This window comes from Gossypium hirsutum, chromosome A09, assembly GCF_007990345.1.
Source record: "Gossypium hirsutum isolate 1008001.06 chromosome A09, Gossypium_hirsutum_v2.1, whole genome shotgun sequence".
NCBI classification, from domain to species: Eukaryota; Viridiplantae; Streptophyta; class Magnoliopsida; order Malvales; family Malvaceae; genus Gossypium; species Gossypium hirsutum.
In genome coordinates this window covers 43,339,329-43,483,507 of record NC_053432.1, presented here as the reverse complement: position 1 = coordinate 43,483,507, position 144,179 = coordinate 43,339,329, and positions in this window count along the sequence as shown.

The following is a 144,179-nucleotide window of genomic DNA, read 5'->3' as shown; positions in this document are numbered from 1 at the left end:
GAGGACCTTGATTTCCATAGTCCCGAACGAGCGAGTAACTTGGGACTTCTTTCAAACGGAATTCCGAAAGAAATTTATTAGCCAACGGTTCATTGATCAGAAGCGTAAGGAGTTCTTGGAACTCAAGCAAGGCCGTATGACTGTATCTGAATACGAACATGAATTCGTAAGACTCAGTAGGTATGCCCGGGAGTGTGTAGCTGATGAGGTTGCTATGTGCAAAAGGTTCGAGGAAGGATTGAATGAAGATTTAAAGCTACTAATGGGTATTTTGGAAATAAAAGAATTCGTAACGCTAGTCGAACGAGCCTGCAAGGCGGAAGAACTTGGAAAGGAGAAGAGGAAGGCTGAATTCGAAGCTAGAGATTATCGTAAAAGATCGACGGGTAAAGCTCCGTTCTCAGCTGTAAAGAAGTTCAGGGAGGACATTAATAAGTCGAGGGCGACTGCGGGAATTTCCATCAGGGCAAGACCATCGATGGGCTCCCGAGCTACTTCGGTAGCTAGTGTGGGCAATAATCGTCACGAGAAACCTGAATGTCCCCAATGTGGAAGACGACACCTAGGTGAATGTTGGGGCAAGTCTACTAGCAGGGCCTGTTATGGATGCGGTTCGAAGGACCACTTCATTAGAGATTGCACGGAGCTGGATGAGAAGAATAAGATTCAAGGTGCAAAACCTAGTGGAGTGACATCTAGAGGTAGACCACCGAGAATTTTAGGAGGCAGGGGTGGTAGTCAGAGGGGGGCCACTGATACGGCTGATCGAGCCGAGAACCGTACTCCTGCTAGAGCATATGCCATTCGCGCACGAGAGGAGGCATCCTCCCCCGACGTCATCACTGGTACCTTCACTCTCTTTGATACTAATGTGATTGCATTGATTGACCCTGGTTCTACTCATTCATATGTATGCGAAACCTTAGCAACCAGTAAGACTCTACCTGTTGAGTCTACTGAGCTCGTAATTCGAGTATCAAACCCTTTGGGTCAATGCGTACTTGTTGATAAAGTGTGTAAGAGATGCCCTCTAATAATCCGAGAATCCTGTTTTCCGGCCGATTTGATGCTTTTGCCGTTCGACGAGTTTGATGTTATTCTTGGTTTGGATTGGTTAACCGCGCATGATGCGATTGTGAATTGCAAAAGCAAGACTATCGATTTGAGGTGCGCAAATAACGAAATAATCTGAGTTGAGTCTGCGGACTTAAGGGGGTTGCCAGCTGTAATATCAGCAATGTTGGCCCAGAAATATGTAAGGAAAGGGTGCGAAGCATACCTCGCGTATGTACTTGATGACAAGGAGTTAGAAAAGAAACCCGAATCGGTGCCGGTGGTTTGTGAATACCCGGATGTTTTTCCTGAAGAGTTACTGGGTTTGCCACCTTTTCGGGAGGTAGAGTTTGGTATTGAGCTTGTACCTGGAACTACGCCAATTTCGATCGCTCCGTATCGTATGGCACTAACCGAGTTAAAAGAGTTGAAAGCTCAGTTGCAAGAATTGACGGATAGAGGTTTTGCTCGACCGAGTTTCTCACCTTGGGGTGCACCAGTATTGTTCGTGAAAAAGAAGGACGGAACCATGAGGTTGTGCATTGACTATCGTCAACTGAATAAAGTGACGATAAAGAATAAGTATCCGTTACCGCGTATTGATGATCTGTTCGATCAATTAAAGGGAGCATCGGTGTTTTCAAAGATAGATTTGAGATCGGGTTATTATCAGTTACGGATTCGAGATTCGGACGTACCCAAGACTGCTTTCAGAACGAGGTACGGTCACTACGAGTTCTTAGTGATGCCGTTTGGGCTCACTAATGCCCCTGCGGTGTTTATGGATTTGATGAATCGGATCTTCAGGCCGTATTTGGATCGGTTCGTAGTTGTGTTTATTGATGACATCTTGGTCTATTCAAGAGATGAGACCGAACACGCTGAGCATCTGAGGCTAGTGTTGCAAATTTTGCGGGATAAGCAGTTATATGCTAAGTTCAGTAACTGTGAGTTCTGGTTAAGAGAGGTTAGCTTCTTGGGTCATGTGGTATCCGCATCGGGTATTTGAGTTGACCCGAGCAAAATTTCAGCCATACTTAACTGGAAGCCTCCGAGAAATGTTACCGAAGTCCGGAGCTTTCTAGGGCTCGCCGGTTATTACCGACGATTTGTCAAAGGTTTCTCGATGATAGCCACACCAATGACGAAGCTACTTCAAAAGGATGTTAAGTTCGAATGGACGGAGAAATGTCAGAAAAGCTTCGATCAACTGAAAACTCATTTGACTGAAGCTCCAATTTTGGTGCAACCCGAATCGGGTAAAGAGTTTGTCATTTATAGTGACGCATCCCTACTCGGGTTGGGTTGCGTATTGATGCAAGAAGGTCGAGTTGTGGCCTATGCGTCGAGACAATTGAAGCCACACGAGAGAAATTATCCGACCCATGATCTCGAACTAGCCGCCATTGTGTTTGCATTGAAAATATGGCGACATTATTTGTTTGGTGAGAAGTGCCATGTGTTTTCGGATCACAAAAGTCTCAAATATTTGATGACTCAACGAGACTTGAATCTGCGACAAAGATGTTGGCTTGAGTTGTTGAAAGATTACGAACTTGTCATTGATTACCACCCCGGAAAGGCTAATGTGGTTGCGGACGCCTTAAGCCGGAAATCACTGTTTGCTTTGCGAGCGATGAATGTATACTTGTCTGTTCTACCTGACAATGTGTTAGTAGCTGAATTAAAAGCCAAACCATTATTGACTCATCAAATTCGTGAAGCTCAGAAAGTCGATGATGAATTGGTTGCAAAACGAGCTGAGTGTGTTCCGAACAAGGAATCAGAGTTTCAGACTGATGATGATGGCTGTTTGAGGTTTAGAAGTCGTTTGTGTGTTCCAAGGAATTCGGAACTCATTCCGATGATTCTGAACGAAGCCCATTGTAGCCGAATGTCAATTCACCCGGGGAGCACGAAAATGTACAACGACTTGAAACGTCAGTTTTGGTGGCATGGTATGAAACGAGACATCTCCGACTTTGTTTCGAGATGTTTAATATGTCAACAAGTGAAAGCGGAACATCAAGTGCCTTCAGGGTTACTTCAGCCGATCATGATACCCGAGTGGAAATGGGACCGAGTCACAATGGACTTTGTGTCCGGACTGCCATTGTCCGCAAGTAAGAAGGATGCGATTTGGGTTGTTGTTGATAGGCTGACTAAGTCGGCTCACTTTATCCCCGTGCGTACGGATCTTTCATTGGATAAACTAGCCGAATTGTATGTCTCTCAGATTGTGAGATTACATGGAGTACCTATTTCTATCGTGTCGGATAGAGATCCGAGATTCACCTCACGATTTTGGAAGAAATTGCAAGAAGCTTTGGGTACCAAGCTGCATTTTAGCACCGCTTTTCACCCCCAAACCGATGGTCAATCCGATCGGATAATTCAGATACTTGAGGATATGTTGAGATGTTGCATCCTCGAGTTCAGTAGTTCATGGGAACGGTATTTACCTTTGATTGAATTCGCTTACAACAATAGTTTTCAATCAAGTATTAAGATGGCACCTTATGAGGCTTTGTACGGTCGTAAATGCCGTACGCCATTGTTTTGGACCGAGCTTGGTGAAAGTAAAATTTTCGGAGTTGATTTGATTAAAGATGCCGAACAAAAAGTAAAGGTAATCCGCGAGAGTCTGAAGGTAGCCACAGATCGTCAAAAATCGTATGCGGATTTAAAACGAAAGGACATTGAATATCAGGTGGGAGATAAAGTGTTTCTTAAAGTGTCACCTTGGAAGAAGGTACTCAGATTTGGCCGTAAAGGCAAGTTGAGCCCGAGATTCATTGGGCCGTACGAAATTTCTGAACGAGTGGGGCCGGTTGCATATAGATTGATTTTGCCCCCTGAACTTGAAAGGATGCACGATGTCTTCCATGTTTCAAATCTTCGACGTTATAGATCCGATCTGTCACATGTGATTAATCCCTCAGAAGTTGAAATTCAATCTGACTTGAGCTATGAAGAAGAACCGATTCGTATCCAAGCTCGTGAAGTGAAAGAGTTGCGAAATAAAAGGGTTCCGTTGGTTAAGGTGTTGTGGCTCAAACACGGGATCGAGGAAGCAACTTGGGAACCCGAGAGCTCGATGAAAGAACGATATCCAAACCTATTTACCGGTAAGATTTTCGAGGACGAAAATTTCTTAAGTGAGGGAGAGTTGTGACAGCCCAAAATTGACCCTAGTCGGGAAGTGGTTTCGGGACCGCTAAACCGAGTCACCGAAAGGTTTGAATGTGATGTTTATTGTCTAGAATATGTAATCATGAATGTGTGAAAATTTCAAGCTTCGATTTAGTCGATTGCATGTGAATTTAGTCAATAGGACTTATATGAGAAAATTTTAAAATGTGATAGGTCAATGCATGAGGACCTATTAGTGCATGTGGAAGAAAAAGGGGACTTGCATGTCAAATTCCCCCCCCTAATATGTAGTGGCCGGCAATGCTATGGGTGGAAACATGTCACCAACATGTTGTGTTAGTGATGTATGGTAAGGAAAATAAAATATTAAGCATGATAATTAAAATAAATTAAAGAAAGGAATTAAAAAGGAAGAGATGAATAAAATAAGGAGGGAAGAGGGAGTGTTCATCTTTTTTTTTCTTTGGCTATTGCCGTGAGTGAGGAGAAGGAAGGGAGATTTGGTTATTGGATTTTGGCTTGGAAGATGGCTAGAATGAGGTATGTATTGAATGATTCTTGAAAATCTATGCATGTTTGAGATGGTTAGTTCAAATTCTACTCATCCTATAGATTAGACTTAGGATTTTGAGGTTGAAATTCGGCCAAGAAGCTTGAAACTCTTAGTAGATGTGTTAATGTCATTAAAATGGATAGTAATGTAGGATATGGTGAGTGGTTAATTGCTTTTAACTTGAAAGTGGAGGTTAAAATGGGTTAAGTGATTGCCGAATCTAATTTAGGGGTGGAGGATTGTGTTCATGTTATATTGGATAGGTAGAGGTTGTAATGAGGTTGAAATTGTTGAATTGCTAGCTTGGTAACTAATGAAGTAATCGGCCATATGGGGTAAAAATGGGATGTTCATTTTAGTTGTTGTTTCATTTTTGTGAGAAATGGGTCAAGTGTTCATGAGATGAAATTGTGTGATTAGATAAATTAAAGGTAATAGTATAGTTGATGAATATATATGGATATACATATTCGGCCATCACTTAGGAGCTTATGTGATGTTGAGTTTAAGCTTTGCATATTCGGCTATATATATATACATATATATGTAAGCCCATTCGTGATATTACCTTAGGACTATGTATATATAACCGACAAAAAAATGGGGAAAACTAGCAAAGGTGAAGGCCGAATGAGCTATAGGAGGTGTGGATGACTTTTATGCATGTGGGTGTGTGTGTATGCCATTTAGTTGGTGACATTGGCATTTCTTACTTAACATTAGAGATGAGTGAATGAAATCGGGATGTGTGTTTGTGAAAATGCCGAATGTGAATTTGGATAATATTGAGTAATGTATGTGATTATGTATAATGGGCATTAAGATGTGGAACTTAAGAAATGTAGTCATATGTGGAATCACATGATGTTATAGTTGACATTGTACACACATACATCCATTCGGCCATCAACATGAGTAATTAGTGAGGATGGTTGCTGAATATACAAACATACATAAGCATGTGTAATTGAATTATGAATGTTTAACAAGATGGTTAAACTAGTGAATTATTGATTAAGCTCAAGGAGCTAAAGGAGGAGAATCAAGCAAAGGCAAAGAAAAGATCACTGAGTAGCCGAGTTGGAACCGTCTTACCCAACACAAGGTAAGTCATTAAGCATGTAGTTGGTATTGTTTCAAATGGTCATAATGTTTATGTATTGATGCTGAATGGAATGAATAAATATACATATATATATATATGCATGTACGTATGTGATGATGAAATTGTTGAATGAAAAGAAAAGAGGTAAGATGTACTGAGTTGTTGATCTCGGCACTAAACGTGCGGGTATAACCATTTATGACCATGAGATTGGCGCTAAGTGCGCGGGATTAAATTGTACAGCACTAAGTGTGCGATTTGACTATGTTGCACTAAGTGTGCGAAATGAATACGATGCACTAAGTGTGCGAATTGACCATGCGGCACTAAGTGTGCGAGTTTGACTATGTAGCACTAAGTGTGCGATTTGATTACGTAGCACAAGTGTGCGAGTTGATTATATAGCACTGAGTGTGCGGACTCAATATACATTCGTGAATCATTATGGACACTATGTGAGTGACACTATTGAGTCGATCGCGGACAGCGGATCGGGTAAGTGTCTTGAGTACATGGCTAATAGGTGCTATGCTTATACTTGGTGTTGAGCTCGGTAAGTTTGAACCTATGTGACAAATATACTTGAAGTCACGTACATAAAATTTATCGTAGGATGGGTGAAAGGCCGTTTAGTCGTTTGACTGTAACGAAAATAAATTGATTTATGAAAATGCCTCAATGTCCTATTGATGAGTATATGGAATGTGAATGCATGAATTGATATGAAACTGAATCGATAGGTTGGAGGAACTATTGTATGGTTCGGTATGGATGGAGTAAATTGTCTCGTTCCATTTTGTTTCCTCTTGTGATAATGTTATTGATGGATGGTAGTGCATTGCTTATGACTTACTGAGTTATAAACTCACTCGGTGTTTCCTTGTCACCCATTATAGGTTGCTTGGACTCATCTATTTTTGCGGGGTCAGGCCGTCATCGAAGTCATCACACCGGATAGCAAGTTTTGGTACTTTCTTCTTAGTTGGCTTAGAAGAACATTTTGGCATGTATAAGCTATTACGTTGTGTTTGAACTTTGGCATGTAAACTTTAAGCCATGCGAAAATGGCACGAATGTTCGATTGAGTTGGATCAAGGGTAGGCATGAAATGGACCTAGTTACTTTCGTAACAGATGCTGGTAGCAGCAGTGTCATGAGATTGAAAAATCACTAAAAATATTAGGAGTGGAATTAATTGATGAATAAATTATGTAATCGAAGCTCGATGAGTCTGTTTTCATGAGGAAGTAACGAAAAGATTAAATGGGCAGTATATTAAGAGATAATCAGATTTTTGTGGGACAGGGCCAGAACGGTTTCTGGATTCCCTGCTCCGACTTTGGAAATTCATTATAAATTAACCAGAGATAATTAGGGGTCGTACCATATATGTACAGATTCCTCTCTAAGTCTAGTTTTCATAGAAACAAACGGCATCAGTATTGAAGCCCCGTGCAGGGAGATATCCAGGTCGTAATGGGCAAAGGTCAGTGTAGTCGACCCCTGCAACATGGGAGACTTTAACTAATAAACTGTACTAATTGGCCCGACCAAAAATTCTAGAAAAAAATAAATAGATGGGTACATGAGTCTAGTTTCTGGGAAAAATCACGAAACTGATTTTTGAGTTACGAAACTCAAGATATGATTTTTAAAACGACTAGTACACAGATTGGGCAGTGTCTGGAAAATAAATTTTATAAGGGGTTAAAGTCAGTTAACACCTCGTGTTCGACCCCGGTGTCGGTTTCGGGTTCGGGGTGTTACAGTAACACCCCAAACCCGGCCTAGACGTTATGACCGGATCCGACGTGCCACATCAAAACGTTAAAACATTTTTTCATTCTAAGTCTAGGAAATCGTACTTGATGTTCAAAAGATTAATTCATTGAGGGTTAAAGTGAATGGAAGCTGCGCACCAGGTAGGAAACCAGAAAAAGGAGGTGAGTCCATCGGACTGCTTAAGTACCAAGCTCTTTCGGATCCAATCCAAGACATGCACACCGCCATTGCCACACTCTAACATCGCGTATATTTTTAGGTTACCATTGAAATTATGTCTATTTTAGAATAAAACGTATTTAAGTTTGTAAAACATTATCATAGCAGAAGCCTTGTTTGTAATCGTGTTACTTCGAAATCAGTTTATGTTTTTGGAAAACGAACCCTAGATCTAGCCCATTTTGATAGTTAATATAATTTAAGGTCATCGAAACCTAATTAAAAATAATCATAAGCGGCCTTATTACATAACAAAACCCAAATCATCAAAGTAAAGAAAATTGAAGTCCAAATCACCAGAAGAAATCCATATTGCAGAACTAGTGGCCACTCCGAATCCCTCGTAGCTCTAAGCCCACTATGGTTGGGGATTACCTGCATGGATGAAAATAGGGGAGGAGTTTGGGGAAACTCAGTGTGTAAAATTAACCCAACCATAGCCCATATCAGCTCAAACCACAGAAATAGAATAAATTGGCCTTAGCCCAGAACAGAATACAGAATTAAGCCCATAGGCCCGTAACAGATCAGATCAGTATTTTATGTATATGCAAAACCCAACACATAACCAACCACATACACCCCCGTACCAACCTTTCACCATGTGGGGAGACTACTCGACCCACCCAACCGCTACACGCCACAGAATTATGCAGCATGGCTGCCAGAACAGATAATGTGACAGAGTCACCAGATACAGATAATCGTGGCAGAACCACCAGAACAGATATATATGACAGAGCCACCAGATCAGATAATTGTGGCATAGCCACTAGGACGCTTCCTCCAAAATATAACCCATGTCCCCATGCAACAAATATTCATTCATGAAATACATCATACAGATTTAAATCAATCATGCTTTTTAGACAAAATTAACCCTAAGGGCATATTGGTCATTTACACCTAGGGGTATCATGGCTATTTTTCATACATAAGGGTATTGTAGTGATTTAGCTACTTCTAGGGTTTTCATGCATATCCTATCCATTTACGTACTATCAGAATACTTACCGCGCATACTTACCAAATTGAGCCCGTTGGCCCATAAACCCGATTTTTTGGCCCATTAAGCCCACATTATCAAAATGTACGAAATCGCACGTACTACAGTTTATTACCTTCAAAATACCAAACATGCAAACCCAACTATCTTACGAGCATTTGCACACTCGCAAATTCCCAAAATACCAACTTTCCGGCATTTCGACTTTTCGGCTTTTGCCGATCTAGTTTATGAGAGGGTGTCAATTACACACCTGTTTTGTGACGATTTGTTGTCGAGATCCACGCATGAACTGCCTACAATTAAATCACTAACATATTACTCTAGATATCGAATTAATACTGAGTAAATAGCCCCTTACCATATTCGGCCAAACATGCTTAGAACCTTCTTGCTCTTACCTTGTTGCCGAACTATGTCTTAAATCCAAAGATCTGATCGTTCCACTTGTCCAAGCCCTTGATCAGCAGCCTCTAAATCACACCATTTACCAAAGCAGAACAGTTATTACAACCCCTTAGGGCTACAAGTCCAAATCGACAGCCTCCCTAACATTTAGGGATTTCGGCCTTTCCTAAAATACGAAAGAAAGACTATGTTTTGAAACTACTTACCACCGATTCCTTCGACCAATGTTTCCACTTGATGCCTACTTAAATCCAATGCCGCTCTACCCTCAAACGATCACCAAAGTCAAGCCTTCAGTGTTTTCAATATTCGGCTAAGTCCCTATGAAAGTGGGGTTTTCGGCCTTTTTGCAACTGTGTAAAAAAAGATGAATTAATAAAGTTTTACTGTGGTCTTGTCGAAAAAAACTTGAGGTTTAAAGGAGGAAAGAATCGGCCAAAGATGATAAGCAAATAAGAGAATTTTGCTAGGAAAAATCGGCACAGAAGAAAGTGTAGCTTTCGGGATTTCGGCTTTTTATGGCCAAAGGCTATGAAGGTTTTGAAACGTCTGAAGGGAAGGATGGAGATGAACAAGAGGTTAGAAGGGTTTGGCTATGAAGGAGAAAGGAGAATAAGAAAAAGGTTGATGAAGAGAGGGGAGAAAAATGAAGAGGGAAATGGTCAGCAAACGGCCCAACTTCCCCTTAATGCCGAATTTATACTGACCTTAACCCTAGCCGAATTTTGCCTCCCTAAAGCTCCCCTTGGCCGGCCAACTCTTGTTCCTCAAGAGTCCACTATTTGCCCAACACAGCTCTCCCTAATCAGCTCCTAAATTCTCTCCCTTATCCCCTCCTTACTCAATCTCCTGAACAACTCCAACTCTTCCTAACAGTCTTTCACTTCAGTTCCACTACTTACCTTTTCCATTCATAAAAATTAACCCCTTATTTGTTGTCATTGTGACTTGAACCTGGGTTCTCCCAATTATCCACACGCCACTTATAGCATTCCCAGTGGCGTCACTTAGCCACTTTACCACATGCTTGGGCCTTCTAGAGGCCCACTAACATACTTAATCCTATGACAAAAAAACAGGACACAAAATTTTTAAATTTTTCCAACATTTTTAAAATTCCCGAAAATTGGGGCGTTACAACTCTACCCTCTTTAAAGAAATTTCGTCCTCGAAATTTACCTGGTCCGAACAGACGGGGGTACTGTTGCTGCATCGCCTCCTCTGGCTCCCAAGTAGCTTTCTCTCTGCCATGATTATGCCAAAGCACCTTTACTAATGGGATAGATTTCCTTCTCAGAATATTAACATCTCGATCCAAAATTTGCACAGGCTCCTCCTCAAAAGTCAAATCAGTTCGCACCTCAATTTTTGCAATCGGCACGACATGAGTAGGGTCAGAACGATAACGCCTTAACATGGAGATGTGGAAAACATCGTGAATCCTGTCCAACTCTGGAGGTAATTCCAACTGATAAGCTACTGGGCCTACTCGCTTCAAAACCCGATAAGGCCCAATGAACCGCGAACTCAACTTGCCTTTCTTACCAAACCTCAATATCTTCTTCCAAGGAGAAACCTTTAAAAAAACCATATCCCCTACTGAGTACTCAATCTCCTTACGCTTCAAATCTGCATATGATTTTTGCCTATCAGATGCTTCTTTCAAACGGTCCCTAATTATTCTAACCTTAGCCTCAGTATCAGCCACCAATTCCGGTCCAAGAACTTGTCGCTCCCCTAGCTCCGTCCAACAACTAGGTGTACGACACCTTCGACCATACAGTGCTTCATAGGTGCCATTTGAATACTCACCTGATAACTGTTATTGTATGCAAATTCTGCCAACGGTAAGTAGTCCTCCCAACTACCTCGAAAGTCAATCACGCATCCCTTTAACATGTCCTCCAGGATCTGAATGACCATTTCCGACTGACCACCAGTTTGGGGATGGAAAGCCGTACTGAAGTTCAACCGCGTCCTCAATGCCTCATGCAACTTTTACAAAAATCGAGATGTGAATCTGGGATCCCGGTCAGAGATAATTGAAACTGGGACTCCATGAAGTCGCACAATCTCCGCCACATATAGTTTGGCTAAATTTTGAAGCGAAAAGTTGGTACGTACTGGTATGAAATGGGCCGATTTGGTTAAACTATCCACAATCACCCATACCGAGTCTTTCTTCGATGATGTCAACGGTAACCCACTCACAAAGTCCATGGTTACCCTCTCCCACTTCCAAAGTGGTATCTTTACTAGCTGCAACAGTCCAGAAGGTAATTGATGCTCATCATGCTTTGCTTTCGTTTCAGAATATACCAGAATATCGTCAATAAAGACGACTACGAATTGATCCAGAAATGGTTGAAACACCCGATTCATCAGATCCATAAATGCCGCAGGAGAGTTCGTCAGCCCAAATGGCATAACCAGAAATTCGTAATGACCATACCGAGTCCTGAATGCCATCTTATGGATATCCGTCTCCTTGACCCTTAACTAATGATATCCCGATCTAAGGTCGATCTTAGAAAATATAGAAGCCCCCTTAAACTGGTCAAACAGATTGTCAATCCTTGGCAGTGGATACTTATTCTTAATGGTTAGTTTGCTCAACTGGCGATAGTCAATACACATCTGCATTGTACCATCCTTCTTCTTCACAAATAACACCGGTGCTCCCCATGGAGACACGCTTGGCCTAATAAAGCCCCTATCCAACAACTCTTGAATTTGTGCCTTTAGCTCCACCAACTCATTCGGTGCCATCCTATACTGTGCGATAGACACTGGCGCCGTTCCAGGAAATAAGTCGATTCCAAACTCCACTTCTCGGTTTGGTGGTAATCCCGGAAGCTCCTCCGAAAAAACATCTTGAAACTCCTTTACGGCCCTGACCTTATCCACTGTCAATCCCTTGTCTTCTGACTGGCTTACAAATGCCAAATAGGCCTTACAACCTTTTCGAATCCACTTTTCGGCCCTCAATGCTGACACCACATTAGACAAATAATCCCTTCCCTCACCTATCATCATAACCTCCTCACCTTCCGTGGTCCTTAACACCATTCGTTTTACAGCACAATCCAAAGTCACCCTATGCTTAACAAGCCAGTCTATTCCCAGAATGAGGTCAAACTCTCCAAATGCCAACTCCATTAGATCTCCAGGAAAGATCCTACCTTGAGTTTCTAGGGGTACATCCCTATACAGTTTGTCTACCCTAACCGAGTGGCCGAAAGGACTTAACCCAGAGATCCCACTCACTATCTTTTTAGAATGCACTCCCAATGACCCAGATATGGCACGTGCAACATAGGAATGAGTAGATCCAATATCCACCAAAGCAGTATACGGCATGCTAGAAACAAAAAATGTACCAGTTATGACGTCAGGTGCGTCGCCCTCCTCTCACGACGAGCCGCATACACCAACGCTGGCTGTCGAGCCTCAGCATTTTCGGCGCCCCTCGACCTCGACCATTTCCATTTCCATTTCTGCCCCTACCTTGTCCACGTCCTCTCGGTGGTTGTGGTCCACCTCTCGCGGGTTGAACAACCCTTTGTACAGCAACCTGAGCCTGATCAGCTCTCTGTGGGCAGTCCTTAACTCTATGTTCCATAGATCCGCATCGGAAACAAGCACTGGAACGTTTCCTACACTCACCAAAATGTACCTTTCCACAGTCTCCACAAATTGGCGGTCTAACCACATTCACCCTAGCTGCTCGAACTGGCTCCTCCACTCTCGCCCTTTTGACATTCTTATTTGCTCCACCTGAAGGTCCAGAATCCCTCCAAAAATGGTTCCGATCTTTCTCACGGTTCTGCCTCTCAGTACGCTTTACCTCCTCAGCTATCTTAGCTTTTTCCAACAGAATCGCAAAATCCCGCTCCCTCTGCGGAGCAATCAGCACCTTAAGGTCATCTCTGAGTCCATCCTCAAAGCGAATGCTACGCTCATACTCCGTAGTGACTATCCCCACAGCATACCGGCTCAGCCTCAAAAACGCAGCCTCAGAGTCAGCAACAATTTTACATCCTTGGACCAGATTCAGGAATTCCTTCCTGCGGGCATCCACATAGCTTGCCCCGACGTACTTTCCTCTAAAGGCTGTCTTAAATAGCTCCCAAGTAACCCTATCAGCTGGGGTTCCATCCCTCATGGTGAGCCACCACTGATAAGCCTCATCTCGCAGCAGCGATACGGCCCCCTTCAGCTTCTGCTCCACCGAGCAGTCCAAGTCATCCATAATTCGTTCTGTGGCCTCCAACCAATATTCCGCCACATTCAGGGCTACACCAGATACGCCCCTAAAGATCTCCGCTCCGTTAGCTCGGAGCCGTTCAGAAATTGATCCTTGAATTCTGTTGCCCGAACTTGCCTCGGTAACCCTTTCCAGAACTCAAAGCATAGCCTGCGACAGGGCGTCATCCCCGGTACCACGATCATGAGACTCCACTTCTGTTGCCGATGGTACCGGTGCATCTGCCCCCAGCATATGTCCCGAAGATGAATATACCGCTCAAGCCCTTCCCCATATTATCTGATTATGAATTTTATGCATTAATAACATTCCAATGTTTATTATAGATGTTTTATGATTCAGACAATAATTCAGAGTTGGTTTTCGCAGAATCGATGTCTAGCTACAGTTTCAGTCTTTTAGCAAGCTTTTCTAGGATTTCAGTAGCATCCTATCTAGAGTATTCTAGTAAACTTTCAGTACAGACAGATAATTCAGAATATATTCAGAAAAATTCAGAATACTTACAGGCTTGGGCCGGAGATTCGGAATGCCACCTTCAGAAGTCTAGATTTTCAAAACAGAATTTTTTTTTGAAATCTTCGTTTTTGTAAACCCATTCCACATCTGAGTTGTTGCAACTTGGCTCTGATACCAAAAAATGCAACTTGGCTCCCACGTTGCTTCCTCAACTTCGTGTTTATGCCACAGTACTTTAACTAACGAAATTTTCTTATTTTGTAAGTCTTTAACCTCGCAAGCTAGAATGCAAATCAGTTCTTCCTTATATGTCATATCAGGCTTAATCTCAATCTCTGATGGACTAATCACATGTGAGGGATCAGATCGATATCTATGAAGCATCAAAAAATGGAATACATTATGGATCTTTCTAGCTCAGATGGCAAGAGTAGTCTATAAGCAACTGGTCTGATATGCTCTATAATCTCATAAGGTCCAATGAATCTCAGACTCAATTTGCCTTTACGACCGAATCTGAGTATTTTCTTCCACGGTGAAACTTTCAAAAAGACTTTATCTCCGATTTGAAACTCTATATCTTTTCATTTCAAGTCTGCATGCGATTTCTGATGATTTGATGCTGTTTTCAAACTTTCAAGAATTATTTTCACTTTCTTTTTAGTCTCTCTAATCAAATCGACCCCGTATATCTTGTTTTCACTTAGCTTAGTCCAATACAATGGTGTACGACATTTACGACCATACAAAGCCTCGTAAGGTGCCAATTTGATACTCGATTGAAAGCTATTATTGTATGCAAACTCAATCAGAGGTAAGTATCGTTCCCACGTACCATCGAACTCAGGAATGCAACATCTCAACATATCTTCAAGTATCTGAATGACTCGTTCGGACTGACCATCTGTTTGCGGATGGAAAGCTATGCTGAAATGTAATTTCGTACCAAATGCATCTTGCAGTTCTTCCAAAACCGCGATGCAAACCTTGGATCTTTATCCGAAACAATAGAAATAGGCACACCGTGTAATCTCACAATCTGAGAAACATGTAACTCAACAAGCTTGTTAAGCGAATAATCTATACAAATTGGAATAAAGTGAGTCGATTTTCTCAATCTATCCACAATAACCTAGATTGCATCTTTCTTGCTCAGTGTCAACGGTAAACCAGATACAAAATCCATATTGACTCTGTCTTATTTCCACTTACGTATCATGATCAGTTGAAGCAATCTAGAAGGTACATAATGTTCGGCTTTTACTTGCTGACAGACTAAACATTTCGAAACAAAGTCAGAAATGTCTCGTTTCATACCATGCCACCAGTAAAGTTGTTTCAGATCATTATACATTTCTGTACTACCCGGGTGAACAGATAACCAACTGTTATGAGCTTCGTTCAAAATCATCTGAATCAACTTTGAATTTCTCAGAACAGATATTCAGTTTTTGAACCTCAAACAACCATCAGTATCAAATCGAAACTCGGATTCAACATTTGACTCACATTAAGCTCACTTTGCTAACAAATCGTTATCAACTTTCTAAGCATCACAAATTTGTTGAACAAATAACAGTCTTGCTTTTAATTCAGCTATTATCAAACCATCATCAGACATAGCCATACATGCACTCATTGCATGCAAAGTAAACAGTAATTTTTGACTTAGAGCATCAGCAACAACATTAGGCTTTCCCGGATGGTAATCAATCACAAGCTCGTAGTTTTTTAACAACACTAACCATCGTCGCTGTCTCAAATTCAGATCATTCTGAGTCATCAAGTATTTCAAGCTTTTGTGACCAGAATAAACATGACATTTTTCACCAACTGGATAGTGATGCCATATCTTCAATGTAAACACAATAGCAGCCAATTCTAGGTCGTGTGTCTAATAGTTCTTTTCATGCTTAACTATCTCGAGGCATAAGCTATAACTTTGCCTTCCTGCATCAAAACACAGTCTAAACCATTTAAAGATACATCACTATAAATAACAAATTCTTTACCCGATTCTAGCTGAACTAGCACTAGAGCTTCGGTCAGAAGAGCTTTCAACTGATCAAAACTTTTCTGGTACTTTTCTGACCATTCGAACTTAACTTCTTTCTGTAATAGCTTTTTCATCAGAGTTGCAATCATAGAGAAACCTTTCACAAACCGCCTATAGTAACCAATAAATCCTAGAAAACTTCGGACTTTAGAAACATTTCTAGGAGGTTTCTAATCAAGTATAGCCGAAATTTTACTCCGATCAACCCGAATAGTCGATGCTGATACAACATGGCCCAGAAAACTGATACAACATGACCCAGAAAACTGATTTCACGTAACCAGAACTCACATTTGCTAATCTTTGCATACAACTATTTATCTTGCAAAGTCTGTAACACAAGTCTCAAATGTTCGGCATGCTCAGTTTCATCACGGAAGTAGATAAAAATGTCATCTATGAAAACAACCACAAACTGATCTAGATACTATCTGAAGATCCGATTCATCAAATCCATGAAAACAATAGGTACATTAGTAAGTCCAAAAGGCATAACCAAAAACTCATAGTGTCCGTACCTCGCCCAAAAAGCAATCTTTGGCACATTGGAGTCTTTAACTCACAATTGGTAGTAGCCTAACCTCAAATCTATCTTCGAAAATACTATAGCCCCTTTCAATTGGTCAAACAGATCTTCAATCTGTGGCAATGGATACTTATTCTTTATAGTCACCTTATTGAGCTGTCTATAATCGATGCACATTCTTATAGTTTTATCTTTCTTTTTCATAAATAAAACTGGTGCACCCCAGGGAAAGAAACTCGGTCGTGCGAAACCTCTATCTATCAACTCTTACAACTGAGCTTTCAATTCTTTTAATTCAGTAGGTGCCATTCTGTACGGAGCTATCGATATCGGAGTCGTCCTCGACACTAACTCAATACCAAACTCTACCTCCTGTATAGGTGGTAACCTCGATAATTCTTCAAGAAACACATCCGGATACTCGCACACAATAGGTACCAATTCAATATTTCTTTCAGCCACTTTACTATCAAGCACATAGGCAAAATAAGCTTCGCAACCTTTTCTCACATATTTCTGAGCTAACATTGAAGAAATCATTGTTGGTAAACCATTCAGATCATTAGATTCAATCCAAATAATCTCATCATTCTGGCACCGTAAATCAATAGACTTTCTTTTGCAATTTACAACAACATTATGCAAAGACAACCAATCCATACCCAGAATTATGTCAAACTCGTTGAATGGCAATAACATCAAATCAGTCAGAAAACATGAATCTCAAATCATCAATGGACAATTCTTACAGACTTTATCAACCAGAACACATCGGCCCGCGGGGTTCGATGCTCTAATCACAAACTCAGTAGACTCAACAGGCAAAGTCTTACCGAATACTAAAGTCTCACACACATTAGAATGAGTCGAACCAAGATCAATAATGCAATTACTCTAGTATCATAAAGAGTGAATGTACCAGTAATAACATCTGGGGATGGGGCCTCCTCGCGTGCATGGATAGCATAAGCTCTGGCAGATGCTCGAGCCTCAGATCTAACTATTGTATCTTTAGTCCCTCTCTGACTACTACTCACATTACCCATATTTCTGGGTGGTCTACCTCAAGCTGCAGTGTTACCCAATTTCGTATTCTGTACTGGATTTTCTTCAGCTAACTTTGGGCATTCACGAATATAATGATCCATCGATCCACATTTAAAACAAGCTCGATCATGCAATCTACAACTGCCAGGATGTCCTTTACCACAATGTTTACACTCGAGTTGATTTGATCTGACATTACCCACACTAGTTACTGAGGTAGCTCTCGAGCTCACAAGGGGTCTATCCCGATCCCATCGTGAATAACCTAAAGTAGCCTTAGAACAGCTAAAATCATCTCAGAACTTCTTTGATGCCGACTAAAATGATTTATTCAACGATCTCTTACGTGAATCTCTAGCTCCAAGCTCTTCGGATTTGCATGCTCGCTCAACCAGTACTACGAACTCTTTTATCTTAAGTATGCCAACAATTAGTTTAATGTCTTCATTCAACCCATCTTTAAATCTTTTACACATTATGGCTTCGGTTGAAACACACTCTCGAGAATACCGATTAAGTCTCACAAATTTTCGCTCATAATCTATCACGGTCATCCGACCCTGTTTCAACTCTAGAAATTATTTGCGTTTTTGGTGGATAAATCTCTGGCTGATGTATTTCTTACGAAACTCAGTCTGAAAGAATTCCCAGGTCACCCGCTCTTTCAGAACATCGATATTCCACCAGTGATATGCGGTGTCTCGAAGCAAAGATATGGCACATTTCAAACATTCATCTGGGGTACAAGATAGTTCACCAAACACACGAATAGTATTATCAAGCAAGAATTCAGCTCGCTCATCATCATCATCATCATCAGTGGCTCTAAATTGTTTAGGCCCGTATTTTCTGATTTTATCAACAGGAGGCTTAAGCAATCTTAACGGATCACTTAGTTGAGGTATAATAGGTATCAAACATGGATTAATCGGGGGTGGAGGCTGTTGTGCAGCCGAATTAGTCTAGATATATTAAGTAAACTAGTCGTTCATCATTTGATAAAAGGCTTGTTTAGCCTCTCCTTCTTGATTACTTGAAGTCAGTCGAGAATCAACCGGCATTGTCCCTTACGCGGGAGCAAGCGCTATACTCTCGACATCATCAGCTACAAATCTGTCGGGATCCATTTACTATACGAAAACACATTTTCAAATGTTAGAAGTCATCATACTATCGCAGTATATAATATGGCATGTATAGCTAGACTCACACGCGCTACGTTAGTCCTAGAATCGACTAAACCATAGCTCTAATACCAATCAAATGTAACACCCTAACCCGTATCCATCACCAGATTAGGGTTACCAGGCATTACTAATCAAACGCAACATAAATTAAAAAATTAAACAATTTATACTTCATAAATCAATCACATGAATACTTTCATCTTATTTAAAATTTCAAATTATTAATCTGAAATACATATCATATATCGAGCATATATCAACCAACTCACTTATTATCTGAGTATCAAAACAATTTTATAACTAATGCTCTTGTACACTTTAACAACAAATTGTGCATTTCTATAATTACCAACAATCAATTCATATAGTTACTTAATAACTATGGTATTCGAAATTATAACTATGAATCTAACAAGTTACTTTATTTAATTAATCAGTATTATTACACTCAAATAATTCATGTCATACCTGTACAAATTAATAATCCAGATTCATAAGCAAAACCAAGATTACCGAAGGTTATATATAAAACCCATTTCATTTCCTTATCTATAAGGCTGACACAATTCATTTGTACATATTCGTAAGCTTACAAATAACTAACGAATTTATATAGCCATACACATATTCATATCAACCATAATATAAGTGCATATATATACATGTAAAAACATATAAAAGCTCAACTAACATATCATAATCAAATACCAAAGCACACATATCGTTTAGTCATTAATCCAATCTCCTTATATAAATTAAGTCCCAATATGTCCAACTTACCATAACAATAAATCAAGTATTATACATATCATTAATATAGTCCATAAGTGAACACCGAATTTACCCCATGCATATATCTTGATTTTTATCTAGCTAATATTTGATATATCTTAGCTCGATTAACAACCATTATATACTATATGACCGAAACACATAACAAACTTCAGAAACATCATATTTCTTGGATACACTCTCAATATAAGCTCAAACCAAGACCAAATATACATCATTACTAATTCATTCTTACCACATCCGAAATCATCACCCAACCTCAATACACAAACACATATCACAAATTCTAATCATCCATGGCACATAGCATAATAACCAAAATGGACTTAAACCATAATTAAACCAAAACCGAACTCAAGCATAGAAGTTAAGCCATTTTCGCATGGCTTAAATTATACAAAACCAAAATTCAACATTTCAACTATAATCTAGCCTATAAATGCCATAGGTTCGAATATCCAGCTTATAAAAGACCAAAGACAGTCGATAGTGTGATAGACTTTGCTGAAGATCCCCGAGCTCGTAACCAACTTCCAAAATCTATAAAATAGAGGCAAACATAAACACATACAGTAAGCTATCATAGCTTAGTAAGTTATAAACATATAAATAATTCAATGTTAACATTAACTGAACTTAACTAACTAATTTATACTATCATATTCACAATTATTAACAAGATCATAATTTCATATAAAACATAACTTCCATTTACAATTTCACATGGGCTGAATATATATTATGTAACGCCCCGTACCCGAGACCGTTGCCGGAGTCGGACACGAGGGGTTAACGGACTTAATTCATTTATTTATACAGTCCATTTTAAAATTTCCAGACAAGCTGGCTAACTGCGTCACTGTCACCTTAAAAATCATATCTCGAGCTCCAAAACTCGAAAACTGATTCCGTAAATTTTCCCTGAAACTAGACTCATATATCCATCTACAAATATTTTTCTATAATTTTTGGTCTGGCCAATTTGTACAGTTTATTAGTTAAATTCTCCCCTGTTTCAGGGTTCGACTACTCTGACCTTCATGCATTACGATTTAGATATCTCCCTGTACAGGGCTTCAATACATATGTCGTTTGTTTCTAATGAAACTAGACTCAAAAATTAATCCGTACATATAAAGCATGACTTCTAATTATCTCTGGTTAATTTATGGTAAATTTCCAAAGTCAGAACAGGGGATCCAGTAATCGCTCTGGCCCTGTTTGAGGAAAACTTAAACATCTCGTAAATTACGGCTCATATGGTCATTTCGCTTCTTCCATATGAAAATAGACTCATCAAGGTTCGATTACATAATTTATTCATTATTTATTTACATTTCTACTATTTTTAGTGATTTTTCAAACCTACAACACTGCTGCTGTCAGCATCTATTTTAAGGAAAATTTCACCTATTTCATAGTTTCCATGATTCAATTAGCAAATTAACATACATTATTTCCAAGTATGTTCACGATTAGCCACGACGTACGTAGCACCAATAGAACCATGATTGGCCATTCCAATGGCTAGTCATTACCAAACATTTCCACGTCACTTAATAACCATACCATAAGACCATGATGTTATACTTCAAAATATACGAGCCATTTTCGCATGGCTATACGAATATACATTACAAATGGGTACTCAATTAACAACAAGGGTCAGCCCTATACATGCCATTTTCAAATTGAACTAAAAGAGTACCAAAAGTGGTTTAGATAGTGTGGACGACTTCGACTTTGACACTCCCAAGTCCGATAGCTGACGAACCAAAATCTATAAAACAGAGAATCAAAGAAACGGAATAAGCATTTAATGCTTAGTAAGTTTTGAGTAATAAAATTAGTTTTGACTAAAGTATAACATTCATATGGCTAAATGAATAACTTCATATATGCACATTCTCATAATCATACTTACTTCACGCTTCAATCAATATATTCATACACAAGGTATCAAACCTAACTAAAGGCCGAAAGTTCGTTAATCAATTGAACGAATACTATTTAAAACGAATCGACTTTTCCGATGCATATATGAAACATACCTTATCGTTTGAATTTTATGAGCGTATTAATTGAAATTATTACAGCAAGATCGCTCGCTTCCAAACCCAAGTATCTTCGGGATTTAGCCGGATATAACAACTCGCACAAATGCCTTCTGGTCTTAGCCCGGATATAGCAACTCGCACAAATGCCTTCGGGTCTTAGCCCGGATATAATCACTAGAATAAATGCCTTCGGGACATAGCCCGGATATATCAACTCGCACGAATGCCTTCGGATCTTAGTCCGGTTATCATCCGAATAATCATGCACATATGTCCAAAAACCATAACACATCTTTATTTCGTTTTCATTACTAGAACTCAGACACAAGGCACTTATCTACCATTACCATTTTCGGCTCAATATCCACATACAAAGAGCATAGTTTTGATTCGCTATATAACATGATCTCCATACGCATTCGGCTGCCTGTCATAAGTATAAACTAATTACCTCAATATATAATTCAAGTAGAATCATTATATCACCGTTTATTTGTTTTGCTTATATGTCATGACCTAATCGAATCATAATCTAAGTTCCATTACTCGAAAACTTACCTCGGATGTTGTCGAACGATTTCAATGGCTATTCGATCACCTTTTCCTTTCCTTTATCGGATTTAGTTCCCCTTTGCTCTTGAGCTTAATTTAACAAATAAATTGATTTAATCATTTTGAACATCAAAGAGAAATTTAAGGTACTTAGCCCATATATATTAGGCATTAGAGTCATATATGTATGAAATCATGAATCAAATTCAACATATTAGCCAATATTCTCCTTTAGCCGATTTTCTAAGTCAAGATAAAGCCATCAATATGCTTACCTATAGCCGAACGTACAACATCAATCTATGTATTCATTCATGTGGCCGAATATGCATGTCTATGTTGAGGCCGATTATATACTTAATACATTCTACAAAACTAGGCTAATACACATATATACACTAGTAATCAAATACTAACATTTACACTTCACCTTAATAGCTAGCTTAGCAAACCTTAATTTAACATATAATTGTTCATAACACAATTAAAGCATCCTCTCCATTCCATCAATTCAAAACACATACATTACTCAATAATATTCAAAATCATATTCGGCCTTAGTACACACTTGTTAGCCGATTTTTCTCCATTTAGCAACTAATGCACATATGTGCTCATTTGTTAGACTCTACTTCACCTAACTACCATTTCTCATCCAAATAACATGAACAACAACCATTTCTTGAACATTATCTCATGACCGATTACTCATGTTACCAACAAGATCCAAAATTTGGACATGGGCTAACTAAGGGACTTAGTAACTAGCTTAATACATTCAACAATTTCAAAAGCTACCAAGAATTACATACCTAATTCAAGACTAGAAGGTGTGGCCGAATATTTGCTTCCCCTTCCCCTTTCTTCTTAGCATTTTTGGCCAAGGATGTTAAAAGATGAACATTTTTTTTCTTTCCTTTGTTTTATTCACTTAATTAGTTTAACACCCTTTTTCTTTATTTATTTTTTTATAATTTATGCCATTAATACATTATTTTATTGTTATTACCCATCACATTTTGTCTATCCTCATTGTCATGGCAGGCCACTACTATCAAAGTGGGGAAATTGACATGCAAGTCCACCCTTTTGATTACATGCACTAATAGATCCTTATAGATTAACCTATCACATTTCAAAAGTGTCACACATAAGTCCTATTAACTAAATTCACATGCAATTAACTAAATCAAAGCTTAAAACTTTCACACACTCATACTCACATATTTTAGACAATAAATATTATACTCAAATACTTCGGTGACTCGGTTTAGTGGTCCCGAAACCACTTTTCGACTAGGGTCAATTTAGGGCTGTCACACATTACCCCATTTACACTTATTCAAGCATTATCTCAAAGATATTTACAATATACATTTCAAAGGCCGAATACACTTTCAAATTCACATACATTCTTTATTTATCTCATAAGTGATTTGTAACAAATATCAAGTACTTACTTACTCATACCTGGTCATTTAGCTCATTTTACACATTCGATCATAACTTATCATTGCCCGATGAACCATTCAGAATTGGATGGACACTCGGATAATCACACATATCGTACAACGCCAACGTCCCAGGTGTGGTCTTACATGTAATTACATATCGATGCCAGTGTCCCAGAGAGGGTCTTACTTGGACACATATATCAGATTCACTTATCGATGCCAACGTATAAACGTGGGCTTACTCGCACATCACATATTTGAATCCTACGTCATGGCATATGTATCATGCTATTCCTAAGGTTCATACAGGACTTTCGGACGTTGTATCTCGGTCGAATCGAACTCACAAAACATAGTTGCCAAGCTCATATACATTCGGCTATTATAAATATATGTTCACATATTTCATTCCAGCATATATATAGTTCACATTTAATTAAAATTAACAACGTCTATTTGCTTATAAACTTACCTCGGACGATGTATGGAACAGGACGACTAGTCGACAACTTTAGTTTTCCCCCGATCCAAATCCGATTTCTTTTGTTCTTGATCTAAACATATTCAAATTAAACTCATTCAAACATATTCTCATTCAATTTAGAACAAAACACATAAGTAGGCAAATTACCATTTTACCCTTGACATTTTACACTTTTTACAATTTAGTCCCTATTGCACAAAACACAAAGTATGCAAAATCTCAACATACCCATGTTAGGCTGAATGTTCCTATTGTTTATACAAGTCCATATATTTCATTTATTTCACATTTTAGTCCCTCAAATTATTATTTTTTCAATTTAGTCCTAATTACTCAAAATCATCAAAAACTCCAATACAAAAAATGTTAATCCAAAACATATCTTTCATACTTCATCATTAAACAAAAAAAATCAAAAGCTTTCAACAATGGCATAACTCAAAATATTCATCAATACCAAAAATTCAAGCATGGGTTATGTAGATATGTAACACTCCAAACCCGACCTAGACGTTATGACCGGATCTGATGCGCCACATCGAAGCGTTCAAAACATTCCGTATTACTTAGTTGGAAAACTTAGTTGGTGTTGTAAAAGACACTTTTAAAAGTAGATTAAAGTGAATGGAAGCTGCGCACCAGGTAGGAAACCAGGAAGAAGAGGAGGTGAGTCCGTCGGACTTCTTAAGTACCAAGCTCCCTTCGGATCCAATCCTAGACATGCACACTGCCATTGCCACACTCTAACACCTCGTATAATTTTGAGAAAACCGTTTGGTTAAGTCCATCTTAAGAAAATGATTAAGGTTGAAAACGTTTGCTTAACAGAAGTCTTACTCGTATTCGTATTATTTTGAAATCACTTAATGTTTTTGAAAACGCGTCCTAGAGCTAATCCATTTCGTTAATTATCATAGTTCAGTTTTATCATAATAGAATTAAATAATAAAGAAACAACCCGAACCATAAAATAATTAGCGGCCTTATTACAAAAACCCAAAACCAGAAACGAAAAATATGGAAAATCTAGTTCACCAGAAGAAAACGAATTTGCAGAAAATGTGTGGCCACTCCGAATCCCGCCCAGCTTCAAGTCCACCAACTAGGGCTCACCTGCAAGGATGGAAGAAAATGGGGTGAGTTTGGGAAAACTCAGTGTATACAGAAACCCATCCAAAGCCCAAATCAGCTCGAGCCCATTGGGCCTAAGCCCCATTCAGATAACAGTACACAGTGGACCGAAGCCCTTTTCAGAATACAGTAGCAAGGCCTTAGCCCCTTTTTTTTACATAACAGTGTGGCCCATAGGCCCAGTTCAGTAACATAGGTAACAATAGTAGTAATGCATGCAAACCCATCTAGGGAGACTACTCAACCCACCAACCGCTACACTACCCCGTACCAGCCCTACACTCCATGTGGGGAATATCTCAACCCATCCAGCCCTACACTCCACAGTTGCAGCGACGCTGCTCAAATATCAGTAAGTTGAGGCAAAGCCTCTAGTACGTGGATGAACCTCTTTCAATACTTCCTCCATCAATGCCCCAATCCCATGCAACAAATATTAATAAAGCATATCATGTACAATACAGTATTAATCAATCCTGCAGTTTAGCTAATTTAAACCCTAGGGGTATATCGGTAATTTTACTCTTTAGGGGTAATTTCGTCCTTACACAACTACACAAGCTACTTCAGTAATTTTTAGCAGTTTTATGCAATTTGGTTCCACCATCTAACTAACAGGCTAATTTGCCCATCTCTTACCCATATTGGTCCGTAAGCCCATTGGGCCCAGTTTTGGCCCATCGAGGCCCTCTTTTTTCGAAGTACGTTAAGACGTCACACAAACTTACTTACCACCTTGCGGTGCTAGATCTAACAATTACTCTACGTCTTGAGAGCATTCGCATACTCACAAGCCCACGAAATGCCAGAATTTCGGCATTTCGGCCTTTGCCAAATTGAACTAAGGAAGGGTGTTCGGTACACACCTGATTCGCGACGACTGCTACCGAGATCCCTTCCAATGTCCTACAATTGATTAGTACAGTTCTTATTTACAAACCGTAATCACTAAACCCAAAACTTGCTTATCCATGATCGAACCATGTCCCTAAAAGCCTTTGAAACCTTACATTTTTGCCAAAATCGATAGCTAGCTCCGAATCCGATTGCTCCAACAGCCCACACCTTCAATCCAACACTTAAGAAGACACTAATCATTGACAGAAAACGTCAGTTAAAAACCCTTAGAGCCACCTGTCCAAATCGACAGCCTCCCTAGATTTTAGGGACTTCGGCTTTTCCTAACTTTGTAAAATATGACCAGATCTGAGATGATGAACACTTACCCCTTACTCCTTTTTGATCTCCACGCAATCTGGTGCAGATTTATCGTTCAATCGACGGTAGAACTCGACTCCCAAAGTTTTGAAGTTTCGGCTATAAGCCCCCAAATCTATGGTTTTTCAGCTTTTGGGTGATGAAGGAGATGACAATGTGGGGCTATAACCTTGATGTAGAATTACCGACAGGTATCTAGGGTTTAGAAAAGATGATTTTCGTTTATTAGGCACAAAAATATCGAAGGATTTGGCTTGGAATAAATCAGCACAACTAATGTATTTTTTTCGAGGTTTCGGCTTTTATGGATTCAGCAAAAGTATCGATGAACAGCAGAATTGATGAATGGTTTTGAAGAAGAAAAACAGAAAAAGAAGAATAGGGGAAGTGGTAGTTTCGGCTAGAGAGGAAAAAAGAGAGAAAAGAAAACCTTGTGATGTCTGAGCAGAAGAGAATGGCACCACTCAATACCGTAGGTGCCGAAATACTAACCTCAAAACCCCCTGCCGATTTTCCCCTCTTCAATTCCCAAAATTCGGCCAACTCCTAGCCTCTCTCCTAATCCCTTAAATATCTCCCCTTATCACTCCTTAATCCAAGCGTTTAGACTGATCCAAACTCCCTTTTAGCAGAATCCACCCGGACTCCAACACTACCCCTCCTGCATTTAAAAATAAATGCATCTTTTTGTCAACACAGGGAATCGATCCCATGCCTTCCCCAATGCTCCACACGCCACCTTTTTAGGAGCCTAGTGGCGTCACCCTTGCCACTTTACTAGAGGCTCATTTTTTATGCAATTTACCCATCACTCCACTTAAGGGCCACTTAGCCAGAACCCCCTACCCTTTTTAAGTCCAAAATTCAAAAATCCAACCAGGTTTTGGCCAACACATGGGCCTTCTATAAGGCCATTTACCTACTCAAAAATATTAATTTCACATCCAAATACAAAATTTTAAAATCTTTACAAAATATTGAAAACCGCGAATAAATCCGAAAATCAGGATGTTACAACTCTACCCTCCTTAAAGAAATTTCGACCTCAAAATTTTACCTTATTAGAACAGTTGAGGGTACTGTTGACGCATCGCCTCCTCAGTCTCCCAAGTAGCTTCTTCTTTGCCATGGTTCCTCCAAAGTACTTTAACTAGTGGAACTGATTTCCTTCTCAACACCTTGACGTCACGATCAAGTATTTGCACAGGTTCCTCTTCGAAAGTTAAATCTGACTGTACCTCGATTTCTGCAACTGGTATGATATGAGTTGGGTCAGATCGATACCGCCTCAGCATGGATACATGAAAAACGTCGTGGATACGATGCAGTTCTGGTGGTAACTCTAGCTGATAAGCCACTGGTCCAACCCGCTTAACAATTCGGTAAGGCCTAATAAATCGTGGGCTCAACTTACCCTTCTTACCAAATCTCTAAATTTTCTTCCAAGGGGAAACCTTCAAGAAAACCATATCCCCAACAGCGAACTCAATCTCTTTGCGCTTCAGATCCGCATACGACTTCTGTCTATCGGATGCCTCCTTTAACCGATCCCTTATCAGCCTAACCTTGCTTTCAGTGTCTGCCACCAATTCCGGTCCAAGCACTCGTCGCTCACCCAACTCTGTCCAACACGTCGGCGTACGACATCTTCGCCCATAAAGCGCTTCATATGGTGCCATCTGAATACTTGCTTGGTAGCTGTTATTGTAAGCAAACTCCGCCAGTGGCAAGTAGTCCTCCCAACTTCCACGAAAATCAATGATACAACCTCTCAACATATCCTCCAGAACCTGAATAACCCTTTCTGACTGTCCATCTGTCTGTGGGTGAAAAGCAGTGCTAAATCCAATCGTGTACCCAACGCTTCCTGCAACTTCCACCAAACCGAGATGTAAACCTAGGGTCTCGGTCAAAATTATCGACACTGGCACCCCATGCAGTCGCTCTACCTCCGCCACATATAACTTGGCCAACTTTTGCAGTGAGTAGTCGGTACGAACAAGTATGAAATGAGAGATTTTGTTAACCTATCCACAACCACCCACACCGAATCTTTCTTGGTGGGTGTCAAAGGTAACCTACTCACAAAGTCCATTGTTACTCTTTCCCACTTCCATAGCGGAATTTTCACAGGTTGCAGTAATCCCGAAGGCAATTGGTGCTTAGCCTTAACCTGCTGGCACGTCAGACATTTCCCAACAAATTCAGTCACCTCTCGCTTTAATCAGGGCCACCAGTACACCTCTCGCAAGTCTCGATATAACTTATTCCCTCTAGGATGCATGGCACAGAGTCCACCATGAGCCTCTTTCAGAATTAACTGCCTCAATTCAGGGTCCTTTGGAATACAAACCCTTCCACGAAAGCAGAGAACTCCTTCAGTGTTGAACCCAAAATCCTCGTTCTCACCACTCTTAACTTGCTGGAACCGGAGAGCTAATGAATCGTCCTTCAACTGTTTTTCCTTAATCTGCTCAGTCCAAGTAGGCCTTACCTGCAGTTCTGCCAACAAGCTTCCATCGTCGTACAGACTTAATCGTGCGAACAAGGCTCTCAAATCAGTAAGAACCCTTCGACTCAACGCATCCGCCACCACATTAGCCTTTCCTGGGTGGTACTCTATCGAACAGTCGTAGTCTTTAAGCAACTCCACCCATCTTCGTTGCCTAAGGTTCAACTCCTTCTGAGTCAACAAATACTTTAGGCTCTCATAATCTGTGTATATGATGCACTTTTCCCCATATAAGTAGTGTCTCCAAATTTTTAACGCAAAAATCACCGCTGCTAGCTCCAACTCATGCGTAGGGTAATTCACCTCATGAGCCTTAAGCTGTCGCGATGCATAAGCGACCACCTTGCCCTCTTGCATCAGTATGCAACCTAACCCCACATGCGACGCATCGCTGTATACAGTAAAGTCCTTCCCAGACACCGGTTGAATTAACACTGGCGCTTCGGTCAATACCTTTTTCAACCGGTCAAAAGCTTTTTTCTGTTTCTTGGTCCAGACAAATGGTACTCCTTTCCTTATGAGTTTTGTCAAGGGTGCCGCCATTACCGAGAAATCCTCCACAAACCTTCTGTAGTAACTTGCTAACCATATAAAACTCTGAATTTTCGATACTGACCTAGGTGGCTTCCATTCCAGAATCACTTCAATTTTACGAGGATCCACCTTAATCCCCTCGGCAGAGACCACATGCCCTAGGAAAGTTACCTCCCTCAACCAGAATTCACACTTGCTGAATTTCGCGTAGAGCTCCTTTTCCCTTAACACTTGCAGCACAATACGGAGATGCTCATCATGCTTCGCCTCCGTTTCAGAGTATACCAGGATATCGTCGATAAAGACAACCACGAACCGATCCAAGTAAGGTTGGAATACTTGGTTCATCAGATCCATAAAAGCTGCAGGTGCGTTCGTCAGCCCAAATGGCATGACCACAAACTCATAATGTCCATATCGAGTTCGAAATGCTGTTTTATGAATATCCCCTTCTTTTACCCTTAGCTGATGGTATCCAGAACGAAGATCGATTTTGGAGAATACCGAAGCTCCCCTCAGTTGATCGAACAGATCGTCAATCCTTGTTAGTGGATACTTATTCTTAATCGTCAATTTGTTCAACTGGCGATAATCGATGCACATGCGCATCGTTCCGTCCTTTTTCTTCACAAACAGGACCGGTGCTCATGCACATGCACATGCACATGCCCATCAGTTTCTCAGCCCTCAACGCCGATACTACATTGGCTAAGTAATCCCTCCGTTCTCCAATAATCATTACCTCTTCATCATTGACAGTCCTTAACACCATCCTCTTAGCTGCACAATCCAACGTTGCCTTATGCTTGGTCAACCAATCCATCCCTAGTATCAAATCGAATTCTTCAAGCGGTAACTCCATCAAATCCCCACAGAAAACCCCGCCTTGAATCTCCAGAGGCACCTCCTTGAAGAGTTTCTCTATCTTAACCGAATGACCTAAAGGACTTATCACAGACACCCCACATACAGTCTCCTCGGAGTGCACACCCAGTGCCCCAGAAATGTTATATGCCACATATGAATGGGTTGATCCCACATCAATCAGAGCAGTATAAGGTACACCATAGATAAAAAATGTACCAGTTATGACATCAGGTGCATCACCCTCCTCGCGGCGACGAGCAGCATACACCAAAGCTGGCTGACGAGCATCCGCGTTACCAATACCCCTGCCAGGTGCCCCACATCCATGGCCATTACCAGCGTGACCTTGTCCACGACCTCTTGGCAGCGGCGGTCCATCCCTCACAGGTTGAGCCGGTCGCACAGCCCCTTGTTTGGCCACCTAAGCCTGAGTGGCCCTCCTAGAACAATCCTTAATCCTATGCTCCTTAGACCCACAACGAAGACAAGCCCCAGAACACTTCCAGCACTCTCCTTGATGCATTCTGCCGCAATCCCCACAAGCTTGCGGTCTACCTGTGTTCACCGAAACTGCTCGAACCGATTCCTCCATCCTAGCTCTCTTAACATTTCAATTTACAGCACCCACTGGTCCAACATCCCTCCTGAACCGATTTCGATCCTTATCACGATTCATCTGTTCAGTTTGTTTTACCTCCTCTGCTATCTTAGCCTTCTCTACTAGTGCAGCGAAATCTCGCTCTCTCTACGGAGCTATGAGCACCCTTAACTCATCTCTGAGGCCATCCACAAAACGAACGCTGCGCTCGTATTCGGTGGAAACGATGCCATTAGCATATCGACTCAATTATAGAAACTCCGCCTCATATTCAGTAATGGTCTTATTTCCCTGAGTCAGATTGAAGAACTCCTTTCTGCGTGCATCCACATAGCTAGCTCCAACATATTTTACCTTAAAGGTCTGTTTAAACAGCTCTCATGTTACCCTCTCAGCTGGGGTACCCTCTCTCACAGTAATCCACCACTGATACGCTTCATCCCGCAGCAACGACACCGCCCCTTTCAACTTCTGTTCTACTGAGCAGTCCAGGTCATCCATGATCTGCTCTGTGGCTTCCAACCAGTACTCAGCCACATTTGGGGCCACTCCAGATACGCCCCTAAAAATCTCAGCTTCGTTGGCCCGAAGGAGTTCAGAAATGGACCCCCTATTCATGGGCCCGATGTTAGCTCCGGCCACCCTTTTCAAAACCCTCAACATGGACTGAGACAGAGCGTCATCCCCTGCGGCCCGGTCATACGGCCCATTTTCATTAACCGGTGGTGGACGTACCTCGCCAGCTGGCATGTGTTCAGATGACGCAGATCCAGCTTGAGTGCTACCTCAGCCTCGACCACGGCCTCTTCCTCGAGTAACCCTTGTACTCATAACGATTTATCTGATTACGAATTTTATGACATTAGTTTACTGGTTCCACTGTTTATTACAGAATGTCTTATGAACAGATAGAGTTTCAGAGTTATTTTCACGCAATCACAATTTAGCTATGGTCCCAGTTTTGTAGCCCTAATACTACCTCATCAATAGCACTATCTCTAAGGCTCAGTACTATCTACAGTATTATTTCCAGTCCAGTTTCATATAAATATTTAAAGCAGAGAAAGAACACTTACAGACTTGGTGCCGGGGATTCAGTGTGCCACTTCTTTATCAGTCCGTAAAAAAACCCATGTTTTTGTTTACCGAAAATAAAAAGATTTCATTTGAAAACACTTTTATTTTAAAACTGTTGATTTAACCTCGTTCAATAGAAAAACTTTGAACATTTTTGAAAAACTTATAGAAAAACCCTTTTTTTTAAAGATTTTCAGACCCGATCCACAGCTGAGTTGTTGCAACCTGGCTCTGATACCACGAAATGTAACACCCCAAACTCGGCCTAGACGTTATGACCGGATCTGATGCGCCACATTGAAGCATTCAAAACATTCCGTATTACTTAGTTGGAAAACTTAGTTGGTATTGTAAAAGACACTTTTAAAAGTAGATTACAGTGAATGGAAGCTGCGCACCAGGTAGGAAACCAGGAAGAAGAGGAGGTGAGTCCGTCGGACTGCTTAAGTACCAAGCTCCCTTCGGATCCAATCCTAGACATGCACACCACCATTGCCACACTTTAACATCTCGTATAATTTTGAGAAAACCGTTTGGTTAGGTCCATCTTAAGAAAATGATTAAGGTTGAAAACGTTTGCTTAGCGGAAGTCTTACTCGTATTCGTGTTATTTTGAAATCACTTAATGTTTTTGAAAACACGTCCTAGAGCTAATCCATTCCGTTAATTATCATAGTTCAGTTTTATCATAATAGAATTAAATAATAAAGAAACAACCCGAACCATAAAATAATTAGCGGCCTTATTACAAAAACCCAAAACCAGAAACGAAAAATATGGAAAATCTAGTTCACCAGAAGAAAACAAATTTGCAGAAAATGTGTGGCCACTCCGAATCCCGCCCAGCTCCAAGTCAACCAACTAGGGCTCACCTGCAAGGATGGAAGAAAATGGGGTGAGTTTGGGAAAACTCAGTGTATACAGAAACCCATCCAAAGCCCAAATCAGCTCGAGCCCATTGGGCCTAAGCTCCATTCAGATAACAGTACACAGTGGACTGAAGCCCTTTTCAGAATACAGTAGCAAGGCCTTAGCCCCTTTTTTTAACATAACAGTGTGGCCCATAGGCCCAGTTCAGTAACATAGGTAACAATAGTAGTAATGCATGCAAACCCATCTGGGGAGACTACTCAACCCACCAACCACTACACTGCCCCGTACCAGCCCTACACTCCATGTGGGGAATATCTCAACCCACCCAGCCCTACACTCCACAATTGCAGCAACGCTGCTCAAATATCAGTAAGTTGAGGCAAAGCCTCCAGTACGTGGATGAACCACTTTCAATACTTCCTCCATCAATGCCCCAATCCCATGCAACAAATATTAATAAAGCATATCATGTACAGTACAGTATTAATCAATCCTGCAGTTTAGCTAATTTAAACCCTAGGGGTATATCGGTAATTTTGCTCTTTAGGGGTAATTTCGTCCTTACGCAACTACACAAGCTACTTCAGTAATTTTTAGCAGTTTTATGCAATTTGGTTCCGCCATCTAACTAACAGGCTAATTTGCCCATCTCTTACCCATATTGGTCCGTAAGCCCATTGGGCCCAGTTTTGGCCCATCGAGGCCCTCTTTTTCTAAAGTACGTTAAGAAGTCACACAAACTTACTTACCACCTTGCGGTGCTAGATCTAACAATTACTCTACGTCTTGAGAGCATTCGCATACTCACAAGCCCACAAAATGCCAGAATTTCGGCATTTCGGCCTTCGCCGAATTGAACTAAGAAAGGGTGTTCGGTACACACCTGATTCGCGACGACTGCTACTGAGATCCCTTCCAATGTCCTACAATTGATTAGTACAGTTCTTATTTACAAACCGTAATCACTAAACCCAAAACTTGCTTATCCATGATCGAACCATGTCCCTAAAAGCCTTTGAAACCTTACCTTTTCGCCAAAATCGATAGCTATCTCCGAATCCGATTGCTTCAATAGCCCACTCCTTCAATCCAACACTTAAGAAGACACTAATCATTGACAGAAAACGTTAGTTAAAAACCCTCAGAGCCACATGCCCAAATCGACAGCCTCCCTAGATTTTAGGGACTTCGGGTGTTCCTAACTTTGTAAAATAGGACCAGATTTGAGATGATGAACACTTACCCCTTACTTCTTTTTGATCTCCACGCAATCTGGTGCAGATTTATCTTTCAAACGATGGTAGAACTCGACTTCCAAAGTTTTGAAGTTTCGGCTATAAGCCCCCAAATCTATGGTTTTTTGGCTTTTGGGTGATGAAGGAGATGACAATGTGGGGCTATAACCTTGATGTAGAATTGCCAACAGGTATCTAGGGTTTAGAAAAGATGATTGTCGTTTATTAGGCACAAAAATATCGAAGGATTTGGCTTGGAAGAAATCGGCACAACTAATGTATTTTTTTCGAGGTTTAGGCTTTTATGGATTCGGCAAAAGTATCGATGAACAGCAGAATTGATGAATGGTTTTGAAGAAGAAAAACAGAAAAAGAAGAATAGGGGAAGTGGTAATTTCGGCTAGAGAGGAAAAAAGAGAGAAAAGAAAATCTTGTGATGCCTGAGCAGAAGAGAACGGCACCACTCAATACCCTAGGTGCCGAAATACTAACCTCAAAACCCCCTGCCGATTTTCCCCTCTTCAATTCCCAAAATTCGGCCAACTCCTAGCCTCTCTCCTAATCCCTTAAATCTCTCCCCTTATCACTCCTTAATCCAAGCGTTTAGACTGATCCAAACTCCCCTTTAGCAGAATCCACCTGGACTCCAACACTACCCCTCCTGCACTTAAAAATAAATGCATCTTTTTGTCAACACAGGGAATCGATCCCATGCCTTCCCCAATGCTCCACACGCCACCTTTTTAGGAGCCTAGTGGCGTCACCCTTGCCACTTTACCAGAGGCTCATTTGTGATGCAATTTACCCATCACTCCACTTAAGGGCCACTTAGCCAGAACCCCCTACCCTTTTTAAGTCCAAAATTCAAAAATCCAACCGGGTTTCGGCCAACACATGGGCCTTCTATAAGCCCATTTACCTACTCAAAATATTAATTTCACATCCAAATACAAAACTTTAAAATCTTTACAAAATATTGAAAACCGCGAATAAATCCGAAAATCAGGATGTTGCAAGATAACTTAGCAACTATCTCAGAAACGTAAAAATTATCAAAAACTGAGCTAGAACATACCTTGAATTAAGCTTGAGAATGACCGAACCTAGGTTTTCTTTCTCTTTTCTTTTGTTTCGGTAAGAACACAAATATGAACACATATAATGGCTTTATTTGTTTTTATGTTTTATGATATATTATAACTTATATTAACTTAATGTTTAATTTACATGTTTAACCTTAATAAGTTTATAACAAAACCATATAATATATGCCTAATGCCGTCCATTCATTTAAACAATGGGCTAATTGCAACATAAATTCTCCATATTAAAAGAACAACCACTATCCGGCCCTTCTAAAAATAACCACCAACTTTTCATTTTACGTGATTAAATCCTTTTATTTAATTGGACACTCAAATGACAAAATTAAAGCACAAAAAATTCGAACAAATAAATTCACACATAATAAACACAAAATAAATTTTAAAATATTTTTCTGACTAGGATTTGTTGTCCCGAAACCACCGTTCTGATTAGTGTCTAAATCAGGCTGTTACATTTGATGATATATTTTGAATAGTTGTTGATAGTTAAATAAGTTTTGTTAAGTGATTTTTAGTGAAAATGCAAAATAGGGATTACATTGATAAATGTGTTAAGTTAGTGGTTAAAATGTGAAATAAATGAAAAATATGGGCTGCTAGGGGCATTATGGTAATTTTTCTAGCATGGGTTTATTGTGAATTTCATTAATTTGTGATTTTATGAAATAAGGACTAAATTGTAAAAAATGTGAAATATGTGGGGCAAAAGTGTAAATATGTTTTAAAGTGTGTTTTGGATTAAATTGAATGAATAGATGATTAAATAAGTTAGTTCTAAATATATTTAGATCAAGAAGGGAGAAATACAGATTTTGATTGGGGAATAGATAAAAGTTATCGACTAATCGACTCAATTTGCCTTTTTAACATCCAAGGTAAGTTCGTATGTTATAATTTTGTTTCAAATGTATTTTATATGCTTTGATATAGCATGAATTTTGATTATGTGGTTCTGACGAGTTTGGAAATGATTTGTCGATGATTCGACAATTGGAGTCACGGTTGAACCTTAAGAATAGTTTAGGATGCTAGTGACATGTCATTAGGTATACCTTGAGTTGGCTTCAAGCCATGTTATTAGCACTTCGGGTGCGAGATATACCAATTTGGCTTCGGGCCATGCATATCGACTGATTTGGCTTTGGGCCATGATATTAGAATTTTGGATAAGTTACCTTAATTTGGCTTTAGGACATGGTATGGGTGCTTATCGTATGAGACCTTGATTATCCGACTTTTATTCTGAATGGTTCAAGGGGTAAATGAAAGATGCGGTTGAGTATGAGGTTGGTACAAGATGGTACAGGTACATGCGATAATGAGTTGAGTTTGTGAAACTATGGAATTGATAAGTCTTTGGTAAGTTATGTGAATGATCATTTCATATCTTTGAGATTTAATAGAATTGTGGTATATTGTTTTCTATTATTTGAATGATTAATGAATGGTGATAGTTGCTTATTGTTAACATACGATCTTACTAAGCTTTATAGCTTACTTTGCTGCTTTTCCATGTTTTATAGTGATTTTGAAGCTAGCTCAAACTCGGGGATCGTCGGAGACTACATCAAACTATCCACTGACACTTTGGTACTTTTGAAACTATGTTTTGGGTCATATGGCATGTATAGGGACTTTGAGTCATGTTAATTATGTTTTGGTAATGATTTTGTCCAATTGAATTGGCTTGTAAATATATATATTTTGGTATGTATATATATAGCCATGAGTGATGGCTTACTTTGGTCTATATGGTATAATTGAACCATATATATATGTGTATGAATAAGTTTTGTGAATTGAGTTGGTAGATGGTTGTGTGATGATTAATGATAATAGGTTATTATAAGTGTTTGATTGATGAGTTGTTGTTATTGGTATGTTTGTTAAGTTAGGCCAAATAATGTATTTTTGGTAGTGATCATTTAGAGGATTAGAGATTACAAGGATTTCTACAAATTTAGATGATATATTGTGGTACTTTTGTGCCTTGATTTGGTTAGTATTGAAATGGAAATATTTAGGCTTTATTTAGATGTTTTGGATTGCCTATTTTGCTTTGTTTTTGTGCCATATGTATAGGTGAAAGTGTGTACCAAATGAGGTGGCAAAATGGCTTGGTAGATAGCCTATTTTTGTCCACACGAGCATGTGTCTCAGCCGTGTGTAACACACGGTCATGTTACATGGTCATGTGTCCCCTAGTGTGGTTTTAGAAATCAAGTCAGTATGCTCCACACGGCCTCACACACGGGCGTGTGACTTGTCCGTGTGGCATAAGTCAGTATACCCCATAGGATTGGCACAGCTTAGCACACGGCCTGGATGACGGGTGTGTGTACCTATTTTTAGGGCACACGGACATGTGTGTTAGCCATGTGACCCAAGTCAGAGAGTTACACGGGGTTAGACACGGGCTGGGTGTAACACCCCTAACCTGTATCCGTCATCGGAATAGGGTTACGAGGTATTACCAACCAATACACATCATTCACATACATTCATGCATTCAATATCAAAACCATTCATCTCAATCATATTGTCCCTTCAAAGGTCCTATGAGACCTTAAAACATACTTAGAAGTGGTTCGAGACTAAACCAATAACATATGAAAACTTTGGGAAACTTAGAAAATTTTCCAACATTTAAGGGTCACACACCCGTGTGAATAAGCCGTGTGAGACTAGACACGTCCGTGTCACAGACTGTGAAAACAGGGTATACATACTGACTTACACCACACGGCCGAGGACCCGACCATGTGCCATGGCCATGGGAAAATTAGGGAGGTTACTGACTTAACCACACAATCGACCACACACCCATGTGTCAAACCTGTGTGCTCTTAGAAATAGCCACATACGCCCATATGCCAAGGCTATGTGACTCATACAGCCATTAGACACGACCGTGTGTCCAAGCCGTGCTCAAGACTGACTTGAATTTTGAATTATTCACCAAGGGACACATGGCCGTGTAACATGACCGTGTATCGCACATTGCTGAGACACACACCCATGTATCTTCCTCTGTGGATAAAAATAGGCCATTTGCAAAGCCAATTTGCCACCCTTTTCACAAGCACACATAGCAACCAAAATAGCACCATTTCTATACATTTTTAAACAACCAAAAACATGCTAATTCATAAGCATATCATGTCATTTATTCACAATCAATTCAACTAGTCAATTCCTTAACAAAAACATACCAAATCATTAAGCCAAAATATTCACAATTTACATAGCTACCAAATGCATTTACTCATTAAATTATCATCTATATCATGACACAATTTGCACCATATCATCATCTCAAAATCAAATCACAATATGCCAATCTTGCAAGCTTTAATACACTAATTTACAACTATCCAAAATAACCAACACATAACCATACCAAATAAGCCAACATATAAGGCATTATATACATAACATATCTCATTTATCAAACATATAATCCAAGCCAACTTGAATGGGCATATTCTAAAATTTACAAGCCAAATCTCATGGCTATAATCACAACTTAGAACATACCAAATTGACACTAGCCTATACATGCCATATACCATATATGCATATCTCAAAAGTACCAACTTAGGTGTTTGATTGTGCGATGATGTTCCCGATGATCCCCGAATCCAAGCTACCTTTGATTCTCTATAAAACATAGACAAATAACACACAGTAAGCTTCTTAGCTTAGTAAGTTCGTACTAAATAAAATCAACAGTTCATAATATTCAAATCATCAATTAATAAACACTTAATAAATCTCATATCATTACTCAATTCTAACCCATAACCATTTATCATATATATACAAAATCCATCAAGTTTCATACAGATAGTATCAACTACCACATAGGTATCGTACATACCTGTACTCTCTCATATTTATTTATTACATTTTCACCTCTTTGTTCAATACGTTACTCCCTCCAGAATTCTTTCAATACTCAAGAAACTCGCACACTTAGTGCAAAAATAATTAGCTGAAGCTATAACGATATCACACTTAGAGCCATCACATTAAACCGAAGCTATCTCAGTATCGCACACTTAGTGCCACATATAGTTGAAGCTATTACAATTCGCACACTAAGTGCTATATATATAGTCGAAGCTATCTCGAAACTCACACTAAGTGCCAAACATAGTCAATTTGTCGTCACACTCTACTGTACTCTCATGTATATAATTTATGCGATATTAAATCATTTGAAACATAATTGTAACAATATTTATCACGTACGAGCTTACCTCGTACTCGGAATTGATGAATCGAATCAATTACTCGATAATCTTTGATTTTCCTCGATCTAAATTTGAATTCTTTCTTTCTTGATCTATATGTATTCAAAATTAACCCATTTAATCACCAATTCATTCAATTTAGTCCATAAACTCATATTTGGGCATTTTTACACTTTAGCCCCTAAAGTTACACATTTATTCAATTTAGTCCTAATTTCATAAATACACAAAATTCACAAATTCAATGTGATCCATGCTTAGCCAAATTCTCTATAGGTCCCCAGCAGCCCATATTTTTCATTTATTTCACAATTTAACCCTTCAATTTACACTTTTCTCAATTTAATCCCTAATTGACATTTTTATAAAAAATTACTTTACAAAACATGTATATCAAACAAAAAGCTTGCATAATTCATCATCAAACATCATAAATTTCATAGATTCATGAATGGAAACTTCCAAAATCATCAACACTTTCAAAAATTGAGATATGGGATAGCTAGTACTCAATGCAACAATCACAAAAACATACAAATCATAAAAAACCGAGCTCAAAACATCCCTTAATCAAGCTATCTCCTAGTTGAACCCTAAAACACAAAAAATGGCTTCTTTTCTACTTCAATATTCGGCCAACAACAAGAAAGATGGACAAAATTCATGTTTTGTTGTATTTTTAATTAACATAATTACAAAATTACTAATTTAACCTTAATGAATAAACATTAAAAACATGTAATAGTTGCCCATAATTGCCCACTATCATTGAAAATGGTTTAATTATCATTTAAGGCCATCATATTTAAAAGCCAAGGCAATTTGACACCTTTAACTAATAACATACAACTTTTACATTTTTCGCGATTAAGTCCTTTTTTTAAAATTAACCACTTAAATGATAAAATTATTTCACAAAATTTTCATACATATATAATCACATACTGTAAGCATCAAAAATAATATTAAAATAATTTTACGACCTTAGATTTGTGATTTCGAAGCCACTATTCTAATTTAGCTAAAACCGGGCTGTTACAACTCTCCCCCCTTAGGGATTTTCGTCCCAAAAAATCTTACCAGCAAAAAGGTTTGGATATTGCTTTCTCATAGCATCCTCGGGTTCCCATGTAGCTTCTTCTACCCAGTGTCGATGCCATAAGACTTTTACTAAAGCTATTCTTTTATTTCTCAGCTCTTTGATGTCACGAGTCAGAATTCAAATCGGTTCTTCACTGTATGATAAATCTGACTGAATCTCAACTTCAGTCAGGGAAATGACATGTGAAGGGTCAGATCGGTATCGTCGAAGCATTGATACATGCAATACATTATGAATCTTTTCTAATCCAGCCGACAATTATAGCCGATAAGCCACTGGCCAATTCCCTCGATAATCTCGCACGGTCCGATGAATTGCGGACTCAATTTGCCTTTATTACCAAATAAAAGTATTTTCTTCCATGGAGATACTTTCAAGAACACTCTATCTCTGATATAAAACTCAATATCTTTCCATTTCAAGTCTACGTATGATTTCTGATGATCTGACACTGCTTTGAAACTATCGCAGATCATTTTCACTTTCTCTTCTGTTTCACTAATTATATCAACCCCCGTGAATCTTATTCTCGCTTAGCTCAGTCCAATACAATGGTGTTTGACATTTACAATCGTATGGAGCTTCATACGGTGCCATTTTAATGCTCGATTGAAAACTATTATTATACACAAATTCAATCAACGAAAAATATTTTTCCTACATACCTTGGAACACAAGAACACAACATCTCAACATATCCTCGAGTATCTAAATAACTCGTTGGGATTGACCATCCTTTTTCGGGTGAAACGCGGTGCTAAAATGTAACTTTGTACCTAGTGTATCTTGCAGTTTCTTCCAAATTTGTGATGTAAACCTCGAATCTCTATCTGAACCAATAGAAATATGTACCCCGTGTAATCGAACAATCTCTGAAATGTACAACTCAGCAAGCTTGTTAAGCGAATATTCTGTTCGTACATGAATGAAATGAGTCAATTTTCTCAACCTGACAACAACAACCCAAATCACATCTTTCTTACTCGGAGATAGGGGCAAACCCGAAACAAAATCCATAGTCATTCTATCCCATTTCCACTCTAGAATCATAATCGGCTGTAACAAACCAGACGATACCTGATGCTTAGCTTTAACTTGCTGACAAATCAAACATTTAGAAACAAACTCTGAGATATCTCGTTTCATGCCATGCCACTCTAGAATCATACGTGTGGGACATTGGCATTGTATATGCTTTCTGATCTATCCGTGTATCCTGATGTTTCTGAACGGTTCAAACGGGCATTCCATGATAATGAATAACTATGTGAAATGTTACATCTGACTCAAGTATGTTTTCTTTGTATAGCTTATTTGAGAATGAAAGGTAAGTGTATGAATATGAAATTTGAGTTAGAATTTGTCTTCAAAGTATAAATGATTTGATGATGTTTAATTGCTTTGAATGATATGTTTATTTGTATATGGCTTACCTTTGGAAGCTTACTTTGTGTGTGTTTGCATTGTTTTATAGATTTCGAAGCTATTGTGAGATCAGGGATCATCAAGGATTGTCACCACACTATCAAATCTCATTTTGGTACCTTTTGAAAATGTATTTAGTAAAGTATGGCATGTATAGGCTAGAAGTATTTTGGATAGGTTTTGTAATGTTATATTTAGCCAAGTGATATGGCTTGATATGGTTATGTTTATGTTTTGATTTTGGTATATGAAATGTGTTGCAAAAATGTTCTATTTGATGTATTCATGTATGGCTTAGAAAAATGGTAAGTTTAGAAATTTTTGGTATGAGATTTGGTCATGAGTTTATAGATTATGAAGCCATATGTTTTTATATAATTTGGTCTTATGTTTTGGCACAATTGAGTTGAGTTTAAAAGCATGAAAATGATTGATAATGTTATGGCATAAATGTTGTATGGATTGGTATGGATTTTGGCTGAAATGGTTGTGCAATTATGCTTGTTTCTTTGCTTGCAAGGTGACCCAAATTGGGGTGGCAAATTGGCTGTTCAAATGGCCTATTTTTGTCCACATGGGTAGGGACACGGGCGTGTGTCTCAGCCGTGCGCGACACACGGTTATGTTGCATGGCTATGTGTCCCTTGGGGTACCCTACAATTGTAAGTCAGGCTTGAGCACGGCCAAAGCATATGGGCGTGTGGCTAGCCATGTGGCCCAAGTCAGATTCAATCACAGCCAAAGCACACAGGTGTGTCTTGTGGCCGTGTAAACAAGTCAGTATGTATGCCCCATTTTGACACGGTCTAGACACTCGGGGGTGTCTAAAGCCGTGTGAGGCACACAGCCTATTCACACGGGCGTATGACCTGTATTTGTTGGAAAAGTGTTTAAATTTTAGAGAAATTTTGTGTGTGCTCGGTTTAGTCCCGATCCCTTTCTAATATATGTTTAAAGTCTCAATGACCTATATAAGGGACTCTATATTAATGATTGATATGTAATGCTTCAATGCTGATGAAATGGATATTAATGTTTTGATTTTGTCCGGTTATGCCTTTAACCCTAGTTCGGTAACAGATACGGGTTAGGGGTGTTACACCATGTCCTTCACACGGCTGAGACACACGACCGTGTCTCTGCTTGTGTGTTTACTATTGGGCATTCTGTTTTGCATTAATTAGGGTGCAGGGGACACACGACCGGACCAGATGCCCATGGGGAAAACTGTGTGTTGCACATGACCTAGATAGATGCCCGTGTGTCTACCTATGTGGACAATTTTGAGGCTATTTTCTAAGCCAATTTCCACCCTTATTTGCACAAACACATACATGACTTTAAAGACACTTAAACATACACAAACAAGACATGATCATGATCATTTCATCTTTACTTATACTTGCATGATACTTCATACTTGTCAAGCCCAGCTTACCAATTATCATTAAAGTCGTGGTTCTCATCATACTAAGCAAATCCCAATTAAATCATCAAGCATACATAACCACAACACATCTCATCACGTACACACAACCACCAACACATCACAATTGCATAGGCACTTGCATGCTTGAATAAATAGGTTTACAACCCAATAAACATTATAAGCCATATCTCATGGCCATATACAAAATGAATCTAATATCATCATAAGCCAACACATTTGGCTAGAATAATATGACATATAACAAAAAGACCAAGTCCCTCTACATGCCATACCCAAAATGTTGAGACTAACTATACCCAAAAGATCCAATTGATAGTGTGATCGAGTCTCCAATGTTCTCCAATCCCGAGCTAGCTTGACGATAATATAAAAAAAATGAAAAGGAAGGGGAGTAAGCTTAAAGCTTAGTAAGTTCACATGCAAATAATAAAAAACATAAATTATACCATTAACATATGGCAAAGTTTCATTTATGTCATCAAGTGTCATAAGCATAACTTTCTCAAATGCATTCTTACAACATGTTCATAACATACCGAGTTCTTTACTCTGAAGTTTTACGTACATACCTGTACCAACTAGTAACACATTCTCATATTTCCTCATCATTGACTTACTGGTTGAATAACCCACTGATTTACCTGTTGAAACTTGGAATACTATCAGATACACGGAAAGCTTGCATATAGTGCTTCATATGTAGCCACATGCTACCTCATATCACATATCACACATTGCTCATTCTCGAGCTAATCACTGGCCTGCTCACACAAGCTGACAGTCAGGATGTAACTACATGGGCTGCTCACATAAGCTGATAGGTACCCGCAACACATGTCGGGCTAGCCAGCCACCAGTAGACGTACAAGACCAGCACTCAAATTCACATAAACACATATATCACATATCTCATGAGCTCAATTCATATAGTTCTTAGTGACATGTCGCATTGTATCCTAATTATTCCTAAGGTTCAAACAGGATTTTCTCGATGTCATATCTTTGTCGAACTCGTTCACATTGTCATTCTCATTGACCATAATGTCATTCATACACATATCATAACAATTAAACATAAAAATTCAAACATCAATAAAGCACTAAAACATGATACAACATTGCATTATTTACACATGAACTTACCTCGGTACAGAAATAGTAAAAATGGATCTAATCATCATACACCTTGTTTTCCCCCGATCAAGGTCCGTTCCTCATTTTTCTTGCTCTATAATACCAAATTTAGCTTATTTAATACAAACATTATTCAATTCAGTCCATAACTCATCTTTGACAAAATTACCTTTTTATCTCTAACTTTTCACATATTTACAACTTAGTCACTAGGCTCGTAAAATGAAATGTGTCCATTTTCTTTGTTACCCAAGCCTAGCCGAACTTATAACATGCTCATAGTAGCCCAGAATTCTCATCAAATCAAACATTTACTACTCATTTTACATATTTTACAAATAAGTCCTTTTTATGCATTTCCATCAAAAATCACTTAGTAAAAGATGTTAAACACACATCAAACTTTAATAATCTACCATTAAACATCAAAATACATGCATGTCACACATGGGTAAGTTTTCTGAACATGAACCCTAGCTCAAAATAATGGTAGAAATAGCTAGATTGGTTGATGACAACTTCAAAAATGTAAAGAACATTAAAAATGGGGCTAGGATGTACATACAATCAAGCTTGAAAGTTGAACAAAAACCTAGTTACGGTGTCTTGAGAATTTCAGCTATGGCATGGATAAGATGACAAAATTTTGCTTTCTTTTCCCTTTTTTATTCTTTTATTAACCAAATGACAAAAATGCCCTTAAGGCCTTACTTTCAAAATTTTCTTATTCATGCCCTTTTTTGTCCAAAAATGTGGAAATTGGGAAAATTTCTATTTAAGGATCTCTAACTTATAATCCAAAGCTATTTCATACTTAAAGCTTCTAAAATCTCATATTTTGCAACTTTTGCAATTTAGTCCTAAAAGTCAAATTGGACACTTATTCACAAAATTTCTTCATAGAACTTTCAAAAAATCATGCAAACATGCCATGGACCTCAAAACATTTATAAAATAAATATTTCTACTTTAGATTTCTGGTCTCAAAACCACTACTCTGACTAGGACCAAAATTAGGATGTTGCATTTAGTCCTTTTCCCAAAGATTTTAGGTTATCCACATCAACATCAACCAACCTCATTAAAGATTTAGCTAGACATGCTCAAAGCCAAGAAAATAAACATAACAATGGAAAACAAAGCAGCCATAAATGTTAAACTTAAGAAAAATGTGAAAGTTGAGATTTTTATGCAAGAAAACTTAAATAACATGAAACCAAAAGCATTTAACAAAAAAATCTGAAGCAAGAAACATAAAAGGAACAAGTTTTAACAGATTTGTAGTAAATCAATTGAAATACATTAAACTAAAGCTTAAAGAGTCTTGAAAGCGAGATACATTGACTAAAAATGTAAATAAACCTTACCTATAGTGTTAAATAACTTAACTAACATAAAGAACATCAAGAACAAGAAGTAAATAAAGAAAAATAAACTCCAATCTAATGTAGAAGAGAAATATAAAAACCTTAGAAAAGTGCAGAGAAAAACTAAAGAAAACTAGAAAAACTAAAGAAAACTAGACCTAAAACTAAGATAAAATGTGTCTCTTTCCTCTTCAGCAACTTGTAGTTATTTTAAAGGGTGTTCTAATGACTTTTCGATGCCAAAATTTCTCCTACATGGTCCTTGTGTGATTGGTGGGTTGGGTAGAAAAAGTTTTCCCTTTTGCCGAAGTTTATCCCTTTGATGAAGGCGATAACACGATACGCAGAAGAGGATATTGCGATATCTAGGGTAGTGTTGAACTTGGGGGTATTCCTGGAGAGGTGGATATCATGATACACAAGGAGGATATCAAGATACCACTGAAGGGTCTCCTTTTTATTTTATACTATAGGAGGTATCGCGATTTCAGGGGTTGGATATCACGATACCCTTGCCCTAGATGTCGTTCTAGCTCATTTTCAACCTGCGACACGTCCCAAAATCACTGTTAGACCTCCCGATAGCACTATCGACCATTTTCGGTAAAAAGTTAGACAAAAATGAGAGATTCTCACTTATTACCTGAAAAATATAAAATTATGAAAACAATGAAAAACTAAGGTAAGAACTTTATTTTGCTTGAGAAAAAGCTCCTTAAGTGTGTCAGAAAAACTTAATTTGACATATCGATCTGTAGTAGATCATATTCCCTCACACTTAAGTCTTTGCCTATCCTCAAGCAAACACATAAAACATGCAAAAGACAACCCTAGGACTAAATTAAGCAATTAAGTTATATAGTTATACAACATCAAATTTGTACAAGGATTACTTCACATGCAATTTAAGAATGATATCTAGCTAATTTACCAACTCCTAATGCACATAGTTTTAGTTAAAAAAGATAAAGTGTCAATAGAGATAGAGGTAACGTAAATGAACATATGCACAAATGTAGTCTGTCAACATAAATCATACGGATCACTCATAGATTTTTAAAAAGAATTGTTGATGTTCGTTCTAACAAATGCAAGCTATATACAAATTCATGCGTTTATGACTTATTTTGGTCCCAACGGTGTTCTTGTCTTGTAACATTATAAGGCTAAGGTTGGTACAGATTCAAAGAAAGTTCATCTCAAAATGGAACAAGCATTATGACTAGTATATCACATGACATTATTCCCAATTCCCCTCAAAATGTGATCATTACTTCTCAGCGCCTTATTTTTCATTCCCTCACCTTCCTTATCTCTCCAATAATCTAGAAGAGGATAATTAATATTAGCTCATTTTTGCGCACTATGATTTTGAGACTATTTTAAACTCATTTATTTTTCTTGTTTTCTAAGCATTTTTACACTTTGTGTGTTTTTTTCTCTCACAATTCTTTTTATGCTCACTTTTCATTCTTTCACATTTTTCTTTTCTTTTTAAGCATTGTTTTTAGTGAGAATCATTTACGAGCTAATTCAATCCCTCTTCACTAATCACTCGAGTACATTTTTGTGAGAAACCTTCACACTGTTCCTGCCTAACCCTCGATGTCCATGGCTTGACATCCATTCGATAGTGCATTACAAAGTTTAGGTATAGTGAAGGGTTGAGTTTTGAACTCAATTTAAGCTCGATGTAACATCCCAAAAATCGAGAGTTAGTAGAATCGGGTTTGTGAATCGAGAGAGAGTGGTCATGCCTTAATTTTTGAGATTATCTATGCATTTTTAGGAAATAAATGAGGTCTTGGTTTGTTGGTTATGTGTTAATGAAACGTTCCTTGAAACCCAAGTTCAAATCCCTTCTCTCTCATCATTTTTATTATTTTGCTCATTTTGCCTTAAAACCTAGTATGTGGCATGCCTTGTTTTTAAAGTAAAATTGCAAAATTATTTCAAGAATGAGGAAAAAGTGTAATGGTTAAAAGAAATATGAGAAAGCATGGAAATTAAATGAGGTCCCAAGTTTGAATCCTTTCCTTGCAAAATAATTAAATTTTACAAAATTCCTTATTTTTTAAATGTGTGTGCCATCCATACCCTTGAACCCTAAGTATAAATACAAATTTTATTGTATTTTTCAGCCTTTAATTCAAATTTTCCCTACCCTATTCGTTCACCCTCTTCTTCTCATATTTTCTCTTCAATTGTCTTTTTTTTCTCCCACTGTTGTCATCGCCTACACCTCCCATTTTTCAACATCTTTCTTCTTCTTTTTGCATCAAGACTGTGCACCATCTCCTTTACTCTATTGCTCACATTTATCCTCAACTAAAATAGCCCCAAATCTAAAATCTTGAACCCTAAGATCGATCCCAAATATTGCCAAGAAAGTGTCATTGTCGTTTCTCTAAACTAGCTTAGGTAAGATCTCTTTTCTCTTCAATTTCTTTATTAATCTTGTCAATTAAAAACATAAATTTCCAGATCTGGAATTTGGTGGATTTTAAATGATTTCAAAGGTATTTTTATAGATTTTAATGAGATCTCAAACCGTTTTAAAATTCAGCCCCAATTTTGGCCACCATGGATGGTGGTGGTGCGCCTATGTGCGAGAAAGTGAGTTGTTTTGTTTCTTGGGTCTTGCCCATATTTTTCCAGCATTAATTTATGTTATTGAACCCACTTAATCAACCCAAGTTCCCCAAATCATCCGTACAGACGAAGAATGATTGTACATACGGTTCGCATCAATATAGTGTAAGGAATCTAACTAGTTTGGATTCATAAAATAGTTATAATTTCAAGGATTAGTTTGAAATAATAAGTTGGTTTTTGGGAGATGATTTAAGGGTAAATTTATTGAATTTATACTGAATTTTGGTTTAGTTTCGTTTAAGGAATTATTAAGGAAAATTGGAAGATTCGCTAGTGTTCTGCGATGAAGCGAAAAATAACGTGTAGGTCCGAAACTCATAGAATTGTTTGAAAATGTTAAATATCATGTTATATTTGATAAATTAGCTTGCTGATTGGATTGTCTTAAAAGAAAAATTATTGATTTTGTGAGTGGCCGAACTAGGTATGTTTCGAGCCTTAAAAGATTGACATGTTGGCAAAATTACTAGTTTGATAGTATGAATGCTTGATTGAGTTTGTAATTGCATATTTGAGTTATGAGATATGAGAATGTTTGATTGAATGATGATAATTTTTTGAGATATTAAACTTATGTATGATTTAAATGCATGAGATATTTCTTATATTGTTTACTGAAAAGGGTACCATTTTTGCACAATGAAAATCCGTAAAGTATGTGAAATTGAACGATATTGATTGATACCAACACAATGGTAATATGAAAGATTGGAACACTGTTCCCATTTACTGAAAGTATGTGACTATTGAGGACATGCTGAGCATGCCAAATGAATGTGAAAAGTATTGAGATACGATTATGTATGAGATTGTGTGACATATTGATATGCATTGGGTTGGGATTTTGTGGTTGACGGAGGAGTTCTGTGGAGTACTGACAGCATATTTAGTCTGCATTATTCGTAGTTAGTGCATTGCACTTGGAGTACCAAGGGGAATGGTGATTTATCGCATTTTTACTAACATAAATTTCTATATATTGTTATCCGTGGTTTTAACCACAACGAGCTGAAATCCAAAATGTTTTGGAGTTTGGATGAGAGGTTCTGGGGAAATCGTGGTGTGTAGTGGATGGTATAGGTAGGAACTTTTTTGCATTGCATCATGCTCACGACATATTCAAATGTTATTAATTTATGATATGTGTTGTATTGTGTTGTATTGAATGGTATCAAAATAAATGATTGTTACTCAAATGAATGATGTCCCATGTTCATACAGTATTTGACATTAATTTGATAATGGCTATGTAATGATATGAAATTCCTATGATGGTTCTATTTTCTTCTGTTAATGCTAATATGTTTCACTATATTTGATTTTTCCCCATTTAAATAATTGTTTGACAAACACTAAGCTTTCCATAAGCTCACCCTTCAATAGTGTTTAACTTTTCAGGTAAACCTCAAAATTAGGATTGGACTCGGCATTCGGAGAATAACCTTAGATCTCAAACTATTCTTAATAAGTATTATTAAGTCTTTATTGGTTTTGATTTTTAATTTTTAATTTTTTCTGGTCTATGGCTTGCTAACTTTTCTTTTGGGGATTTTTGCATTCATGGATTACTCAAGCATAATAACCAGATAATGCATGATATCGGGCTTAAGTGGAATTTGATATTGTTCCCTAGTTTCCGCTGCATTGCAAAGGAACCATTTTTTAAAGAAACAAATCGATAAGGCAACTAAGTTTCCAAAATGACTTGAAAAATGGTTTTTTCCACTGCATTAGTTTAACATTGAGTTTTTTTTAGAAGAGTGACAAGCAAACAATTTTTCCAAAACAACACTATCAAAAATAAAATGAATCGTAATTATACACCATCTAATGAATAAATAAAACTAGGGTTTTTTCTAAAATGAGTTTATATAAGATCTTCAAAAGTAAGGTAACTTAGGTTAACCATTTCAATGGCTAATGTAGCCTTCTCAATCTAGCCATAATGTCTAGGCCAAGTTTGGAGGTTACCCTAGAGGTTTCAAACAAAGAAGTTCATTAAGAAGGGCAATGTAAGGCTTAAATTTGTGAACTAGGGATAATGTAATGTTTAAGGTTGGTCGTTCAGGCTCAAGACAATACAAACAATTCCTAAGCTCCTTCTCGGATTAGTCACCTAACAATAGTTTTATTAAGCATACATCTATCTAGACGAACAATTAGCAATTCAAATTATTTATCTATATTTTATACATTTTCATTTTGGTTATTGCCTTTAGTTTGTTATACCTATTAACCAAGTGAATTAATTTATCTACAATTAAGAGCAAGAAAATATCTAGCATCATTCAAAATTTACATGTTTAGCAATCTTATATATTCATTTGATATGTACAACTACTAACTTATTACTTGATATTAGTCCAAGCACCATGCGATAAAAAAAATTAAAAACAAAGAAGAAAAATATTTTTGGATTTTCAAAAATTAGAAACAAAAATGTAAAATATTTTTTTGGAATTTTTTAAAAATGCATAAAAACTAAAATAAACACATAAAAAACATAAAAAAAATAAACACACATAAAACTTATATGAATCCCTCCATACACTGACTAGACATTGTCCTCGATGTGTTCAAAATAAAGGTTAGGAGGTTATGAAACTTCCTTAGAATGGAGCATCAGACTAGCTCAGTCATCCACCTCCTTCTTGAAGCTATACATGTTGTGCAGTCTTTCAGGGTAACACGCTGCACATAAGAAAATAAACAAAGAAAACAACTAAAGCACACTAAACACAAAATAAAATCGTCTAAAAACTAAAAGTATTCAATAGTTTACATGCCACATTAAAAAGTAAATAAAATGCAATGACATGTAACTAGTCGAAATCATCCCCAGTATCTCCACTCAGTCTTGCAACACCTTTCCCTTTGCACTGCACAGTAAGTTTTAGGCTCGTATCTAGGCTTGGTCAATAAGGTCTCGAAAGATGGATCCTTCTCTTGGCTTCCTTTTGATTGCAAATGCATTCTTAATGTTCCTTTGATAAGAGGTGAAGTCGTCATCCTCTCTAGCCTCATCATTTATTTCTTCCTCATCCTCCTCGTATAGCTCGACCACGTCTTCCTTACCCTAGAACAAGTCACTCAATCGCTTGGATCATTCTATACTTTTTTCCTCCTAGGCTCTTCATAAATATGTCGATGCCTATTTTCTTGGACTCTAAGAGTCTTACATTATATCATACATCGCGGCCTAGCCTAAGCTCCCATTGTGTAGGCTTATCGATCTTCTTAAACTTAGCTTTCATGGAATTCTTTGGTGGGGGTGGAGGTATCTCCATTTTTTTGTTTTCACCTCAGATTCCATTATTTTATTTTCTTTCTATAGAGCTCTTAGAATTGATGCATGAGGGTGTCTCTGGTAATATTGGTGGTAGGAGGACGAAACTGTTCTATAGATCCCAGCACAACGGCATAAATAGGTGATTAAGTTAGGGAAATAAATCACAACCTTGATTTCAAATATGCATTTGTGGATTTCTTTATGGACCTGCTCCCCAAGGCTAACTCGTTTATGCTGAAAAATACAACACAACAATGCAACTCGAAAAACATTAACAATATTAGTGTTGTGTAGTTGTAAGCTACGTATAACGCCCTGATTTTTGGGATTTTCCAGGTTTCTGTAATTTTTTGTAAATGTTGAAATTTTGGTGTTCTGAATATTGGAATTGTGTTTAAATATGTTAGTGGGCTTTTAGAAGGCCCAAGCCTAAGTTAAACACGGTAAAATATAAAAGGTTGGATTTTAAGTGAATAGGAGACTTGGTTAAGTGGGCTTTAAGAAGAACTTTGTAAATTACGACACAAATAAGGCCTTGGTAAAGTGGAAAGGTGGCGCCACTAAGTTTCTAAAAAACAAAAGGTGTCTGGGAAGGAATTAAAGGTCTAGGGTTCAAGTTGCAAGGTAGGCATATTGTTACTTTTTAATTTTAGGCATGTGCCGGGCATGTGATCACTTAAGTGAATTTTGGCAAGGGCCTTAGGGAGGTTGGGCCGATTGTTTTAGTTGATATTAGGGTTAGGTTCTTTTATTTTTCTGTCTTGGACAATTAGGGTTAGCCACCTAAAAGCTTTCACTGTCATTCATCCTTTCTGAGTTCTCACAAAAGTCGAAAATGCAAATTCCTTCTCCTTGGTGCCGATTTCTTCTTCCTCTCTTTTTCCTCCATTTTCTTTCTTCCTTTTTGCTTTTTCTTCTAGTTGAAACCTTCTGATCACCTTACTCACCTCCTCTGTCAATCCCATCCTCCACAAAATCTCCATAGCCGATTGCCATAAAAAGTAAACTCACTTCTTGTGCCGATTTCTCCAAGCCAAAATCCTTTAGTTATTTTTATTCTTTTTGATCAACTTTCATCTTCTCTAAACCCTTAGTATCTTTCGGCAACATTACTTCAGAGTTATAGCATCAAATCGTCATCTTCTTCATCACTTAAAAAGCCGAAATACCATAGATTTAGGGACTTGTAGCTGAAACTTTAGATCTTTTGGATTCGAGTTCTACTATCGTTTAGAGGATATATCTGCATCAGATCTACATAGAAATCAAAGAGGAATAAGTGGTAAGTGCTCATCACCTCAGATCTAGTCTTATTTTACAATTTAGAAAAGCCGAAGTCCCTAAAATCTAAGGAGGCTATCGATTTGGGCATAGGGATTTAAGGATCTTTAACCGACGATTTCTTTTGGTGATTAGTGTCTTCTAGAGGTTTGATCAAAGGATTGGATCTTTGGAACAACTAGACTTAGATCTAGTCATCAGTTTTCGGCAAAAAAGGTAAGATTCTAAAGGTTTTAGGGGCATGGTTCGAATATGGGTTGCTGAATATTGGGATTGGTTGTTGTGGGTTGCAATCTAAGAATTGTGGTAATAAATTGTAGGACATCGTAAGGGATCTCAGTAGCAGTCGTCGCGAAACAGGTGTGTATCGAACACCCTCTCATAGTTTAATTCGGCAAAAGCCGAAATGCCGAAATTCTGGCATTTCGTGGGCTTGTAAGTGTGCGAGTGCTCACAAGACGTTTAGAAATCATTAGATATGAAATCACAAGTGGTAAGTTAGTCATGTGTGAAGTTTCGTGCACTTCGGTAATTAGGCCTCGATAGGCTAAAACTGGGCCCAATGGCCTTACAAGCCCATACGGGTAAATAATAAAAAAATAATAATATATATAATATAAAAAAATAGGCAATAAGTATGTTCTGTTACACTGTAGAATAGAAACTGCTTAAACTGATAAATTGGTCATAAAAATTGAATTAAATGGGCTTAAATTGCTAATGGACACTGTAAGGCCCATTAGGGGTTTTAGGGCCCAATGGCTAAAATTGTGAAATTGAGATAAATAAATTACTGCGATGACAAATGGGCTAGTAAGGACCGTAACATTCATGAGAACCCTTAAAACTGATAAAATTACTGAAATACCTTTATAGGTTGAAAGTTTACAGTTTTACTCCAAGGAGCAAAATTACTAATATACCCCTAGGGTTCAGGTTGACCTGAATGCATGTTTGTCTGTTACTATTCACTGAATGCCATGTTATTATTATCTGATGCATGGGACTGGGTTATTGATGGATGATGTACTGAAAGTGGCTTGACCACGTACTGGAGGCTTTGCCTCAGCTTACTGATATCTGAGCAGCTATGCTACAACTGTGGAGTGTAGGGCTAGGTGGGTTGAGCTATTCCCCACATGGAGTGGAGGGCTGGTACGAGTGGAGTGTAGCGGTTGGTTATAGGCTGGGTTGGGCTTGCATACACGAATATGTCTGTTCTGTTCTGGAATGGCCCTACGGGCCATACTATTATCTGAAAAGGGGCTAAGGCCCATTTTTATCGTATTCTGAAAAGAGCTTCGGCCTAGTACCCATGGTTCCCTGAATAGGGCTTAAGCCCAGTGGGCTTGAGCTGACTTGGGATTTGGATGGGTTTTCCATATACACTGAGTTTTCCAAACTCACCCCCTTTCTCTTCCATCCTTGCAGATGAGCCCTAGTTGGTGGACTTGGAGCTGGGCGGGATTCAGAGTGGCCACGAAGATTAAATTTCTGGTTTTAAATAAGTTTCAAGTAGCTTCCTTTTAAATTTCGCATTTATTTTTTATTATTTCTATTTTGGTTAAAGTTGTAATAAGGCCGCTCTATTATTTTTATTTTGGGTTTTTAAATTACTTAAATCGTTTTCGACTTGAGATTCACATCACTTAAATTGATTCCTTGAAATCGGTTAACTTTGGGTTTATCAAAAATTACTTGTTTCAAACCGACACGACAACCAAACGTCTTCGAAATGAAACTTTTCAAAGTACAACAAAAGTCACGTTTTTCTAAACCCTTAACAATCGATAATAGATAGGACTCACACTAGTGAATCGGAACATTTCTCTTGAAGCTTCATTAATGGTTTTTTCAAAGCTCACCCAAACTTTAGTAAACTAGGTAACTTGGTTAGTGGTAGGTAATGTGACACACCGGATTCGGTCGTAACGTCTAGGATGAGTTTGTGGTGTTACACTACGAGTACAAATGAATTGCATCCACATATTATTAGCAGGAAATATTATAGCTTGTTTAAAAGACAGGGGTAGTTATTATTCCCTCTCGTTTCCATTCCCCCTCCCCTCTAATAAAATAATAAAATGGCATCCATATCAATAATTTCAAACTTGTTCAAATTTTTGGCTTGTAGGTCATCAGTTTCTTAATAAGGGATGACATATTACTCACTAATTGTTCTAGGGCATATATCGACCTTCTTGTGTCAAACATCCACCTTAATTTTCTTAGTAAATGTCATATTGGAGTATAACTCCAAAAATACCATTATTATGGCATGTGTAGTCGGTACCATCACAAGGTTCATCAAATGATGGAAATAGAAGTCCCAAATGTCCTCGCAATTGGAGGCCAAGGGGCCAAAGCCTCTTTCAAGGATAAAATTTCGTCCTTAAATGTTTGAGAAAAAGGCCTCAACTTCTTTAGACTTAAATTTATCCTTGACATTCTCTAGTGACGGAGGTGGTTTTAGTTGGGACTTAGCTTGTATTTTAGTTCTACGGGGCATGCTTATCGATTCTCAACAAGCTAACTATAATGTAAAGGCTATCTCATATTCACAACTAATCTACACTAAATCTCTAGTAAAGGAACAAAAATAAGAACAAAAGCAATAATAGAAAATGCAAGGCAAAAGAGAAGTGGGACACTTAAACTGTGTTATAAGCATGTTGATAGAATCAATAGAGTCTTATGTTTCCAAACCAAAAGAGCGTGAAACCAACAAAAGAAGAAAGAAACAAGAAAAATAAAGCAACAACAAGAAGGATTTCAAAGAAATTTAAGAAGATTTGAAAGGGAGATTGAGAGAAAATAAGAATAGGGAAGAGTTTTTAGGGATTTAGAATGAATGAGTTCAGGGAAAATGAGAAAAATAAGGAGTGTTGGATATCGCGGGATCGGGATATCTGAAATCAAGTATCGCATGAGCCGACTTGGATATCATGATACCCATGGTTGGATATTGCGATATGCATGTTTTTTTACCCCTCATCTTCTAGTTTGTTTTTGATGTTGCGATATCGATGTGTGGGTATCGTGATACCACTTTGTAAAACAAAATAAAACTTTTAAAATTCTAGGGGTATCGTAATATCAAGGGTCTGATATCGCGATACACAAAAGATTTTTAGTTCCTTTTAAACTATTTAGCAAGTCACGATATCCTCTCTTGAGTATCACGATTTCACTGAACTAATCCTTAAAAGCATGGCCGTGTGACTGATGTTTTCAAAATTTTTTAACTTTTCCAAAATTTGCTTTGTTTTGTTTCAGAATTGTCCGAAAATGTTTCCAAACTATTTTTAGGTCCCAGTAGGCTTGATTTAAGGCCCGTAAGTATATGTTATTCACTAAATGAAGTGTGTAAATGAATTTTAGAATTTAAATTGAATACTTGTTTATTTCTGAGATTAAATGTTTTGAATTGTATTGTAATATTTTGTAACCCTAATCTGACAATGGAGATAGGTTAGGGGTGTAATGTCCCGAATAGGGTCTAGTCAAAATAGTGGTTTCAAGACTACAAATCTGAAGTAAAAATAATTAGTTTGTGAATATTGTGAGGTCTATGATATGAATTCATGCTTGTGTGAAAATTTCATGGAGAAATCTTATGTGTAAAGTGTCCAATTTGACTCTAGGGACTAGATTGAATAAGTTGTAAAATATGTGTTTCTAGAAGATTTTAGTATGAAATAGCTTTGGATTATTAAATAAAGGTCCCTAAATAGCAATTTGACCAATTTCTATTTTTATGGACAAAAATGGGATGCAAGGATAAAATTTGAAAGTTTAGTGAAAAAAGCATTTTGGTTATTTGGTTAATAAAAGAATAAAAAGGGAAAAATCAAGCAAAATTTGCTCATCTTCTCCATGCAAGTGTCGAATTTGAAGAGTCACCATAGCTAGGGTTTCTTCAACTTTCAAGCTTGATATTAAGTCAATCCTAGCCCCGTTTTTAATGTTCTTTGCATTTTTGAGATCCTTGAAGCATGATTTAGCCATTTCTACCCTTTATTTGAACTAGGTTTTATGTTAAAAATTTTACCCATCTGTGCCATGCATGTATTTTGATGATTAATGGAGGAATATGAAGAATTGGTGCTAGATGAACATCTTTTTCTAAGTGATTTTTTTTATGAAAACACCTAAAAGGACTTGTTTGTAAAACTTGTAAAAGTAGGTCTTAAAAATGTGATTTGATGAAAAATATGGGCTGTTATAAGAGGGAATATGAATTGGCTAGGCTTGGGTAACCAAGAAAATGGACACATTTCATTTTACGAGCCCAAGGGCTAAATTGTAATTATGTGAAAATTTACGGGCAAAATTATAATGTTGCCAAAATATGATTTATGGGATGTTTTGAATAATGTGATAATGAAAAAAGTGAAATTTGCTATTTTAGATCAAGAAAAATAGAGTCAGGGCCTAGACCGGGAAAACAGCAAGATCTTGGACTAAATTGAACTAATTGTCCATATTTTGTACTGAGGTAAGTTTGTCTGTAATTGATACAACATTTTATTATGTATTTAACACTTAATATTGCACGGATTGTACGTTTGTCTTTGTGAGTATAATTGATGCTGTCCGACAAGGATTTGAGGTGATGAAAGCCAGTTGAACCTTAGGAATGCTTAGGGGATAAATATCATGACATTGGGTTGATGAGATCCCGTATAAGACCATACCTGGAATATGGCATCGGCATCGATGTAAGATCCCATGTAAGACCATGTTTGGGACACAGCTTTGGCATCATTATGTGATCCCATGAAACCATGTCTGGGACATGGTATTGGTATCGGTATGATGCATCGTGTAAGACCATAGCTAGGCTATCGGCTTCAGTATATGTGATCCCATGTAAGACCATGTTTGGGACATGGCATTGGCATCGATATGTGGTCCCATGTAAGACCATATCTGGGTTATGGCATTGGCACCTTACTATGTGTACGAGATTTCCTGAGCATCCCTTAGTATTCCAAGTGGTTCAACAGATAGTCCAAGGATTTGTCAAAGGAAAGTCGAGATGTGATTATGTTGAAAGGGTATAGGTATGTACACCAAGCTCGTAGTTATTGAGATTATGAAATGATAAAACCTTGGTAAGGTGGAAATGATAGAATTATGATCTTAAGTTCTATTGAATATTATGTAAATCGAATGAGATAGAATATAGCTACAATGATTATTGAGGATGAGTTGATTTAAATTATGTTATGTATGAGTAAGAAAATGCTTATTTTTATTGTTTATTAATTACATGCAAGCTTACTAAGCTTTATGCTTATTCCCTCTCTTTTCCATTTCTTATAGTATCGCCAAGTTAGCTCAAGGATTAAAGGATGTCGAGGGCTCATTCACACTATTAATTGGATCTTTTGGGTATAGTTAGCCTCATTATTTTGAGTATGGCATGTATAGGAAACTTGGTTATTTTGTTTTGTGTCATATTGGTTAGCCAAATGTTTTGGCTTATGATGGTGTTACAATTATTTTGTATATGGCCATGAAAGATGGCCCATATGGGTTAATAGGTTGTAACCCTAAATAATTATGCATGCATGCAAGTGTGTTTATGCTTTATTGTGGTTGTGGATGATGAGTGTGATGAATAGCTTATGTGCTTGATGGATAGTTTATGACCAATATGGTGATCTTATCCATAGAATACATGAGTAATGTGAAAAGGTGGTTAATAATGTTTATTTAATATGAAATTGATGTGGAAAGCTTTAAAGAAATACGTCAAGTTGAGTATGTGTTATATACCATTCTAGACATAATTTAACCATGAATGTGAATGCTTGAATATCCAAAGGTACCATGTTGCATGCCATGAAGTGGGTTTATGTATGTATGTGTTTAAAGGTGACAAATGGCTTGTAAAATAGCCTAAAAATTGTCCACACGGTTAGACACACGGGCATGTGTCTAGGCCATTTGTGACACACGACATGCCCCATGTGCATGTGGTCTAGCCGTGTGTTCGCTGCACCCTAATTAATGTAAAACATAATGCCCAGTAGTAAGCACAAGGCCAGAGACACGATCGTATGTCTCAGCCGTGTGGAGGACACAACCTCAGAACTTGGGCGTGTGCCCAGGCTGTGTGAAGTTTGCACTTCATTTTTGGAATTTAATTCACCACACGGCGTAAGCACATGGGCGTGTGACTTGGCCGTGTGACCTTATTTGATTGATGACGTCATAAACAGAGAGTTATACGAGCTGAGAACATAGGCATGTCCCAAGCCACACGGTCATGTGGGACCACACGGCCTACCCATACGGACGTGTGACTCTTTAAAACAAGAAAAAAATCTAAGTGCTATAAATGTCCCAAAAGTTTCCAGTTTAGTCCCGAATCTTTTCCTATGTATGCTTTGGGCCTCGTAGGCCCTTATAAGGGACGGTATGCATGTGAATGAATAATTTTAAATTAAATGAAGTTTATGGCTCAATTCTGTGTGTTTGATTGTGTTTAAGTCCCATAATACCTCATACCCTATTTTGGCTTCGAATACGGGTGAGGGTGTTATATTTAATGGTATCAGAGCTATAGTTTAGTCGATTCTTGGACTAACATATTATGTGTACGAATTTAGCTATACATGCCATATATATTTATTGTAATAGTGTGACAACTCCAGACAATTCTCAATCGTGTTTTCATATAGTAAATGGATCCCGGTCGAGCTATGGCAGATGACGTAGAAAGTAATGCATCGGCTATCGCTGAAGGGGTAGGGCCAATTGATAACCGACCTCCCACGATTAGTCAGGGAAGAGGAGAAGGGGCTCGGGAAGCCTTTTTCTACATGATGGATGCTTGGTACATTGAGATCGTTCAAGTGAACCCGAATGCTTAACCCCTCCACCCCCACCTATTCCCTAGCCTATCCTAGTGGCACCCCTTGGTATGGAATTTATGAGACTGAATAGACCTCCGATGGATAAAATTTGAAAGTAAGGAGTTGAAGAGTTCCGAGATAGCATTGATGATAATCCGAAACGAGTAGAGTTTTGGCTTGAAAACGCCATCCGAGTTTTTGAGGAATTGTCATGCACACCGCAAGAGTGCATGAAATGTTTTGTATCATGATTAGAGATTTGGCTTACCACTGGTGAAAGACACTTGTCTCGGTGGTACTGAGAGAGAGGGTGACATAGGAATTTTTCCAAGAAGAGTTTTGGAATAAGTATATCAGTCAGAGATTTATGGATCAAAAGAGGAAAGAGTTTCTTGAGTTGAAACAAGGTAAAATGACTGTAACTGAATACGAGCGTGAGTTTGTAAGGCTCAGCAAATACGCTCGGAAGTGTGTGTCGACTGAAGCTATTATGTGCAAAAGGTTTGAGGACAAATTAAATGAAGACATTCGAATGTTTGTCAATATGCTCGAGCTAAAAGAGTTCGTGATACTTGTCGAAAGAGCTTGTAACGTTGAGGAATTGGCCAAAGAGAAGAGAAAGGCGAGTCTGAGGCTAGAAACTCAAGGAAATGGTCTATGACCAAGTCGTTTCAGACCACATCGAAGAGTTCGAGGGATTTCTATTCCTGCTCCCATGCTTCTGTTAGGCATCCGAATAGAAATAGAGATAAAAAAGTATTCGGGTACTAAGGCCCAGACCACTTTGATTGCTAGTGTTGGTAATGCTCGGCCAAGTAGACCGGAATGTCGACAATGTGGCAGGCGTCACCCTGGTGAGTGTCGAGGGAGTGACATGACCTATTTCAAGTGTGGTTCTGCGGACCACTTTATTAGTGAGTACCCTGAGATGACAGAAAAGAAGAGATATCAAAGTGCAAGATCAGGTAACACTGCCAATTCGGAAGACCGCAAAAGAATCCTAGTAATGGAGCGACCAGTAAGAGTGCCGCCAAGGAATCTTCTATGAGACCCAAGGGTAGAGCTCTTGCAAGGACGTTTTCCATTCACGCTCGCGAAGAGCCTTTGTCTCCGGATTTGAGTACGTGTACATTTTCTATCTATGATGCTACAGTTATTGATTTGATTGATCTGAGGTCTACCCATTCTAATATTTGTATGAAGTTGGTGTCTAGTATGAGAATTCTTGTTGAATCCATAGAATTTGTGATAAAAGTTTCAAACCCATTAGGCAAATACGTGTTAGTTGATAAAGTATGTAAAAATTATCCTTTGATGATTAGTGGTCACTGTTTTTCGGCTAACCTTATGCTTTTGCCGTTTGATGAGTTTGACGTAATTCTTGGTATGAATTGGTCAACTGTTCATGATGTAGTAGTAAATTGTGGGAGAAAGTTTATTAAGCTGAAATGTGAAAATGGTGATATTCTTCGGGTTGAATCAGATGAATCAGAAAGCTTTCCTGTAGTGTTTTCTTCTATGTCCGCTCAGAAGTGTATAATAAAAGGTTACGAAGCTTATCTTGATTTTGTGTTCAATACAAAAGAGTCAGAGTTGAAGATTGAGTCAGTACCTGTGACAGCCCTAAATTGACCCTAGTCGGGAAGTGGTTTCGGGACCACAAAACCGAGTTATGAAAATAATTAATTGTTATATTCTATGCTTATTATGTGTGTACATGCATATGTGGAAATTTCATTCCCTAATTTTGCCAATTGTATGAGGAATTATTAAATAGCGATCAACATGAGACATGGTGAAATATGATAGGCTAATTTTAAAGGGCTTATTAGTGCATGTCAACACAAAGGTGGACTTGCATGTCAAATTTGCCCAATTCCCTTATAGTGGCCGGCCAAGATGGATTGATGATGGGAAATTTATTTGTTGAATTAGATATTATAATAGGAAATTGGGTTATTGGAGACATAATGAATTAAAGAAAGAATAAAAAAAAAGAGAAAGGAAGCCACTATCATATCATCTTCTCCATTGTCGAAACTGGAGAAAGAAGAAAAAGAGAAAAGCTTGGCTAAGGTTCGGCCATTGGGAGTTAGATTAAGGTTAGTCTTTTGTTTGGTTTTTGATAATTTTCACATTTTGATATCATTGCTTTGTGTTCTTTAAAACCCATGGTTCAATTTTGTGAATTGATGATGATTTTGTGTTTTGCCATTGATGAGTGCTTGAGCTTTTTGATAGTTGTTGATGAAAAATGAAAGATATGTTAAAGATTAATATGTTTTGTGTTGAAGTTTTTGGTGATTTTGAGTAGTTAGGGCTAAATTACAAAAATAAATTTTTGAAGGACTCAAAGGTGAAATAAATGAAATGTATGGACTTATATGGGTACTAGGAAGATTCGGCCCTTAAGGAGTGTGACCAAATTTTGTGTATTTTGTGTTTTGTGGAATAAAGACTAAATTGTGAAAGTGCGAAATATTAGGGGTAAAAATGTAATTTACCCATTTATGCGTTATTAGACTAAATTGAATGAAAATATGTTAAAATGAGATTTATTTGAATATGTTAAGATCAAGAAACCAAGAAATTGGATTTAGATCGGGAAAAAATCGAAAGTAGTTGAGTAGCCGATCAATTAGTCGACGACATCCGAAGAAAGTTTATAAGCAATTAGATATTAAAATTTCGGAATAAATGTTAGTTATATATGCTGAAATGGAAATATGATAAATGTATATATAGCTGAATGTGATATGTGTGAATTATATGTTAAATTAAGGCTTGGTAAGCTAGCTATTAAGGTGAAATGCTAATGTTAGTATTTGATTTGGTAATAATCTGTTTGGGGACAGCAGCAGTAAGGTGATTTTGGAAAATCGTCATAATTTGTAGGAGTTGAATTAGAAGCTGAGTGAATTATGTCATTAAAGCTTGAAGAGTCTATTTTCTTACAAAAGAAACTATAAAAACAAAAGAGTTACCGATCTTGAGATATTTGAAGTATTGTGGGGCTGAGTCAAAATGACTACTAGATTCCCTGTTCTGTTTTTAGAAAATCATTATAAATTGTACAAAAATGATTATAAGATAAAATTTATATGCTTAGACTCCTTAATGAGTCTAGTTTCAAATGAGATCAAATACAACACATTTTGAATTCTGTAAAATGAGAAATTTGATTCGTAGTGAAGAGTGGTCAGAACAGTCAAACAGTGAAACAGGGGAAACTTTAAGAAAAATCTGGTATTGATTGGCCAAGCCTAAAATTCTGAAAATTTTATGGATGGAAGATATACGAGTCTATATTAAGGGAAAATTAACGGAAAGTGATTTGGAGTTTAGTAGCTCCAGTTATAAATAATTAAGTAACTACTGCTCAGGAAAACAGCTCGTAGTGAATATGCGATTTTGTTGTAAACATTAATGAAAATTTGCCAATGAATTATTTATTGATTATTATAAAGCTTACTATAATCTATGTGTGTGAAAGTCGGATCAATATATATATTATTCTGAAAGTAATACTTGAATAGTCTATTAATGACTATTTTAAATTTTGTTGAACTTAAGCTCAAGAGCAAAGGGGAACTAGATCCGATAAAGGGAAGGAAAAAGTAATTGAATAGCCATTGAAGTCGTTCGACAACATCTGAGGTAAGTCTTCGAGTAATGACCCTACTTGAATTATATTGAAATGATTAGTCATACTATGACGGATAGTCAAATGTGCATAGAGACTATGTTATAAAGCCAATCGAAATCATGCTCTTTATGTGTGGCTATTGAGCCGAAATTGGAAAGGTTTAATAAATGCTTTGTGTTTGAGCCTTAGTAACGAAAGTGAAATATGGATGTGTCATGATTGTTGATATATGTGTGCATGAGCATTTGTGCGAATTGATATATCCGGGATAAGACCCGAAGGCATTTGTGCGAATTGATATATCCGGGCTAAGACCTGAAGGCATTTGTGCGAATTGATATATCCGGGCTAAGACCCGAAGGCAATTCATATATCCGGGATAAGACCCGAAGGCATTTGTGCGAATTGATATATCCGGGATAAGACCCGAAGGCATTTGTGCGAACTGATATATCCGGGCTAAGACCCGACGGCGTTTGTGCGAATTGATATATCCGGGCTAAGACCCGAAGGCAATTGTGCAAGTTGATATATCCGGGCTAAGACCCGAAGGCATTCGTGCGAGTTGCTATACCCGGGTTAAGACCCGAAGGCAATTGAGCTTGTGGTTATATCCGACTAAATTCCGAAGAAACTTGGGTTTGAATGTGAGCGTTTTGTGCTGCAATAAATTCAATTAATACGCTCGATAAACCCAAACGATAAGGTATGTTTGCATGTGCTTGGAAAAAAAAAAGTCGATTCGCTTTAAATAATATTCGTTCAATCGACTAACGAATTTTCGGCTTTTAGATAGGTTGATACCTTGTGTGTGTATATGTTGATGAAGTGTGAAGTAAGTATGCTTATGAGAATGTGAATTAATAAAGTGATTTATTTAGCTATGTGAATGCAATACTTTAGTCAAAGCCGATTTCATTACTTGAAACTTACTAAGCTTTAAAATGCTTACCCCGTTTCTTTGGCTCTCTGTTTTATAGATATTGTTCGTTAGCTATCGGATTCGGGATCATCGAAGTCGAAGTCATCCACACTATCAAAGCTCTTTTGGTACTCTTTTAGTTGAACTCTGGATATGGCATGTATAGGACTACCCGTTTGTTGTGGGTCATGGACCCTTTGGACTTGTATAATTTTGGTTAGCCATGCGAAAATGGCTTATATATGTTTGAGTATAATGTTATAATCATTTAGTGTGAATATGCTTGACAAGGATTGGCCATGGGAATGGTTAATCACCATCATCATTTGTGCTACTCATGCTAAAAGGGCTAGTTCAATTATGGAAACTATGAAATAGGTAAAGTCTACCTTAAAGGCAGATGCTGACAGCAGCAGTGATGTAGATTTGGAAAATCACTAAAAATAGTAGGAATGGAATTAAATAGTGAATAAATTATGTAAACGAACCCTGATGAATCTATTTTCATAGGAAAGTAACGAAATGATCATATGGACAGTATGTTAAGAGATATTCAGGTTCTCGTGAGACAGGGCCAGAACAGTTTCTGGATTCCCTGTTCCCACTTTGGAAATTCATTATAAATTAACCAGAGATAATTAGAAGTCATACCATATATGTATAGATTCCTCTCTGAGTCTAGTTTCCATAGAAACAAACGGCATCAGTATTTAAGCTCTGTGCAGGGAGATATCCAAGTCGTAATGTGCAAAGGTCAGTGTAGTCAATCCCTGTAACATGGGGGACTTTGACTAATAAACTGTACTAATTGGCTTGACCAAAAATTCTAGAAAAAAATATGTAGATGGGTATATGAGTCTAGTTTCAGGGAAAAATCACGAAACTGATTTTCGAGTTGTGAAACTCAAGATATGATTTTTAAAGCGACTAGTACGCAGATTGGGCAGCGTCTGGGAAATATTTTTATAAGGGGTTTAAAGTCTGTTAACACCTCGTGTTCGACTCCGGTGTCGGTCTCGGGTTCGGGGTGTTACAGTACCAGTAGTTTGTGAGTATCCAGACGTGTTTCCAGAAGAGTTCCCGGATTACCTCCAATTAGGAAGTTGAATTTGGTATTGATCTAGTTCTGGTTATGGCACCCATTTCTATTACCCCATATAGGATGGCTCCGATCGAATTAAAAGAGTTAAAAGCTCAATTGCAATAGTTGACAGATAAAGGTTTCGCGAGACCTAGTTAATCACCATGGGGTGCACCGGTTTTATTTGTGAAAAAGAAAGATGGTTTAATGAGGCTATGTATTGATTAACAACAATTCAACAAGGTGACGATAAAGAATAAGTACCCTTTGGTGAGGATAGATGATTTATTTGACCAATTGAAGGGTGTTACAGTATTTTTCAAGATAGATTTGAGGTTCGGTTATTATCAGCTAAGAGTTAAGGACTCGAATGTGCCGAAAACTGCATTTCGGACGAGGTATGGTCACTATGAATTTTTAGTGATGCCTTTTGGTCTAACTAATGCTCCTACAATTTTCATGGATTTAATGAATTGAATTTTTTGACCTTATTTGGATAAATTTGTTGTGGTGTTTAACGATGATATCCTGATTTATTCTCGTGACGAATCTGAACATGCCGATCATTTGAGGATTGTTTTGCAAACTTTGAGAGATAAGCAGTTGTATGCTAAGTTTAGCAAAAGTGAGTTTTGGCTTAGAGAAGTTAGACTTTTGGGGCATATTGTATCAGGTGATGGGATCCGAGTAAGATTTCAACAATTATCGATTGGAAACTTCAGAGGAATGTATCTGAGGTTAGAAGCTTTTTAGGCTTGGCTGGCTATTACCGAAGGTTTGTTAAGAGATTTTCCATGATTACTACTACAATGGCGAGGTTTCTCCAAAAGGATGTCAAATTCGAATAGTTAGAAAAGTGTCAATAGAGTTTTGAGAAACTAAAGACATTGTTGACCGAGGCCCCGATTTTAGTTCAACCTGAACCAGGCAAAGAATTTGTAATTTATAGTAATGCGTCGTTGAATGGTCTCGGATGTGTGTTAATGCAAGAAGGCAAGGTGATAGCTTATGCCTCGAGGCAGCTGAAACTTCATGAGAAAAATTATCTGACACATGATTTAGAGCTAGCCACCATTGTGTTTGCATTAAACATTTGGAGACATCACTTGTATGGTGAGAAGTTTTGGTTATTCACAGATCACAAAATCTAAAGTACTTGATAACTCAAAAATATTTGAATTTACGACAACGGAGGTGGGTAAAGTTGATAAAAGATTATGAGCTGATGATTGACTATTACCCCAGTAAGGCGAATGTGGTCGCTGATGCCCTGAGTAGGAAATCCTTATTTTCCTTAAGAGCTATGAATACTCAGTTGACTGTGTCTGATGATGGTTCGATACTAGTAGAGTTGAGAGCTAAACCTACTTTTCTCCAAGAGATTTGTAAAGCTCAGAAAGGCGACACCAAGAGAACCCAATGTGAGTCGGGTGTTGAATCATATTTTCAGATTGGTTCTGATGGTTGTTTAATGTTTCAAGATAGATTTTACGTACCTAGAGATGATGAGCTTATTGGGAAAATTCTTCACGAGGCACACAGTAGTTGTATGTCAATCCACCCAGGTAGTACCAAGATGTATAATGACTTGAAGAGAATGTATTGGTGGCCGGGTATGAAAGGAGACATCTCAGAGTTTGTTTCAAAATGCTTAATATGCCTGTAAGTGAAAGCTAAGCACCAAGTACCTTCGGGTTTACTTCAACTTGTGACGATTCCAGAGTGGAAATGGGACCGAATTAATATGGATTTCGTGATGGGATTACTATTGACCCCAAGAAAGAAAGATGCCATTTGGGTTGTAGTTGATCGATTGACGAAATCGGCTCACTTTATTCTGGTACGCACTGATTACTCAATCGATAAGCTAGCTGAGTTATATGTTTATGAAATTATGAGACTTCATGGAGTGCCTTTGTCGATTATCTCGGATAGGGATCCGAGATTCACCTAGTGGTTTTGGAAAAAGCTACAAGAAGCTTTAGGTAAAAAGTTAAATTTTAGTACCGCTTTCCATCCACAAACCGATGGTCAGTCAGAGAGAGTAATACAGATACTGGAAGACATGCTCTGGTGTGTGTTCTTGAATTTCAGGGCAGTTGGGAAAAGTACTTGTTGTTGGCGGAATTTACCTATAATAACAGTTTTCAGTCGAGCTTGAAAATGATGCCTTATGAGGCATTGTATGGGCGTAAGTGTCAAACACCATTATATTAGACTAAACTCAGAGAGAATCAGATTCATGAGGTTGACTTAGGCAAAGAAACTAAAGAAAAAGTTAAGGTGATTCGAGATTGTTTGAAAGTGGCTTCGGATAGACAGAAATCCTACGCTGATTTAAAATGAAAAGAAATTGAATTTCAAGTCGGTGATAAGGTATTTCTAAAAGGGTCCCCGTGGAAGAAAGTTCTAAGATTTGGCAGGAAAGCGAGATTGAGCCCGCGTTTTATTGGACCATATGAGGTGACTGAAATAATAGGACCGGTAGCTTTTCAATTAACCTTACCATCTGAGTTGAAAAAGATTCACGATGTGTTCCACATGTCCATGTTGCGCCGTTACCGTTCTGATCCAGCACACGTGATTTCACAAATAGAGGTGGAGATAAGACTGTATATGACTTATGGTGAGGAACTGGCTAAAATTTTAGCTCGAAAGGTCAAACAATTAAGAAATAAAAGTATTTCCCTTGTAAAAGTGTTATGGAAACGGCATGGGATTGAAAAAGCCACATGGGAACCCGAGGAAACGATAAAAAGCCAATACCCAAAAGACTTTCAGGGATGAAAATCCCTAAGGGGGAGAGTTGTAATGTCTCGAATTAGGATCTAGTCGGAATAATGGTTTCGAGACAATAAATCTAAAGTAAAAATAATTATTTTGTGAATATTGTGAGGTCTATGATATGAATTCATGCTTGTGTGAAAATTTCATGGAGAAATTTTATGTGTAAAGTGTCCAATTTGACTTTAGGGACTAAATTGAATAAGTTACAAAATATGTGTTTCTAGAAGACTTTAGTATGAAATAGCCTTGGATTATTAATTAGAGGTCCCTAAATAGCAACCTGACCAATTTCTATTTTTATGGACAAAGATGGGCATGCATGGATAAAATTTGAAAGTTTAGTGAAAAGGGAATTTTGGTCATTTGGTTAATAAAAGAATAAAAAAGGAAAAATCAAGAAAAATATGTTATCATCTCCATGCAAGAGCCGAATTTGAAGAGTCACCATAGTTAGGGTTTCTTCAACTTTCAAGCTTGATAGTAAGTTAATCCTAGCCCCCATTTTTAATGTTCTTTGCATTTTTAAGATCCTTGAAGCATGACTTAGCCATTTCTACCCTTTATTTGAACTAGGTTTTACGTTCAAAATTTTACCCATGTATGTCATGCATGTATTTTGATGATTAATGGAGGAATATGAAGGATTGGTGCTAGATGAACATCTTTTTCTAAGTGATTTTTCATGAAAACACCTAAAAGGACTTGTTTGTAAAACTTGTAAAAATAGGTGTTAAAAATGTGATTTGATGAAAAATATGGGCTTTTATAAGAGGGACTATGAATTGGCTAGGCTTGGGTAACCAAGAAAATGGACAGATTTCATTTTACGAGCCAAAGGGCTAAATTATAATTATGTGAAAGTTTAAGGGCAAAACTATCATTTTTCCAAAATATGATTTATGGGCTGTTTTGAATAATGTGATAATTAAATAAGTGAAATTTTCTATTATAGCTCAAGAAAAATGGAATCCGGGCCTAGACTGGGGAAAGAGCAAGATCTTGGACTAAATCGAACTAATTGTCCATATTTTGTACCGAGGTAAGTTTGTGTGTAATTGATACAACATTTTATTATGTATTTAACACTTAATATTGCATGGATTGTATGTTTTTCTTTGTGAGTATAATTGATGTTGTCCGACAAAGATTTCAGGTTATGAAAGCCAGTTGAATCTTAGGAATACTTAGGAGATAAATATCATGACATTGGGTCGATGAGATCCCCTATAAGACCATATCTGGAATACGGCATCAACATCAATGTGAGATCCCATGTAAGACCATGTATGGGACATGGCTTTGGCATCGTTATATGATCCCATGTAAGACCATGTTTGGGACATGGCATTGGCATTGATATGTGGTCCATGTAAGATCATATCTGGGATATGGCATTGGTACCTCACCATGTGTACATGATTTCCTGAGTATCCCTTAGTATTCCAAGTGGTTCAATGGATAGTCCAAGGATTTGTCAAAGGAAAGTCGAGGTGTGATTGTGTTGAAAGGGTACAAGCATGTACACCAAGCTCGTAATTATTGAGATTACGAAATGATAAAACCTTGGTAAGGTGGAAATGAAGGAATTATGATCTTAAGTTCTATTTAATATTATGTAAATCAAATGAGATAGATTATGACTGCAATGATTATTGAGAATGAGATGATTTAAATTATGCTATGTATGTGTATAAAAATACTTATTTTTATTGTTTATAAATTACGTGCAAGCTTACTAAGCTTTATGCTTACTCCCTCTCTTTTCTATTTTCCTATAGTATTGCCAAGCTAGCTTGGACATCAAAGGATGTCGGAGGCTCGCTCACACTATCAATTGGATCTATTGTGTAACACCCCAAACCCGGCCCAGACGTTATGGCCGAATTTGATGTGCCACATTGAAGTTAAAAACCCATGTTTCGTTTTAGTACTTTAAAAACCAACTTTTGTTAAGCTAACAAAGTGAATGGGAGCTGGGCACTAGGTAGGAATCCGTAACAGAGGAGGTGAGCCATGAAGGCTGCTTAAGTACCAAGCTCTTCTAATGGATCCAATCCTAGACATGCCCACAACCATTGCCACACTTGGTTAAATCGAGTTGTAATTTATTTAAGTTGAAATCTTTGATAAATCGGATAATCGTTGCGTGGTGTTATTTTGAAAACAATTATCATTTTGAAATCACGTTCTAAGTCTAGTCCATTTATTAACAAACAGATTAAAGTTATTAAAAATAAAATAATCCCAAAAAATAATTAAAATGGCCTTATTACAACCCAAAACCAAACAATAATATTAATAAGATAAAACTTATAAAGAAATAAATCGGCTACTTATTGCAATTAAAAGAAACAGAAATAGTAGTGTGGCCATCTCCGAGTCCCTCGCAGCTCCAAACCATCTAAGCTTAGGGATTACTTGCACAATTAGAAACGGGGTAAGTTTATGAAAACTCAGTGTGTAATCCCAATAACAAACAAATAGTGAAAACATAGTATACGTACAATCTGGGCCAAAGCCCTATTTAGTCTTGACATATACTGGGCCGAAGCCTTTCGTTTAACGGTTACTGGGCTGAAGCCTTTTCATAAATCATATCGTTGGGCCAAAGCCTTTACTATAAACGATATGGCCCTTAGGCCCATTTCAATATCACATGTAATGTCAATGGATGTATGCAAGCCCATTTCAATATCACATGAAATACCAATGAATGTATGCAAGCCCATTTGGGGAGACTACTCAACCCACCATCCGCTACTCTCCACCCGTACCAACCAACACACCATGTGGGGAATAACTCAACCCACCCAACCAACACACCACTGGCAGCATAGCTGCTTTATCATATATCTGGAGGCCTAGCCTCTTTAATAACTGGGGCAAAGCCCTTTTCGGTAAACTGGGGCAAAGCCCTTTTCAATAAACTGGGGCATAAGCCCTTTTCGGTAAACTGGGGCATAAGCCCTTTTCAATAAACTGGGGCATAAACCCTTTTCGGTAAACTGGGGCATAAGCCATTTTCAATAAACTAGGGCATAAGCCCTTTTGCACTTCCTCCATCCATATAAAAACCCGACCCAATGCAACATGTCATGTATGCAGAATGTCATGCCCATAATTGAATTAAACAATCACCGTCAAGTCATTCATATCACCAACATATATTCACAATCAAATCCGTCAACCACACAGTCCAAGTCAGTCACTTGCCCACAAGGGCAAAACAGTCATTTTTCACATTATAAGGGTATTTTCGTAAATTTACCAAATATCAGGGTTTTCCATGTTCATTACAATTATCAATATTTTCGATTGTTTAAACAATGATCTTTAACCCACTTTATCAAATTCGGGCTTTTGGGCCCCAAACCCCTAATGGGCCCTACGAATGCTGATTTAGCCTACTTAACCCAAATTTTACAACAATACTAACCGTGTTAACGTACAACTTTTCCAAATTCCATTTTCTATCAATTCTACCCAAATGGGTCCGAAAGCCCATTGGGCCCAATTTCAGCCCATTAAGGCCCAACTTACCATCGTGCACAAAATTGAGTTCTTAGTAATTTTGGTAATTTTGTAATTTTACAAACCAGGGGTATTTTAGCAATTTTACAGACTAGGGTATTTTGGTAATTTTGTAAACTAAGGGTATTTTAGTAATTTTTTAAATCGAGGGTAAAATAGTAATTCTGTGAATCAAGGGTAAAACAGTAATTCTATAAATCGAGGGCAAAATGGTAATTCTATAAATCGAGGGTACTTTGGTAATTTTAAAATTTGTGGGCATTTTAGTAATTTGGTAAACTAAAGTATTCTAAACATGGATAACAATACGAATAGGCCTAAAGCCTATTCTCGGCCCAAATGGGCCCACACGTTCGTGTGGCCCTTTTAGCCCAAATCTAGCCACAGATATGAGATTCACCTAGCCTAGTCTAATATTTACTACACAATCAAACAACTTATCCAATGGGGCCGGTAGGCCCATTGGGCCCACATGGCCCCTTTCGGCCCATCGCGGCCCGAAGTAGCCATCCGACAGCTAGATTAGTGAGAAATACACACCTGATAGGAGACTGGAGTTAATCCACGTTCCGAGCGCTCTTAGCCGACGCCCAACCCAAACGAGCACGCCATAAAGCGAAAGGGATCAGCCAAGAAAGGTACCTTTACTCTCCTCATGGTTCCCTCTATTTAAAGCCAGCTTCGCAACCACTCTTATTTTAGCTTCCCGATGTGGGATCCCTCCAACATCAGAGTTTAAATTCAACACCAACTCTTGCCGCCCCCCTGTTAGCAAAATAAATGCTCCTTGCTTGCCATCGGATTCGAACCCATGCCTCCCCTCAGATGCTCCACACGCTACTTGCCACTAAACCACAAGGCTTTTTGTGTTATATTTTATCCCCAATTAATTATAAGGTCTAAAGGCCAAATTCCAGGTTCCCTTAAAAAAAACCAAAATAAATTGCAAGAGCCAAGGCTTGAACCCAGGCTCCCATACAACCTTAATGACGCCACAACCACTAGACTACAAGCTTCCTTGTGTCATTTATTTACCACAATAATTTAAAAGGCCCTCATCTAAGCACCCAGGTTTTTTTTCACTTAATACCAAAATTTTTGCTAAAGCCCAAGTTTGAACCCAAGATTTCTCCAACACTTCTCAAAACCGTTAACCACTAAGGCAAACATTTAATTGTGTTATTTCATTGCACAATTAAATACCTATATACAACTTCCTTACAGACCCGCACTCAAGGCCCAATACTTCTAGGCCCAAATTCGGGGTGTTACATTTTGGGTATAGTTAATCTCATTATTTTGAGTATGGCATGTATAGGACACTTGGTTATTTTGTTTTGTGTCATATTGGTTAGCCAAATGTGTTGGCTTATGATGGTGTTACAATTATTTTGTATATGGCCATAAGAGATGGCCTATATAGGTTAATGGGTTGTAACCCTAAATAATTATGCATGCCTGCAAGTGTGTTTATGCTTTGTTGTAGTTGTGGATGATGAGTGCGATGAACAACTTATGTGGTTGATGGATAGTTTATGACCAATAGGATGACCTTATCCATAGAATGCATGAATAATGTGAAAGAGGGTTAATAATGTTGATTGAATATGAAATTGATGTGGAAAGCTTTAAATAAATACGCCAAGTTGAGTATGTGTTATATGCCATTCTAGACATGATTTAACCATGAATGCGAATGCTTGAGTATCCAAAGGTACCATGTTGCATGCCATGAAGTGGGTTCATGTATGTAAGTGTTTAAGGGTGACAAATGGCTTGGAAAATAGCCTAGAAGTTGTCCACACGGTTAGACACATGGGTGTGTGTCTAGGCCATGTGTGACACATGGTTAGACACATGGGTGTGTGTCAAGGCCATATGTGACACACGGTGTGCCCCATGGGCGTATGGTTCGGCCGTATGTCCCCTGCACCCTAATTAATGCAAAACAGAATGTCCAATAGTAAATACACGGCCAGAGACACGGCCGTGTGTCTCAGCCATGTGGAGGAAAAAGCCTCAGGACTTGGGCATGTGCCCAAGCTGTGTGAAGTCTGCACTTAATTTTTGGAATTTAATTCACCATATGACCTAGGCACATGGGCGTGTGACTTGACCGTGTGACCTTATTTGATTGATGACGTCATAAACAGAGAGTTACATGGGCGTGTCCCAAGCCACACGGGCGTGTCCCAAGCCATACGGGTATGTGGGACCATACGACCTACCCATATGAGCGTATGACTCTCCAAAGCAAGAAAATTTTTCTAAGTGTTGTAAATGTCCCAGATGTTTTTGGTTTAGTCCCGAATCTTTCCTGATGTATGCTTTGGGCCTCATAGGCCCTTATAAGGGACGATATACATGTGAATAAATAATTTTAAATTAAGTGAAATTTTATTAGCCCGGTTCTGTGTGTTTGATTTGGTTTAAGTTCAGCAATGCCTCGTACCCAGTTTCAGCATCGAATACAGGTGAGGGGTGTTACAAGGGATGTTACATTTAATGGTACTAGAGATATGATTTAGTCAATTCTAGGACTAACATAGCAAGTATTGAGTTTGGAATATACATTCCACATATACCCTATGATACTGTGATGCTTTTGATCCATTTTGACTCTGTTTTTCTTATAGATTCAAGATGTTGGCCGAATCAAATCATGTCATAGTTAATGAACGTGAAAGTAATGCTCAAGCTTCCAATCAGAAAGCTAGTTAAAGTGTATTCATTACGTAATCGTTCGATAGTGAAATGAAAAATGTTTTCTACGGAATGATGAATCATTAGTTTCACATTTTTATGAGAGCTAATCCTACGACTCCACAACCTCAACCCCTGACTGTGCCTCCTCCGGCACCTTCGTGCCCTCAAAACCCCATATTGGCTTGAGAATACATAGAGAGTTTTTACAGAATAATGTGTTCACTGAAAGATAGTCTGAAATGTGCTATTTCTATACTTAAAAATGAAGCATATTCGTGGTGGTGTACATTGATAGCTGTGGTTCCAAATGATCAGGAGTCAGTCACATCTCTGTCTTTATCTTCTAGGAGTAATCTACTCCGATGCTCAAGACAAGGTATCTCCCAAATTGGACTTGATAGATGACATATTAGTCTTTCAATTGGTTTGCTCATTTTTTATTAGACTAAGGACATGTTTAGGTTCGTCTACCAATACAAGCTGTCTTTCTGTATTACGATTTGACCATGTAATATCGCTTAGTATTAGTTAAACATTCGACAAAGACAACCAATGAGCAACATTTGCTTCCATTGTGCTTTGCATGCAAAAAAAAAATTTGAGGAAAATAATATAATATATATTAATCAAAATCAATGAATTTATTTTATTAACAAAAATACTACACTCAGGTCACCAGATCCAACAATCGAAACACTAAACTTCGAAGCCGAAGTATCTAGAAAATGAAGGTAGTGTCGTGACATGGGTCCTGTGGTGTTGCTATATTGGGCTACGGTTAGGAAAATTAAGTATGGGTATTTTGTGCACACAATGAATTGTAACCAGTTTTTTGGGTTGTTTAGCAACCTTAATTAGGCCAAATCATAAACACTTTATATAGACATGTTTAGCCTCATTTTGGGCGGCTTGGCCAAGTGAGACACTTAGCTAGTTTAGGGTTTTATTTTCTTTCATTTTCATCCTTTTAACAACTTTTATTCTTGTTTAACTTGGAGTCGATTTCGACCCATGCTCTTAATTTCATAGTTTTTCTTATTTTCTTTGTGCATTCCAATTCCAATTAGTTATCTTCATGACTATTCAGGTAAATTCCACTTCCTATCACAAATTGATATCAAAACGAAATTATTTTCTTATTTCTTTCACTTGTTTAATATACTATTTTGTATTTAAATATCTGTTAAGGGATTATTGTACCTAGATCCATGCGTAGCTAATTTCCTAAGGGAGATTAACAAGATGTGTGATTAATTAACGAATGAATAAGGGTTTAAATCTAAGTTAGTTGGTTTAAATTATGTGTTACTAAACCCTAGAAAGTAACGCCTCTAGGAAGTAATTTAGGTTAAACAAGATTGAGAGATAAGTTTATAGAGTAAATTGTAATTTATCTCAATCAAGAAAGTGAGGTTGAGAGGTAAGCATGTATTGGTCGATTAGTTAATTAATTAGAGGTCGAAAGGTAGTAACTGGTTAATTAATGCCTAACTTCATGGAACTTGAGTTTTGAAGTTAATTTGAAGCAATAAAGTGCATTAATCTCCTATCTATTTTTATTGGATTTATTTCAATCGTTAATTGGGTGATTTTAGTTATAAATAACTTTATGTTACTTTAATTAATTATTTTTAATTTGATTTTTGTAATATAATTTTAAATTAGTACTATTTAGCCCTGTTAGTGCAGTGAATTAATTTAGGTTTAATTCAACTTCCCTTAGGTACGATCCTCAGAATTTTTTTCGAAATATTTCATTATAACACTTTACTATATTACAATTTCACCTGTATACATGTGGACACCACTATTTAATTATATATTTATTTGCTCCAGTATTTCTAGTCCAGACGTTCGCACGTCTAGTGGTGGTTAGTGACTTTGAAGGCAACTGATGGGAAGAAAATTGTTATGGTGGGGGAATGGAGATATTATTTGTCCAATGTGATATAAACAATGGTAGCAAAGAAACTGGTTTGGAAGGGTTATAGGTGTATTTGGCTAATGTTATGGATGCAAGAATGAGTAATTTGGCTATGGATAGTATTCGTACTGTAAAGGAGATTTCAAATTCTTTTCCCAAGGAACTACCAAGATTATCTCCTAATTGAGAGGTTGAGTTCAGAATTGAGGTTTTTCTTGGAATTGCATCGGTGTCTATTGCTTTCTACCGCATGGCACCTAAAGACCTTAAAGAACTTAAAGTCCAACTTTAGGAGCTCTTGGACCGAGGGTTCATAATAGCTTGTGTGTCACCATGGAGACCCTCTGTAACACCCCGAACCCGAGACCGACACCGGAGTCGAACACGAGGTGTTAACAGACTTTAAACCCCTTATAAAAAAATTTCCCAGACACTGCCAATCTGCGTACTAGTTGCTCTAAAAATCATATCTTGAGTTTCACAACTTGAAAATCAGTTTCGTGATTTTTCCCTGAAACTAGACTCATATGCCCATCTACATATTTTTTCTAGAATTTTTGGTCGGGCCAATTAGTACAGTTTATTAGTCAAAGTCTCCCATGTTACAGGGATCGACTACACTGACCTTTGCGCATTACGACCTGGATATCTCCCTGCACAGAGCTTAAATACTGATGCCGTTTGTTTCTATAGAAACTATACTCAGAGAGGAATCTATAAATATATTGTATGACTCCTAATTATCTCTGGTTAATTTATAATGAATTTCCAAAGTCGGAACAGGGAATCCAGAAACCGTTCTGGCCCTGTCTCACGAGAACCTGAATATCTCTTAACATACTGTCCGTATGATTGTTTCGTTACTTTCCTATGAAAGTAGATTCATAAAGGTTTGTTTAAATAATTTATTCACTATTTAATTCCATTCCTACTATTTTTAGTGATTTTCCAAATCTACATCACTGCTGCTGTCAGCATCTGCCTTTAAGGTAGACTTTACCTATTTCATGGTTTCCATGATTCAACTAGCCCTTTTTGCATAAATAGCACAATTTATGAAAGTGATTAACCATCCCCGTGGCCAATCCTTGTCAAGCATATCCACACCAAATGATTATAACATTATACTCAAACACATATAAGCCATTTTCGCATGGCTATCCAAAATTTATACAAGTCCAAAGGGTCCACGACCCACAACAAACGGGTAGTCCTATACATGCCATTTCGAAGTTCAACCAAAATTGTACCAAAAGGGGGCTTTGATAGTGTGGGCGACTTTGACCTCAAGATCCCGAGTCCGATAGCTGGAGAACCAAATCTATAAAACAGAGGAGCAATGAAACGGAGTAAGCAATTTATGCTTAGTAAGTTTTGAGCAAGGAATTCCAGCACAACAAAAGTATAGCATTCATATAGCTAAATGGATAATTTCATATGCACAAATTTACGATATCGTACTTGCTTCACATTATCAACACTTATGTACATACACAAAAGATCAACTCAGCCAAAGGCCAGTAGCTCGTTTATCAACTGAGCGAATACTTATTTGTAAGGGCTCAACTAAATTCAAGCACATACGAAACATACCTCAATGTTGGGATGTTTCGAGAGTATTAACTGGAATTTTACAGCAAGTTCATTCATTCCCAAATCACGTACCTTCGGAATTTAACCGGATATAGCTCCTCGTTCAAATGCCTTCGGGACATAGCCCGGTTATAGTAATTCGCACAAATGCCTTCGGGACTTAACCCGGATTTAGTAACTCGCACAAATGCCTTCGGGCTTAGCCCGGAATTAGTATCTCGCAAAAATGCCTTCGGATCTTAGTCCGAATTTAGTATCTCGCACAAATGCCTTCGGATCTTAGTCCGGATATGGTCACTTAGCACAAAGCCTTCGGGACTTAGCCCGGACATCATTCAAATAACCATGCACATTTAACAATAAATCATGGCACATTCGTATTTCATTTTCGTTAGCAAAACTCGAACACAAGACACTTATCATTCTTGTAATTTCGGCTCAATAGCCACACACAAAGAGCATGATTTTGATTTGCTTAAAACATGATCTAATCAAATCTTAATTTAAGCTCTCTTACTCAAGAACTTACCTCGGGTGTTGTCGAACGATTCCGATAGCTATTCGACCACTTTTTCCTTCCCTTTATCGGATTTAGTTCCCCTTTGCTCTTGAGCTTAATTAAACAAATAAATTGATTTAATCATTTGAGCATCGAAAAGAGGAACACAAGGCACTTAGCCCATATTTATACATTAGACATTAAAGTCACATATGTACGGAATCATGAATCAAACTCAACATTTTAGCTAATTTTTCCCCCTTGGCCGAATATGCATGTCTATTTTGGGGCCGATTTCAACACTTAATACATTCTACAAGTATGGTCACTTGTATTGACTAAACACCCTTTTGTTTCAAGTTCAAAACTTGGCTAATACACACATATACACACTAGTAAAGCATCCTCTCCCTTTCCATCAATTTAACACATGCATTGCTCATTAACATGCAAAAGTTATATTCGGCCTTAGCACACAACTTGCTAGCCGATTCTTCCCCATCTAGCAACCAATGCACATATGTGCTCACTCAAAAATGCTAAAAAAAAAGAGATTCAAGAATCATCAATCCACCATCACATGCATCATTAACAAGCTTCATATTTAGCATGCAATGGCATTAACACAAACTCCACCTAGGCCGAATCTTAACTCATCTTTATGCCTCATCACCACAACATCAAACATCAAAATACCAACCAAGAATGTAACATGCATGGCCGAATATCATCTCCATCATTTAACAAAGTTTGAACCATGGCTAGGTAGATTTCAAACTTACAACTTAAAATATACATGAATCTCAAAGAATAATATCAAACATACCTCAATCTAGTTACATGCATGGCCAAACTTCCTCCTAATTCTCTTCCAAACCAAACATGAAGCAAGAACTCCTTCCTCCTCCCATAGAATTTTCGGTCAAAAGAGGATGAAAAAGAATGAACAAGTTTTTCTTTTCCTTTCTTTAGCTCACGGCAATGGGGGGGAACAACCACTCATTTTTTTGTTTTTCCTTTCTTTATTACCCATACTCCTTATTTTATTTTTTTCCTACATACCTCACTAGGCCAACATGTTCCCAACATGTTTCCACCCATAGCATGGCCAACCACTAGCTCAAATTTTGGGTAATTTGACATGCAAACCCATCATTTTCACAACATGCATTAATAGACCATTTTAAATTAGCCTATCATATTTTCACCATGTCTCATATCGATCCCTATTTAATAATTTCTCATGCAATTGGCAAAATTGGAGAATGAAACTTCCACATACTCATGTACACACATAATAAGCATAGAATATGGAAATTAATTATTTTTATGACTCGGTTTTGTGGTCCCGAAACCACTTCCCGACTAGGGTCAATTTTGGGCTGTCACAACTCTCCCCCACTTAAGAAATTTTCGTCCCCGAAAATCTTACCGGTAAATAGGTTTGGGTATCGTTCTTTCATCGAGCTCTCGGTCCAAAACAATGGTGTACGGCATTTATGACCGTACAAAGCCTCGTAAGGTGCCATCTTAATACTTGATTGAAAACTATTGTTGTAAGCGAATTCAATCAAAGGTACATACCGTTCCCATGAACCACTAAACTCAAGGATGCAGCATCTCAGCATATCCTCGAGTATCTGAATTATCCGCTCGGATTGACCATCGGTTTGGGGATGAAAAGCGGTGCTAAAATGCAGCTTGGCACCCAAAGCTTCTTGTAATTTCTTCCAAAATCGCGAGGTGAATCTCGGATCTCTATCCGACATGATAGAAATAGGTACTCCATGTAATCTCACAATCTGAGAATCATACAATTCGGCTAGTTTATCCAATGAAAAATCCGTATGCACGGGGATAAAGTGAGCCGACTTAGTCAGTCTATCAACAACAACCCAAATCGCATCCTTCTTACTTGTTGACAATGGTAGTCCGGACACAAAGTCCATTGTGACTCGATCCCATTTCCACTCAGGTATCATGATCGGCTGAAGTAATCCTGAAGGCACTTGATGTTCCGCTTTCACTTGTTGACATATTAAACATCTCGAAACAAAGTCGGAGATGTCCCGTTTCATACCATGCCACCAAAACCAACGTTTCAAATCGTTGTACATTTTCGTACTCCCCGGGTGAATTGACATTCGGCTACAATGAGCTTCGTTCAGAATCATCGAAATGAGTTCTGAATTTCTTGGAACACACAAACGACTTCTGAACCTCAAACAATCATCATCAACTTTCTGGGCTTCACGAATTTGATGAATCAATAATGGTTTGGCTTTTAATTCAGCAACTAACACATTGTCAGGTAGAACAGACAAATGCACATTCATTGCTCGTAAAGCAACCATTGACTTCCGGCTTAAGGCGTCCGCAACCACATTAGCCTTTCTCGGTGGTAATCAATGACAAGCTCGTAATCTTTCAACAACTCAAGCCAACGTCTTTGTCGCAGATTTAAGTCTCTTTGAGTCATCAAATATTTGAGACTTTTGTGATCCAAAAATACGTGGCACTTTTCACCAAATAAGTAATGTCGCCATATTTTTAAAGCAAATACGATGGCAGCTAGTTCAAGATCATGGGTCGGATAAATTTTATCATGTGCCTTTAATTGTCTCGACGCATAGGCCACAACTCGACCTTCTTGCATCAATACGCAACCCAACCCAAGTAGGGATGCGTCACTATAAATGACAAACTCTTTGCCTGATTCAGGTTGCACTAAAATTGGAGCTTCAGTCAAATAAGTTTTTAGTTGATCAAAACTTTTCTGACATTTCTCCGTCCATTCGAACTTAACATCCTTTTGAAGTAGCTTCGTCATTGGTGTGGCTATCATCGAGAAACCTTTGACAAATCGTCGGTAATAACCGGCGAGTCCCAGGAAGCTCCGAACTTCGGTAATATTTCTTGGAGGCTTCCAGTTAAGTATGGCTGAAATTTTGCTCGGGTCAGCTCGAATACCCGATGCGGATACCACATGACCCAAGAAGCTAACCTCTCTTAACCAGAACTCACACTTACTGAACTTAGCATATAACTGCTTATCCCGCAAAATTTGCAACACTAGCCTCAGATGCTCAGCATGTTCGGTCTCATCTCTTGAATAGACCAAGATGTCATCAATGAACACAACTACGAACCAATCCAAATATGGTCTGAAGATCCGATTCATCAAATCCATAAATACCGCAGGGGCATTTGTGAGCCCAAACGGCATCACTAAGAACTCGTAGTGACCATATCTCGTCCTGAAGGCAGTTTTGGGTATGTCTGATTCTCGAATTCGCAACTGATAATAGCCCGATCTCAAATCTATTTTTGAGAACACTATGGCTCCCTTCAGTTGGTCGAACAAATCATCGATGCGCGGCAACGGATATTTGTTCTTTATCGTCACTTTATTCAGTTGACGATAGTCAATGCACAACCTCATGGTTCCGTCCTTCTTTTTCACGAACAATACTGGTGCACCCCAAGGTGAGAAACTTGGTCGAGCAAAACCTCTATTCGTCAATTCTTGCAACTGAGCTTTCAACTCTTTTAACTCGGTTGGTGCCATACGATACGGAGCTATCGAAATCGGCGTAGTCCCAGGTACAAGCTCAATACCAAACTCTACCTCTCGAACAGGTGGTAAACCCGGTAATTCTTCAGGAAAAACATCCGGGTATTCACAAACCACCGGCACAAATTCGGGTTTCTTTTCTAACTCTTTGTCATCAAGTACATACGCAAGGTATGCTTCGCACCCTTTTCTTACATATTTCTGGGCCAACATTGCTGATATTACAGCTGGCATCCCCTCCAAGTCCGTAGACTCAACTCGGATTACTTCGTTATTTGCGTACCTCAAATCAATAGTCTTGCTTTTGCAATTCACAACCGTATCATGCGCGGTCAACCAATCCAAACCAAGAATAACATCAAATTCATCAAACGGCAAAAACATCAAGTCCGCCGGGAAACAGGAACCTCAAATTTCTAGGGGACATTTCTTACACACTTTGTCGACAAGCACGTAACGACCCAAGGGGTTTGACACCCGAATTACGAACTCAGTAGACTCAATAGGTAAAGTCTTACTGGATGCTAAGGTTTCACATATGTAAGAATGAGTAGAACCGGGGTCAATCAAAGCAATTACATTAGTATCAAAGAGTGTAAAAGTACCGGTAATAACATCAGGCGAAGAAGCATCCTCGCGGGCACGTATAGCATAAGCTCTAGCAGGCGCACGAGCCTCGGATCTGGTCGTAGCATCTCTAGATCCTCTCTGACCACCACCAGCATTGCCCGTATTTCCAGATGGTCTACCTCGAGCAGTGGTAGCACCCGGTTTCCCACTCTGATTTACATTCTGTTCAGACAACCTCGGGCAATCTTTAATGAAGTGGTCAACCGATCCGCACTTGTAACAGGAGCGGCCAGGGAATCTACAACTCCCCGAATGCCATTTACCGCAATATCGACATTTCGTTCTGTCTCGACGTTCATCCCCAACACTGGCGACCGAAGTGCCTCGTGTACCCACAGGGGGTCGATCACGATCTCGTCTAAAAAGGCCCGAAGTGCCTCTCGACCAGCCCACATCATCTCGAAATTTCTTCGATGCCTGTTGAAGAGACTTTCCCGAGGATCTTTTACGAAACTCTCCAGTTCCCTCATCAACTTTTTGTTTTTCTTTTCTAAGCTCTTCGGCTTTACAAGCTCGCTCGACAAGTACTACGAACTCTCGTATTTCAAGAACGCCAACGAACATTTTTATATCTTCATTCAGCCCATCCTCGAAGCGTTTACACATGATAGCCTCGGACGAAACACATTCCCGAGCGTATCTACTAAGTCTAACAAATTTTCGCTCGTAATCAGTAACTGACATGGAACCTTGCTTAAGCTCAAGAAATTCCTTCCGTTTTTGATCAACAAATCTCTGACTGATATACTTTTTCCGAAAATTAGTTTGGAAAAACTCCCAAGTTACTTGGCTAATACACACATATACACACTAGTAAAGCATCCTCTCCCTTTCCATCAATTTAACACATGCATTGCTCATTAACATGCAAAAGTTATATTCGGCCTTAGCACACAACTTGCTAGCCGATTCTTCCACATCTAGCAACCAATGCACATATGTGCTCACTCAAAAATGCTAAAAAAAAGAGATTCAAGAATCATCAATCCACCATCACATGCATCATTAACAAGCTTCATATTTAGCATGCAATGGCATTAACACAAACTCCACCTAGGCCGAATCTTAACTCATCTTTATGCCTCATCACCACAACATCAAACATCAAAATACCAACCAAGAATGTAACATGCATGGACGAATATCATCTCCATCATTTAACAAAGTTTGAACCATGGCTAGGTAGATTTCAAACTTACAACTTAAAATATACATGAATCTCAAAGAATAATATCAAACATACCTCAATCTAGTTACATGCATGGCCAAACTTCCTCCTAATTCTCTTCCAAACCAAACATGAAGCAAGAACTCCTTCCTCCTCCCATAGAATTTTCGGTCAAAAGAGGATGAAAAAGAATGAACAAGTTTTTCTTTTCCTTTCTTTAGCTCACGGCAATGGGGGGGGAACAACCACTCATTTTTTTGTTTTTCCTTTCTTTATTACCCATACTCCTTATTTTATTTTTTCCTACATACCTCACTAGGCCAACATGTTCCCAACATGTTTCCACCCATAGCATGGCCAACCACTAGCTCAAATTTTGGGTAATTTGACATGCAAACCCATCATTTTCACAACATGCATTAATAGACCATTTTAAATTAGCCTATCATATTTTCACCATGTCTCATATCGATCCCTATTTAATAATTTCTCATGCAATTGGCAAAATTGGAGAATGAAACTTCCACATACTCATGTACACACATAATAAGCATAGAATATGGAAATTAATTATTTTTATGACTCGGTTTTGTGGTCCCGAAACCACTTCCCGACTAGGGTCAATTTTGGGCTGTCACAGCCTCAATCTTCTTTATTAAGAAGAAGGACAAAACATTGAGGCTGTGTATTGATTGTCGACAGTTGAACAAGTTAACTGTTAATAGAAACTATCCTCTGCCAAGTATCGATGACTTGTTCTGTAACAGCCCAAAATTGGGTCTAGTTGGAAAAGAGGTTTCGGGACAACAAAATCTGAGATATAAATAATTATTTTACGATTATTTTGAGGTCTATGATATGATTGCATGATTGTGTGAAAATTTCGTGAAGAAATTCTATACATAAAGTGCTTAAATCGAAGTTAGGGACTAAATTGAATAAGTTGCAAAACTTGCATTCTAGAAGTTTATAGTATGAAATTGATTTGAAATATTAATTAAGAGGTCTTAAATAGAAATTTTACCAATTTCTAAGTTATGGACAAAAATTGGACATGGATGGAATTTTTGGAAAGTTTAGTAGTAAGGGTATTTTGGTCATTTAGGGGTAAAATGAATTAAAATACAAAATTAAAAGCCAATTTTGCTCATCTTCTTCACCATGGACGTGTATACCAAGGGAGACTCCATGGCTAGGGTTTTCAAGCTTCCCAAGCTCAATTGTAAGTCCGTTCTAACCCCATTTTTCAAGTTCTTTACGTTTTTGGAGTCCCGGTAACTTGATTTAGCTTATGCTAGCAATAATTCAACCTAGGGTTCATATTTGGAAAAATACCCATTGGTAAAATTTGTGTATTCTGGTGTTTTATGATACAATATGAGGTTTTAAGTTATGTTAGACAACTTGTGCTACTCGGTTTTAAGTGAAAACGAGCAAAAGGGCTTAATCGGTAAAAATACCTAATAGTCATAAGTATATGTTAGAGTGAGAATTTGATGTTGCCATAGAAGGGAAAAGTGATCATCATGTCATAAAACATAAGAATAAGGGATGAAGTTTAATTCCCGGGCCTAGGGGCAAAAGTGTAAATATGCAAAAGTTTTGGGGTAAAATTATAATTTTTCCAAAGTTTGAGTTAAGGATTGTTTTGAATATTACATTAATTAAATAAGTAAAATATGATGTTTTAGATCCCGGAAAACGAGATTTGAACCTAGAATGAGAGAAAAATCGAAAATTAGGAAAGTTGGTAAAATGGCCGTTTTAATATCAAAGTAAGTTCATATGTATAATAAGCATTAATTTATACATGTTTCAATGTAAAATTGATATATTTACTATGATATCCGAAGTGTTGAAAGTATGTAAGTTGGTATGATAAGAATACAACAATAATGCTGTAATTTATATTTGAAAGTTAAATTTAGTGAATTAATTGAATTATGTTAAATTAAATGATTATGGTGCCAAGTTTATGAATTGATTTAAAAATATGTCTATGGTACATGAAGTGCATTGAATTATCATACATAAATGTGATTTCTATGATTATGGATATTATGGGAAATTGTAAGTTCATATGATTTTTAATAAGACAATGTGTAATTTAATGTTATGGCGTTGATATTAAATGAGATGTAAGTTTATATGTAAGTAATACATCACTATTACTTGTATTATGATATTTTATAAAAATATTGGAAATATGTTTGTGGATAATTACTTGATTGGTGAAATTGTTGGAAAAGAGAGAGAAATCCCGGTTGAACCTTCGGAAAGATTGGATGATACAGATGGTATGTAGCTAGGTCACACGTATAGTGCTGAGTGCACATCATGTGTACAAGAGAGCTACAAGACATTATGATGTAGCTAGGTCGCATGGGTGATACTATGTGTACACCATGTAGACAAGAGAGCTACGGGATATATGTAGCTAGGTCGCATGCGTGGTTCCAAGTGAAGGACACCATGTAGACAAGAGAGCTATGAGATAAACTGGCTAGGTCACATGGGTGGTACTAAGTGTTCACCATGTGTACAAGAGAGCCGAACCACATGATGGGTGGAGCTATGTGTTGAAACCACCAAGTATCGATGATTCATCCGAAGTGTTCAACGGGAGACTCTCTATGTATTGCTTTGTAAGTTTTGTGATGAATAAGTGCAGGAACTTGGTTATGTGAATGATGTGTTCATTAAGTGACCAGGATGTGGTAAGGTTATAAACAAGTAAGTTATACATGAGGATGATTTTATGGTGACCTTGTGATCATGGGCCTATACTTGTGATGTATGAAATGTGGTGAAAATTATTTGTGATATGTATGTTAAAATGAGGTTAATACAAAGAAAGTGTGAAAGAGTGAATTAGCAATAAAACTGTTTTGGACAGTAGTAGTGATGTGATTTTGAAAAATCACCAAAAATAGTATAAATTTAATCAGAGACTGAATGAGATATCAAATTAAATATTAATGAGTCTATTTTCATATAAAATAAACATAGAAAGCAAACAAGTTCTATATTTTGAGATATTTATGTTTTCGTGAGACTGACTTAGAATGATTACGTGATCCCCTGTTCTGACTTTGGAAAATCACAAAAATTTGGATAAAAATAATTAGAGGCTCAAAATTATATTTTTAAAATCCATGAGTCTATTTTCAAGATAAATCAACAAGAACATTATCCGAGTTCTGTACTGTGAGATAATTATTTTTTAGTGAAGAGAGATCAGAACTGTCAGAAAGTGAAACAGGGGAAATTTTAATGAATAAACTGTACTAATTGGCTAAACCAAAAATTATGAAAATTTTATGGTGGAAATATATGTGAGTGTAGTTTCAGGAGAAATTTTACAGATCTTAATTTGGAGCTCTGTATCTCGAACTATAAATAATTAGGTGACTATGACTCGTGTGGACAGTTTGATGTAAACATTTATTAGTAAATTGTGAAATCGTACTTACAAGAATGCTATATACATTAAGGATGTGGAATGGAGAGGAGGAGAAGGAAAATAAATATATGTGGAATACATGGAAACTATGGTATATGAAATATTGATATAATGAAATAAATGATATGTGTTTATAAGAAAACAAAAAGAGAATGTTATGTATCATGACATGTATATATATATATGACTAGTCTCAATGTAATGCTTGTTGGGTATGGAATTGAATTGAAATGTTTCAGGAAAACATGTTATTCTGCGCATCTGAATCGTGGTATTTTATAAAGATATGATCTAGCTTTAAATATGAATGCTTGATGATTAAGCTGAAGATTTTTGGTAAGATGATAATCTTGGTATAAATGTATAAGTGGTACTATAATAAACAAGGTAAAATGAGTATGAGACACATGTATGATGACATACAAATGCTATGTTTGTGGTTTAATTGAGGATGTTTAATCATTAAATGAATACCATGTTATATGCTTTTGATTTTGTATAAGTGTGTAAGAGATCAAGGTGGACCAAAGCTTGGAAAATAGCCTAGGTATATTCCACACAAGCAGAGACACGACCATGTGTCTCAGCCGTGTATGGAACACGACTTTGGGACACGGGCGTGTGGAGCCTTAAAGCATGAAATTTCCAAGATTTTCGTAAGTTCTCGGTTTAGTCCCAAACCCTTTCTAAAGTATGTTTTGGGCTCCGTAGACTCAAATAAGGGACTATGTGTAAGAGAATGAACGCTTTGAAATATGAATAAAATTTTATGGCTCGTATTTTAGTTTAATGTTTGTATGTTTGTCTGGTAACGCCTCGTACCTTAGCCCGGCCTCGGATACGGGTAAGGGGTGTTACATGTTCGACCAATTTCTTGGAGTGACAATGTTATCTAAGATTGATCTGATTTTTAGATACTATCAACTAAAGGTGATGGAGTCAGATGTGCCGAAGACTACACTCAGGACTAGGTATGGGCACTAAATGTTCCTAGTTATGTCGTTCGGTGTAACGAATCCCCCTATTGCATTCATGGGCCTGAGGGATAGCGTGTTTCAACCTTTCTTGGTTCATTTCGTCATTTTGTTTATAAGTGACAATTTTGTTTACTCAAAGACCAAAACTGATTATGATGAGCATCTCAGAGTTGCCTTACAGATTCTCAGAGAAAAGAAGCTTTATGAAAAGTTGAGTAAATGTGAGTTTTGGCTGAAGGATGTGATGTTTCTAGATCTTGTTGTGTTGGCAGAGGCTATCCTTATAGATCTGAAAAAGATTGAAGCTATTTTGGAATGGAGGCAACCAAAGAATTTTTTAAGATTCAGAGTTTCTTAGGGTTAGTCGAGTATTATCGGAGGTTTTTCGATGGGTTTTCTCTTATTGCTACTCCCCTAACAAAGTTGTTGCTGAAGAATACTACTTTTAAGTGAACTAATGACCAAAAAACTAACTTTCTGAAGCTAAAATCTATGTTGACTTAGGCTCCAGCGTTGATTTAGCCCGAATCGATGAAGGATTATGTGGTGTATAGTGATGCATCTCACATTTGTCTTGGTTGTGTGTTGATGCAAGATGGAAATGTAGTTGCTTATACATTGAGGCAGCTAAACCCAAATGAGTGCAACTATTCCACTCATGATTTTGAACTTGCAACTATGGTGTTTGTGTTGAAAATTTGGAGGCATTATCTATATAGTGAGAAATGTTATTTTTACACAAATCACAATAGTGACAATTATCTTCTTTCCCAAAATGAGTTGAACTTGAGACAACGGAGATGGATTGAGCTGTTGAAGGATTACAACTGTGTCATTGATTATCACCCTAGTAAGGCTAATGTTGTGGTAGATGCTCTGAGTAGGAGATCGATGATTCAACTTAATACAATATTTGCTAGACTGGTTTTGGTTGATGATGGTGGCTTACTAGCAGAGTTGCAAGTGAAGCCCACCTTGGTCAGTGAGATCAATGAAAAACAACCTTTGGATGTTTCATTGTTGCTTAGGATAAAGCAAGTTAATGAGGGATCGGTGGGATTTCTCCATAACCTATTTTAAAACTACTAGAATGACACAATTTTTTTTCATAGACGTTATGGTCAAATTTTAAAGGCTGGATTGCCCACTGGAATGACACAGAAAAATATCTATAATTACAAACATATTTTAAATCTATTTTTTGTTTTAATTAAAACAAGTGAAATTGGTTATTTATTTTGTTAAAACATGTTAATTCCAAAAATCAAGTGTCTTTAGAATTTTATTTGTAAGATTAACCAATTAAAAAACTAAGTTGTATTTTATTAAAAACTTATTTTCAATATTATAGTGGGAATTAGTTATAATAACATATATTAGTTAAAAACAAAATTTTCAAGCTTAACCATTTAAATATTAATTAAGCAGTTTAAAACTTATTGTCGTGTAAATCAAAATAACAATCCCCAAAATAAAGTCTCATGCCATAGTCCATCTAAAAATTAATACTCCCAAAATAATTATTAAATTAAATTTAAAATACTTCAAATGTGAAAAAATCTGAGAAGATCCTTCAAGAACCGTGTCTAAGTCCTAACCTTGGTGGTTATCTGAAATAAAATAAGAAACTAAAAGTAAGCTAATAAGCTCAGTGTGAGTCTTAACTCTATTAAACAAGAATAACCAATAAATATAACAGTCAAGCCATTAATTATATGTAATATCATAAATAGTTCAAAATTCTCAATTTATCTAATGCATGATCATGGTAATGCACAATTTTTAGAAAGGTTCCTACTCAACTCCACTACACACCATAATAAGAGTTCTCCAGAACTCATACAACCAATGGCACACTAGTGGATAACCTACCAGTATTACATATAAACTGCCACTAATGTGGACAAGCCACCAGAATTGTAGACAAGTTACCAATAATGTTGAAAAGCCACCAGTGTTGCAAACAAGTTGCAGTAATATGGATAAACCACTAGTGTTGTACACAAGCTACAATTATTTTAGACAAACTACCAGTAAAGTGGAGAACCCACCAAAAATTCAGACAAGCTTCCAGTACTTCCTACTTACGATTCGTCCCAACCTTAATGCAGTACGACATGCTTAAATAATAACAAAAACAACATAGTAGGCAAGATTAAACTAGTGATCAGTGTAACAGCCTGATTTTAGCTAAATCAGAATAGCGGCTTTGAGACAAAAAATTTGAGGTCGTAAAATTATTTTAATATTATTTTTGGTGTCTACAACATGTGGTTATACATGTGTGAAAATTTCATGAGCTAATTTTATCATTTAATAGCTCAATCTTTGAAAAAAGACTTATTCGCATAAAATGCAAAAGTTGTATTCTAATTTTTAAAGGTGCTTAATTGCTTTCGGTTATTAAACGTGAAGTCCTTATGTTGTAATTAGACCGTTGCTAGTGGAGATGGACATAAATGGCCTTGAATTATGTGGTTTAAAATGTTTTAATTAAGGGGTAAAATGGTAAATTATGTATTAATGTATATTTAATAAAACAAAACATAAAAATTAGTGTTAATTTTCATCTTTCTCACTGAAAATCAAAAGACTAAAGACCATTTGAAGCATTTTAGGGTTTGTTCTTGATTGAGGTATGTTTTGAGCTCGATTTTTGATGATTTCTATGTTTTTGCGATCGTTGTATCAAGTACTAGCTACCCCAGGGACTAATTTGCATAACTGCTTAATGTTTTGAAAGTTACCATTGATGAATCCATGAGTTTTATGATGTTTGATGATGAATTATGCAAGCTTGGGGTTTGATATACATGTTTTGTAAAGTGATTTTTGACAAAAATGTCAATTAGGGATTATATTGAGAAAATGTGAAAATATGTGGTTAAATGTGTGAATAAATGATAAGTATGGGTTGATATATACACTAGGAGAATTCATCTAGCATTTATTTGAAAGAAATTGTGTAATTTTGAGTATTTATGAAATAAGGACTAAATTGTAATAAATGTGAAAGTTTAGGGCTAAAGTGTAAAAATGCCCAAATATGTGTTTGTGGATGAAATTGAATGAATAGGTGATTAAATAAGTTAATTTTGAATGTATATAGATCAAGAACAAAAGAAATCGGACTTAGATCGAAGCAAGAACAAAGTACTCGACTAATTGACTACTTTTGTCGTTCTTACGTTCGAGGTAAATTCGTACGAGATAGACATTGTTACAATTATATTTTTAATGCTTTGATATTGCATAAATTGTATATATGAGACTACGGTAATGTTTGATGACAAATTGACTGTGTTTGGCACTTAGTGTGCGTTTCGAGATAACTTCGACTATATAGAGCACTTAGTGTGCGATTCGGGGTAGCTTCGGCTATATGTAGCACTTAGTGTGTGAGTCTGAGATAGCTTTGGCTATGTCATGCACTTAGTGTGCGAGATTATAATAGCTTCGGCTATGCATTCAGACTTAGCGTGTGAGATATCGAGTATTTGACAGTATCACGAGAAGGTATGAGTTCGATATAAATTTGTACAGGTATGTACATATAAAACATGAAATTCAAAAGGAAGAAATCATGAATTTTACATATAATATAAGAACAAGAATGTGAAAGGTTTGTTAATAATCATGAGTTACATGTTATTATGCCTAGATTGATGAAAGATATAATGGTGAGTAGATAAGTTTATATCATACGAACTTACTAAGATTTTAAAGCTTACATTGTGTGTTCTTTCTATGATTTATAGATTATCGAGGCTAGCTTGGACATTGGGGATCATCGGGAATCATCGTCACACTATCGGCTACTTGTTGGTATTTTTGGATGCCTGTAAATCTGGTATATGGCATGTATAGGCTAGTGAGTTCATGATATGTTTCGAATTATGATTTAAGCCATGAGATTTGGCTTAATTTTGGTTGAAACTGTTGATATGTATTTGGTCATTTAAATTAGCCTAAGTGATGTGTATAATGCCTTAGATATTGGATTGTTTTGGATATGTTTGCTTAGTTGTTGTTATAGCTAAATGGTGTATTTTATGACATGAAATAGATGATAATATGATGAATTAATGTATTTGAAAATTATGCAAGTTGAGAAGATTTTGGTATATTGACTTGGTATGTTTTTAATTAGGGAATTGTGGAATTAAAATGGCTAAAGACAGATGGCATGCTATGCGTGTGAATTGGCATGTTTTGCCTGCCTATATATGTTATGAAATGATACCATTTTAATCGCTACGTGTGCATGAGAAAAGGGTGGCAAATTGGCTTTGCAAATGACCTATTTTTTTCCACACAGGCAGAGACACGGGCGTATGTCTCAACCGTGTGCGACACACAGTCATGTTACACGGCTGTGTGTCCCCTGGGGTAGCCTTTCGAATTAAGGCAGTATACCCTACAGTTTTGACACGGCCTAGACACATGGGCCATGTGTGACACACGGGCTAGCACATGGGTGTGTGGCTGGCCGTAAGACCAAAGTTAGTAACCTCCCTAGTTTTCCCACTACCGTGTGACACGGGCGTGTCTCCGGCTATGTAGTACAAGTCAGTATGTATGACCCTTTTTCGCACGGCCTATGACACGGGCGTGTCTGGTAGCTGTGTGAGGCACACAGCTTGTTCACACGAGCGTGTGACCCTTAAATGTTGAAAATTTTTATATGTTTCTCAAAGTTTGTAAATGTTATTAGTTTAGTCTCGAACCACTTTTAAGCATGTTGTAAGGTCTTGTAAGACTTGAAAAGAGACAATATGATTCATATGAATGGATTTTGGTTATGATTGCATAAATGTATGTGAATGAAATGTGTTATTCGGTAATGTCTCGTAACCCTATTTTGACGTCTGATATGGGTTAGGGGAGTTATATTTAATTGGTATCAGAGCTTCGATTTAGTCGATTCTAAGACTAACATAGCGTGTGAGAGTCTAGCTATACATTCCATATATATAAACTACGATAGTGTGATGATTCTTGACAGTTAAAATGTGTTTTTATATTGCGAATGGATCTTGATCGAGTTGTAGCTAACGATGTTGAAAGCAATGCTCCCCCTCTCGCTCAAGAGACAACACCGGCTGATTCTAGGCCGACTTCTAGTAGCCAGGGTGGAGAGGCTAAGCAAGCCTTTTTCCAAATGATAAGTGAGTGGTTCACAGAGTTCGTTCAAACAAATCCGGCTGCTCAACAACCTCCACCGCCATCTATTCCTCAATAAGTCCCGATTGTACCAAAAGTGATAGATCTGATTCGATCGAGTAAACCACCTGTTGATAGGATTCGGAAGCATGAGGCTGAAGAGTTTTGGGCTATAGTTGATTATGGTGCTAAGAGAGCTGAGTTTTGGCTTGAAAACACAATCAGATTATTTGATTAATTGTCCTATACTCTAGATGAATGTATCAAGTGTGTTGTATCTTTGCTCAGAGATAATGCATATCATTGGTGGAAAACATTGATATCAGTGGTTCTTAGAGAATGTGTTACCTTGGAGTTCTTCCAATCCGAGTTTCGAAAGAAATGCATAAGTCAGCGATTCCTTAATCAGAAGCATAAAAAGTTTCTATAATTGAAACAGGGTCGAATGACTGTGACTAAGTACGAAAGGGACTTTTTGCGATTGAGCAAATATGCTTGGGAATAGGTTTTTACTGAAGAGATCATGTGTAAATGATTCGTTAATGAACTGAATGAAGATGTAAAACTGTTAGTCGGGATTCTTAAATTGACAAAATTTCTAGTACTAGTTGAGAGGGTTTGTAAAGCCAAGGATCTCAGTAAAGGAAAGAGAAAGGCTGATTCAGAGGCAAGATATTCGAGGAAGAGATCGATGAGTAAATCTTATCAAACCTCATCGAAGAAATCTAGAAACTATATTAATCGATCAACAACTTCAATGGGATATCAGAATAGAGATCACGAAAAGTAATACACCAACCTTAAAGCTCAAGCCACATAAGTATCGAGTGTTGGAAACATAAAAGATGTTAAACCTGATTGTCAATAGTGTGGAAGACAGCATTTCAGAGATTACTGGGTGAAAAATAATAATAGAACTTGTTACAGTTGTGGTTCATGAGATCACTTTATTAAAGACTACCTAGAGTTAGATGAAAAAGATAATGTTCAAAACACGAGGCCTCAGTTAGAGGTCGACCACCTAGAATCATAGGAAATGTGAGTGGTGAAAGAGGTGTGACACGAGACACTGTTACGAGATTTGATGCTAGAGCACCTACACGAGCCTACGCTACTCGCGCTCGTGAAGAAGCGTCATCTGCAGATGTTATCATTGGTACTTTTACTCTCTATGATACTAAGTTATTGCATTGATAGATCCAGGATCAACTCATTTGTATATATGTCTGAAGTTAGTATCCAGTAAGACTTTGTCTGTAGAGTCTATTGAATTTGTAATTAGAGTATCGAACCCTTTAGGTAAGTGTGTGTTGGTTGATAAAGTGTGCAAGAACTGTCCATTGATGATTCGGGATAACCACTTTCCCGATAATTTGATGTTGTTTCCATTTGATGACTTTGATATAATTCTAGGTATAGATTGGTTAACGTTGCATGATGCTGTTGTGAATTGCAAATGAAAGACGATTGATTTGAGATTTTAGAATAATGAGATTATCTGAACTAAGTTATATGATTTGAAAGGCTTGTTAACAGTGATTTCTTCGATGTCAGCTCAGAAATATGTGAGAAAGGGTTGCGAAGCTTACTTTGCTTATGTGCTAGATACGAAAGTGACTAAAAAGAAGATTGAATCAGTGCCAGTTGTGTGTGAATACCTAGATGTGTTTCCCAAAAAGTTACCAAGTTTACTACCGATCCGAGATGTTGAGTTTGGTATTGAATTAGTGCTGGGAACGACTCCTATATCGATAGCTCCGTACAAAATCGCTCCGACAGAGTTAAAAGAATTGAAATCTCAGTTGCAAGAGTTAATAGATAGAGGTTTTCCTAGACCGAGTTTCTCGCCTTAGGGTGCTCCTGTATTGTTTGTGAAAAAGAAGGATGGCATGATAAGAATGTGTATTGATTACCGACAGCTTAATAAAGTGATGATCAAGAACAAATATCCTCTACCACGAATTGATGATTTGTTTGACCAATTGAAAAGGGCTACAGTGTTTTCAAAGATAGATTTGAGATCGGGTTATTACCAATTGTGAGTTAAAGACTGATTTGCCAAAGACTTCATTTAGAACAAGGTATGGTCACTATGAATTTTTGGTTATGCCTTTTGGACTAACAAATGCACCTGTTATTTTCATGGATTTAATGAACCGAATTTTCAGGCCATACTTAGATCGATTTGTTGTTGTATTTATTGACGATATTTTGATTTATTCATGAGATGAAACCGAGCATGCCGAGCATTTGAGAATTGTATTATAGACTCTGCGTGATAAGCAGTTATATGCAAAGTTCAGTAAATGTGAATTTTGGTTGCACAAGGTTGGTTTCCTAGGACATATTGTGTCAGCATCGGGTATTTGAGTTGATCCAAGCAAGATATCTGTGATTATGGATTGGAAACCTCCGAGAAATGTATCTGAAGTCCATAGTTTTCTGGGACTAGCTGGCTATTACCGATGGTTTGTGAAAGGCTTTTCAATGATTGCGACTCCATTGACGAGATTGCTTCAGAGAGATGTAAAGTTTTAATGGTGTGAGAAATGTCAGAAAAGTTTTGATCAGCTGAAAGCTCTTTTGACTGAAGCTCGAGTGTTAGTACAGCCAGAATCGGGTAAAGAATTTGTGATCTATAGTGATTCATCGTTGAATGGTTTAGGTTGTGTTTTGATGGAAAAAGGCATAGTCATAGCTTATGTCTCGAAATAGTTGAAGCCCCATGAAAAGAATTACCCAACGCATGATTTAGAGTTAGCAACTATTGTGTTTACATTGAAGATTTGGCGACCTTATTTGTTTGGTAAGAAATGTCATTTTTATTCAGATCATAAGAGTTTGAAATATCTGATGACTCAGAAATATTTAAATTTACGATGGCGGAGATGGCTAGAATTGCTAAAATATTAAAAGCAAATGTTGTTGCTGATGCTTTAAGCTAGAAATCTTTCTTTGCTTTGTGTAATGAATACTCAGTTGGCTCTATTTGATGACAGCTCAATTGTAGCTTAGTTGAAAGCGAGATCATTGTTTGTACAATAGATTTATGAAGCTCAGAAGACTGATAACGAAATGTTAGCTAAAAGAGTTCAGTGTGATTTGAACCCTGATTCAGAGTTTCAAGTTGATTTAGATGATTATTTAATATTCAAAGCTGAATATGTGTTCCGAGAAATTCAGAGTCGATTCGGATGATCTTGAATGAAGCACATAATAATCATCTATCTATTCATCCGGGATGTACGAAAATGTATAACGATTTGAAACAACTCTATTGGTGGCATGGTATGAAATGGGATATCTCAAAGTTCGTTTCTAAATGTTTCATTTGTCAGCAAGTTAAAGCTGAGCATCAGGTACCGTCTGGTTTATTGCAACCAATTATGTTTCCTGAGTGGAGATGGGATAGAGTGACTATGGATTTTGTTTCGGGTTTACGCCTATCTCCAAGTAAGAAAGATGCAATCTGGATTGTTGTTGACAGGTTGACAAAATTGACTCATTTCATTCCGGTACGAACAGATTATTCATTTGAAAAGTTAGCTGAGTTGTATATCTCTGAGATTGTGAGATTACACAGAATACCTATTTCTAGTGTTTTAGATAGAGATCCGAAATCCATATCGAGGTTCTAGAAGAAATTGCAAGATGCATTGGGTACAAAACTACATTTTAGTAACGCATTTCATCCGTAGACGGATGGTCAATCTGAATGAGTTATTCAGATACTTGAGGATATTTTGAGATGTTGCATTCTTGAGTTCAAAGGTAGGTGGGAAAAGTATTTACCGTTGATTGAATTTGCATGTAATAATAGTTTTCAATCGAGCATTAAAATGGCACCATACGAAGCTTTATATAGTCAAAAGTGTCGAAAACCGTAGTACTGGATTGAGCTTAATGAGAATAAGATTCACGGGGTCGATTTGATTAGAGAAACAGAAGAGAAAGTGAAAGTAATTCGTGATAGTCTGAAAGCAGCTTTGGATCATCAGAAATCATTTACAGACTTGAAAGGAAAAGATATTGATTTTCAAATCAGGGATAAAGTGTTTTTGAAAGTATCTCCGTGGAAGAAAATATTTTGATTTAGTCATAAAGGCAAATTGAGTCCACGATTCATCGGACCGTACGAGATTATCGAGCGAATTGGGCCAGTGGCTTATCGGTTAGCATTGCCATTTGAGTTAGAAAAGATTCACAATGTATTCCATGTATCAATGTTACGAAGATACAGATCTAATCCTTCAATGTTAATTTCCTGACCGAAGTTGAGATTCAATCAGATTTTATCGTATAGTGAAGAACCAATCAGAATTCTAGCTCGTGAGATCAAAGAGCTGAGAAATAAAAGAATTGCATTAGTGAAAGTATTATTGGATCGACACGGGGTTTAAGAAGCTATGTGGGAACCCGAGGATGCATGAGAAAGCAATATCCAAATCTATTTGCTGGTAAGATCTTCGAGGACGAAAATCCCTAAAGGGGGAAGAGTTGTAATAGCCCGATTTTAGCTAAATCAGAACAGTAGTTTTGAGACCACAAATTTTTGATCGTAAAATTATTTTAATATTATTTTTGGTGCTTGCAGCACGTGATTATATATGTGTGAAAATTTCGTGAGCTAATTTTATAGTTTAATAGCTCAATCTGTGAAAAAGGACTTAATCGCGTAAAATGAAAAAGTTGCATTCTAATTTTTAAAGGTGCTTAATTGCTTTGGATTATTAAATGTGAAGTCCTTATGTTGTAATTAAACCATTTATAGTGGAGATGGACATAATGGCTTTGAATTATGTGGTTTATAATGTTTTAAGTAAGGGGTAAAATGGTAAATTATGTCTTAATGTATATTTAATAAAAAAACATAAAAATTAGTGTTAATGTTCATTTTTCTCACCAAAAATCAAAAGAAGAAAGACCATTTGAAGCATTTTAGGGTTTGGCCCTTTCTATTCTTATTGAGGTATGTTTTGAGCTCGACTTTTGATGATTTTTATGTTTTTGAGATCGTTGTATTGAGTACTGGCTAGCCCAGGGACTAATTTGCATAACTGCTTAATGTTTTGAAAGTTTCCATTGATGAATCCATGATTTTTATGATGTTTGAAGATGAATTATGCAAGCTTGGTGTTTGATATACATGTTTTGTAAAGTGATTTTTGACAAAAATGTCAATTAGGGATTATATTGAGAAAATGTGAAAATATGTGGTTAAATGTGTGAATAAATGATAATTATGGGCTGATATATACACTAGTTGAATTAAACTAGCATGTATTTGAAATAAATTGTGTAATTTTATGTATTTTTGTAATAAGGACTAAATGGTAAGAAATTTGAAAGTTTAGGGCTAAAGTGTAAAAATGCCTAAATATGTGTTGTGGATGAAATTGAATGAATAGGTGATTAAATATGTTAATTTTGAATGTATACAGATTAAGAACAAAAGAAATCAGACTTAGATCGAGGCAAGAACAAAGTACTCGACTAATCGACTAGTTTTGTCGTTTTTACGTTCGAGGTAATTTCGTACAGGATAGACATTGTTACAATTATATTTTTAATGCTTTGGTATTGCATATATTGTATATATGAGACTACGGTAATGTTTGATGACAAATCAATTATGTTTGGCACTAAGTGTGCGTTTCGAGATAACTTCGGTATGCGATAAGGCCCAATGAACCTAAGGCTTAGCTTGCCCTTCCGCCCAAACCTCAATACCTTCTTCCGTGGCAAGGCCTTGAGAAAGACGAAGTCCCCACAGAATATCCCATTTCCTTACGGTTCAAATCTGCATACGACTTCTGTCTGTCAGATACTGCTTTCTGTCGATCCTGAATCAGTCTAACTTTGTCCTCGATATCATAAACCAACTCAGGACCTAGAACACGCCGCTCACCCAACTCAGTCCAACAAGAAGTACGACACCTACAGCCATATAATGCCTTGTAAGGTGCCATCTATATGCTAGACTAGTAGCTATTGTTATACGCAAACTCGGCTAGCGGCAAGTAGTCCTCCCAACTGCCTCAGAAATCTATAACACAACTCTTTAACATGTCCTCCAGTATCTAAATCACCCTCTCTGACTGACCATCTGTTTGAGGATGGGATGCGGTCTGAAGTCTAACCTTGTGCCTAGTGCTTCATGCAGTTTCTTCCAAAACTGAGACATGAAGCAAGGATCCCTATCAAAAATTATAGAAACCAGTACTCTATGCAGTCTCACTATCTCAGCCACATACAACTTAGCTAGCTTCTGCAATGAATAATTAGTATGGACTGGTATGAATGGGCAGATTTGGTCAACCGGTCCACGATGACCCATATTGAATCCTTTTTAGAAGGCGTTAGGGGCAGCCCACTTACGAAATCCATAGTTACTCTCTCCCACTTCCAAACTGGAATCTTCACTGGCTGAAGTAACATTTAAGATAACTGATGTTCCATATTAACCTATTGGCAAGATAGGCATTTACATACAAAGTCGATAACTTCCTGTTTAAGTCCTAGCCACCAATATAACTCACGAAGTCTCGATACATCTTATTCCCACCATGATGCATAGCATAGGGACTACTATCCGCCTCTTTCAGTATAGACTACTTCAAATCAGCATCTTCTAGTACACAAACTCTCCTACAAAAATAGAGTACCCCTTCGCTATTCAATCTAAAATCTAAAGTTTCCCCACTCTCTAACTGTCAATATCGAAGACCCAGTGACTCATCCTCCATCTGTTTACCCTTAATTTGTTCAATCCACTTTGGTTTAACCTGAAGTTCGACCAACAGACTACCATCATCGAATAAGTTTGGAGGAGTAAACATCACCCTCAGATCAGTCACAGTCCTATGGCTCAGTGCATCACTCACCATATTGGCCTTACCCGGATTGTATTCAATCGAATAATTGTAACCCTTAAGTAGCTGAATCCATCTACGCTGCCTAAGGTTTAGCTCCTTTTGAGTGAGAAGATACCTGAGGCTCTTGTGTTCTATGTAAATGATACATTTCTCACCGTAGAAGTAATGCCTCCAAAATTTTAGTGCAAAAACCACCACAACCAACTCTAAGTCATGCGTCTTAAGCTGGCGAGACGCATATGCCACTACCTTACCCTCTTGCATCAACACACAACCTAAACCAACATGTGATGCATCGCTGTAGACAGTGAACTCTTTCCCAGACTCTGGCTACATTAAGACAGGGCCTCAATCAAAATTTTTTTAAGTTTCTCAAAACTCTCTTGCTATTTATCAGTCCAGTTAAATGACACCTATTTACGCAACAACATAGCCAGAGGTGCAGCAATCAACCAAAACCCCTCCACAAAACGTCTGTAATACCCTTCCAGACCAAGAAAACTTTGAATCTCAAATATCAACTTAGGCTATTTTCAATCCAGAACAGCTTCAATTTTTCGAAGATCAACCCTAATCCCCTCAGCAGACACTGCATCACCTAGAAAAGTTACCTCTCCTAGCCAGAATTCACACTTGCTGAATTTAGTGTACAGTTGTTTTTCCCTCAATATTTGCAGAACCACTCGGAGATGTGCATCATGCTCATCTTCAGTCCTCAAATATACCAGAATGTCATCTATAAACACCACTATGAACCGATCCAGGTAGGCCTGGAACACTCAGTTCATCAAATCCATAAAAGTCGCTGGTGCATTTGTCAATCCAAACAACATCACTAGGAACTAGTAATGACAATAACGAGTCTTAAACGGTGTCTTATAAACATCAGTCTCCTTGACCCTCAGTTGATGGTACCCAGATCGAAGATCTATCTTAGAGAAAATCAAAGCTTCATGAACCTGATCGAATAGATCATCAATCCTCGGTAGAGGGTACTTATTCTTAAAAGTCAATTTATTCAGTTTTTAGTAGTCGATGCACATTCGCATGGATCCGTCTTTCTTTTTCACAAATAAAACTAATGCTCCCCACGGGGACACACTAGGGCGGATGAATCCTCGGTCCAGTAACTCTTGAATCTAAGCTTTAAGCTCCATAAGCTCCTTCGGTGCCATTCTATAAGGGGTGATGGACACCGGAGCTGTATTAGGCAGGAGCTCAATCCCAAACTCGACTTCACGGTTTAGAGGTAACCCAGGTAGCTCATTGGGAAAAACATTCAAAAAATCCTTAATCGTTCTGATCTTTTCAACTAAAGAAACCTCAGAATCTGAAACACCAATGTAGGCTAGATACACCTCACAACCCTGACGAACTAATTTCTCGGCCCTCAGTGTAGAAATCACATTTGACAAATAACTCTGATGCTCCTGAATTACAACTACCTCATCATCCTCTACAGTTTTTAGTACCACGCACTTAGCAGCACAATCCAAATTCACTTGATGCTTAACGAGCCAATCCATGCCCAGTATCAAATCGAATTCTCCAAAAGGGAGTTCCATTAAATCTGCCAAAAAGATCCTTCCTTAAACCTCCAAAGGTACATCCTTAAACAGTTTATTCACTCTCATTGACTACCCTAATGGACTCAACAGAGTAACCTCACTCCTAGTGTTTTCAACCATTATACCCAAAGTCTTAGATACAGTGCATGCTATAATGCGTAGACCCAACATCAATCAATGCAGTACAAAGTACATTATGGATAAAGAATGTACCTGTAATAACATCTAGGGAGTCTCCGTCCTCTCAGAAATGTGCAGCATAAACCAGTGCCGGCTACCTCGCCTCAGTATGACCAGCACCTCTGCCTGGTGCTCCACAATGACGGCCCATACCATTTCCACCTCTGGCTTGACCACGGCCTTTTGGTGACTGCTGAACATCTCTTGGCGACTGAGCAGTACCCATACCAGTAGCTTGCATCTGATCGGGCCTCTATGGACAATCTTTAATACGGTGCTCCACAGATCAGCATCTCAAACATGCCCCAATCCTTTTCCAGCACTCGCCCTGATGGCGTCTCCTACAATCCGCGCAAGGCTGCGGTCAAGTAGGAGTAACATGGACCCCAACTCTAGCCTACCCATCAAATCTGGCCTTCTTCTTAAGCCCCATAGCTGAACTTGAGGGCTCTCAAACCCTCTTGTTCCTACCCTCTTCCTTCTTGCGGTTCTAGCGCTCAACATGTTTTACATCCTCGACGATCTTCGCCTTATCAACCAAAGTAGTAAAATCTCGCTCCCTCTGTGGAGCTATCAGAATCCTTAAACTATCCCTAAGGCCATCCTCGAAATGAACACAGAAGTCATATTCAGTTGCCACCATTCAACGTGCATAGCAGCTAAGTCGCAAAAACTCAAACTCATATTCAGTTACTGATTTATCCCCTTGTGTCAAATTCAGAAACTCTCTCCTTTGGGCATCCACATAACTAGTGCCCTCATATTTCCCTTGGATTGCAGTTTTGAAAAATTTCCAAGTCAATCGATCAAGCTCAGTACCCTCTTTCACTGTAAGCCACCACTGGTAGGCTTCATTTGTAGCAACGATACTACACCTTTTAATTTCTGCTCTGGGGTACAGTCTAGGTCATCCATGATCCTCTCTGTGGCCTCAATCCAATACTCAACCACATTAGGGTCAACTCCAGCGATACCCCTAAAAATCTAAGCCCCATTTGACCTGAGTCATTCTGTCACCTACCCACGGACCACAGTACCAGTATTAGGCCCAGTGACTCTTTCCAGAATTCGTAAAATAGCTTGGGATAGTGTGTCGTCCCTAGCTGTAAAATCGTGTGACCCAGTCTCAGTCACAGGTGAAGCCAGTGCCTCTCTAGCTTTATTGTTAGGCATAAGACCCGATGCTGACGACCCAGCCCGAGCGCCTCCACGGCTCCACCGTAGCCTCTTGTACCCCTACCACGAGCACCTCTGGTGCTCAAATCAATTTGCGTATTACCTGAATTATAAATCTTAGCATCAGTTTACAATTCCAGTGTTTATTTCAGGATATGTCATGGAAATTATTATCAGTAATTCAGAGTTTTGTTTCGTAGATCGCAGTCTTACTACAGTTTTAGGTTACCCTATTCAAATACAGTCTATTACCTACAGTAGTCTCAATATTTCAATTTAAGCAGATAGTAATTTTAGAGAACTTACAGAATCAGCACCGGAGACTCGATGTGCCACACATTCAGTAAAACATTGTCAAGTATTTCAAATTACTTAAAACAGTTTTTTTTGAAATTCCAAGTTTTAAAGAAACCCAAATCCACAGCTGCTTTTTGCAACCTGGCTCTGATAGCACTAAATGTAACACCCCAAACCCGGCCTGGACGTTAGGGTCGAATCTACGATGTCACATTGAAGTGTGTTTTGACAAACATCGTTCTGTTTGAAAAGTCCATACTATATCAAAACTCTTGTAGTGATCTTTTACAAAACTTTTAGGTATCTTGATCGTTGGTAAAAACTCAAGTAGGTTTAGTAAAAGTTAATCATTTTGGGTTGTTATTAGCTTCATGTTTTGAAAAATATTTATCTTTTTGAAAATTCACGTCCTACTACTAGCAGATATAAATCAAAATAAGTAAACCCCAAATTACATAGAAAATACCCAAATTAAATACCCAAATTAAATAGCTTAAAGATTAAAAGTTTAGAACAGTAGCAAAAGCAGTTGTGTGGTCTCCATTGAGTCCCTCGCAGCACTGACCAGCCTAAGGATTACCTGCACAGGAAAACATAAGGGTGAGTTTATCAAAAACTTAGTGTGTAATCCCTTTACATTAATCAGTTAGACCGTAGGCAAAAACAGTTCGGACCTAAGCCCGATTTAGTGACAATCCAGTATCAGTTAGGGCCATAGCCCTTTATAGTATCAGTATGAGTGTGGGCCTTAGCCCAATACAATATGAGTAACAGAAATGCAATCAGAAGTCCTACCCATCCATCCTCTACACTCCATTCCACTTCGTCCAGCCCTACACTCCATGTGGGGATAAAATCAACCCACTCATCCCTACACTCTAAAAAATAACATCGATTGCGGAACTAAATAGTGGTTGCAACAGAGCTGCCAGTATAGTACACTTTCTCCCAATATATCAAACCCACCCCCATGCAACATGTCATGGCATAATATCATACGTGTATGCAAGAATGTCATGCTTGAATACAATCATACATATCATAGAGGGTATATCAGTCATTTTACCTCATAGGGGTATAACAGTCATTTTATCAGTATGGGGTCTCGGTGTACTTACCGACCCAACAATAGGTCCACAGTCGTCTCGGGCGATCTGTGCAACCTTAACAGTCAAACAGTCATAATGGGCACAAAGCCCATAATGCGGCCCATGTGGGCCCACACACCCGTGTGGCCCAATAAGCCCAAAATGACCTTGGTCGTGTGAACCACACAGCCTGGTCCAATATTCTCCACACATCTGTGTGGTTTATTGGAAATGCAAAAATTTACACATTTTTACCCTTTTTAACTTAAATTCATGCGAGTTCGGTTAAATTCTTGTTGAAAAATAATTCATTTTTATAAAATAATTAAAGTTCACTTAAAACATGAACATGTTGAAATTTATTTAATTTTATAATTAATTTTGATGAATTTTGTTTATTTTCGATAGATTTGCGCAAAGGGCAAAAAATGGCTTTGCAGACACTACTAGAAGCACAAAAATCGAGAAGCAAATTGAAGTATCGAGGCAAATTAATTTCTAGCCTGAGACGGTCCAATTATGTATATTAATTCATAATATAATTAATTTTAATTTATACCCAATTTAACTTGGGCTAAATAAATTATTATTAATTAATTATGGAAAAAGTGGTCCAATTGAACCGAACCGATTGAACTGAACCGGCCAATGATTGGGCAGCCAAAAACCGTCCATATGCTGACCAAAATCAGCGTATTAGCTGATTAATTAAGCCTACAAATAAGCCCTTGAAGAATTGTCAAAGTTGCATTCAAGCCCCTCCACAATTGGAGACTTTATGGATTTGCCCCAAGCCATATTTAACAAAGTTGAAGCCACACACTTTGCCACATAGATGGCAGGCCAAGGGGTGGCTCTTTGGTTGCTATTTTTATAAAATTTTAGCTGCCACATTCAGCTCTAAAAACCCCCCTTGGCTGATCATTCAAAGCACACCAAAATTCATTCACATCTCTTCTCTCCTTTATCACTTTCTCCTTTCATTTTTCCATTTCAAGTCCCCTACTCTTGTGCCAATTTCTCCCCTTTGGAAAGGGTTATTCTTCAGCCATTATGGACCAACATTGAAGTGTTCATAGCAGCCTTGATTTGCGAGGACAACAAAGAATGAAGACGGAGCAACCTAGTCAAGTTACGGAAAAACACCAGATTTGATTCTTGTTCCCTATCTCTTTAATTTTTGTTGTTGTTATGATGAACATATCTATGAATAATTATGTTGTTGGGATGGTTAATTTAATCAGTTTAGCTTGAATTTAATTCATTTTGGTTTGATTAATTTTCATCTACTTAAATTATTAAAATTGTGTTTATATTGTTATAGGCCTCGGTAAAATGCTTGATTAAGTAAAATCATGCCTAAGTTATTCTTGCATTACAATTGTGAGGTAGCTAATGAATTAATTATTTAAATAGATTGAAATTATAATTAATGGATGTAATACTTAATCAGTGCATGTTTATTCTTCTAAGGTAGCTGAAGGTTAAATTAGCAATGTATTTTGCGATACACTTGCCTTGCATAACTTGCAAGATTATTGTGATTAAACTGTTTCAAGGTAGGGATACCTTGTTACATCACATAGTCTTTTATGTGCTTAATAGATTTAATTAATCGGTTGAATTGACATAGGGATATGCAAGAGATTAGTTCAATTTAATGAGTATATATGTGCCATAACATGTTTTCTTATTAAAATCTTTTTAATCATTTGAATTAACATAGGGATATGTTAAGAGATGAATGGATTTGTGTAGGTGAATATGTTCATAAGTTAGCAAATAACCGAGTTGCTGTGAATTTATTCGTAACAACATAAGCATGAGTTTAATAATTCTAAGTTAAAGAAATGTAATTAAAGCAACACAATTATGTCATCTTCATTAAGTCATATTTTGAAATCGTGCATTGAGATTTATTTCTTTAGTTATTTAGGTTAAAATCTTATTTTTCTTAATCACCTTTTTTAAAGCAAAATATTTTTATTCACCAAAGTGTTTTAAATTGCATTCATAAATAATCCTTTTCACAGTCCCCGTGGGTACGATAACTCAACATTTACTTGTCACTTTATTACTTGTTGCAATTGTGTACACTTGCACATTTCTGACGTTCGAAGTTTTTGGCGCCATTGCTGGGGACTGTTTTAAAAAGTCATTTATAACACCCCAAACCTGGCCTAGACGTTATGACCGGATCTGGTGCGCCACATCAATGTGTTTCAAAACGTTCCGTATTACTTAGTTTGGAAAACTTAGTTGGTGTTGTAAAAGATACTTTTAAAAGTAGGTTAAAGTGAATAGAAGTTGTGCACCAGGTAGGAAACCAGGAAAAGAGGAGGTGAGTCTGTCGGACTGCTTAAGTACCAAGCTCCCTCCGGATCCAATCCTAGACATGCACACCACCATTGCCACACCTTAACAACTCGTATAACTTTGAGAAAATCGTCTGGTTATGTCTATCTTAAGAAAAATGATTAAGTTTGAAAAGGTTTTCTTAGCGAAAGTCTTACTTGTAAACGTGTTATTTTGAAATCCCTTAATGTTTTTGGAAACGCGTCCTAAAGCTAACCCATTTTCCTTAGTTATCATAGTTTTTTTTCATCATAATAAAATAAAATAATAAAAGTAAAACAAAACCATAATAATAATTAAGCGGCCTTATTACACTTAAAACCCCAAAACCATAAATGAAATTAAAAGGACGTCCAGTTCACCAGAAAGAAACCAGGTTCGTAGAAACATGTGGCCAGTCCAAATCCCTCACAGCTCCAAGCCCACTATGGTTGAGGATTACCTGCGAGGGTGAAAATAAGGGGTGAGTTTTGGGAAACTCAGTGTGTAATTCAACCCAACCATAGCCTAAATCAGTTCAAACCACAGAGACAGAATAAGTTGGCCTCAGCCCAGAACAGATATCAGAATAAAGCCCATAGGCCCAGAACAGACCAGAACAGATATATCATGCTTATGCAGAAACCCAACCATATCCAACCACATACACCCCCATACCATCCTTTCACCATGTGGGGAGACTACTCGACCCACCCAACCACTACACGCCACAGAAATATGCAGCATGGCTGCCAGATACAAAAAATGTGATAGAGTCACCAGATACAGATATTTTGTGGCAGTGCCACCAGAACAGATATACGTGGCAGGGCCACCAGAACAGATAATTTGTGGCATAGCCACCAGGACGCTTCCTCCATAATATAACCCATGTCCCCATGCAACAGATATACATTCATGGCATACATCATACAGACTTAATTCATCATGCTTTTTAGACAAAATTAACCCTAGGGGTATAGAGGTCATTTTGTATACATAGGGGTATAATGGTAATTTGGCATACATAGGGGTATTCTAGTAAATCTAACTATTTCTAAGGTTTTCATGCATATCGTAGTCATTACGTTTAGCCAGAAACACTTACCGAACGTTCTTACCGAATTGGGCCCGTTGGCCCATTAACCCAGTTTTGGCCCATTAAGCCCAAAATATCAAAACGTACGAAATCGCGCGTACTGCAGTTTTATCACTTTTGATTACCAGTAATAATTACCCATACGTCTTACGAGCATTCACACACTCGCAAGTGCCCAAAATACTGATTTTTCAGCATTTCGGCTTTTCGGCTTTTGCCGATCTAGCCTATGAAAGGGTGTCAGTTACACACCTGATTTGTGAAGACTTGCTGACAAGATCCACGCATGAACTGCCTACAATTACGTTGCTACAATTATTAGATTGCAAATCACAACACTAATCTCCATAATTACTTACCCATATTCGACTTTGTCCCTAAAAGCCTTTAAAACTTTACCTTCTTGCCGAAATCCGATGGCTAGATCCAAGTCTGATCGCTCCAAAGATCCAAGCCTTCGATCCAACCCTTGAGAAGACACTAATCATCAAAATAAATCATCGGTTAAAGACCCTTTATGCCCTATGCCCAAATCGATAGCCTCCCTAGATTTTAGGGACTTCGGCTTTTTCCTAACTTGAAAAATAAGACTAGATTCGGAGTTATGAGCACTTACCACTTATTCCTTCCTGCTTTCCACGTAGATCTGATGCAGATTCAACCTTTAAACGACGGTAAAACTTGAATCTAGAAGCTTTGAAGTTTCGGCTACAAGTCCCTAACTCTATAGTAGTTTCGGCTTTTCTAGGTGATATAAAAAATAATGATTTGAGGCTATAACCCTGGGTAATGTTGTCGACAGATGCTAGGCGTTTAGAGGAGAGGAATGTTGGTCAAAAAGGAAAACATATTGAGGAATATGGCTTTGGAAAAATGGTACAAGAATATAGCTTTCGGGATTTTGAGATTTGAGGTTCGGCTTTAGTCTAAGAAAATTAATGGAGGACAGTGATGTAGAGTAGGGTGGAGATGGACAAGAGGTTTGAAAGGTTCGGCTATGGAGAAAGAGAATAAGAAGAAAGCAAAAATGGCTAAAGGGAGAAGGTGAGAAAAGCAGCAATCGGCACAACTCCCTCCCTATTGCCGAATTTATACTGGCACTTTAACCTAGCCGAATTTACCCCCTAAAGAAACCCTTGGCCGGCCACCTCTTGCTCCTCAAGAGTCCAAAATTCGGCCAACACAGCTCACCCCAATCAGCTCCTAGATTTCCTCCTTTATCTCTATCCTTATTCAATCCCCTTACCCTCTTAAACTCTTCCTGACAGACTTTTATTTCAGTTCCACTACTTCCCTTTCCTGTACATAAAAATTAATCACTTAATTTGCTGTCATTGTGACTTGAACCTTGGTCCTCCCCAAGCTTCCACACGCCACTACATCCTTCCCAGTGGCGTCACATGCCACTTTACCACTTGCTTCCTTGTGATCCATTTTTCACAAATAATTCCTAAAAGCCTAATTTATCAGAACCCCTTTCTCTTATAGAATTAAATTTAATTAAAACTACCGGGTTTTATCCTAAGCTTGGGCCTTCTAGAGGCCCACCAACATGATTAATCCTACACATAAAAAACAGAACACAGAATTTTAAATTTTACAAATTTTACAGAATTCTCGAAAATTGGGGCGTTACAACTCTACCCTCCTTAAAGAAATTTCATCCTCGAAATTTACCTGATCCGAACAGATGAGGGTATTGTTGTTGCATTGCCTCATTTGGCTCCCAAGTAGCTTCTTCTGTGCCATGGTTACACCAAAGCACTTTCACTAATGGTACCGATTTCCTCCTCAAAACCTTAACGTCTCGATCCAATATTTGTACAGGCTCCTCCTCAAAGGTCAAATCAGTTCGCACCTCAATTTCTGCAACCGGCACGACATGAGTAGGGTCAAAATGATAACGCCTTAACATGGAGACGTGAAAAACATCGTGAATCCTGTCTAGCTCTGGAGGCAATTCCAACTGATAAGCCATTGGGCCTACTCGCTTTAAAACCTGATAAGGCCCAATGAACCGCGGACTCAACTTGCCCTTCTTGCCAAACCTTAGTATCTTCTTCCAAGGTGAAACCTTCAAGAAGACCATATCGCCCACTAAGTATTCAATCTCCTTACGCTTCAGATCTACATATGACTTTTGCCTATCAGACGCTTCCTTTAACCGATCTCTAATTAACTTGACATTATCCTCAGTATCTGCCACCAACTCAGGTCCAAGAACCTGTCGCTCCCCCAGTTTAGTCCAACAACTAGGTGTTCGACACCTTCGCCCATACAGTGCTTCATAAGGTGCCATTTGAATACTCGACTGATAACTATTGTTGTATGCAAACTCTGCCAAAGGCAAGTAATCCTCCCAACTACCTCGGAAATCAATAACACATCCCCTCAACATGTCTTCCAGAATCTAAATAACTCTTTCCGATTGACTATCAGTTTGGGGATGGAAAGCCGTACTAAAGTTCAATTGCGTTCCCAACGCCTCATGCAACTTTTGCCAAAACCGAAATGTGAATCTAGGATCCCGATCAGAGATAATCGAAACTGGAACTCCATGCAGTCGCACAATCTCCGCCACATACAACTTGGCTAACTTCTGAAGAGAAAAGTCTATTCAAACAGGTATAAAATGAGCCGACTTGGTCAACCTATCCACAATCACCCATATCGAGTCTTTCTTCGATGGTGACAAGGGTAGCCCACTCATAAAGCCCATGGTTACCCTCTCCCACTTCCAAAGTGGTATTTTTACTGGCTGCAATAATCCAGAAGGTAACTGATGCTCAGCTTTCACTTGCTGGCATGTCAGGCATTTCCCCAGAAATTCCGTTACCTCTCGCTTAAGTCCAGGCCACCAATACAATTCTCGCAAGTCATGGTACAACTTATTCCCTCCAGGATGCATGGCACAAAGTCCCCCATGAGCTTCCTTCAAAATTGACTGTCTCAAGTCAGAGTCCTTCGGAACACAAATTCTACCTCGAAAACACAGAACCCCTTCATCATTTATCCCAAACTCAGAAGTTTCCCCTTCCTTAACTTGTTGAAAACGAGGGACCAAAGACTCATCTTTCAACTGCTTCTCCTTAATCTGATCCACCCAGGTTGGCCTTACTTGTAATTCAGCCAACAGACTTCCATCGTCAAACAGACTTAGATGAGCAAACATTGCTCTCAGATCAGATACAACTCTACGACTTAGAGCATTGGCCACCACATTAGCCTTGCCTGGGTGATATTCGATTGAACAATCATAATCCTTAAGTAACTCAATCCATCTCCTTTGCCTAAGGTTCAGTTCCTTCTGAGTCAGCAAATACTTGAGACTCTTATGATCTGTGTATATAATACACCTTTCCCCATACAAGTAGTGTCTCCAGATTTTAAGCGCAAAGATCACTGTTGCTAACTCAAATCATAAGTAGGATAGTTCCCTTCGTGAGGCTTAAGTTGTCGAGACGCATAAGCAACCACCTTACCCTCTTGCATCAACACACAACCCAAACCTACGTGTGATGCATCACTGTACACAGTAAAATCTTTTCCAGACTCTAGTTGAATTAACACAGGTATTATGAGGTCGCATGTGTAGTATTAAGTGCAGGCTACTATGCGTACCCGATAACTTCGATCACGTGTATAGTACTAAGTGCAGGATACTATGTGTATCAGATGGTTAGGTCACGTGTGTAGTACTAACTGCAGGCTACTATGCATACCCGATAACTTAGATCACGTGTGTAGTACTAAGTGCAGGCTACTACATGTATTAGATGGTTAGGTCACGTGTGTAGTACTAAGTGCAGGCTACTACGTGTACCGGATAGTTGGTCACATGTGTAGTACTAAGTGCAGGCTACTATGCATACCCGATAACTTCGATCACGTGTGTAGTACTAAGTGCAGGCTACTATGCGTACCCGATAACTTCAATCACGTGTGTAGTACTAAGTGCAAGCTACTACGTGTATCAGATGGTTAGGTCACGTTTGTAGTACTAAGTGCAGGCTACTATGCGTACCAGATAGCTTTGGTTATAAGTGTGAAAATATGTGCAGGCAACTGAGTATCAATTATTAATCCGAAAAGTCCAACGGGAAAATTGATTAAGTAAAAATACATGAGAATATGATTATATGATGAATAAGTGCAGGTATATGCTTAAGAAAATTTTGAGCAATATGCTCGATATTTGAGTGAACTTCGATAAGACAACATGGATTAAGTGAAATTATGTAAGAGTGAATTTTAGTAGTAAAACAATGTTGGACAGCAGCAGTTGTGCGAATTTGAAAATTTACCAAAAATTGTGTAAGTTGAAATAAATTTCAAATAAATTATGGAATTAAAGCTTAATGAGTCTATTTTCATATAAAGAAAATATGGGGAGCAAAAGAGTTGTATATTATGTGATATTCTAATTTTTGTGAGATAGTATCAGAATGAATTCGAGATCCCCTGATCTGATGTGGAAAAATTTTTAAAAATTTTCTAAGATTAATTATGGGTTATAATTGATATTATTAGAATATTTGATAAGTCTACTTTTAATAGAAACAAACGGGAACATTAGCCGAGTCTCGTACTATGAGATAAATAAATTTTAGTGAAGAAAGATCGAAGCTGTCAAATAGCAAAATAGGGGAGAATTTGAATAATAAAATGTACTTATTGGCTGGACCAAAAATTCTGAATACCTTGTGGTGGAAAGATATATGAGTCTAGTTTTTGTGAAAATTTACAGATCTTAATTTGGAGTTCCGTAACTCCAGATATAAATGATTTAGTGTCTGTGACTCAAAAAAGCAGCTTAACCAGAACATGTGTAAATGTACAATTGGGTTAGTTTTACTGTGGAAAGCATGTTAGTAAAGTGCTTATTATTATTTCATGCAAGCTTACTAAGCATAAAGCTTACCCCCTCCTTTCCATTTCTTTTAGTGTTGTCAGGTTAGCTCAGGGTTGGAGATCGTTGGAGGCAGCATCACACTATCAAGCCAACACCTTGACAGTATAAACATATATGTTAGAATTATCAAGTGAGTGGCATGTGTAGAGACCTAGTTTTATAACATGTGTTATTATAATTTGGCCAAATATATTGGTCTTTAGTGAGGTAATGATTCTGACTTATAAATCTATATATTTATGTTATGTTTGATATTGGTGATGTGCATATGCTTGTTTGTCATACATGGTTGGTAATATGTTATGTGTTGTTGTGAATGTTTAAGTCGGTTAACGCCTCGAACCCTATCCCGACGTTGGATACAAGTAAGAGGTGTTACATTTAATGGTATCAGAGTTATGGTTTAGTCAGTTCTCGCACTAACTTAGCATGTGTAAAAGTCCAGCTATACATACCACCAATCTGTGATAGTATGATTTCTCCCGACTCGTATGAGAGCCATTTTGTTTAGACAAAGGTACTCTCTAACCGAGCTACACCGATCATGTTGAATGTGATGCTAAAATATTCGAGCAAAGTATAGTCATGACGAACTAAAACTTGGAAAGGTACGAATGAGGATTCATGAAATGTGTACATGGTGAAATGAGCTTATCTATGATTGACAGATAATTCCATGATGTATATGATCGATTTATTTGAATAAATGCATGTGTTTGAGTAATTTATCAAAAATATTGATAAGATGAATATTCATGTATATTGGTTGGGATGATTATGATTGGTAAGCTCGTATAACTTGAGTAAATGAATTGAATTGCTTGGACAGATATATATGATTGTAATGATATGTATATGATGATGTGTAAGATGAAAGTTTAGATTGTGATGAACTTACCTGTGTTTGTTGGCTTATGTATGATATCATGTGCATGAATTATATGATTAAATGAATAGATAAGTAAAGTTATCCAGAAAACATGGAATGCATGCATAATTATACTTGACTAAATGAGATAACTGGAAAGTGGTTATTAAATCAATATGAATGTTAGTTACTTGAAACGAATGACATGATTGAAATATGATTTGCTATGATGAAAACTGTGTTACATGTATATGAGAGTTGATTCAGAGGCCCTACGCCCCCTCCCCCTTACCAAAGTGGTGTTTTATAAGGGAAATTCCTGAGATTTATGTTGAATGAGTTTCTAGGTGAGAAACCAAAGAGTTCAATGATGGGATGGTTATAAGTATGATTAGAGATTGAGAATGGGTTGATAAGTACAGACATGAGCTAGAAAGATATCGGATTGACCGAAAGATTGTTTAATTTTCGCAACATCGCAATTAGCGAAAAATGTTAATTTTGGTAAAATGATCTATCCTGGTATGATGTCGAGAAATGTATTGATTGAAATCCCCTCATGAATTGGTTTTCTTAGTAAAGGGAATATTATGAAATTTGGAACGACAGAAATAGTTAAAGGAATAATGTTCAAAATATGAAATGTTCAAGCATGGTAATTACAGTGAACATATTGTGACTGTCTCTATTGAGATATTGTATGAGATTACCTTATACTGGAAATATTATTAGGGCTATCTAATCCCTGATGAATTCTTATATTATGAAAATGTTCCTTGATCTTAACGTTAGAAGAATATTTTGTCAGTCTGATTGGGTTATGATCTGCATGGTTCTGTTTTTCTCTGGTATTTTGTTATATTCTACCTATTGAGAATCGATGAGAAATTGTGTATGGTGGATTTCCTTTCTCAAGAAAGTTAATCAGAGTTAATGTATTCAGTTGAGGTATCAGTATTACTTATATTAATGCATTTTTTAAGGTATTCGATTGCTATGATGAGTGAATTTGGAATGATGCATGTTGAATCGTTCTATTGACTAGAAGAGAGAATTTCTTGAAATATCAATTACGAATGAATAAGGTCGACTTGATTGTTCAATCTGTATGGAATATATGTCTAGAGTTTAATAAGATGTGCATACTTGAGAATAAGATTTTATTTCTTCATAGGTATAAAGACGAATAGTCTAATTAAGAAGTGTATGCTTTCTAGAAGAATGGTATACAATAAGAAGATCTGATATTGATAATGTGAAGATAATCTGGGTATTAAAAAAAACGGCTGAAGTGATCATTGTTTATCTTTGAGTATAAGTTCTTGAAATGTTGAAAGTTTAAAGATGTATAGCAAGAATCATTAGAATTATTTTGCTGTTTCAGAATTAGAATGGAAATAGAAAAGGTTAATATGGATTTTCTTGTCTGGATCATTCCTGTCCTTGGAAGAGGAAAGTTATATGTAGCGTTGTTAAACGTTATGAGATGTGTAAATTATGCTGGTATACCCGAATGTCTGCTCACCAGATTCATAGAATTTCGTGTCTTTATGAATTTTGGATATCATGAAATTTTAATCTCTACTAATCAGATTAAGATCCGAGTTTCATATCATATCTTTGGAAAGCTAGAAGAGGCTTGAAATAAAAAGTAGCTGAGGGTTGAATTGACAAATAATTGGACTGTGTGAAATTATAAAGAGTATGAGGTTGAGATGAACTGACTAGTTTTACTATTCAAATCCGAAAGGATTCGGGTGCGAATGTATATGTAACATAATGTTATGGATCGGAATTTTGAGTCCATGAGCTTTTTAGTAGAGATTCAGTTTCAGTAAAAGTATTGTAAAATGAATACCACTTATGAATTTTGTATGTAAAATTTAAAGAGACAGGTAGTAAAAGTTTAGCCTGAGTTAAAGCTCTTTGACATCGATTATAGGATTGAGGAATCCAAGTGAAAAAAAACCAAAACCACTTTTCTAGTAAGATTTTCGGGGACAAAAATCCCTAAAGGGGGAGAAATGTAACATCCTGATTTTGGGCTTAGTCGGAATAGTGGTTTCAGGACCACAAATCCGATGAGAAAAATTTTCATTTTTATTATATTTTTACGGTCTACGATTTCATGAAATGATTTCGTGAAAATTTCATTCTAAAAGTCCGACGTTTGGGCAGTCAATTTGGTCAAAAGGACTAAATTGTAAAAAGTGCAAAAGTTGAGTTCTACATGTTAGAAGTGTTTAATTTTTATGATTTTTTAAATAAAAGGTCCTTAAATGGAAATTAGACCATTTTGAAGTTTGTGGACAAAAATGGACATGGTATGATAGGTTTTTAAAAGTTTTTCATTAAGGGCATTTAAGTAAATTGGTAATTAAATGAATTAAAAATGCCAAAATAAGTCAATTTTGCTCATCTTCTCCTCATGGCCGAATATTTCATGAAAAACACCATGTCTAGGGTTTTCAAGCTTTCCAAGCTCATTTGTAAGTGATTCCAAGCCCAGTTTTTAATGTTCTTTACATTTTTGAAGTCCCAGTAACATGTTCTAGCTATTTCTATCATTATTTTGAGCTAGGGTTTGTGTTTAAAAATTTACCCATGAATAATATGCATGTATTTTGATGTTTAATGGTAGAATATGAAGCTTGAAATTGTGTTAAACAACTTTGGCTATGTGATTTTACATGAAAACAAGTAAAACGACATAATCGGTAAAAATACCTAATGTTCATAAGTACATGTTAGAGTGAGAATTTGATGTTGCCATAGAAGGAAAAAATGATCAGTATGTCATAAAACATAAGAAAATAGGATGAAGTTTAATTTTTGAACCTTGGGGCAAAAGTGCAAATATGCAAAAGTTTAGGGGTCAAAATGAAAATTTGTAAAAATATGATTTTTGGACCCGTATGAATAGTGTGACTAATTATTAGGCTAAATATGATATTATAGATGAAGGAAATCGAGATTCGGGCTTAAATCGGGAAAATACAAGGTTATGGACTAAAATGGTAAATTGCCGTTTCTAGATCGAGGTAAGTTCGTGGGTTATTACTAATGCAATACCATGCATGAATTGTAATTCTTTATTGATATGGCATAAATTGTATGATTTAATATGTTTAAGAGAAGTTGATGGATGGTATGTATGATATGGAAAAATGTAATGCTTGTTGTGTCATGTGAAATTGAATGCACTACAGGAAAATAGGGCGTTAGCGGCGTTTTTAGCGGCGTTTTATCAACAAACGCCGCAAAAATTTTAAAATACAGAGCAATAGTGGCGTTTTTCTTAAAATGCCGCTAAAAACCAGATCATTAGCGGCGCTTCGGGTAAAACGTCGCTAAAAACCAGATCATTAGCAGCGCTTTCGATAAAACGCCGCTAAAAACCAGAGCATTAGCAGCGCTTTCGGTAAAACGCCGCTAAAAACCAGAGCATTAGCGGCGCTTTCGGTAAAACGCCGCTAAAAGTCATAGAACCCCTAAACCCGAACAAAAATCATAAACACTAATCTTATAACCCCTAAAATAATAATTATTAAAATTTATGGTTATACAATATATTAAATATTCTCTTATATAATCGTAAAAGAGATATATAGTATTGAATTTAAAATATTAATTAAATTAATTATCATTATAGTTCAAGATATATGGTTTAGGGTTTAAGCAAGTTTATGAGTTAACTATATATGGTTTAAGATTTATGGTTTAGGAGTTAACTAGTATTTGAAGGTTTATGATGAATTATGGGTTTAGGGATTATGTTTAGGGTTTAAAGGTTAGGGTTGAAGTTTACAATGGGACAATTATTAACTTCTTAAGAGATAATTTTCTTTCCAGATTCTTACATGGGATGCTATTAAGAAAGGGTGATTTTGAATGTGGAATTAGCATTTGTTGAACTATGTGGAATTAGCATTTGTTGAATTATTAGCTAGAAATTAACTGAAGAACATTTAAGATTCATGCTATTTTGTATATACTCATATTATTTAATATAAGAATATAAACATATATATATGTGTGTTTTAATTTGTACTACACTAACATTGCCCACACAAATTCCCAATATGTATACGATTATGGTTTAAGGTTAGCAGTTTTTAAAGTACTTAATTTATAGTTTGGGCTTTATGGTCTAGGAGTTATGGTTGGTTTAAGGTTACCGATTGATTTTGGGGTTTAAAGTTCGAGGTTAGGGGTTTTGTGTTTGTGGTTTAAGGTTTAGGGGTTTAGAGTATCAGGTTTAGGATTTTAAATTTAGAGTATAATTTTGAATTTTAATTTAGAAGATAAATATATATATTATTATTTGAAAAAATATATAAATATATATATGAAAAGTGGTTTAGTGTGCAATTGTGTACATGAATTCTGTAATTTGATGTAGATCTTGTAAAATATTTACGCGTTATTGATATAATAAATAGCATCATGTATTTTTTAAATTAATTTATATGCATACATAATATGTATTTTAAAATGTGTATTAAATCAAAATTAAGTTTCAACTATAGTTAGGGTTTAGAGTGTAAGTTTATTGTTTGAGGTTTAAAGTTTAAGGTATAATATTATTATTGAATATTTAATATTTAGAATTTTATGAGATTCTTGGGAATTTGTACTAAACCTAGCTAATATAAATATATGAAATATAGATATTGTACTACACTAACATTCATCACAGTAACATTATTTAGATATAATTTAAAAGAAATTCTAAATATATAGTTTTAAATTTTTATCAATTTTTATAAAATATTAAGGATTAGCGGCGTTTATACATAAAACGCCGCTAAAGATCAGAAATAGCGGCGTTTTTTAAGAAAACGCCATAAAATTTCATTATACATTATAGTAAAACAGCGTCGTTTCCTCTGAATAGTAATGGCTTTAGCGGCGTTTCTGTAATAAACGCCACAACTCGTATTAGAACGGCATCGTTTTGTAGTGTAGATAAAAGACGCGTTAGTGGCGCTTTGCTGAAAACGCCGCAAAAGGTCTGATTACTGGCGTGTTGCTGAAAACGCCACAAAATTTCCATATTTGAAACGGCATCGTTTTTTTCTCTCCTGAGGTTTATGGCCTTTACCCGAAATCAGTTTCATTTTTTGCTAAGTAATTTTCCCCCATTTCGTCTCTTGCTTCCCTAAATCCCTAAAACACCTCTTCTCTTTTTTCCCCAAATCATCCCCTAATTCCCTAAACCCGAAATCCCTAACATTTTCCCCAAGTCCCCTTTTTTTCCCCTATTCTGTTCCCCCTTCCCCATAATCGCTAACATTTTCCCTTTCCTCTCGTCGACGGTCATACGCTTCATGGGTTTGAAATGGTTAGTTTTTGAGTCCCCTTCAGATTAATGTTTAGTTACTGTATTACTTGCCTTTTTTTGTTTGAAATGGTTTGAAATGGGTTTGATCTCGATGATTATACCCTTGTTTTAAGTAAACCCAATACCGGGTCTGGTGTTTCTGGTGCTGTTTTTCGAGATGTTAATTAGGTTTGCAGTTTCTTGTAAAGCTAGATCTTATGGGGAAGTTGCGCAAATTGCAATGGGGAGAACTGCTAGGGTTTTGTCTGAGATTTGCATAATTGTCAACAATGTAGGTGTCCTGATAGTTTATTTGATTATTATGGGTGATGTTATGTCTGGTTCGGTTCGTTATATTGGGGTTCTCGATCAGTGGTTAGGACTGGTTTTTGGGTTCATTCGGTTGCAATCTTTTATGTACAATTTTTGGTGGTTTATGATATAGTTTGGTTTTGTGAGGAGGGGGCTTTCTTTTTCTTCTTTTTTTTCAATTTGTAATCAAACTCTGTTTTCTCTCCTTTGTTGATTTGGTTTAACTTTTGATTCTATTGAAGGAGAGAACTATACCTACAAATGTTTGAAAATAGTGATTTTGAATTTATTGAATAGGTATTTAAATTTAGTTGAAATCATTATTATAAAAATTTTAATTGAATATAATTTTTTTTCCAAATAAAATTAGACTTAGAATATAAAACAGATAAAAACATTTATGATTATCTACATGCATAGCTAGTGTTATTGTTGAACTATGTTTAAAGTGAACTGAATTTGAATTTGAATTTTAATATTTCATTCAGATAGTTGGATAATATGATCCATTTTTATTTTTAATATATTTATTTGATATTATTTAAATTTAAGCTAAGTTGTTTAGGGTAATTCGATATTTACTTTAAATTAAAAATAAATTGGGTCAGTCTCGAATTAAATTTTAAGTGAATCAAAACATTTTCATTGGTTGATGTTAGGTCAAGAACACCTTATTACAACAAAATAGAGTGTGAAAATAAAGGAACCTCTTTCCCATCCATATAATAATAATCAGGCTGAAGCTTGAATGGTTTAAAAACTTCTTTTGGACAGAGATGTTTACCTCATAGTTTATGTTCAATGAATCAATCCTATCTAACATGCAACAACAGCTTATATATATTGGATCTACTATGAGGACTATGAGGTAAAAACTTCTTTTGGACAGAGATGTTTACCTCATAGTTTATGGTAAAAAAAGGTCTTTGGCATTAACAGTAATATTGTTAGTGCTTATATATATTGGATCCACTATGATCCCAAATATATGGACAGCTTTCAAATTTACTGGAGCAACAATAGCTTTTTCCTTAGGTTTTACGTTCCCTGCTCTAATTGCATTGAGGATAAGTCAGCAAGAAGAGAGCATGAGCTTGAGTAGAGTAGAGGAATTTTTGTCGCGGTTAATGTTAATACTGGCTGTGATAGTTAGCATTGTTGGGACAATCGGGAATATTTATACCAAATTGCAATGATAATATGTATACAATGTAACTTACTGTCTTTTAATGGTATTGAGCTTGGTCCTATTTCTCCTGTTAATGGTATACTATTTCTCCTGTTAATGTTATACCAAATTGCTGGCTGTTTTTTTTAATCATTCTATTTGTTTATTCCCACCTGTTATTATGCAATATAATTAATATTATACCAATCATTAAATGTTGTTTATTTTTAGAACTCATTTGATTGTTTTGTCGACCAGAAACAGACTTCTGTTCTTCAAATGCAATGAGTAGGGAAGTCTCTCGACATTATTAGAGATCAATCCCAAGCATCCCTAAATAAACCCTCAAGAAAACATTTCCAATTCAATCAAGGTAAACATTGTCTTCCCTAACATTTATGTTTCTTTCAACATGTTTTTCCTTTTATGTTTTCAATGTTTAATTAACATTTAATTACATTCCTAAATTTTTAATGTTTTTCCTAACATTTAATTAACATTTTAATTACATTCCTAAATTTTTAAGCTTATTTCATCCACTCTTTTTTGTGTTTTGTCTCGATTTGGCTTCCTTCGTTAAGTTTCCTGTAGAAGCTTACTTATCTTTTATTTTCAAGAAACAGATTTAGGTAATGGAAGATGTATGCCTGTGTGTTTGTGTCTCTATATATGTATGTATTTGGTACTAGATGAAAGCTTTATTCCAGTTTTGAAATATAGACCAAGTTTTGCATACATTGATCAATTTCTGGCTCTTTTCCTTTGAATACATGGTTCTCTTGATACTAAATACTCAGGTACTTTCTGCATATTCTGTGATTCTTAGTAGATAAGTTATATATCAACAGTTATGTTAGTTTCCATCAAGGCCTCTGTAAACATAAAGTTGGTATTCTGGTTAGGAGAAGTTAATGTTTATGAGTTTTGTGGAGTATGATTCTGCACATGCAAAGTTAGTTTGTTTCAAGCTGTGCATTTTCATGTTTACATAATAATGGTGATTCCATTTTGGTTTTTTAGATGGTCTTTTGGTCTGTTTTCATGTTTCTATCCAACTTATGTGTTTAGTGTGGACTTAGATTGATTTAAGAGTTTAATGCTGTCTTGTTGCTCACGTTTTATATAAAAAAATTGTTATATTTTGTTTCAAAATGTTTTTCAATTTCTAATTATAAAATGAGATGTTGATTGAAGGTAATAAATGCTATGGTGAAGGAAGAAAATGGCACTGATAATGGTATTTAGAATGGCAAGCTTATATTGGATATAGTAAATTGCAGCAAGACTCAATATATTATGATGTTTTCATGGTCATTGGCAAATTCCAGTTGATTGGGGTTGAAGCAATTGATTTTAATATTTAATATTTAATATTTAATATTTTTAAATGTCTTTAAAAGTTATAACTAATTTTTATCAAGATAGTATTAATTATTATTTGAAGTATGAATAAGTATGAATAAGAACACGTGATAATCAGTGTCTTCTTGAGTAGTTCCTGTCATCACATCCTTAAGTTTCCTTTGTCCCATTGATGATAAGTGTGCTTTCTATACAGTGCAGTTTTGCCAGATTTTGCTGAGGTGTACAGCTTCATTTACTGCTTCCTGCTCTTCCTGCAAGTTTGGTTCAACTGAAGCTGCCATTTAATCTTCGAATTAAAATTTGGTACTGATATAGATAAAGTTTTTATATTTGCTTAAACTGAAATATATTTGGTGCTACTCTTATAATCTTACATCTGTTCTAGGTACTATCGAGCACCTGAAACAATATTTGGTGCAACTAAATACACCACATCCATTGACATTTGTTCTGGGTACGTACAGGCCGTTTAGTTGCTAAATTTTTTTCCTTATTTCTATGCATTTTCACTTTAAATTACTTAACAAATATTACTTTTTGGACTCCAGCCTCTGTTTGCTGGTGAGAGTGGAGTAGACCAGGTACGTTTTATTAAGGTACGTTTTAAATATTTTAAAGATTCAAAGTATATAGGCTGGAAACCTGACCTTATAGTATTAATTATTTGAAGTATGAATAAGTATGAATTAATTTTATTACCATATATGTAGCTTGCTTGTCCATTATAATTACAACAATAGCTGAGCTTGTCCATTCCTTATTTTAAATATTTTAAAGATTCAAAGTATATAGGCTGGAAACCTGACGGGTTGCCTTATATCGAGCTGCAAGATATAATGGATCCTCCCTAGGTGTAACAACGCCACGTATGATAAATCTTAAAAAATTCAAGAAGAATTGAAAAAAGTTCTATCGCTATTGAATATTTATATAACCTTAATTTATTTCCAATTTACTTATAAAAATTAAACTACGATTCTTTCTTGATATTATTATATTCAAATTACTATTTTGTTATATTAATAATGTTTGATTTTAATATTTAATATTTTTAAATGTATTTAGATAAAAAATCAAAATATTTCCAAAAATGTTCTATGGAGCTTATAAATAATTCTATCGACCTTAAAAAAGAATTAAAAATTTCAATGACTGAAGGGCCAATTATAAATTATTTTATCAATATAACAATATTGATCATTGTTTAAATATATTATAACTAATTTTTATCAAAATAGTATTAATATTGATCATTACTTAAATAAATTACATAACTCACATAACGTACATAACAACTTACATAACTTAACTAATACATGTAGTTTAATCTAATAATTTCCTTAAAAGCATATAGTTTAAAAGTTCAAATTTCATAACTTACATAATCTACATAACTCACATAAAACATAAATATATATCATATCAAGACTTACATAATAAACAACTTACCTGTGTAACTTATTGCCAACTTTAGACTTCAACAACTACGAAATGGATAGGACTTGGATGAATTTCTCAAGGGCAAGCAACGAGTATCAAAATGTAGTGTAATCCTTTTTAGATTTTGCATTTCACAATTCAAGCCAAGAGAATATGATTCTTTGCCTGTGTAAGAAGTGTGGTAATATCTATTGGCATTATCGTGAAGTTGTCTACGAACATCTAATTGTTGATGGCTTCATTCAGGGGTATAAAAAATGGATTTTCCATGGAGAGTGTACACCTAGTGGAGCCTTTTCGACGATTAATCCGGGTTATCCTTATAGTGGTTACCGTCAGCATGTTAGAGAAGATGACATGGAAGGTATGATGCGGGATGCATTTAATATGCGGAGTGAAAGTTTCCAATCATTTCCACCAAACTATGTTGCATCTGATGATTATAATATCGGTGGGAATACTTTTATGGAAATGAGAAGAAGTGTACCAGATGAACAACCGAATGAAGAAGCGGCGAAGTTCTACACGTTACTTGGTGAAATGAATGAAGAACTTTATGAGGGATCAAAATTTTCGAAAATGTCATTCTATATTTGCCTTTTCCACTTAAAATGTTTGGGAGGGTGGACCGGAAACTCTTTGACAATGCTGTTAGTGCTTTTGAGAGAAATGTTCCTGTTTGCAAAAATCCCTCAATTATGTAAAGACGTGAAGAAAGTGATAAAAGATTTGGGCCTTGAGTACAACAAAATTCATAGTTTCCCAAATGATTGCATGTTGTATTGGGGTGATCGGAGAAATCAACAGTCTTGTCATGTTTGCGGTAAATCTCGTTGGATGAAAAGAGATGCAGAAGATGTTAATGAGGATGAATATGGGCCACAGTCAAGAAGGAAGCTGAACAAGATTTTGCGATATTTCCCGCTAAATCCAAGGCTTCAAAGGCTATTCATGTCGTCAAAGATAGTCGAGTTTATGACGTGGCATCATGATCAATGAACGGATGATGGATTATTAAGGTATCCTACTGATTCTTTAGCATGGAAATCATTTGACAATAAATTTCCAAGCTTTGCAAGTGATCTTCGGAGTGTAAGGCTCGGGTTAGCATCTGATGGATTTAATCCTTTTAAAATCATGAGCACCTCGTACAGTACTTGGCCTGTAGTCCTTGTTCCTTATAATTTTCCTCCATGGCTCTGCATGAAGCAATCTTCTTTGATATTATCTATGATTATCCCTGGAGAGAAAGGCCCCGGAAATGATATTGACATATATCTGTAGCCACTTATTGAAGAGTTAAAACAATTATGGGCGGGTGTTGAGACGTATGATGTATTGAGAAAGGAGAATTTTTACCTACGTGCTGCTTTGCTGTGGACAATTAATGATTTCCCGGCATATGCGAATTTATCTGGTTGGAGTACCAGAGGACGTTATGCTTATCCTTGTTGTGCTGCTCAAACGTGTTCACAATGGTTATATAATAGGAAGAAGTTCTGCTATATGGGGCATCGTCGGTGGTTAGATGAAAATCATAGCTATAGATTTCAGAGATCTTTATTTGACGGTACTGAAGAGTTGAAAAAAGCTCCTGAGTAGACCATTGGATCTAAAATCTTATTCATGTTAAAAGATATGGGTTTCAGTTACGGGAAGCTGAATCAACCATCTAACAGGCAAACAAATAGACAATCGAGGGATGAATCTGATGATGAATCTGACGAGGAGGATGACCTTAATGAGGCAGACTTGTGGAAGAAAAGAAGTATTTTTTTTGAGTTGCCTTATTGGGAGCATCACATATTACGCCACAATCTTGATGTGATGCATATTGAAAAGAATGTCTGCGAGAACATCATCCAGACAATTTTGAACGTCGATGGTAAATCAAAAGATAATCTTCAGAGTCGACTTGATTTAGTTCACATGGGAATTAGGCGTGATCTTCATCCCCAATTACGTCCTAATGGAAAATATTGGTTGCCGCCTACAATTTTTGCAATGTCAAAGGAAGAGAAAGAAATGTTCTGCACGGTGTTGAAGGATATAAAGGTTCCAGATGCGTATGCATCAAATATATCTCAATGTGTAAGTCTTAAAGATCGAAGACTATATTCATTAAAATCACATGACTATCACATCTTGATGCAAGATCTACTTCCAGTTGCTTTACGGTCTGTATGTCAAAGAAGGTAACATCTTGTATAATTGAACTGTCCAATATGATGAAAGCAATTTGTGGCAAAGTTCTGAATGTTGAAGAACTTGAAAAAGTACAAGATCCAGCCGCTTTGACATTATGCAATTTGGAGAATATCTTTCCACCTTCCTTTTTCACAATTATGGTGCACCTTGTCATTCATCTCCCTCGTGAAGCAATAATTGGTGGACTGGTTTTCTATCGTTGGATGTATCCAATTGAAAGGTGCTAATTTATTTCAAAGGCATTCCACCTTTATACCTATAGTTACCAGTTTTGATAATGTTGTATATAGCGTTTAGGTTCCTTAGCAAATTGAAGTCTTATTGCCGTAACAAGCGTTATCCGGAAGGATCGATTGCTGAAGGCTACTTGGCAGAGGAGTGTATGACATTCTGTTCTAGATATTTAGAAGATGTTGAAAAAAGATTGAATAGACCAAGTAGAAATGCCGGACTCAATGATCCTAGCTTGGTCGAAACTTATTTATTTAAAAGTTATGGAGAACCAATCGGCAAAGTTGAAATTACAGAATTAGATGACCGATCTTGGATACAAGCACATAGATATGTTCTTTTCCACCATGATGCACTTGAACAATTATGCAAGTAAGTTCTAGAATATGATAAATATTCATCTTTTTTTGATTTGTTTATTTTTTAACAAATTAAACATGTTTTTAACATAGTGAGTACAAACAAGTCTTAAGATCTCGTTCGCGCTCACGAAGATTACAACATCGCGAGATTAATAGGTTATTCACAGAATCTTTTCATGAATGGTTAAGCCAAACGGTATGCAACTCAACATTTTATTGACAAATAATAATGTTTTCTTATAACATTTACAATTACTCAATTTACTTTTGATTCAATAGGTTTGGAGTGGGAATATCGTTAATGACGAAGTTAAATGGCTTTCCCAAGGTCCGAATCGAGTAGTAAAAAGATATAGTGGCTTCATCATGAATGGATTCAGATTTCATACCAAATATCGCGAGAGATTGAGAAGAACTCAAAATTGTGGAGTAGTTGTTAATTCTTTAATTACAAGTTACGCTAGTGCTAGGGACAGTAATCCTGTCGAGGGAAATGTGGAGTATTACGGACTTCTAATCGACATTATTGAGTTGGATTATTATGGAAAATGGAAAGTTGTCTTATTTCGATGTGATTGGGCTGATGCTAATACTGCTCGCAGAATTAAAAATGATCAGTTTGGTTTTACATTGGTGAATTTCTCTCGATTAATTCACACTAGAGAACATTTGATAGACGAGCCATATGTATTTTCTTCTCAAGTTAAACAAGTTTTTTACTCGAAAGATCCAATTGATGAGGGTTGGTACGTTGTACTCCGAAACACCCCTAGAGACTTGTTTGACATGGGGAATGGAAGTAGAGATGACATCGGTGAAAGATCAGAAACTTTGCCTTTTCTAGAACAAGACTTAGATGAAAATATCCCTAATACTAGTACACAATTTCAATGGGTTCGTCAGGATGTAGACGAAGATATTTACGATTTATGATGTAGTAAGATTTTATGATTTTTTATTTATATGTAATGTTACAATATTAACATTGGTCATGTTATATAATTTAACTATTTTGTATTTACTATTGTTGTTATTTCTTACTAAAATTTTATCTATTTTATGTGTTGCAGGAAAAATGCCTAGAAGAAGATTAAGAGATCTTAGTATTGTACAGAATACTACAAATTCGGAAGAAGTAAGTACTGAACAGCAGACAGTTGTTGGATCTTCAAGCGTGCCGGAGACACTTGACGTGTCTGTGGAAATTCAAAGTAATGTTAAGTTTATTTTACAAATTGTATTAAATTTGATTACTGATTTATTTTTAAATTTCAATATAGTAATAATTTATTATTTTTCAGCTGAAAATGGTGGGACGCGCAGAGGTCGAGGACGTACGCTCCTAACAGATTTATATAACTTAAATTCTGTCGAGCGGGTCAAAGTAACTAGAAACAGCCATGGTGTAATATCCCGAATTAGGGCCTAATCGGAATAGTGGTTTCGTGACCATAAATCTGAGATAGAAATAATTATTTTATAATTATTTTTAGGTTTATGATATGATTGCATGATTGTGTGAAAATTTCGTGATGAAATTCTATGCCTAAAGTGCTTAAATTGAAAGTAGGGACTAAATCGAATAAGTTGCAAAACTTGCATTCTAGAAGTTTTTAGTATGAAATTGTTTTGGAATATTAATGAGGAGGTCTTAAATAGCAATTTGACCAATTTTAAGTTCATGGACAAAATTAGGACATGGAAGGAATTTTTGGAAAGTTTAGTAGTAAGGGTATTTTGGTCATTTAGTTATTAAAATGAATTAAAAACAAAATTAAAAGCCAATTTTTGTCCATCTTCTTCATTAGGCCGAAATTTCAAGGGTTCTCCATAGCTAGGGTTTGTTTCAAGCTTCCAAGCTCCATAGTAAGTGATTCCAAGCCCCGTTTTTAATGATTTTTACGATTTTGAGATCCCAGTAACTCGATAAAGCTTATGTTAGCAATAATTTAACCTAGGGTTTATATTTGGAAAAATACCCATAGGTGAAAATTGTGTATTTTGATGTTTTATGATAGAATATGAAGTTTTAAATTATGTTAGACAACTTGTACTACTCGATTTTAAGCAAAAACGAGTAAAAGGGCTTAATTAGTAAAAATACCTAATAGTCACAAGTACATGTTAGAGTGAGAATTTGATGTTGCCATAGAAGAGAAAAGTGATCAGCATGTTGTAAAACATAAGAATAAGGAATAAATTTTAATCCCGAGCCTAGGGGCAAAAATGTAAATATGCAAAAGTTTAGGGGTAAAATTGTAATTTTGCCAAAATTTGAGTTAAGGATTAATTTGATAATGTGAGTATTAAATAAGCTAAATGTGTTATTTTAGATCAAGAAAGACGTGGAATCGACCTCAATCAAGGAAAAGAAAAGATTGTGGACTAAATTGCAAAATCTTTGTATTTTGGTACCAAGGTAAGTTCATGTGTAAATAATGTATCATAATGGTTATTTTTATGTTATTGATGTTAATTATATGTTATGCTGAATTTTATTATGAAATGTATGCTTTGTGGTTAATTTCAAATAATATGTAAATTATGTGAACTACTTGTTAAATATAATTGTTACCGAGTATTGATTTCGGCATTCTACAGAAGACGGCAAAGATAAGTGTTCGAGGAAAAATCCCGTTTGAACCTTAGGAATAGATTAGGATACAAGTGACATGTCACTAGGATGATTGAGCATCCGAACTCGTTGAGTTGAGTCCGAGTTTGTGAGATGTAACTAGGCATCCGAACTCGTTGAGTTGAGTCCGAGTTCACTTATGGATACGAACGCCTGAGCTCGTTGAGTTGAGTCCGAGTTCGCTTATGGGCGGGTTACATGATTGCTTGATTGCATATATGGCACTTATGTGCAAGTTATCCATGTATCCGAATTATATTCCGATGTGTTCAACGTGTAAAGTTCTACTCAATGGAGGAATATTCGAGATGTAAAGAGAAGTATTGGTGAGTGATGTGAAATGGTTATTTTGGACAGGTATGTATTTAACCCTCGGGTTAAGTATTGATACAACCACGATAAGGTAATAAGATGATGAAAAATGATTAAAAATGTGATATGTGTTTTAGTGATACATGCTAATGTTGATTGGTATGACTGTTTGTTATGTTACTTATTATTTGCATATGAACTTACTAAGCATTTATGCTTACTCCCTCCTTCTTACTCATTGTAGTTTTGGACAAGCCAGCTCAGGAGTCGGGATAGGTCGAAGGCTCAGTCACACTATCCAGAAGACTTTTGGTAATGGCTTGTAAATTTAAGTATGGCATGTATAGCAATATACTTTTTTTGTGTAAATGATCTTATGGTATGGTGATGGAATAGTTGAGGAAATGCTTGATAATGATAAATTATGAAAATATTTAGTTTAGATTATATTTGATGTTAAGGAAAATTATTAAGATACTTAGTGCATAAAAACTCATAAAAGGGATGAAATTTGCCATAAACAAAATACTGCAGCAACACTGACGTGAGTTTAAAAATTTACTAAAAATCATAGAAATTGAACTTGGTGATGGAATACATATCAAATTGAAGCTTATTATGTCTAGTTTCACATGTAACAAATGAAACAGGTAAAGGAATTATATGTTACAAGATATTTGAATTTTAGTGAAATAGGGTCATAGCAGTTTCTGAATCCCCTATTCCAACTTTAGAAATTCACCATAAATTGTAAAGATATAATTAGGTAGTGTATTTTATATTCTCAGAATCCTTATTGAGTCTAGTTTCATTAGAAACAAACCTCATAGTCATATGGATTTTTTACAGAGATAAATGTGGTTCGTAGTAAACAGAGGTCAGAACAATCAAGTCCTGAAACAGGGGTAACTTTAACTAATAAACTGTACTAATTGGCCCAACCAAAAATTATATAAAAAAATTAGTAGATAGGTATATGAGTCTAGATTTATGTAAAATTTACAGATCTTGATTTCGAGTTTCGTAACTCGAGATATGATTTTTCTTGTGACCGTGATGCAAGTAGCTTAAAAGCTGTGAATGTAGAAATAAATAATCCAAAGTTCTAAATATGTTAAATTAAGCTTAGTAACACCTCATACTCGACTCCGGCGACGGTCTCGGGCGTGGGGGCGTTACACATGGTCAGCCTGTTGGATAAGAAGCTCGACTTTTAGCAGGCTATTTGGGCATTATAGCACGAAATGCCAATATGTTGCCCATCAACTACGAATCATGGCATAACATGCTTGATAGCAATAAAAATCAAGCTCTCTCTAATATTAAGGTAACAAAACGTTAATGTAATTATAATACTTTTGTTTAAGTTTCATTTATATTTACTTCTTAAACTTGTGTTTTTTAGGATAGGTTTGCTTTAGAGGTCTCTGATGCCTATATCAAGAAGGCATTGGGTAAAAAATGGAGAGACAATAAAAGCATTTTGAAAAAAGAATATTTTAAAAAACCCATAAGCCTCGAAGAAAAATTGCAAAATGTCCCACCGGGAATGCTGAGGTACCAATGGGAAGATGCAGTTTGATTTTGGAATTCGAAGAAAGGAGAGGTATTATGTACTTGCAAACTCTTATAAATTTTTCGGTTTATAGTATTTACTATATACGTAATAATAATTTCATTATGTAGGACCGTGAGCGAGTTGGAACAAGCAGCACGCAAAAACAAAAATTTACGCACACGGTAGGGTCGAAAAGTTTTGCTTGTGTAGCTCAGGCCAAGGTACTATGGATTTATTAAATCTATCAAGTATTAATAACTTTTTACTATTAAATAATATTTTTACTACTATATTGTAGGAAGCCTCGTCTGGTCAAAAAGTTGGATGCCTTCAACTTTTTGACATTACGCACAGGAAAAAAGATGGAACTCCGATGTCATCTAAGGCTGCAGAAATTATGGTATATTTACTTAATAAAATTGATTCATTATAAATATTTATAATATTTAATTATAATGTTTTAATTCGTCGTTTTTATTAGTGTAATTTAAATAATGTTATGTTGTATTCTTTTTTATTGTATATTTCGTTTCTAACTCTTTAACTGATTTATTAGGAGAAACTAAAAGATAAGAAGGCAGAGTATGAAGCGACTGCTTCGACTGATAGTTCTGTTAATTTTGAGGATATTGATAACAGAATTATTAATGAAGTTTTGGGTCCTGAAAGGTATGGTCGGGTTAGATTTCAAGGATCTGGTGTTAACCCGACCCAATATTTTGGATCCACCTCGCACCAATACATGCCTTCCGGGAGTCAAAGTCAAGCTGAAGTTCAGAGGTTAAAAGATCAGATAGTTCAGATACAAGCTAGCACAGATGAGAAAATTTCTCAACTTGGAGCGGAGGCAGCAGCGAGGGAGGCGAAGGCAGCAGCAAGGGAGGCGGACCAGAACAGGAAATACAATGAACTCCAGCAGCAGCTTCAGTCTATGATGACTATGTTCCACTAATTTCAAAATCCGCCATCATAGACATTTGTTTTCTTGTAACTTTTAACATTATTTTAAGAATATTTTGAATATTCATTTACAATTTATATAATATATTTTTTGTATAATTTTGTATTATTTAAATTTGCGTGTCTTGGTTTTGTTGGATTTCATGGTATATTTGCTGTTTTTTATTGAATTTCTTGCAGGAGGGTTGGATATAGGTATAAAAAAACATATTGCAAAACTGGGCAAATTAGCGGCGTTTTTTAAAAAAGCACCGCTAAAAGTACAGGTCTATAGCGGCGTTTTTTAAAAAAGCGCCGCTAAAGGTCCGGTCTTTAGCTGCGTTTTTATAAAAGCGCCGCTAAAAGTACAGGTCTACAGCGGCATTTTTTAAAAGCGCCGCTAAAGGTCCTGGTTTCTAGCGGCTTTTTTTAAAAAAGCGCTGCTAAAGGTCCTGGTCTTTGGCGGCGTTTTTATAAGAGCGCCGCTAAAGGTCTTGGTCTTTAGCGGCACTTTTATAAAAAACGCCGCTAAAGATCTTGGTCTTAAAAAACGCCGCTTATATTAAAAAAACGCCGCTAATTTTTGTGGAACTGCATATAGCGACGTTTTCTGCGGCGCTTAATGGCAAATTATTGTTACATGAATTGAATGTTAAATTAATATTGCATGGGTTGTATAAATTGCTACACGGTTGTACCTGATGAGATTTCGACAAGTTTGTACGTAAAAAAATTTATCGATTCTTTTTATTGTATTATGTTTTGTTATCATATGAAATATGGCTACCTGTAGAATGACTATTTGTCGTAAATTGCAAATTGAAAAAGGACTATGAATAAATTTGTAACATGTTGGAAAGTGAGGAAGTTCTCGGTTGAGCCTTCGGAATAGAAACGATACGAATGATCTATTATGAGGTTGCATGTGTAGTACTAAGTGCAGGCTACTATGCGTACCTAATAACTTCGATCACGTGTGTAGTACTAAGTGCAAGCTACTACGTGTATCAGATGGTTAGGTCACGTGTGTAGTACTAAGTGCAGGCTACTACGTGTACTGGATAATTGGTCGCATGTGTAATACTAAGTGTAGGCTACTATGCGTACCAGATAGCTTTGGCTATAAGTGTGAAAATATGTGCAGGCAACTGAGTATCAGTTATTATTCTGAAGAGTTCAACGGGAAAATTGATTAAGCAAAAATACATGTGAATATGATTATATGATGAATAAGTTCAGGTATATGTTAAAGAAAATTTTGAGCAATATGCTCGATATTTGAGTGAACTTCGATAAGACAACATGGATTAAGTGAAATTATGTAAGAGTGAATTTTAGTACTAAAATAGTGTTGGATAGCAGCAGTTGTGTGAATTTGAAAATTTACCAAAAATTGTGGAAGTTGAAATAAATTTAAAATAGATTATGAAATTAAAGCTTAATGAGTCTATTTTCATATAAAGAAAATATGGGGAGCAAAAGAGTTGTATATTATGTGATATTCTAATTTTTGTGAGACAGTATCAGAATGAATTCGAGATCCCCTGTTATGACTTGGAAAATTCTTTACAAATTTTAGAAGATTAATTATGGGTTATAATTTATATGGTTAGAATCTTTGATGAGTCTACTTTTAATATAAACAAACGGGAACATTATCTGAGTCTCGTACTATGAGATAAATAAATTTTAGTGAAGAAAGATTGAAGCTGTCAAATAGCGAAATAGGGGAGACTTTGAATAATAAACTGTACTTATTTCCTAGACTAAAAATTCTGAATATTTTATGATGGAAATATATATGAGTCTAGTTTCTGTGAAAATTTACGGATCATAATTTGGAGTTCCATAACTCCATATATAAATGATTTAATGATTGTGACTCAAGAAAGCAGCTTAACCAGAACATGTGTAAATGTGCACTTGGGTTAGTTTTACTGTGGAAAGCATGTTAGTAAACTGCTTATTATTATTTCATGCGAAGTTACTAAGCGTAAAGCTTACCCCCTCCTTTCCATTTCTTTTAGCGTTGTCAGGTTAGCTTAGGGTTGGAGATCATCGGAGGCAGCATCACACTATCATGCCAACACCTTGACAGTATAAACACATATGTTAGAATTATCAAGTGAGTGGCATGTATAGGGACCTAGTTTTATAACATGTGTTATTATAATTTAGCCAAATATATTGATATTTAGTGAGGTAATGATTCTGACTTATAAATCAAGCTATTTATGTTATGTTTGATATTGGTGATGTGCATATGCTTGTTTGTCATACATGGTTTGTAATATGTTATGTGTTGTTGTGAATGTTTTAAGTCCGTTAACGCCTCGAACCCTATCCCGACGTTGGATACAGGTAAGGGGTGTTACAAACATATACTGAAGGTAAATAATGTCCATAATACCCCTTGGTTTGTTGATATTGCTAACTATTTAGCTTGTGGTTTGATGCCAATTGATAAGACATATCATCAAGGGAAAAATTTCTTCACGATGTGAAGTACTATTTCTAGGAAGAACCATACTTGTTTAAAAAGTGCGCAGATCAAATGATCAGGAGATGCGTGGTAGAATACGAAGTACAAAAGATTCTATACCATTGTCACTCAGCTCCAAGTGGGGGACAATTCGGAGGTACTCGTACTACGGCCAAAGTATTGCAAGCTGGATTCTTTTGGCCAACATTGTTCAAGGACACATATGCTTATGTAAAGAGTTGTCATCAATGTCAAAGGGTTGTAAATATCACCAACAGAAATGAGATGCCTCGAACAAATATCATTGAGGTAGAATTGTTCGATGTATGGGGTATTGACTTTCTTGGTCCTTTCCCGCTGTCTTTTGGTCACAAGTACATATTAGTAGCAGTAGACTTTGTGTCTAAGTGGGTTGAGGCTGAAGCTTATCCGACAAATGATGCTAAGGTTGTAATTAAGTTTTTGCAAAAACACATGTTCACAAGGTTTGGAACCCCAAGAGCTATTATCAGCGATGAAGGGTTCCATTTTGTGATCAAGTGGTTGAAATAGTTATTAGATAAACATGGAGTGAAACACAAGGTCGCTACAGCTTACCATCCGTAGTCAAATGGGCAAGTTGAACTAGCGAACAAGGAGATCAAAGGCATACTTGAGAAGGTAGTTTGCCCGAACCGATGAGATTGGTCCAAAAGATTGGATGGTGCTTTATAGGCTTCCAAAACAACATACAAGACACCTTTATGGATGTCACCCTACAGGTTGGTCTTTGAAAAAGCCTATCATCTACCCCTAGAGTTAGAGCACAAAGCTTATAAGGCCCTACGACAACTCAACTTGGATTCAAAGCTTGCTAAAGAGAAATGAATGCTCCAACTCAATGAGCTAGAGGAATTTCGAATGTTCTCGTATGGAAATGCCAAATTACTCAAGGAGAGACTTAAGAAATGGCATGACAAACACATTCGAGTTCGAGAATTTGAAGCAGGTCAGCAAGTCTTGTTATTTAATTCCAGATTAAGGTTCTTTCCAAGTAAATTAAAATCACACTGGTCCAATCCATTTACAATGCATCACGTCCATCCATACAGATTTGTTGAACTCCAAGGTAAGGGAGGTAATTTTCAAGTTAATGCTCAGCGTTTGAAACATTACTAGGGAGATACGACTGAATGGAATCAAATTTCATTCTTTTTATCAGATGTTTGAATTTTCTTATTTTCCTTTTTTAATAAATGATTTTGGGTATATTTTCGGGATTAGTATGTTTAAATAAATTGTGTCTAGGAGATTGGAACTTAAGCAGGACCACTTGTGACCCCTCCAATCTTTCCTGGGAATTGATTTTAACATAATTTTCTGAGAAATTATTCCCTAAATAAAATTAATTTTTGGTTTTCCAAATAAGAGGGTCAATTTTGATCCAAGTTTTAAATTGCAACTCAATTTCAAATTTTCATCAAGTTTAGGGACTTAATTGAAGTATTTTTAAAATATGGTTGCTCTTTTTGTAAATAATAAAAATTAGATGCCTCATTTTGTAAATATTTTCAAAACGCTTGGAGAAAAAATGTTTTTAATAAAAAAAGAGATGATAATTATTAATATATAATTATATCCATTATAATTTATATTAATTATTATCAACTTTATATAGAGTTAGGATTAGTGTTAATTTAATTATATTTTATTTGATAAGTTTTTTTTTTAAGATGATAATCTTTAATATATAATTATATCTATTATAATTTATATATTAATTTTTATCAATTTAGCATAGAATTAGGATTAGTTTATCTTTAAATAAATTAATAGCATTAGTAATTTAATATGCATTTATTTAATTATTAATTGTTGTTAACCTAGATTAGAATTAGAACTTAGAGTTTTTAGCTATTAAATTTCTCTAAGAATTCTACCTTAAGTCCTATTTCGTTCATTATAAAACCACCTTCTTCATCATTCATCACTCAAAATCCTAAAGCACAAAAAACCTTCAAGTGCTGAAACCTCCTAGCTAAAAAGTAGCCATTCAGCCAGCAGCCCCAGCTCCATCGCACGTCGCAGGCCCACCTCGTGCACATCAGCCCTTAACGCGCGTAGCATTGCGCACTTCGTGCTGCTGTTGTCACCAAGCCCTCGTCCCGCGCATTGCTACTTGTGCCCAAGTCCTGCAGGCGCTCATAACACGTCTGCTAGACAAGGATCAGCACGCGGCTAGCACATCTAGCCTAGCCTGTACGCGTTGCTGCTTACTCCCAACGCCTGTTGCACACTACTACCTCACACACTCGAACGGCACCACCCTCTCACCCGTCCTTAGCCAAATCCTCTAACCTACTTCCATTTGACCTCTTTTGCTTTCTAACTATTTATTTTTTAGGAGTTCTAAAAAAACGTGGTAAGACCGAATTTTCTCCTAAATTTTTTATTTTATTTAATTTTTCAATTTTTCAATTTATTGAATCATTAATAATTTTTATTTAATTAAATTTTTGAGAAAATATTTTTTTCCATGTTTTGTATAGGTTAATCATGCCTCGCAAGAGAACTCTTGCCTATGGTCATATTGATGAAACACAAGCAAGTTCCATTGTGAAGAAGGCAAAGCAAGATACGAGAGTATCTTCAAAAACCAATAGATGCATCCAGAGAAAGGCTTTACATTGAAAGAGAGCAACTACAAAGATTTTATGGCACGTAGTCGTCAAGTTACTGAAACCCTCAATTGGAAATTGTTTTGTGAGAAGAGACCTAGTGTGGATAAGGAACTAGTTCGCCAGTTCTATGCAAATTTAAGCTCAAGAAAGTTGACTGAAGTTCCAGTTCCCAAAATCAAGGTACCAATAACTTCAAATGCTATTAATGAGTTCTTTGAATTGCCTAATTTTGAAAACAATGATTATTCTTCATTGGTGAGCAATATCAAGCCTAAAAATTTGCAAGAAATTCTTAAGGAACTTACAGTTTCAGGTTCTAAGTGGATTGTGTCAAAGTAAGGAATCCACACTTGTGGAAGAGAATATCTGACACCACTCGCAAAGGTATGGTGTCGAAGAGAATATCTCTCTCCAAAATGAAGAAAGTGAGGATCCAGAAGAAGAGGAAGAAGATCCCACAGAGATCTAACTAATGTAATTGGCTGAAGTCCCTGATAAGGTGGAACCACTGGAACCAAAAGTTGAAGTTGATGACAAAACCTCAATGTTCAGAGCTCAACTGCCTAGCCTAGATCTTCAAAATGAGCTGTCAAAGTTGATGGACATAATGCAGCATATGCAATGGCAGCAACAGGCTTACTAGAGATACTCAAAAATAAGGGATGACTCGATGAGAAGTGCTCTTAAGAAAATTTACAATGACCCATTTATTTTTGTGCCTAAATTTCCAGATTTTATATTTGAAGCATGGAGTCAATTATCGAAGAAGGAGCGAAGTGATTCATGCAAAGGCAATAACGATAGAGCAAAAGATGAGTCAAATTCGGAAGAGTCTGCAAATAAATAAAAGGGGGGATCTTGACCTTATTTTATTTCTATTCTTAGGTCATTTTAGGATTAGGCTTAATTAGGAATTTTTATTTTTGCAGAATAAGAGAGGAAAATCATAAATAAAATTTGAACAAGTCACAAAGTATAAAGTGTGGCAATAGGTATATACATGTCTAGGGTTGGATCTAGAGAGAGCTTGGTACTTAAGCAGTCAATTTGACTCACCTCCTCTTTTCTAGAATCCTACCTAGTGTATAGTATCTATTCAGTTTACACAATGAAGACATTGTTCATCTGAAGTAGGGGGGATCAAAAAATTGAATTTGAATTATTTCCACTCAGAATAAAATTTTTCTTTTAATTATGATTAGGGTATATTTTGTTCAATAATTTGAAATTTTGTTAAGTATGCTAAACTTCAGTATAAGTAAATTTCTATTATTTCAATAAATTATTATGTTAGCTTAGTAATGATATGAATGTATTTCTAATAAAGCATGCAAATCGTACCGCAAATTTTTAGTTCCTTACGAAAGTTAGGCGTGCATGAAAGTTTAAGTATTTAGAATTGACTTAGTAGTTTCTCGAGACGAAATCCTAGGAAGCATGGAACATTAAAAATGATTTATGCAACTTTTGTTGGTCCGTTTAAGCCTTTCAAGCCAACCATGATGAAATTTTTATCCTTTGAAACCCAACTTTGAGACTATATGGCCTGATTTTATTTGAACCCTTACAAATTTAGTCATCACTTCTCTCTTAACTATCTTAAAATTGTCCTAAACACTAGACTCAGTACTATTCAAAGTATTCTTTAAAAATAAGTTTGGGGGAGTTGAAACGAAGAAAAGAAGTATCGAATGCTCCAAAATTGTAGTACATTCAAGAAAATTCTCGATTTAAAAAAAAATGAGTTCTTAAAATAAGATGTACAAAAGAGCATGTGAAAGCAAAGAAAGTTGATGTATTGAAGGTAATTATTTCAAAGGTCCGATACAAGCTAAGTCTAGGGATTAAAAGCCTAAATTTATCTATCTTTTACCTACCCTTAAGCCCGGCCACGTTACAACCTTGTTAAAGACCTATTGATTCAAACCTATACTAGTGGAGAGAAATTGCTATGTACATAAGTTAAACTTAATGATTGCAGCTTAATCTTGAATAAAGAGAATAAAATCACATTGGTAAGGTTTAACATGACTTTATTAGGAAGTGTTTAGTCTAATTTTTGCTACATTAATAGTTGTTGAGATTAATTTGAACGATATGTATACTTAAGTAGCATAACTATCAAATTTCTTGTCTTTGAGCACAAGTATATTAAATTCATAATTTTGGGAAAAATGTTGTTCTGAAGGAATTTTTCAAAGGTTTTTCTGAGAAATACTTTTCAAAATTTGTGCATTACTCGGGACGAGCAATGAATTAAGTTTGGGGGTGTGGAAACACAAAAATTTACACACTATTTCACACCCTTTTTAACTTAAATTCATGCGAATTCGGTTAAATTCTTGTAAAAAAATTAATTTTTATAAAATAATTAAAGTGCACTTAAAATATGAAAATTTTGAATTTTATTTAATTTATAATTATTTTTTATGATTTTTGGTTGTTTTCAACAGATTTGCACAAAGGGCGAAAAATGGCTCAGTAGACACTGCTAGAAGCAAAAAATGTGAAGCAATTTGAAGTATAGAGGTGAATTAATTTCAAGCCTAAGAAGGTCCAATTATGTATATTAATTCATAATATAATTAATTTTAATTTATACCAAATTTAATTTGGGCTAGATTGTAACACCCCAAACCCGGCCTGGAAGTTTGGCTCGAACTTGGCGTGTTACATTGAAGTGTTTTTCGAAAACCATGTTTCCATTAAAAAACCCTTCTTAATAATTAAAAACTTATACTCTTTTTAAACCTTGTTAGAAAACCTCAGCTGAATAACATTCTTAACAACTTTGTAAAAATCTTGGTAGTTTACTTTAAAAACAATTGCGGTTACGTGATGTTTTGAATAACAGTAGTTGCTTTGGAAAATCGTGTTCTAATACTAGCAATTATAAGAACAATAAATAAAATTCCAAATTTGAAATCTAGAAAATTACAACGGCTTTACTACAACCCACATAAAATAATTTAAAGGTAATAATCAAAACTGTAACATAAATAGTGTGTGTGGCTTCCTCCGAGCCCCTAGCAACCCCGATCCATCTAAGGCTGGAAATTACTTGAAAGGTTAATAAACGGGGTGAGTTTACGAAAACTCAATGTGACATCCCCTACTATAAAAAGGAACAGTCAGTCATCTAAAAGAATTAAAAGTCTGGCCCCAGCCTTACTTACAATTTCAGTACCAATCGGGTCTTAGCCCATTACAACAGATAGTACCAGATGGACCTTAGCCCATTACAGAATAAGAAACATTATCAGAATTGGAACCAAAATGAGAATCAGAATCAGAATCAGTAACAGAATCAGAATCAGAATCAATATTAGTAACAGAATCAGAATCAGAATCAGAATTAGGTGACAGAATCAGAATCAGTAACAGAATCAGAATCAGAATCAGTATTAGTAATAGAATCAGAATCAGAATCAGAATTACGTAATAGAATCAGAATCATAATGTGAATGCAATCCCAACCCAATCCAGCCGTATACACCCCCGTACCAACCTTACACCATGTGGGGAGACAACTCGACCCACCCATCCGCTACACACCACAGAATTTGCAGCATGGCTGCCAGAACAGATATCGTGACAGAGTCACCAGATACAGATATTGTGGCAGAGCCACTAGAATCAGATAATGTGGCAAACCCACCTAACAGAATACGTGGCACAAAGCCATAGATAACTGTAATAACTTCGGCACATAGCCATCAGTGACGGTAATGTAACTGGCGCACAGCCTTCGGTAAATATGATCGACACAGAGTCGTCAACAAATATGTTAGGCACATAGCTACAGGTAAATACGTTTGGCACGAAGCCATAGTCAAGATGGGACAAAGCCATATTTAGGATGGCATAGAGCCATTAATAACGGGTCTATAATCGGCACGAAGCCCTCAACAACGGCACACAGCCTTCGGTAGTGTGATCGGCACTTAGCCATCGATCGGTCAACGGATATTGTGACAGAGTCACCAAATACAGATATTGTGGCAGAGCCACCAGAACAGATATTTGTGGCATAGTCACCAGAACGCTTCCTCCGTACAAAATCCCAACCCATGCAACATGTCATGTATACAGAATGTCATGCCCATATTTGAATCAAACAATCACAGTCAAGTCATTCATATCACCAACATATATTCACAATCAAATCCGTCAAACACACAGTCCAAGTCAGTCACTTGCCCACAAGGGCAAAACAGTCATTTAACACCCTAGGGGCAAAATGGTAATTTTACCCCACAAGGGTATCTCGGTAATTTTACCCTACAGGGGTATTTCGGTATTTCTACCCTACAAGGGTATTTCGATAATTCTACCCTACAGGGGTATTTTGGTAATTCTATCCTATAAGGGTATTTCAGTAATTCTACCCTATAGGGGTATTTCAAAAATTCTACCCTACAGGGGTATTTTAGTAATTTCACAATCAAGGGTAAAACGGTAATTCTATGAATCGAGGGTAAAACGATAATTTTGTAAACTGAGGGTAAACCAGTAATTCTGTAAATCAAGGGTAAAATGGTAATTTTACAAATCAAGGGTAAAACGGTAATTCTATAAATCGAGGGTAAAACGGTAATTCTGTAAATCGAGGGTAAAACGGTAATTCTGTAAATCGGGAGTACTTTGGTAATTTTACAAGTTGAGGGCATTTCAGTAATTGGTAAACTAAAGTATTCTAAACATGGATAACAATACGAATGGGCCTAAAGGCTATTCTCGGCCCAAATGGGCCCACACGTTCGTGTGGCCCTTTTAGCCCAAACCTAGCCACAGATATGCGATTCACCTAGCCTAGTCCAATATTTACTACACAATCAAACAACTCATCCAATTGGGCCCGTAGGCCCATTGGGCCCACATGGCCCCTTTCGGCCCATTGCGGCCCGAAGTAGCCATTCAACAACAAGAGTAGTGATAAATACACACCTGATTGGAGACTGGAGTTAATCCACGCTCCGAGCACTCTTAGCCGACACCCAACCCAAACGAGCACGCCATAAAGCGAAAGGGATCAGCCAAGAAAGGTACCTTTACTCTCCTCATGGTTCTCTCTATTTAAAGCCAGCTTCCCATCCACTCTTATGTTAGCTTCCCGATGTGGGATCCCTCCAACATCAGAGTTTAAATTCAACACCAACTCTTGCCGCCCCCTGTTAGCAGAATAAATGCTCTTTGCTTGCTATGGGATTCGAACCCATGCCTCCCCTCAAATGCTCCACACGCCACTTGCCATTAAGCCATAAGGTTTTTGTGTCACAATTTTTCCAACAATATTCTTAAGGCCTACCTACTACACCCAGGGTTTGATTCACCTTAAACCAAATTTTTTGCTAGAGTCCAGGTTTAAACCCAGGACTTCTCCAACACTTCTCAACACACTTAACCACTAAAACAAGCCTTCATTAACGAAATTTGCATGCACAACAGAATATTATAAGCTGCCTTCAACCGCTCCCATGCTCAAGGCCCAAAACTTCTAGGCCCAAATTCAGGGTGTTACATAGATAAATTGTTATTAATTAATTATGGAAAAAGTGGTTTAGTTGAACAGAACCGATTGCACTGAACCGGCCAAGGATTGGGCATCCCAAAACCATCCATATGCTGACCCAAATCAGCTTATTAGCTGATTAATTAAGCTTGAAAAGAAGCCCTTGAAGACTTGTCAAAGCTGCATTCAAGCCCCTCCACAATTGGTGGCTTGATGGATTAGCCATATTTAGCAAAGTTGAAGCCATCAACTTTGCCACATAGATGGCCGGTTCTCCCCTAGGGAAAGGGTTCTTCTTCAGCCATTTTGGAGCAACATTGAAGTGTTCATAGAAGCCTTGATCTGCGAGGACAACAAAGAACAAAGACGGAGCAACCTAGTCAAGCCACGAAAAAACACCGGATTTGATTCTTGTTCCCTATCTCTTTAATTTTTGTTGTTGTTATGATGAACATATCAATGAATATTTATGTTGTTGGAATGGTTAATTTAATCAGTTTAGCTTGAAATTAATTCATGTTGGTTTGATTGCATTTCATCTATTTAAATTATTAAAATTGTGTTTATGCTGTTATAGGCCTCGGTAAAATGCTTGATTAAGTAAAATCATGCCTAAGTTATTCTTGCATTACAATTGTGAGGTAGCTAATGAACTAATTATTTAAACAGATTGAAATTGTAATTAATGGATGCAATACTTAACCAGTGCATGTTTATTCTTCCACGGTACCTGAAGGTTAAATTAGCAATGTATCTGGCACTACACTTGCCTTCCATAACTTGCAAGATTATTGTGATTAAACTGTTTCAAGGTGGGGATACATTGTTACCTCACATAGTCTTCTATGAATTTAACCACATTATGAGTGACCTTAGCACATGCATGAATTTATGAATAGGACTACATCCCCATAATTAATATGAGCTACTTTTCATGGCCATATACAAATGAATCATCAAATCATTGTAAGTCAACACATTTGGCTAAACCAATATGACGTATAATAAAAAGACCAGGTCCCTATACATGTCATACTAAAAATACTTGAATTCACTATACCTAAAAGATTAGTTTGATAGTGTGAATCGAGCTCCGACATCCTTCAATACCCGAGCTAGCTGGGCAATACTATAAGAAAATGGAAAAGAAATGGGAGTAAGAATAAAGCTTAGTAAGTTTGCATGTAAATAATTAACAATATTAACCATGCATTTTTATAGACATAACATGATAATACTTATCATAATGTCTTCAAGTATCATATTTACATTTTAAGTCATGTCATTTACATAATGCACAATAAAACTCATGATCATAATTCATTCATTGACTTCTTCCCGAGGTCTCATCGATTCATAATCTCAATATTTATGAGCTTTGTGTACATACTTGTACCCTTTCAACATGATCATACCTTGTCATCTCTTTGAAAAAATCTTTGGATTACCCATTGAACCACTTGGAATACTAAAGG